At 42.9% G+C, this 144,179-nt stretch overlaps 1 protein-coding gene across 5 annotated transcripts; it reads left to right on the forward strand.

The window, feature by feature from the left end:
* Positions 1-485: 485 nt before the first annotated feature.
* On the forward strand, positions 486-77,649 carry LOC141105801 (uncharacterized). Of its 5 annotated transcripts, XM_073595936.1 has the most exons (16): positions 486-704; positions 22,414-26,589; positions 26,839-27,060; positions 34,705-34,765; positions 34,875-34,957; positions 36,094-36,347; positions 38,799-38,959; positions 43,025-43,177; positions 44,238-44,367; positions 52,578-52,652; positions 52,936-53,025; positions 60,389-60,543; positions 61,718-61,900; positions 71,378-71,445; positions 72,649-72,753; positions 77,176-77,649. In XM_073595936.1, exons 2-16 carry the CDS (start codon positions 22,425-22,427, stop codon positions 77,325-77,327), a joined length of 6,057 nt encoding a protein of 2,018 aa, XP_073452037.1. In that variant the 5' UTR covers positions 486-704; positions 22,414-22,424; the 3' UTR covers positions 77,328-77,649. The 5 variants fall into 5 exon arrangements, with proteins under 5 accessions (XP_073452037.1, XP_073452033.1, XP_073452036.1 ...); XM_073595932.1 differs by having other exon boundaries at positions 22,414-27,060; XM_073595935.1 differs by lacking the exon at positions 486-704 and adding an exon at positions 1,276-1,297 and having other exon boundaries at positions 22,414-27,060.
* The last annotated feature ends 66,530 nt before the right edge of the window (positions 77,650-144,179 follow it).

The raw sequence follows: 144,179 nt of genomic DNA on the forward strand, positions 1-144,179 counted from the left end.
TTTTTGGTTCAATAGACTTCAATGGAGAAGCTGCAGAAAAGCATGTAGTTTGTTTTTACTGAGATTTTGCCACGATTTGCATTTTTCAATCCGCCCAAAAGAAAAAAAAAAAAAAAAAAAAAAACATAAAAACACAAATTGAGGCAAAATCGCAGCCAACTCTTGGTAAAAAAAAAAAATCAGAAAGCACAGCAACAAGCACTGCAGAAACGCTCAAAAGCAACATGCATAGATGTAAATCGAGCCTAAAGGGATATGTTTTTCATGCCCCTTTATTTTACTTTTTAAACACCAAAGTGCATGAAAAACTGATCAGTGTGATCAGGGGCTAAATTGTGAGAATTATTCAATTTACCTGGCTCAGTTGGAAAGTGCAGTCTCATGCGTTGTGCAGGGACAGGCCTAGCATGTTCCTGGCAATCCCCCCCCTGCCTGTCCCAGCCTGCCTTGTGAGTGACGTGTGAGCCGAGTAGGTGTGTCCTCACCTGCCTCCCCTCCTCCACCTGTCTCTCCCATTCTGCTCGTGTCTTCCTGAATGTACTCTGCCCCTCTCCTCTCTCACCTGGCCTGATCCACTTACAGGAAATTCCTGCCTCCCTTCTGGGGATCGCACTGCGACTGTCAAATCCCATCGCTGAGTTTTGTCCCCCCCACCGAGAAGGATGAGACCGGCGGACCCCCCTCTAAATCTCTGCAGCTAACAGGTAAAAAAAAAATCAAAAAGCTACCATGTGGCCGAATCTTACCAGAGACTCTTCAATCCAAATCTGAGACCCCTCAATCCAAACCCAAGACCCCTCAATCCAAACCTGAGACCCCTCAATCCAAACTTGAGACCCCTCACTCCAAACTTGAGACCCCTCACTCCAAAGCTGAGAACCCCTCACTCCAAAGCTGAGAACCCCTCACTCCAAAGCTGAGACCCCCTCACTCCAAAGCTGAGACCCCCTCACTCCAAAGCTGAGACCCCCTCACTCCAAAGCTGAGATCCCCTCACTCCAAAGCTGAGATCCCCTCACTCCAAAGCTGAGAACCCCTCACTCCAAAGCTTAGACCCCTCACTCCAAAGCTGAGACCCCCCAACCGGCAGCCTTCCCACACCCAACAATTTCCAAAAATCTAAGTTTGGTCAGTGACATTTTTATATTTTTTATTTGCATACTTTAAAGAGCGGGGGGGGGAGAGCTACGCCTTCCTGAGTCCAAACACACACAACTCATGAGACATAAAGTTGATCGATAACTTTGCTATAATGTGTAACGACGTGTCGCGGTCTGCAGGTCGGGAATCTGCTGGGGTAGGCGTAAGGGGTGCTGGTTAATTGTCGCCGCGTTAAAATGTGGGGGAGAAAAATCTGTTTTGTGCACCCTGTTTGGAATTAGGATTCGGAGTGACCGATGGTTAAACACACAACCAGGTTTGTAGAGTAAAGAGTTAACCTGCGCAAGAGGGTGCAGGGACATGACTTTGATCTTGGTAGAGTTCAGGTGGGCCACAAAAAGTACCTTTTCATCATACAGCGAATCCTGCATGTCCATCCATTTTGATGTGCTAAATTTTATATTTCGTGCTTTTTTTTTTGTTACATTTGGATTTCTTACATTTTATTTATATTATATATTATATTTAGTTTAATTTTTGTTATATTTAATCTGTGTTTCTTAGATTTTTTTTTATATGTTTTTAGTTATATTTAATATTTTTTGTTATATTTACACTGTGTTTTATGTTTTTGTTTTGTTTCACTTTATTTTTTTTATATATTTATAGGTTGATCTTTGTTATATTTTTGGTTATTTACAGTATGTTTTTGTTATTTTCTGTTTTATATTTATAGTTCCATTTTTGGTATATTAAATTTGTTTTGTTTTTTAAATGTATAGGTTGATCTTTGTTAAATTTTTTTGGTTTCTTTTGTTATTTACAGTGTTTTTTTTTTTGTAGTGTGTGTGTGTGTGTGTGTGTGTGTGTGTATATATATATATATAGTCAAATTTATGTTAGATTTTAATTTTTTTTAATATATTTATAGGTTGATCTTTGCTATATTTAATATTTTTTTGTTATATTTACAGTATGGTTTGTTTTTTGTTGTTGCACCTTTTCTGTTTTTATACTTAATTGTTACCATTGTTTTGTGTCTAGCTGGCAGTGGTTCTGCTGAACATTCATCTTGCCAAGTTGGCATGATTCAGGCCCTTGTCTGAAACTTCTAAGGGTGTGGGAGATGGTAGAACGTTACCTGTGAATTGGATGATTAACTTTGTGCTGCAATTCGTTTCCTCTGAATTCTCTCGATCGGCCAGTTCAGAGGGTTATGCTTCAGAATAGGAGACGTCCATCGTGGCTGGCTTTGATCTTGGTGGAGATCAGGTGGACCCAGTATTGAGGTTCCTTTTTGTCATTATGGGAATCCTGTTTGGCCAGGTGTTGCTGTGCTATTTTTACTTTGTTGTTTCTCTTAATGTTTTTAAGGTTATTGTTACAAAGTTATTTTTTTTTATTATTACAAAATATTTGTGTCTAGGAGTTGGTGGGAGTTTTGCTGCTTGGTAATCTTGGCAAGCTGGCATGTTGAAAGCCTTTGTCTATAGCTCTTCAGGCCAGTTCACAGCAGAACGCGGTGTGGAAAACCAGCGTTCCATCTGAGTTTCCTGCACCACGTTCAAAATGCACTGCAGTTGCGATCTGCAGCGGGTGTCAATATTAAGTTGATATCGCAAATGCCCAGTGGTTGTTGTCGGTGGGGGAGGAAGTGTGCCCCACCGTTGTCGTCGGTGGGGGAGGAAGAGTGCCCCACCGTTGTCGTCGGTGGGGGAGGAAGAGTGCCCCACCGTTGTCGTCGGTGGGGGAGGAAGAGTGCCCCACCGTTGTCGTCGGTGGGGGAGGAAGAGTGCCCCACCGTTGTCGTCGGTGGGGGAGGAAGAGTGCCCCACCGTTGTCGTCGGTGGGGGAGGAAGAGTGCCCCACCGTTGTCGTCGGTGGGGGAGGAAGAGTGCCCCACCGTTGTCGTCGGTGGGGGAGGAAGAGTGCCCCACCGTTGTCGTCGGTGGGGTGGGGGGGGTCGGGAAGAGTACCCCACCGTTGTCGTCGGTGGGGGGGGGGGAGGAAGAGTGCCCCACCGTTGTCGTCGGTGGGGGGGGGGAGGAAGACTGCCCCACCGTTGTCGTCGGTGGGGGAGGAAGAGTGCCCCACCGTTGTCGTCGGTGGGGGAGGAAGAGTGCCCCACCGTTGTCGTCGGTGGGGGGGGGAGGAAGAGTGCCCCACCGTTGTCGTCGGTGGGGGGGGGGGAGGAAGAGTGCCCCACCGTTGTCTTTCAATGGTGACACTAGTGCTGGTGACAACCAGGGGTTCCCTTACTTTGGAAGGATTTCCTTTCACTCCCACTTTGGAGGGATTTCGTCTCACTTTTCCTTCCACTTGGGAGGGATTTCGTCTCACTTTTCCTTCCACTTGGGAGGGATTTCCTCTCACTTTTCCTTCCACTTGGGAGGGATTTCCTCTCACTTTTCCTTCCACTTGGGAGGTATTTCCTCTCACTTTTCCTTCCACTTGGGAGGTATTTCCTCTCACTTTTCCTTCCACTTGGGAGGGATTTTTTCTCATTTTTCCTTCCACTTGGGAGGGATTTCCTCTCACTTTTCCTTCCATTTGGGAGGGATTTCCTTCCACTTGGGAGGGATTTTCTCTCACTTTTCCTCTCGCTTTGGAGGGATTTCCTCTCGCTTTTCCTCTCGCTTTGGAGGGATTTCCTCTCGCTTTTCCTCTCGCTTTGGAGGGATTTCCTCTCGCTTTTCCTCTCGCTTTGGAGGGATTTCCTCTCGCTTTTCCTCTCGCTTTGGAGGGATTTCCTCTCCCTTTTCCTCTCGCTTTGGAGGGATTTCCTCTCACTTTTCCTCTCGCTTTGGAGGGATTTTCTCTCACTTTTCCTCTCGCTTTGGAGGGATTTTCTCTCACTTTTCCTCTCGCTTTGGAGGGATTTCCTCTCACTTTTCCTCTCGCTTTGGAGGGATTTCCTCTCGCTTTTCCTCTCGCTTTGGAGGGATTTCCTCTCGCTTTTCCTCTCGCTTTGGAGGGATTTCCTCTCGCTTTTCCTCTCGCTTTGGAGGGATTTCCTCTCGCTTTTCCTCTCGCTTTGGAGGGATTTCCTCTCGCTTTTCCTCTCGCTTTGGAGGGATTTCCTCTCGCTTTTCCTCTCGCTTTGGAGGGATTTCCTCTCGCTTTTCCTCTCGCTTTGGAGGGATTTCCTCTCGCTTTTCCTCTCGCTTTGGAGGGATTTCCTCTCGCTTTTCCTCTCGCTTTGGAGGGATTTCCTCTCCCTTTTCCTCTCACTTTGGAGGGATTTCCTCTCACTTTTCCTCTCACTTTGGAGGGATTTCCTCTCACTTTTCCTCTCACTTTGGAGGGATTTCCTCTCACTTTGGATGGATTTCCTCTCACTTTTCCTCTCACTTTGGAGGGATTTCCTCTCACTTTCTGTTTTGGCCATGGGACAGGAAGTGCGGGGAACTCTCTCCAATAGGACACAGATGGCAAAAAAAAAAAAAAAAAAAAACACTCTGACAGGGGCAATAACCCTTCCTTGCTCTATCGCTAATGAAAAAAGGTTTACCTTTAGCCTTTAGATCTACTTTAACGCCTTGTTGCTCAGCCATGGCATCCCTCTTGACTAGGCTAGAGGGGGTGGAAAAGTCTGGTCACCATCTGGAGATGGCCCTGCTGGCTCCTGATCATTACTAGAGACCGGAAGTTGTCTTTGATAGCTCGGTCACTGTGCTGGGAGTGCGCCACCCGCGGACACGTGCGTAAAGCCCACCCTTTTACATATGCGTTATGTGGGCCCAGAGAGGTGGGATTGTTGGCTGTGATAAGACAATTATTCTTGATGTGTGTTGTAATTCTTTTCCTCTAGTAGCCCTGGTTTACACTGATGTGATGCATTTATGTTCATCGCATTGCAATCGCATGGTGTCCATGCGCTCTGCTGTGGGTGTCAATGTTAGATTAATGACACTCGGAAACAGATCGCAAAAAGCAGTGCGATTGGCAGAATCACATCACATGGATGTGAACATCCACGCAATGAGATTCAGGTGCGGGGGGAAAAAAAAGGGGGGGGGGGGGTCCTGCACAATTTTGGTGTGTATGCGATTTGAGCTATACAAAATGTATGACTCAAATTGCACCGTACAGACATCGAATGTGATGTGCACATTACTTGCGGTGCTCGGCACGCACTAGTGTGAACCCAGACTCAGCTGGATGTCGGCCAGGTTTAGTGTTCATCTCAGGTGTTTATGAACTGGATGATTTCACACAGCTGGAGGATAGGATCAGGTCTGGCCCTGTGCACACTTGGGTGACCCTACTGCGTTGCGTTTCTAGGGGGTTAACGTGCACTTTTTTTTAAGAGCAGCACCCTTCATTTGAATTGGCCTCCCTCCGCTCCCAAAACGTGGTAAAGAAGCTCATGTGCCAAATTTTGTACATAAGCCAAGAACGTTTTGCTTCATTCTTTTTTGTGGGTTTGCACGCAGGAAACGTGGCAAAACATGCAGCTGCTACCCATGTTTGGGGTGCCATTAAAGTGATTGTAAACGATCATCTTGTAAAACAACCCATTAAGTTTAAAATAGAAAGGTAAAGCCAAAACATTTTATGTATAGTTATAAAATTACATTATAAATACCCTTTGATCACAGTCCCTCTCAGCTGCATAAGAGATAACAATTGGGGGTAGGAGAAACAGCAGCACACTGAGCTTCCTAGTGAATGGCTGTGGGGGGGGGGGGGGTGTCAGGACTAGTCTGACCATTGGAAGTGAGCACACTGAGTTCCCAGCATAGCTAGAGAACTGACCACAGAGTACTCTCACGCTTAGTGTGGTCAGTTTTTATAGGAAAGCAGAGGGACTGGCAGGAACACCAGGGATTTATATAAGGTAAGCAATAAAAAGAGAACAGGAGACTTTCTCATACAAGTACATGGTACAGCATGCACATATCAGCAATGTGAAGTGTTAGGGTAACAAACGCTTTAAGAAATAATGGCTCAGCAAGTGAGTTGCATGTTTTTCCTGCATTTGCAGAATCGCTCGTTTCTACTATGCCCAAGTGTGAACAGGGCCTGAGCGCGGTTCAGACGGGAAAAAAAAAAATGTGGGCGCTCATTCACGACATAATGCGTGTTCCCACAACACATGGGGGGTGATTTACTAAAACTGATGCACACAGAAGCTGCAGTTAGGAGCTGATTGGCTACCCTACACAGCTGCACCAGATCCTTTGCGCTCCAGCATTAGTAAATCGCACCCTAGGTAATGCAATGTAGGTTTGTAAACAGTTGTGAACCTCAGACATGAAATATGAACAAAGCATATCCCTCTATAGTGTGTACTTGTCTCAGTCCAGAGCACTAAATGTCATTTCTGTCTGCTGCCTCTTCCTCTGCTATCTGCATGAGTCACTTCTGACAAGTTTTCCTGACACCAAGAGAAGAACATGACAGGGGAGGGGATCTTCAGCACACAACCTGTGATTGGGTATCCAGAGGAAAACAATAGGGTGGCGAATTGATAGCCTCAGCTCTGTTCCTGTGTGCTGTGTGAAGGGGGTGTGTCCCTTCCCTCCAATCAGAGCTCTCTTTACTGAGCTCTGCAGAGTGTAAATTCAGCTCTCTGCTCCTGGTTTTCTGATAGCTCAGAGAAGACTGCTGATAATCAGGTACAACTTATGTAGGAGGATTGGATTAGTCTCTATGTATTACATGAGGCCAGTCACTTCACTGGGTATATAGAAGAGTTTACAAGCACTTTAATAGCACCACAAACACATTTACAGCTCCATATGCTCTGTGTGTTGCTAAAAAAAAGTTGTGCTGGACCTATTTTTTTTTTTTTTTTTGTACATGGAGGGCTCAATGATTTTAAAGAATCCCAGCAAAAATACCTAGGACAGCGCACTGCGTTATGGTGGTAAAGGGCTCCTTTCCTGGGTGAACACATACATGTCGCAGTACGGGGGGCCGGGACACAGACCTGGAGAGAGCGTTCTGTAAATGAGTGTCAGGATTCCTTATCGCTTCCCTTGTTGCGGGTCATCAGCTCAGAGTACATTACAAACAAAGCAAAGACTGACAGCCGGGCAACAAACATTCTCATAGTCAACAGAACAGACATAGAGAGGAAAGCTTGCTTGGGAGACTCGTGTTCTGTGATAAGTGCCTAAATCTGGGCATACGCTATCACTTTAGGACCAGGCCTTCTACTGGCACTTGTTGCTCACAAGTTAAAATCTGTATTTTTTGCCAGAAAGCTACTTAGAACCCCCAAACATTATATATATAATTTTCTTTTTTTTTCTTTTAGCAGAGACCCTAGAGAATGAAATTGTGGTTATTGCAGGTTTTTTTGTTTTGTTTTTTTTGATCTCACACGGCATTTGGGCAGCAGCTTTTCAAATGCAATTTTTGGGGAAAAATACACTTTATACTTTATACTATTTATACTATACACTTTTTAATGCAAAATATAAAAGTTCCAGTATTTATACCAGAGTTTGTAGGCATAAACTAATCAATATTCACATTTGGGCCCCTTTTCACATGGGCTGTCTGATCGGGTTCACCTGTCAGTTTTTTTGGCGGACCTGATCAAACCCTGCATTGTCCTCCATGGAGCGGTGGATGTCATCGGTGACATTTCCACTGACATCCACCGCTATACGATCCTGTTCTCCAAATCCAGATGGATGGTGACCCTATTTTCCATTCGTCTGGCGGATCGGATGAAAGCGCATAGGCGGTCTGTTTTCATCTGATTTTCTCATAGCGGAGAACAGGACTCTGTCCTTCTCTGGACCCGTCATCTGTTGGCTCAGCGGGGATTAGCGGAGTCCGTCAAACAAATCTGCCCCGCATGAAAGGGGCCTTTATGAGGAATTTTTTCTTTTTTTTTTTTTTAAACGAGTAGCAGAATACATTTTGGCCAAAATTTATGAAGAAATTTAGAATTTTTCAATTTTTTTTATTGGATATGTTTTATTGCAGAAAGTAAAAAATATTGTTTTATTTTTCTTTTTAATATTTTGGTCTTCTTTTTTCTGCAGACATAGTAGAGGAGAGAGACTGCAGACATAGTAGAGGAGAGAGACTGCAGACATACTAGAGGAGATGGTCAGAGACTGGAGACATACTAGAGGAGATGGTCAGAGACTGCAGACATACTAGAGGAGATGGTCAGAGACTGCAGACATACTAGAGGAGATGGTCAGAGACTGCAGACATACTAGAGGAGATGGTCAGAGACTGCAGACATACTAGAGGAGATGGTCAGAGACTGCAGACATACTAGAGGAGATGGTCAGAGACTGCAGACATACTAGAGGAGATGGTCAGAGACTGCAGACATACTAGAGGAGATGGTCAGAGACTGCAGACATACTAGAGGAGATGGTCAGAGACTGCAGACATACTAGAGGAGATGGTCAGAGACTGCAGACATACTAGAGGAGATGGTCAGAGACTGCAGACATACTAGAGGAGATGGTCAGAGACTGCAGACATACTAGAGGAGATGGTCAGAGACTGCAGACATACTAGAGGAGATGGTCAGAGACTGCAGACATACTAGAGGAGATGGTCAGAGACTGCAGACATACTAGAGGAGATGGTCAGAGACTGCAGACATACTAGAGGAGATGGTCAGAGACTGCAGACATACTAGAGGAGATGGTCAGAGACTGCAGACATACTAGAGGAGATGGTCAGAGACTGCAGACATACTAGAGGAGATGGTCAGAGACTGCAGACATACTAGAGGAGATGGTCAGAGACTGCAGACATACTAGAGGAGATGGTCAGAGACTGCAGACATACTAGAGGAGATGATCAGAGACTGCAGACATACTAGAGGAGATGGTCAGAGACTGCAGACATACTAGAGGAGATGGTCAGAGACTGGCTTGAGTTAGCACCAAAACTCAGAGTGCTGTTTACAGGGATCTTGAAGGTCGCACAATAAGACCCCTTTCACACTGGGGCGTTTTTCAGGCACTTTAGTGTTAAAAAAATGCGCCTGTAAAGCGCCTGAAAGAAGCCTCATCTGCAATCCCAATGTGAAAGCCTGAGCCCTATCACACTGCCAGCGCCCGAAAAACACTGGTAAAGTGCCATTTAAGACCCCTTTCACACTGGGGCGTTTTTCAGGCGTTTTTCGGGCGCTGGCAGTGTGAAAGGGCTCGGGCCCTCGGCGCACCCAGCCCGGTGGCAAAACCACGAAAGTGCTGCAAAGAAGCTGCTTGCAGGATTTTTTTTTTGATGCCCTGCCAGCACAGCGCCCCAGTGTGAAAGTACTCGGGCTTTCACATTGGGATTGCAGATGAGGCTTCTTTCAGGCGATTTACAGGCGCTTTTTTTAACGCTAAAGCGCCTGAAAAACGCCTCAGTGTGAAAGGGGTCTAGTGCCAAAAGGACAGAGATCGCCTCAGGGACAGAGATTGGGCATCAGGGCTGTGAGAGCAAGTTCCCTTCCCTGGTTTTGTACTTTGATTGATGGGTCATTTGAGGTGCCTTCCCTTTTAAATAAATGTTCTCATTATCAATTTGGTTCCCGTCCAGCTTATCACAGTTATGATTGTTTGTATTGTTACCAGCAACCAAATCTGATGAAGGTAAACACACCATTTTTATAACTTCTGCTTCCAGGGAGCACATGGCTTTCATTATTATATTTGTTCTAAAGTGGAACTTCACTCTCTTCATCAACAATGACTATCTTTAATCCTTATGCTCCTAGCATCAGTATATAGATAGAAAGGTGTATTATATTTACTTGTCTAAGGCTCGATTCACACCTATGCATGTTGCTTTTGAGCGTTTTTGGAGGTTTTTTTTTCATGCTTGCCACGTTTTTGAGCAGCGTTTTTGCCGCGTTTTTGCCGCGATTTGCGTTTTGCGTTTTTTTTTTTTTTTTTTTTAAAAATTAAAAAAAAAAAAAAAAAAAAAAACCGGCAAAAACGCATCAAAAACGCTGCAAAAACGCTGCACTTGCGTTTTTGATGTTTGTCCATTGAAATCCATTACATGCAAAACGCTGCTTTTTGCATGAAAAAAAGTCCCCGACCCTTTCCAAAAATGCAGAGAAACAAAAAAGCATTGATGTGAACATGTTCCATAGGAACCCATGTTAAAAAATTCCCGTGCACTTCTGCAAAATGCAAAATGCATCAAAAAAACGCGCTAGTGTGAATGGAGCCTTAAGCTTCTTTTTTTTTTTTATTTATTTTTTTTTTTTTACATTTCTTCAGTTACTTCCTGGTTTCAGGCCTAGGCAAATGATGTCATACATCCCAGGATTCTTCAGGAGGGGCTTTCTCAGCTAAGCACACCCTCCTGCCTGTATGCCTGGGTTAGGGGCATATGGATTTCAGGAAGTAAATGCTACATGCATCATCTGCCCTTACTCAAGATGGCCGCAGCCAGAAATGCTAGGGGGGTGTTTTTCAAAGTGATTTCTCAGCAAAATAAAGGATTAATGGGGGAGTTTGCTTTGAATATTCAAAACGTATTAAATAGCATTTTTGGTTTGTAGTGCTCAGTGTAGTTCCAATGTGACTAAAGGGCAAAACTTTATTTTTTTTCCCCCATTTTGAATAAAGTAAGGGAGGGTTATAACCTCTGTCGATTATTTTTGCTGCCATTTGTGTCTCATTGGGGAGGTTTCTCTTCACTTCGTGTCTCCTAGTCAAAACAGGAAGTGAGAGGTAACTGTCCTGATTTCGAGGAACTGTCCCTTATTTGGAATAAAGTCTCTCTTTCCGCCTCATTTGTCTCTCATTTTGGTCTGATCTCTATAGTTGTATATAAAATGCACTTTTTATCTTTCAAAAAGTGTTTCCCAGTGCTAAATCTTTCATCCATTTTCTAAATTGCTGCATTTGTAAATTTCAAACGTCAGTATAAAGCAATAGTGGTGGTAAAAAGAAGCACTTGTGGGTTTAACTAATCTTTTTTTTTTTTGTATAATTCTCCATTAATCACTTCAGCCCGGAAGGTTTTACCCCCCTTCATGACCAGGCCATTTTTTGCGATACGGCACTGCGTTGCTTTAACTGACAATTGCATGGTTGTGCGGCACTGTACCCAAACAAAATGTATGTCCTTTTTTTTCCCCACAAAAAGAGCTTTCTTTTGGTGGTATTTGATCACCTTTGCGTTTTTTTTTTTTTTTTGTTTTTTTTTTTTTTGTGCTATAAACAAAAAAAGACCAACAACTTTGGAAAAAAAAAACAATATTTTTTACTTTTTGCTATAAAACATATCCAATAAAGAAATGTAAAGAATCTAATTTCTTCATCAATTTACAGTTGTGTTTATAAGTTTAAATACCCTGGCAGAATTTATGATTTCTTGGCCATTTTTCAGAGAATATGAATAACACAATAACTTTTCTTTTACTCATGGTTAGTGTTTGGCTGAAGCCATTTATTATCAATCAATTGTGTTTACTCTTTTTAAAACATAATCACAACAGAAACTACCCAAATGACCCTGATCAAAAGTTTACATACCCTGGTGATTTTGGCCTGATCACATGCTCACACGTTGACACAAAGGGGTTTGAATGGCTATTAAAGGTAACCATCCTCACCTGTGATCTGTTTGCTTGTAATTAGTGTGTGTGTATAAAAGATCAATGAGTTTCTGGACTCCTGACAGACCCTTGCAAATTTCATCCAGTGCTGCACTGATGTTTCTGGATTCTGAGTCATGGGGAAAGCAAAAGAATTGTCAAGGGATCTGCCGGAAAAGGTAGCTGAACTGTATAAAACAGAAAAGGGATATAAAAATATATCCAAGGAATTGAGAAGGCCAATCAGCAGTGTTCAAACTCTAATCAAGAAGTGGAAATGAGGGCTTCTGTTGAAACCAAACCACAGTCAGGTAGACCAACTAAAATTTCAGCCACAACTGCCAGGAAAATTGTTCGGGATGCAAAGAAAAACCCACAAATAACTTCAGGTGAAATACAGGACTCTGAAAACATGTGGTGTGGCTGTTTCTAGACGCACAATAAGGAGGCACTTGAAGAAAGATGGGCTGCATGGTCGAGTCGCCAGAAGAAAGCCATTACTACACAAATGCCACAAAGTATCCCGCTTACAATATGCCAAACAGCACAGAGACAAGCCTCAAACCTTGTGGCACAAAGTCATTTGGAGTGATGAGACCAAAATTGAGCTTTATGGCCACAACCATAAACGCTACATTTGGAGAGGAATCCACAAAGCCTATGATGAAAGGAACACCATTCCTACTGTGAAACACAGAGGTGGATCGCTGATGTTTTGGGGATGTGTGAGCTACAAAGGCACAGGAAATTTGGTCAAAATTGTTGGCAAACTGAATGCAGTATATTATCAAAAAATATTGGAGGAACATTTGCATTCATCACCCAGGAAGCTGCACATGGGACGTACTTGGACATTCCAGCATGACAATGATCCAAAACACAAGGCCAAGTCGACCTGTCATTGGCTACAGCAGAATAAAGTGAAGGTTCTGGAGTGGCCATCTCAGTCTCCTGACCTCAATATCATTGAGCCACTCTGGGGAGATCTCAAACGTGCAGTTCATGCAAGACAGCCCAAGAATTTACAGGAACTGGAGGGTTTATGCCAAGAGTGATGGGCAGCTTTACCATCTGAGAAGATAAAGAGCCTCATCCACAAATACCACAAAAGACTTCAAGCTGTTATTGATGTTAAGGGCGGCAATACACGGTATTAAGAACTGGGGTATGTAAACTTTTGATCAGGGTCATTTGGGTAGTTTCTGTTGTGATTATGATTTAAAAAGAGTAAACACAGTTGATCGATAATAAATGGCTTCAGCCAGACATTAACCATGAGTGAAAGAAATGTTTTTGTGTTGTCATACATATTCTCTGAAAAATGGCCAAGAAATCATAAATACTATCAGGGTATGTAAACTTATGAGCACAACTGTAGGCCAATATGTATTTTGCGACATATTTTTGGTAAAAAAAAATCCCAACAAGCATATATTGATTGGTTTGCACAAAAGTTATCGTGTCTGCAAACTATGGGATATTGTTATGGCATTTTTATTTTTACTAGTAATGGCGGTGATCAGCGATTATTTATTTATTTTTGCGGTACAGCGACCTTGCGGCAGTCAAATTGGACACTAAGTGACACTTTTTGGGACCAGTGACAAAATGTGCAGGGAAGGGGTTAACATTAGGGGCGATGAAAGGGTTAAGTGTGCTCCTAGGGAGTGCTTTCTAACTGTGTGGGGGATGGCTTAACTGGAGGAAGGGAGAAATCTGTTTTCCTGATTAGCAGGTACCCAAGATCTCTCTCTTCCTCTCTGACAGAACGGCAGTCTGCCTTGTTTACCGCCGTTCTGCCTCTCCAGCAAACGATCGTCGGGTCCCGGTAGCCATCGCGTGCGCACCTGGGACCCCCATTAGGAATCAACGTACAGGTAAGTTGTTTTGCGCAGCCGGGCCGCCCTGCCACAGTAAATGTGCAGTGGGCAGTCCGGAAGCAATTAAGGGGGCGCGGCAGGGTGTGTGTCCTTTGCCTACATACTTTTGCTAATAGGTGTCCTTCATTTCCATCTCAAAAAGTTGGGAGGTATGGGAAATCCCTCCAAGTGAGCAGATTCCTCGCTGTAACCAGAACTAGTGTCCCTATTGGAAGAGTTCCCCTCTATGCCTGTACTGGTGACGACCCAAAATTTGAGATTTTCTTTCACTCTTGGTGATAATGGTAAACAGGACAAATAGAGAGGTTGAATCTCCCTAAAGGGGGACACAAACCCCAATAAAATCCTGAAAGGGGATCTAATCCCTTTCCATTCTATCAAAAGTAAAAAAGAAAAGGTTTTCCTTTTTGTTATACCTCAAAGTAGGGGGCTTACATAAGGAGGGGGATATGGGGGTCCAAATTCCACTCCCAGAGTGTCCTGGCTGGCAGCTGCTTTAGGGAATTGCAGTTGTATAGCCTGGGTGATATCCTGTGTCTCCTTGCGGCAATGTCATGTAGCACCTATATGCTGTGCACCGGTTTAATAAGTACCTGCATATAGCTGTGTATCCATGCCATAGGCACAGAAATATGCCTCTATTTTTGTCCTACATGGCCACAAACACCTGTGTGCATGAGGCCTTTGGGTGCAATGACTGTGACATATGTTACTGTGTAGACTCAAGTTTTACATCCCTCTCACTGTTAATACAGTTTTGCCACACCTATAATTCACCACCTTATTGTTCTCTGGACACCCAATGACAGGCTGTGTGCTGGAGCTCCCTCCCCCTGTCACCATTTTTCTCTTGGTGTCAAGAAAATCTTGTCAGAAAAGACTCATGCTGATAGCAGAGGAAGGAAGCAGCAGACAGAAATGATACAAAGGCTGCATTAACATTCTCACCTGGGTGCTTTGAAACGCGATTAAAATCCTCACAATGTTCATAGATCACCCAGAGGGGAATGTTGTTTTCTAAACAAAAGTGGAGTTACTCTTTAAACTGCTGGCAAAGCACTCTGGGCCTCATCCCCACAACCCTTTCCCAGTGGTTGTGGGGGTCTTATCAGAATCCTTAAGCCCCCTTCTAATACAGGGGCCCCCATATACCCCCCCCCCCCCAACATGAATACGTTTGGGGTACAGTGTACTTTCTCCTCAAAAAAAAAGTTGTAACCTAGCTCCCTAAGCTGTCATTGGCTATTTAAAGAAAGGAGTATGGAGGATAGTGGTGACATCATTGCCCAAATCTACATACGGTATGTGGCTATATTTAGACAATGATGTAAGGCTCCATTCCCTGTCCATCTGCTTATTGTATGTGACCGGGGATTCCCATGTAGGTGAATAAGCTGGGTGATGTCAGTGGTTTGGAAGGACTCAGAAGGAGCAAGCAGCCAATGCTTCCCTAACCCCTTCCTGCCTGCGCTATAGCCAAATGACGGCTACAGCGCGGTGCTTACTTTGCCAGAAGGGCGTCTATTGACGTCCTCCCGTTATCGCACTTCCCACGGCATGCGGGCAGCGCACTCTGTGATCACAGAGTCCTTTGGACTCAGCTGATTACAGATCGGGGTAAAGGGCCAATTACAGAAGCCCTTTACCACGTGATCAGCTGTGTCCAATGACAGCGGATCATGGATGTCAACACAAGCCGGTTATTGGCTTTTCTTTCCTCATGCTGACAGTGTGAGGAGAGGAGAGCCAATAACCGGTTTGTGTTAAAGGGACATCTGCACTGATAATCAGGGCACTAATTATATATGTCCTGACTATTAGCATAGCTCCAGACTGTGCCTGATTTCGAGGGACTGTCCCTGATTTGGAGAAATGTCCCTCTGTCCCTCATTCCTCCTCATTTGTCCCTCATTATAGTCTGATCTATATAGATGTATATAAAATGCATTTTTTATTTATCAAAAAGTGTTTTCCAGCGTAAACCTTTCACCTGATTTCTAAATTGCTGCATTTGTACATTCCAAAAGCCAAAATAAAGGAATAGTAGTGGTAAAAAAAGCACTTGTGGGCACTTGTCTTGTTTTTTTTTTTTTTTTTTTGTACAATTATCCTTTAAGGGGGCGTGGCAAGGGGTGTGTCCTATGCCTGCATACGTTTGCTGATAGGTGTCCCTCATTCCCATCTCAAAAAGTTGGGAGGTATGCTATTAGTGCAGTCCCAACAGTGCCGCCTCATTGGTGATTGGTGTTTGTAACAAACTGTGAAAAATGTGTTTTTTGTTTTTTCAACATTTTTTTTTTTTTTTTTTTTTTAGTTTGTTTAGCAAACGAACATCGCACATGCTCAGTGCAGCACAAGCAGTGTAATAGGTTTCAGGTCAGATTTCAATAGCAATGGCAGTTTCACAGGAAGTTGCCGCCCCTTCCCAGAAGGCATTGCAAACAAGAAATGATGCGATGGGCCGTGGCCAGGGAGGAGGAAGCGAAAAATGAATACAGCAGATATACAGTAGGTGCTGAGAGAAAAAAATAAAAAATATCCAATTTGTTTACAGTGCACAGTTTAGTGAGGGATGCTGAAGAGTTGTAAAAGTGGGTGGAACTCCACTTTAAGAGCCATTGACCGCTTGGATAGCGGTGACGTCATTGCTCAAATATGACCATCGGGATATATTACGACAATGATGTAACCCTTTCCATTCCGTGCCCATGAAAGTGACTGGGCCGGGTGACATCTGTGGTTGGTAAGGGCACATCGGGTGCAAGTAGCCGCTTCTTCCTTAGCAACCATTGACAGCCAGAAGCAGTCACATTTATCCACATTAAAAATATTGAACACTAAGCCTAGGTTCACATCTGTGCGTTTCTGTGGCTGCATTTCTGTGGACAGAGGAGAAAATTCATTTCATTAGGCTGCCCTGCCTGTGTTTCCCGCAGAAAAAGGTGCATGTACCTTTTTTCAAAACGCGGCCCACAGAGAAATCACATGGTCAATTTGACAGTTCCTGCACCTGCACACGGACTGCGATTTTTACATGCGCGGGGGTTTCATTCAGAATGAATGGCGTCCCTGCGTGCTTTCACTGATCATCGCATTTTCACTGCAGGTGATTACGAGTGCGGGACTCGCTGCGAATGTGTGAACCAAGCCTAAGGCCCCATTCACACATGTGAGTTCTGGGACTGCACGCAGAAATGCGCGAAAAGCACGCCTTATTTCTTAATGGCACCCCAACCAGCGGCTAACAGATGCCCAGGGATCACCGCACAAAAAAAGGTGCAAGAGCTACTGTGCCACGTTTTGTTGTGTGTAGGGCAGTCGATTCAAGTGAACAAGGTGCCCTGCGCTTTTGTGCGACAAGTGCGCAAAAAAAATAATAAAAATAACGCACAGGTGTAAAGGGGGCCTTAGCTCATCTCTAATAAAGAGGAGACATGCAAGTGAAAGTGAAATTGCAGCAGAGAAAGATTCGTTGCCAGACAGGGCTATGCTGTGTGGCAGAGCTGTGTAGATCTCAGGGATGGATGGACAGCAATACAAATCCTTTGGCAGATAAATATCTTCCTCCTGTATATTTCTTCATTGTTTGCCGTTCAGCTTTATTCATGTTGCTGTATTACATGCATTGAGCTCTTTGTAATGTAAGAAGCTGAGCTTTATGCTGTGCTGCCTCTAATGAATGCAGATGTCATTCAGCCGTCCTCTCCTATCCGGCTATAGAAAGAGTCCAAACATGTCAACATGCCGAGCACAGGAACAGGGCGTGTGGTCTCAGGACGGGAGGAGGATTGCTAATCATAGCCTAACAATGCACGCCGCTACTTGGGCGGACGGAATCCCGGCTGCTCAGGTGCTGAACGAGTTAACCACGAATTCTCGCTCCGAGACTTCCTGCGCTCCTTCAGATTATTCGCTCCGACAGATGTAACTTTGCACCGACTTTGTTTCTTCGCAGCCGAGTGTCGGAGCGAGAATCGCCGGGCCTGATATAGCGGTCGTCACTTTAAAATAATTTCCAGGGACACCCCGCCGCCGACGCAGTGCTCCATAGCCATGATGTCTTAACGCACTGCAGTCCTATACTGGGTATGCTGGCTACACTGAATTCTGCACTTTAAACATGAATTATTAAGCTTTTTTTTTTTTGTTTATTTCGTCTTCCTTGGTTCTTCCTTCCCTTTCTGTTTAGACATGTGCAGAACGAAAAAAAATTGTTTCAATTTGATTTGTTATTTACATAAATTTGTTTCATTAAATTCCTTTAATTCGTTTTCGGAATTCGTTTCATATATTCAATTTTGAATCAATTCGAATTTTTTGAATTTTATTCAAATTTTTCAAATTTTATTCAAATTTGAATCGAATTCTATTCAAAACCGAATTTATTCTATTCAAAATTCGAATTTTGGAAGATGGTTATGTTCTTTTTATTCCATTCTATTCTATTGTTTTTTTTCTATTCTTTTCTGTTCTTTTCTATTATATTCTACTCTTTTCTATTCAAATTTAAATTTATTCTATTTGAAGTTCGAATTTCAGAAGTTGGTTATATTCTTTCTATGTGTATACTATTCCATTCCTTTTCTATTCTATTTTGTTCTGTTTTACTCTATTTTTTTATTTTCTATTCTGTCCCTTTTTTTTATTTTTTATTTATTTTTTTTTTTATTCTATTTTTTTCTGGTCTTTTATTTTTTATTCTGTTCTGTTTTAGTCTTCTCCTTTCTATTCTTTTATTTTCTATTCTATTTTATTCTCTTTGGAAATTCAAATTCAATTAGAAAAGTATTTTGAATTCAATTAGAAAAGTATTTTGAATTCAATTAGAAAAGTATTCAAATTAGATTGGAAAAGTATTCAAATTAGATTGGAAAAGTATTCAAATTAGATTGGAAAAGTATTTGAATAAGATTAGAAAGGTATTCAAATTTATTTGAAAAGTATTTGAATTTTATCTGAAATTTTGATTTGTTATTTCAGATTTGTTAAAATTTGTTACTATTGTAATTCGGAAATTCGGAACATCCGAATTTCCTAAAACAAAAAAATTGTCTGAATTTCAATTTCGTAACGAAGCGAAGCACACCTGTTTACTTTCTCAGCTTCTCTATGCAATCCAGGCAGATCATGGCTGGTGGGAGGAGCCGGCGGGGTGCTGTACATAGCTCGGAAAACATCACAGCACCCTGTCTCCGTACTCCTCTGAAGAATCCTGATGCAGGTAATGGGAGGAGTTATGCAAATATCAAAATGCCTTGATGGGTGGGTATCGGTCTGCAGGAGTGGGCGTTTCCTAGGCGGGCAGCTTTTGCATGTAGGCCAGTTTAGGTAACGCCCACTTGTGAGGCTGAGCCTCCATGATTGCAAGAACTAAAATTCAATGAATGAAAGGGGTCAGTTGGGGAGGAAAGAGCTACATAATGCTGGATGTTCTCCAGGTGGGTTCTATCTGCACATTATGAAAAGCTCACAGTGTGCAGTAAAATCAGGGTAATGCATTTCAGTCCAGGAGAGGCGTTGGTATAGCTGTGCAAGACTAAAGGAAAGCTGGAAATTGTATCCATATCGGAAATGATTTTTGTGTTGGTTTTGGATAAAATAGGGAACAGTTAGAACCCCTGTCATGTTCTACCATTTCTTTTGTTTATCTTTCTATGTCTTGTTGGGGGAGATTTACCTTCACTTCCTGTCCTGGTGACAATATTGTCAATAAGGCAGTAATGTTAGGATTAAACTCCAATGGGAACACAGAATTGGAGGGTCTATCCATCCCCATCCTAAGAATATAAAGTATATTAAATGGCCATTGTGTCCCTGTTGGATTTCTTGCCCTGATAACATCAATGTGACAGGAAGACTAGAAAAAAACCTCCATTGGCGACACAGATGACAGTAAAAAAAAACAAAAAAACGAATGGTGGTTGTAGTCTTCCGCAGTCTACAAGTAAGTGTTTTATTGTCGATGTGTCCTCTTAGAGGGGTCTCCACTACTTCCTGTCCTAGTGACAGTGTTGTCTCTAGGACAGGATTAAGGAAACATCTGCAGAATGGAGTCACAGACTAAGAAAAAGGAAAAAAAAAAAAAAAAAAAAAGGATTTTAATTTTGGCTAGAAATGCACTTTAGTAAAGTTACAAAGTATTAGGTTAGGTTCACATCTTTGCATGTCGAAAATGCGTGCAAAATCATGTGCTTTCCCGACAGGCACAGAAACACACTGCTCTTTCATGATGCGCAGTGGTGCCATTCATTGTTTTTTTTTTTTTTTTTTGTTTTGTTTTTTTTTTTAAAAAAGTTCTTTTTATTTAAATTTTGTGCCATTAATTAATTGCATTAAATGTTAACCTCTTCACGCCGCGCCTCCCAGCTCTTTAAGAGGTTTAAGATTCCGGGAGGCAGGGCATGGCTTAAGATCATGTGATTGGCTGTCACGGTGGTCACGTGATCCTAAAACTCCCGATCGCATGCAGTGATTGGGAACTTTCGGTTAGACACTGTCTGGAGCACTCTCTCGGCACAGCGCAATTGATCGCAATCGATGCAAATATGTGGCCTGTCGACGACAAGGCCCAGGCGCAGAGAGGCCGCATGTTTGCGTGCAGTGGGTGCCAAGGGGTTAAGCACCATGTGGTTCGGTGCGGCACATTTTTGCAAAAGAGACTTCAATTCCTTGTTACTCTTGAAATGAATGGACTGCCGTACACAAGACACGTGGCTACGCGTGCCAATGCGCCTGCACTCGGTCACAGCATCTTAATGGTATAAACCGAGCCTTAAAGCAGAACTTCTCTCTCCCAATCAACATTTGTTGTTTTTAATTCTCATGCTGCTAGCATTAGTAAATAGGAAAGTATATCATATTTACTTGCTTTAAACTAATTTTTACATCATTACTTCATTTACTCCCTGGTTTCTGGCCTAGGCAAATGTCATACACCCCAGGAGTCTTCAGGAGGGGTTTTCTTCGCTAAGCGCATCCCCCTTTCCTGCATGCCCAAGCTAAGGGCATGTAGGTAGTAAATGCTACATAAATCATATGCCCTTACTCAAGATGGCCACAGCTAGAAATGCTAGGGGGGGGGGGGGGTAGTTTTTTTCAAAGTGATTTCTCAACAAAAATGGATTGAATAGTGTTTTTGGTGCTCAGATACAGTGAATTTTAATATTGTCTTAAAAAGCTGCTAATACTTCAATAGCAAACATTTTTCCCTTACGGCACAGTGTGTTGGCGCAACATGCATAAGGGAAACCTTGCAAATAGAATGGGCTGCCAATGCACCCTAGCAAGTCTAAAATCACACAGGACTGCGGGAGGGTTATAACCCCTGTCAGATTTTTATTTTTTTTTGCCATATGTGTCCCATTAGGGAGATTTCCCTTTACTTCCTGTCCCATAGCCAAACAGGAAGTGAGAGGAAGTCTCTGCAAATCAAGGGAGTTCCTTGGGGGCCACCCAGGTCACCAGTTTCCTCCTCTATTACTTTTATTCCCTGCTTTGCGGGGGTGAGAAAATCCATTACTTCCCCACTCACGGAATGAGCTATGCCTTGTTTACATAGGCCGGGCTCTGTCCTGTGTGAATTCCTGACGATCGGCGGGTGACGGCGTTAATCCATTGGCTGGCACTCGCTGATCGTCATCTGCTGTGTTTAATCTCAGTATAGCCGGGTCGCTGATGGCGCGCAAACGCTCCTCCTACCCAGAAATGTTGGATCACATACCTAGTATGAGACCTGGCACAGGAGAGCCACCTTGCCACAGTATAGGTTATACAGTCAGTAAGCGGTTAAAGAGTACTCCATTCCCCTCTGGGTGATGTATGTACATTGCAGGGATTTTAACAAACTTTGTTGCAGATTCCTATCATTTGGTATTCTGAGCAAATAGCTGTTTGTCTTTGTCCATTTGCAGTGTGAATGGGAGTGACTTTAGAATTATCAATCATCTGCTGCACCTGCAGGGCTCTAATGAGGAAAGTGGCTGGGTCTGCATCCCTTTAGAAGTGATTTCCCTTTGTGAATATCTGACCAAAAATTACATTTTTGTTGCTGGGGATACCCAAAATCTGACTTGTATCTTGGTGCAGACTTCTGGGAAAATCAGTGAGCCAATCACACAAGCAGGAAATTACATTTCTGGGGGGCGGCGTTCTGTACACATTCTGTGTACAGAATGCCTCCAAGTTGCCATATTGCATTTTACAGAATAATACAGAGCTGCAGCTTTGAAAAGGAAAGGTAATTTTTAACAACGTTTATTAACAATATGATTTTTGTAGTATTTGTATATGATATATATATAGATAGATATATATATATATATATATATATATATATACATTTTTGGCTATTTTTCTATTTTTTCCCACGAAAGGGGCGTTACCCTTTAAAGTAGAAATAAAGGCAAAACCTCTTTTTTTTTAATTTTGGGTGGGAGGATTATAACCCATGTTTGTGTTCTTTTTTCCATCAGTGTTCCATTGGGGAGATTTTGCTTCACTTCCTGTACCATAGCCACAACAGGAAGTGAAAGAAAATCCCTCCAAAGAGAGGCAATCCCTGGTTGTCACCAGAACTAGCATCCCCATTGTAAGATTTCTCCTCTATCCCTGTTTTCTGGTAACAACTTCCTTTACCTTGGGATTTATTGTTGAATCTCGTTACTCATCCACTGAATTTTTTTGTCGCCAACAGTTGGTCTTATTTAATCCTCATGAAAGCACATCCACTATTAGGTTCTTCTGAATGCTACGTGAGATAAAGAGACTGTTCATAAAACGGCAATAGACACAAATGATACCTGTTGACATTTCCTGGCGACATTTTATTTTTTTATATTGTTTTATTGTTGCTATTATATTGAGACTTAGCCTCTTTTCTGATTGTCTGTTTTTTTTTGCTTGTAGATGGAGTGACCATGGAAACATCAAACGAGGGGGAAGGGTACAGCCTCGCAAGGTCCACAACAGTCTCCGAGCAAATAACAGAAGGGCCACAAGCCAGAGACGGTGATAATAATGACTCACAGTTTAAGGAGGACACCTTGCAGCAAATGCTGACTTGTGAAACTGGAAATACTGGGACTGAAGCCAGCACACCGCCTTGCGATAAAGGAACAACTGGTCAAGGGTTACATGGCACGTCATCAGCCAATGATAACCTAGATAAAGTGCTGGATGCCATTCCCTTGATTCGGCTAGACGAGGTGGCTGAGACAGACAAACTACAGAGACCTACAGAGCTGGAGGTCACATCTAGTGATGATGAGAGCGGGGAATGGGAGACTGCGAGCGAGGCAAGCATTGCTAATGAGGAGACCACTGATGGTAAAGGAGAAAAGAAAAATGAAAATCTGGATCCTGATGGAAGAATGGATGCTACCAGTGAAGAGGAGACTGGAGAAAATGTAAAAATAAGGACATCTAGCGGGCCCATGGAGAAAAATGGAAGTGAAGGGACTGGGAAACCCCCAGAGGTGATAGAGCAATGTTGCGAAAGGACTTCCAGTGAGGGTCTTCAAAGTGAGCAGGCCTTCACTCATGAAACCAGACCTGATGATGCGGTTAGTGAGGAATCCTTGTGTGATGTTGGCAAGACTACAAGTAAAGAGAAACCACCTCATGCTGCTGAAGAATTAAAAGAAACAGGGAATGAGGAACCCAAACTTAATGTTGAAGAGATGGCCACTGAGGAGACCATGTCTTATGTTTCTACAGAGCCTCATGTTGAAAAGTTAAATGATGAGGAGTCTGTTCTGGAGCCTGACCCCCATGTTGAAGAGATGGCCATTGAGGCCATGTCTTATGTTTCTAATACAGAGTTAAATGATGAGGAGTCTGTTGAGGAGCCAGGCCCTGGAGGGTCTTTGAACCATGTTGAAAAAAGTAGGCTTCACAATGAAGAGGCAGTCAGTGAATGGACTAGATCTCCTGAGGACAGTGTTTGTCATAATGAAGAGCCAGTTATTAAGGACATTGAGACTCAAATGGAAGAAACAGCCAACGATAGCATAGAACCTCAGAAGAATGATACAGCAAGTGAAGAGGCCGTGTCTCAGTTGAGGGAGGCAGTCTATGAGGTGAGAGAACCTCATGTTGATGAGACTCTTCCTCACAATGAAGAGACAGTCCAATTATGCAGAGAGTCTCTGGAGGTAACAGATAGTGGGAGCATAGCTCCTTATAGTAACGAGCTAGTCTGGATTGAGACTGCGCCTTATACTGTAGAGATACCAATTGAACAATGTAGTCCTCGAATGGAAGAGGCATTTGGTGATGGAACAGGGCATCATGATGAAGAGGCAGTCCTTGACCATCCTAAGTCTCATGCCAAAGAGTCTGCTAATGAGGTGTTTCCTCCTAACACAAAAGAGCCTTACATTGAAGAAACACCAAGTGGGGAGTCAAGGCCTTATGAAGATGAGAGAGACTGCGAGGGGACAGTAACTCATGATGAGATATCTGTCCATTTCAAAACTGGATCTTTTGTTGGTAAAACAGCCCATGATAGAACTTTAAATGACACTGACTACAGGGGTAGTGGGGAAAGCCAGACTCACACTATCAACAACAATAGTGAAGAAGCAAAGTCTATGTCTGACCACGTATTGAGGGTAAAGTTAGAAGCAAACGCTGACACAAAAGTTATTGAGGAAAATCAGAACTCACGCTACGTCACTGATAAAGAACAAGGTCCGCTTGATACAAACATCTCTAAAGAGGATGCAGATAGCAAAACTGAGATGATCAATAACAAGGGAGTGGTTGACAGTCAATCAACTATTAACAAAGACTCCAGTGTTAACCAGAAAGAGATTACTGAAGACGAGATTGGGAATGACGTTTTTGAGAGTGTCAAAGAAGAGACTACTAGTAAAGTGGCAGCACATGACCACAAAGAGGGTGTAAGTCAGCTACTCGATGGAGACACCAAGGGCACAGTCAGTAAAGAGACAGAGTGTTTTAGCATAGAGACAGTCTGCCAAGAAATAAGTGGCGCCAATGAAGAGACAGTCAGCTCAGAGACTGAGTTTGTCTACCCTGAGACTGCCGATGGACAGACTGAGGGTGGCCATAAAGAAAATGTTATCCAAGTGACTTCTACAGAGACTGTAATTAAAGATACATTAGGAGCTTACACAGAAGGTGACTGCAAAAAGTTAAATGATGTCGGAAGTATAGAGATGTTTAGTGTAGAGACACCTTTTGCCTGGGAAGAGACATGCATTGAATACAGGGAGTCCATTAGTGAAGATGCTCATACTGATCATAGGGATACTCTTAAGTATCAGACAGATGCAGATGGTATACGGACTACTGAATATAAAGAAAGTGTAGATAAAATCCCATCTGATGACCATAGAGAGATTCTTCATACAATGAGAGAGACACTTGAGTCTGAAAATATAGAAAAACAAAATGAGGAGGAAACTGCCAGCTTTATAGAGACAACTGAACAGGGGAGAGAGAACAAGGACAATATCTTTATAGAGAGAATCCGGATTGAGCCTTCCAGTGAAGAAAGAGAGTTGGCAAAATGGAGAGAAAATCAGGAGAGTGCTGGGCTGAGTGTGTTGCTTGATTTTAAAGAACTGTATGGAGAGAGTTCGGAAATCCCTCCAAATATTCAGTATATTGTAAAAGAAAGCACCTCTAAGGAAAATGAGTCTGATCCTAATGAAGATGGGAATAGCTGGTATGCCAAGGAGGCAGGGTTGCAAGTACCAAAAGAGGAGATTGAACTTTTACCCTCCAGCCTCATAGTTTCTAATACAATTTCTGGTGAAATAAAGGCAAAAACGAGCAATTTAGAGGCCAACAAAGCATTTTCTGAGGACCTTCTAGAGGCAATAAGCCACACAAGATCATTTGAAATTGATGTTGACCAAGCAGTCTCCATTAATGATGAAAACTTATATATGGATGTATTCATTGATACAGGAACCAAGATTGACACTGCAGGGCAGGTGCCTTTGGATGAAACCATGGGCAAAGAAATTGAGGAAGCTGATTTACACAAAGTCATGAGTCTTCGTGGCACGGAGACCAAGCGTAATCCTAGTATGCTGGTACAACCTATACCTATGAGGCCTCTGGTTTTCTCAAATGTTTCTTTTCAGAATTTGGATGTAGTCCAAGTCCATGAACCAGAGGAACCAAACATGCAAAATTTTGATGTGGTAGATGGTGATTTCCATCATAAGGACACTGACTCTGCATCTAGAGAACTAAATTCCTCACTGGAAGAAACATTGAGCCCTAGCTTCCAAATAGAAATAACAGAAGACCAAGAACAAATTCAGGGTTTTATAGAAGCGGCAAAAATCGCGGGGCCTCAAATCGGCATACAGGTTTCACAATTTTTAGAAGACCATAAAGAACTTGCTGAGGATGAGCCAGACTGTTTTAACCAAGGAATCATTTTTGATAGGGGATTCAAAATTGGCACCTTCTCCCCCAAGACTGAACTTTTTACCAAACCAGAAACTGATACAGTCTTTGTACCAGAAGCAACTTTGACCATTGCAGCTGAACACATTTTACCAGAAAGAACTTTGTCACATGGAGGACCAGAGACTGATGATCAGGGTAAAGTAGATTTATGTATAAATACTGGTGCAGTAGAGGAGACTGGAGGTGATAATCCACCTATACTGTTAACAAGGCAGCGCAGTAACACTGACCCTGGCCTTGGCTATGATCAAGAGGAAATAGACCAGCAGGATGACCCACAGAAACCTAGGCCTAGATTGCGAAGTGTGACTCCTCCACTGGACAACTTTACTGCATCTTTCACAGCTATTCGAGAAAGCAAACCTCTGGAGAAAGCACAGACCTCCATAGTGTACCCACCAGTAGACTACAACATGAGTGATGAACAGAAGGCAGAAGAAGCTACACCAAAGAAGGATTCTACATTTTTTCCAACACGAATACAGATATTCAATCCACTCTTTTTCATTCAAGAAAGTACAGAAGAACAGGGATTCTACCAGTCGAGTCCCCTGTTACCGCATGGGAAAGAAAATTTAAATAAGAGAAGGATGCCTTCTCCACCTCGGGATACAGAGGTTCTTTTGCAAGGTAAACAGCCTCCCACCATACTCAGTAGATCTCTTGCGTCTTCTGTGGCAAATGTGGAGACCACAGCCACTGATCCACCATCTACTCGCCCAATTGCCCCTGTGTGGCTTCCTCCCCGCCCCTTGCGTCATTCTGAAAATCCCTTGGTAAGACGGCCTACTGTAAGACACAAGAAAAATACCGCTGCCATTCCAGCTTTCAAGCGCTTCAGTGCCATTAACCTGCCCACAATCCCCCATCTTTCTTTAGGAGACACAAGCTCATTGGAAAAGACACCATGGCCTTCTGGTACCAATGTCCCACATGAGGTTCCTTCAGGAGAAACAAGCTCTTTGGAAAAGGGCTCAAGGCCTGCTGGTACCAAGGCCCACATCTCCACCACAGGACAGAGACATTTGCCTAGACAGGCAAAAATCAATGAACAAGACATTAGTCAAAAAATGAACAAGTCTCCAAGGGAAATATTGGCAGGTAAGTACAAGTATCTATCTGTTGTAAATAAGAGTAAATCTCAGAATCTCAAGATGGTCATACATCCTACTATAAATTTCTACAATCCAAAGGTCCCATGTTTTGAGTGTTAGAAACAATCAATACAAATGCAAAGAAACATGGGGGGGGGTTACTAAAACTGGAGAGTGCAAAATCTGGTGCAGCTCTACATAGAAAGCAATCAGCTTCCAGGTTTTATTGTCAAAGCTGAGCTGAACAAGCTGAAATTAGAAGCTGTTTGGCTTCCTTGCACAGCTGCACCAGATTGTGAGTGCTGCACTTTTAGTAAATCTCTCCCATAATGTACATTCTGGTGATAACTGTTGGTAAAAATTGTAGCATTATCTCCTACACACACACATTTTGATTGCACCAGCCAACTGACAGCCATAGACAACATTATGTTCATCTAATGAACAATTTGTCAGCTCCAAAATAAATAAAAACGGTAAACAGGTTTTTGACAATGTCCTTTATTAAAAATGAAGACTGTCCCCCGTCGTAGCTCCGACGTGTCTTCTTTCTCCGGTGATGTCTTCTCCCTCTGTTCTTCTTCCTCTGGTTCTTCCAGTTCTTCTCCCTCCACTGTCTTCTTCCTCTGGTTCTTCTGCTGGTTCTTCTCCATCCGCTGATGATTTCTCCCGACGCCAGCTCCCGCTGTTGTGTTAGCTCCGGTGTGTGCCATTTCTCATATAGCCATGAAGCATGGCCATCCGGTAAAGTCTTCTGGAGACTCCGCCCCTTGTGACGTCACCGCCCTAACATAACATTTGGTGACTCAATCCCTTTTTTCAGGCTTTTCTTTCCTTTAATTTCACCTGGTGATCCCCAGTAAAACACTTCCAGTGTCCTCAAAAGCAGGATCCCAATTTAATCTCACCAGTAGTGAAGAATGAGCTTGCAAAGTTTGGTTCGCAAGAGGTTTGCTTCTAAATATCTTCTAAACCCGAACATAGTGCGAAACTCCTTTTCTTAAAAAACGGCATGGGTAGCTAGGTAGTGCCATGGGAACATGTATCAGTGCAAACATTTTTGTTAAATACCATTCCTTGTTCAGGGAGAGGATCTTTTTTTATGTGGCCTAAAGGCCTACTTGGGGGGGGGGGACCTGCATATGCAACATTAAAAACGCACACATTATTTATATGATATACCTGCATGTGAAGTTGCACACCAGTACAATGTACATCTATAAAAATGCCATTACAATTTACTAAGTCAAAACAATAGTGTCATCCTGGTTCCCCAGAGCTATTGTGAACATTCCATCAGTTCGAGGGACCTATCACTTGCAACAGGTAAAGTGGTGAGACAGCATCATTATAGCAGACAGTCCTAGAGCATTGCTTATACTGACTGGCATTGGACCTACTTTGCTGGACAACATGATTGACAGTCCAAGGTCCCTCACCAGCGCCAGTATCTTCTCCCTGGCTTCTTGAGGGTGCCAGTCTTTGACCACCTTGACTGGCAGGAGTGGGATGACGTCAGTCCCATGCATGTGCAGGAATACAGGCATCCCAGCACACAGGCACTGTGCTGGAATGTAAACTGAGCTGGGCTTGCACAGTTCCGTGTACATTCTGCAGATAGCTGCAAGCAATCAAGTAAGTTTGTTTTATTGCAGAAGAGACATCACATTTCTTTTTTGCAATAAAAAGTCTGCCTGCTGACAGTTTTGTTTTTTTTTTATCATTTAAAGCCAGCCATAGATGGGCTGAATCTTGGCCGGTTCAGCAGATTTAATTGATTTAAACCCTTGGAGCCGGCGCCTCCTGGCCTATTTACCCTGTTCCTGACCAGCCACTGTCATTATACTGCGGCGGGTTGGCTCATTCCTGCAAATCGCCGTAAGTGTACGTTGGCTCTTTTAAGAGCTATAGCAGTCGTGCACTGCATGGCGGGGGAGCCGATGCGCGTGGCTGGCGGCCGTGATCGCTCCACTGAGAGCCAGAATGGGGATCTGTCAATGTAAACAAACAGATCCCCGTTATGACAGAGGGAACAGCGATCTCTCTCCTCCAGTCAGTCCACTCCCCCCACAGTTAGAAACACCTCCCTAGGGAACACTTTTAACCCCTTGATCACCACTAGTGTTAACCCATTCCCTGCCAGTGTCCTTTATACAGCAATCCGTTCATTTTTATAGCACTGATCGCTGAATAAATGTCAGTGGTCCCAAAAAGGTGTCTGATCTGTCCACCGCAATGTCGCAGTCCCGCTAAAAATCACTGATTACCGCCATTATTAGTAAAAATAAATAAAAATGTTCCCTATTTTGTAGACGCTATAACTTTTTCGCAAACCAATCAATATGCGCTTATTGCAAGTTTTTTACCAAAAATATTGGCCTAAACTGATGAAGAAACTTTATTTCTTATAATAATATTTATTATAGCAAAAAATTAAAATGTTTTATTTTTTTTCAAAATTGACGCTTTTTATAGCGCAAAAAATAAAAATTGCAGAGGTGATCAATTACCACTAAAAGAAAGCTCTATTTGTGGGGGAAAAAAAGGAGGTCAATTTTGTTTGGGTACAGCGTCACACGATCGCGCAATTGTCAGTTAAAGCGACACAGTGCTGTATCACAAAAAATGGCCTGATCATTAAGGGGGGAAAATCTTCCACTCCTTAAGTGGTTAAGGGGTTTAGGATGCCAGGAGGCGGGGTGGGGTTTATGACCATGTGACCACAGTGATTGGCTGTCATGGTGGTCACATAATCGGAAAGCTCCCAATCACAAGTAGTCAACACTGCGCATGCGCAGATCGTCAGAGGCATTATCTGATGCATTAATCAACGGAACACCGGCTGGAAGGAGACAGATATAGTGTCTGCTAAAACCACACTCATTTGCATAGAGCGGAGGATGTGCTCCCCGCACCCCCAAACTCATCACACCCATATATAACACTGTACTCCCAGCACCCCAAGACATAACTCTCCCATATTTAAGTGTGCTTTCTGCACCCCCATATATAACGATGTGCCCTTTGCATCCCTAGACTCATCATCCCTCATATAGAACACTGTGCTCCCTGCACCCCCAGACTCATCACTTCCATATATAACTCCCCCAAACTCAACACACCTATATAAAACACTGTACTCACTGCACCCCAAGACATAACATCCACACATATTTATCAATGTGCTTTCTGCACCCCAAGTCTTATCACCCAATGTGCTCACTGCATCCCCAGACTCCGCGGGGGTGGGAACATGAGCAGTCTGTGGGTGCAGGAGGCACAGTGTTATGCATGGGGTCATATATGACTTATGATGAGTCTGAGGGTGCAGCGAGAGCAGTGTAATGAATGGGGGGTGATAAGTCTGGGGTGCAGGGAGCACAGTATTATATAATGGAGATGAGTTATGAATTTGTGGGTACAGGGAGTAAATTATATGACATAAATAACACTGTGCTCCCTGCACCCCCATATATTCATTTTCCTGTGCCCCATAACCCAGCCTCCCATCCTCTCCTCTTTTCTCTCATCACTGAATCCTTCCTCTGATATCCTTCTGCCCGCCTCAGGACCTGATCACAGGCACGTCCTCCGCTCTATGCAAATGAGTGTGGTGACATAGCAACAGCTGACACAATATCTGTCTCCTTCCAGCCGGTGTCTTGCCGAGAAAGTTCCCCCGGTGGATAAGGACCCCCCTGTACTGCGCAGGCGCAGCACTTGTGCAGTACGAACGACTACGGAGCCGCCGAAAATAGCCGAAGCTGAAAACCTTGAGTCAGCTGTACATGGCGCCTGTGCCCTGAGTCCAGGTTGAAGCCCCACCATCCAAGTGGACATAGAGGTAGAATAAAAAAGTGCCGAGCGAAGCGAGGCCGTGCCCGAAGCTTGGTGAGGGGCCCTGTTACAGGCGCCGTGTACAGCTCACTTACAGCTATTCAGCTTCGGCTATTTCCGCCGGCTCGTACTGCGCAAGCGCTGCGCCTGCACAGTACAGGGGGGTCCTTATCCGCCGAGGGGGACTTTCTCAGCAGAACACTGGGGTGTTCTGTCGACTTCTGCAGATCGTCGGATAACGCCTCCGGCGATCTGCGCATGTATAGTGTCGACGTCAGCAGATCAGCTGGAGTGACGTCACTACTGCGCATGTATAGATCTTCTGAGGCATTATCCAGCGATCTGCAGTAATCAACAGAACACCGGCAGAGAAGTTTCCCACGCCCCTTTGTCGGCAGAACACAATAGCCGTTACGCAAGGGATTCCCCCATCAACACAGTCAGGCTATTGCAACTGAGCAACTTTCTTTCCTTCCACCCATAAAAAAAAAAAAAGAAATAATATCTCGGTATGCCCCACAATGCAACATCAACAGCGATGTAGATACAGCGCAAATCACGATGAGCAATGCCTGACAACCTGCCACCATGATAATGCTGCCCCACCACTACTCCTGGTGAGAAAACATTGTAAATAAAGTTAAATAAAAGGAGCAGGCTTGATGGACCAAACCTTTTCTGCTCCCACTACTCTGTTTTTATAAAGGGTTTGGATTTGCATTTTTAGTGCCATCATGTGTCTCCATTGTTTGTGCTCTAACCTAAACAGGACCTTAAATGGTAAAAGGTCTTAGGGATTTAACATATCAGGAGAGACTTCATGAACTTAATATGTACAGTCTAGAGCAGGGGTGTCAGAGTTAATTTAATCAGGAACCACATTGGCATTATGGTTTCCCTCAAAGGTTGTATCTGTAACGCTGGATGTCCAGAGCAACCCATTCCCCCCCTTACATCAGCTGTCAAGAGCTCCCCCAGCATCAGAAGTCAAGAATCCCCCCACCCTCCCTTACATCACAGTGCACCCACCTTACCTTGTGCTGCTGCCAGGAAGAAGCTGGCAGCTGTGCTGGGAAGCAAAAAGTGTAGGGTCTGGAGGAAGCCCAGAGAAGGGCTGGAGACTGCCGAATACCGAGACTGGGAAGACTGAGATGAGGAGGTGCTGCAGCTGCACAGAGATGTACAGGATCAATAGGAGGAGTTCTGTCCTCCCCTCTGCTGCCAATTGTTGAGACCGGGGGGGAGGGGGGTCAGAGACAAGCCCCTCAGTGGCTACACGAAGAAGTGCAGGATCTGGAGTGGGAGTTCTGTCCTCTATGCTGCTTACTGCTGGGACGAGGTTGGACTGGAGATGAGATGGCCTGGCGGGTCGCATTTGGCATATGTGAACCAGAGGAAAGAAGACACAGGGGAGACATGACTGAAACCTTTAAATACCATTGGCTGAGAGCACTGATTGGATGTTGATCAGCAGACCGTTATGGTCATGCCCCTTTGACAGAAGCTGGCTGGCGTTTTGCCGGCTTCTGACGGATTAGCTGCCATACACATGGGCCAAATGTCGGACAGTTTCTATTGAACTGGCCGATACCGCTGGATATTCAGCCCATGTGTACGGGGCTTAAGTAGATTCAAACATACTTGGGACAAACATTGTTCTATACTCAGACAAAAAAGGTAAAAAAAAAAACCAAAAAAAAACAAAAAAAAAATGTATTAAAAGGGGCAAACACAATGGACTCTTTTTTTTTTTTTTTTTTTTTTTAAAGCTCTTTTTAACGTTTGTCTGTTTCCCACATATTTTTTTTCTTCCCCCATTGTCCAGGGAGCCAAGAGTTGGAACTGGGTATTGGTACTATGCAGAAGATTAGCTTCTAGCAAATGTTTAGACCTATGGCTGATAGAATAGCTAAATAGATTTTTCCTAAAATGGTCATGGAAACATTCTAAATCAACCTTTGTTTCTTGAATATATCACATTGCATACAGTTTTGTTATCTAAATTATAAAGGTCACCTAAGTGCATTAAAGGAACTTTGTCCTCAACACAAACAAAGTGTTTTCCTGTTTAGTATGACATTTTGCACTGAAATTCGGTTTGGTGTTATCAAACTATACAGTGGGGACGGAAAGTATTCAGACCCCCTTAAATTTTTCACTCTTTGTTATATTGCAGCCAGCTGTGTTTGATTATACTGATTGGACTTGATTAGGAAAGCCACACACCTGTCTATATAAGACTTTACAGCTCACAGTGCATATCAGAGCAAATGAGAATCATGAGGTCAAAGGAACTGCCTGAAAAGCTCAGAGACAGAATTGTGGGAAGGCACAGATCTGGACAAGGTTACAAAAAAATTTCTGCTGCACTTAAGGTTCCTAAGAGCACAGTGGCCTCCATCTTCCTTAAATGGAAGACGTTTGGGACAACCAGAACCCTTCCTAGAGCTGGCCGTCCGGCCAAACTGAGCTATCGGAGGAGAAGAGCCTTGGTGAGAGAAGTAAAGAAGAACCCAAAGATCACTGTGGCTGAGCTCCAGAGATGCAGTCGGGAGATGGGAGAAAGTTGTAGAAAGTCAACCATCACTGCAGCCCTCCACCAGTCAGGGATTTATGGAAGAGTGGCCCGACGGAAGCCTCGCCTCAGTGCAAGATACATGAAAGCCTGCATGGAGTTAAAAAAACACCTGAAGGACTCCAAGATGGTGAGAAATAAGATTCTCTGGTCTGATGAGACCAAGATAGAACTTTTTGGCCTTAATTCTAAGCGGTATGTGTGGAGAAAACCAGGCACTGCTCATTACCTGTCCAATACAGTCCCAACAGTGAAGTATGGTGGTGGCAGCATCATGCTGTGGGGGTGTTTTTCAGCTGCAGGGACAGGATGACTGGTTGCAATCGAGGGAAAGATGAATGCGGCCAAGTACAGGGATATCCTGGACGAAAACCTTCTCCAGAGGGCTCAGGACCTCAGACTGGGCCGAAGGTTTACCTTCCAACAAGACAATGACCCTAAGCACACAGCTAAAATAATGGAGTGGCGTAACAACAACTCCGTGACTGTTCTTGAAAGGCTCAGCCAGAGCCATGACTTAAACCCAATTGAGCATCTCTGGAGAGAGACCGAAAAATGGCTGTCCACCAACGTTTACCATCCAACCTGACAGAACTGGAGAGGATCTGCAAGGAGGAATGGCAGAGGATACCCAAATCCAGGTGTGAAAAACTTGTTGCATCTTTCCCAAAAAGACTCATGGCTGTATTAGATCAAAAGGGTGCTTCTACTAAATACTGAGCAAAGGGTCTGAATACTTAGGACCATGTGATTATTTCAGTTTTTCTTTTTTAATAAATCTGCAAAAATGTCAACAATTCTATGTTTTTCTGTCAATATGGGGTGCTGTGTGTACATTAATGAGAAAAAAAATGAACTTAAATGATTTTAGCAAATGGCTGCAATACTACAAAGAGTAAAAAATTGAAGGGGGACTGAATACTTTCTGTCCCCACTGTAGCAGAAGACACTTTCTACACTGAGAATGTGGCAAACGACTTTAAGGGCCATGTGACTCAAAATAGTTTTAGTTATAAGTGGAGCATGTTGGTCTGAGTTAGTCCATGGCATTTTATATGTCTGGGTTTTCCAACATCAAGGTCTCCTTGACTTCATTCCCAACTTTGTCGCTGTCTACCTGGGAGTTTTGGGTGTTGGGAACAGCCAGGTGAGCAGTCTAAAGAACACATGAGTAGTGATCTCACCAAAATGTAAAAAAAAAGAGAATCTTTAAAGTAATTATGTTTTATTATATGGCAGAAGCCGAACAGAGTTCCAAGAAGTCTTCAAGAAGCCCAAGCCCAGAGTCTGTCCTTCGACGGTAAGAGTTCAGAACATAACTATTAAACCAAACAACCAAGAACACAAATACTTCTAAATGTTGTATAATTTTTATCTGTTTCCAATCTTTCTTTATTTTTTTTAATCAGAGGAACACGTTCTCAGATCCAGCCTTCTACATCTGATACAAAGCACAGTATGCACATGCAGTACACCACCCTCATCCGCTCCTGTAAGTGTTAAAGGGACCAATGAATGACAAGATAGTTGGTGGGAAAAAAGGATTTAATGACTGAAGATGATTAGAACTTTGTAGATTTAAATGTGAGAGTGGTAAGGTCTTGTAATGGTTTTATTTTATAGAGGATCTTTCGCTCATCACCCCACAGTGATACTTAATAACACTCTTATTAACGGCAGGAGACAGTATACCCTTATAGGTTATGGTGAGAAGGGACTAAAGGAATGAAAACCATTTATTCCAAACTATATACAGCTGTTTTGGTCTATAGGGCCATCATCAGTGCAGTGTATGGAAACCATGGATTCTACAGAGTCTTTAGCACGGCTCTTAGGACCCAAAGAGACAATATAAATATAGGTTATGGTGTAAAGGGACTGTTTGAAGATTTAGGGTCGTCATCTGTGCAGTTTAGTGAAGCCATGGATTCTATGGGTTCTTAGGACCCAAGATAACCATAGGCTATGGTTTAAAGCAGGGGTCCCAAGCTGGCAGCCCTCCAACTACAAGTCCCATCATGCCTCTGCCTATGGGAGTCATACTTGTAACTTGTCAGCCTTGCAATGCCTCATGGGAATTGTAGTTTTGCAACAGCTAGAGGGCCACCGGTTTGAGACCTCTGGTTTAAAGGGATTAAGAAAAGAATTAAAAGGCTCACCAACCAAATCAGTATATGAAAACTATGGCTTTTATGGAGTAAGTTTTGGGACGCAATGGGCGGAATGATGGCTTTACTGTGCTAAGCACTGATTTGGTTTGACTTTTTGATTCCTCTAGTCATTTCTCACCATAATCTGTATGGTGGTACCATCTTGTTGGGTTCCAAACTCTAGAATCCATGTTTTTATAAACTGCACTGTTTATGACCAACAAGCTCTTTTAAACTTTAGGGCCCTCATCAGTGCAGTGTATGGAAAATCATGGATTCTATGGAGTCCGTAGTATGGAGTCCTTTCTCACCATAGCCTGCATGGTGGTATTGTCTTGTTGGATTCCAAAACTTCACGCCACATAATCTGTGGTTTCAGTATGATTTTCCTGAATGCTTGCACTACCATGTTCCAGTCTGCAGAGGTTGCTGTTTCGGTGGCCCCCCTAAATTGTCTTCTTTCTTGTTCATCTTTCAGCCAGCTTGCTTTATCAGGAATACAGCGACGTTGCACTGAACCAGGAGATCCAAAGGCAAAAGCCTGGTGACTCTCCCGCAGAAGAGAAGGATCCTGGATCTCCTCGCCAACGCCGGAGGATTCTATCTTCTCAAGATTCCTATTTGCAGCGCTTGTCCATCTCCTCAGCAGACTCTTTGTGGCAGGACCTCCCTAGGATCCGTGACAGTACCACCTTTATGTTAATGTCCCGAGCAGAGCAAAAGCTGCAGGAGGTTGGTGAAGAAACAATGTAACTTTTTTATTTTAATTTTTACAAATGAGGCCCAACTGGACTTCTTTGTTGCATGATGATATGGTACAAAAATGCCCTGTCCATATGGGGCAACCTTTGAAATAACTAATTTAGGTCTCAGGTCTCCCCTGCTATTACTGTATCTACAGCTTGTGATATGTTATCATAAACAGAATGTTGGAATATATGAATACATAAAAGAAAAAGGAATGTGGTGTACTTAGTGTATTTGATACCCAGGGCTGCTCTAAACATCAAAGGTATTTTCAGTACTAATAATCTGTAGTACTGTAGGGGAAATAGTGAGAACCTCTTTGGAGAGATTTACCCTTACTTCCTGTATTAAAGACACAACAGGTAAGAGGAAATCTCTCTAAAGTGAGGGAAAATTCCCACTTGGACACAACACAAGGACAAGTGTTCTCATTGAAAGAAAACCCCCTCCTGTTTCGATGACGACCATAACATTTTGAATTCCCCATCACTTTCCGTCTCTGTGACAATGGTCACCAGGATAAATATAAATATGAATGACCCCAGGGGGGGCATAGACAGAAATAAAATCCAAACAGAGATTATAACCCCTACCTACTCCATCCAGAACTAGAAAACGGTTTTGGCCTGAAATACACTTAAAGGATCCAACCTTTGGGAAGGGAGGGTTGTCAAGTAGAAAAGTGCATTTATCTTTTAGTATGCAACTATCCAAACAAACAGTCTTACAGGAGAGGTTATGCAAGCAGCAATGCAGAGCACTCAGAGCAGCATTTTCTCAAGGAAAGGTAAGAATTTTAGCTCTAATATTTGTAGTAGAGAGGTGAGATCTTTGCTAGGATAGATATGGGAGGTTAGTGGGGAGGCTGGTGAACAGCCGAGCTGTAGGGGAAGAATGTCCTGAACTGGACAACAATTGGACACCATATTCAAAGAATCAGGCCAAAGGTTTCCAAGTAAAAGGATGAACACAGTGGTATATTAGAAGGCTGTCCTGAATTGGATACCATAGACCAAGAATCAGGTCAAATGTTTCCAGGTAAAAAGAAAGAGCGGAGATTTATAGGAGGAACGGCCTACTCTGGACACCTATTGGACACCATAGGCCAAGAATAAGGCCAAATGTTTCCAGATAAAAGGAAAAAGCAAAGGTATATTGGAAGGATGTCCTGAATTGAACACCATAGATCAAAAATCAGGTCAAATGTTTCCAGGTAAAGGGGAAGAGCTGAGGTATATGGGATGGGTGGCTTAATATTGACACCAATTGGGCAAGTAAGGCAAAGAGTCAGACCAAATGTTTCCAGGTAAAATAAAAGAGCGGATATATATGGGAGAGATGGCCTAATATGGACACCTATTGGACACCATAGGCCAAGAATCAGGTCAAATATTTTGTTTTATATAACAAGAAAGAGCAAAGGTATTTAGAAAAGATGTACTGAGCTGGAAACCATGGACCAAGAATCAGGTGAAATGTTTCCAGGTAAAGAAGAAGAGCGGAGGTATATGGGAAGGGTGGGCTAATATTGACACAACAAAAAAAATCAAGCCAAATGTTTCCAGGTAAAAGGAAGAGCACAGCAGTATATTGGAATAATGTCCTGAATTGGACACCATATAGACGAAGAGTCAGGCCAAATGTTTCCAGTTAAAAAGGAAAATCAGAGCTACTGTATATGGGAGACATGGCCTAATATAGACACCTATTGGACAAAATAGGCCAGGAATCAGGTCAAATGTTTGTTTTTTTTAATAAAGAGAAGGAGCAAAGATATATTGAAAGATGTCCTGAGCTGGAAACCATAGAATCGGGGCAAATGTTTCCCGGTTAAGAGGAAGAGCTGAGGTGTATGGGAGGGATAGGCAAATATGGTCACCAATTGGCACAGAGGCACAGAATCAGGCCAAATGTTTCCAGGTAAAAAAGAGCACAGCAGTATATTGGAAGGATGTCCGGAATTTAACACCTCAGACAAAGAGTCATGCCAAATGTTTCCAGGTAAAATGGAAGAGAAGTCCTGAACTGGACACCATAGGCAAAGATTTAAGCCAAATGTTTACAGGTAAAAGGAAGAGCACAGCGGTTTATTGGAAGGATGTCCTGAAATGGACACCATAGACCAAGAATCAGGGCAAATGTTTCCAGGTAAGAAGGAAGAGAGGAGAATAGAGGGATGGCCACCAATTAGACACCATAGGCCAAGAATTAGGCCGAGCCGAAGTATATTGAAAGGATGTCCCGAATTTGACACCATAGGCCCATAGTTAGTCCAAAGGTAACAATGTAGCTATATATTGGTATACTAGTAGTTTCTGAACCTGAACTGATTGCTTTCAAAATTGAGAGATCTCGCTGTTATCTAAGTCGTAGTATTGTCCTGCATTTTCCATGTCTTGAGGCATATACTCCAACCATTTCATTTGTCATCTTCAGGCCAAGTTTGAACTTATCATGTCTGAGGCGCTCTACCTGCGCAGTCTGAACATCGCTGTGGAACATTTTCAGCGCAGTACAGAGCTGCAGGAAGTTCTAGGCGCCCAGGACCGGCAGTGGCTCTTCTCCCGTCTTACCGAGGTTCGAGATGCCAGCAATGAGTAAGTGCTTCTTCTTCTACCTTAATCTTCAATGACACTTCACTTCTACCTATTGTCTACTCTGATCTCATAATGACCGAAAACTTCTGATCACCTACATTTTCATCAACTTTTTTCTTTTGGATGGAGTACAAACGATTAAACGAAAGGAGACACTGCAAGAAGTGAGGGAAAATTTTTAATTTTTTGTAAAATGTTGGATAACCTGGTACTTTCTGTCCAGGTGATAAAAGTACCAGGACAATAGGGTGAATATCTCCACAGGGTTCTAATCCTTTCCACTTAATCGACAATAAAAAAAAAAAAAAAAAAAAGCTTTTACTTTTAGGTATATTTTATCCAGTTGCCTACTGGGCACTTTCACCCCATTCCTGACCAGGCCAATTTTCAGCTTTTAGTGCTGTCACACTTTGAAAATTGTGTGGTTATGCAACACTGTACCCACCTGAAACAGATAAAGCTTTCTTTAGGTGGTATTTAATGCTAAATAAACGTAAAAAGGCTGAAAATTTTGAAAAATTAAATTTTTTCTTTGTTTCTGTTTTTGCAAATAAATAATTTTGTTTCTTCACTGATGAGGCTGCACTGATGGGCACTGATGAGGCTGCACTGATGGGCTCTGCTGCGGCACTGATGAGGCGACACTGATATGCTGCACTGATGGACACTGATTGGCACTGATGGGGCTGCACTGATAATCAGTGCCCTGAGACCTGATTATCGGTGTAAATGGCCCCTGTCACAGGATCGCCAGTTATCTGCTTTCCTTTCCTCAGACAGTGACAGCACTGAGGAAAGGCAATGCCGTTAGCCGGCATTTGTTTACATGTGATGAGCGGTGATTGGACATAGCTGCTCACATGGTAAAGGGCCACTGTGATTGCCCTTTACCTCAATCTGTGATCAGCTGTGTCTGAAGGACACAGCGATGGTTAAGATGTTGTTGAGTTTCATTATAAAAAGAGAGTGCGTGTGTATGTGTCAGCGATGTTAGATTGGAAATGGTTCCATGTACTCTGTAATATGATACTGTATAAATTAGTGCTATATTACACCCTTTCATTTAGAGTTGCATAGGGTAGAATAAATAATAATATAATGATAGCAAATCCAAATCTTCATTTATTATCACAATGACCCAGTATTTATATATAGCGCCAAGCCCTATTATAATTAATCTTGCTGACTCACATGTGACCTAGTTTAGCAGTATATTATTTGCATTTTTAAGTAGTCACAGAATGCCAGCCTTACATATCACATGACAATGCACAACAAGAACCTGGTTTAATCTCCTCTTTATACATCCTAATAGAGTTTCTGAAACAAAGCCATCCGAGTGATCTGAAGGGGATTCAAAAGTGACGTTTGCCCTTAGCGGATCTTTAACAACTTGACCTCCGGAAGATCTAACACCCCCCCCCTCATGACCAGGCCATTTTTTGCGATACGGCACTGCGTTACTTTAACTGGCAATTTGCATGGTCATGCAAAACCGTACATAAATAAAATGTAGGTCTCTTTTTTTTTCCCCCACAAATAGAGCTTTCTTTAGGTGGTATTTGATCACCTCTGCGTTTTTTTAATTTTTTGCACTATAAACAAAATAAAGACCGACAATTTTGAAAAAAATTAATTATTTACTTTCTGCTATAAAACATATCCAATTAAAACATTGAAAAAATCGAATTTCTTCATTAATATAGGCCAAAATGTATTCTGCTACATGTCTTTGGTCAAAAAAAAAAAAAAAATCCCAATAAGCGTATATTGATTGGTTTGCGCAAAAGTTATAGTGTATACACACTATGGGATATTTTATTTATTTTTATTTTGCTAGTAATGGCGGCGATCAGCGACCTATAGCGGGGCAGCGATATTGCGACGGACATGCTGACACTAACTGGCACTTAACACTTTTTGGGGACCAGTGACACTAATACAGAGATCAGTGCTAAAAATATATGCATTGTCAATGTACTAATGACACTGGCTGGGAAGGGGTTAACATTGGAGGCGATCAAAGGGTTAACTGTGTGCCTAACCGGTGTTTTACTATACTGTGTGAGATGCTTTTACTAGGGGAAGAGATGGAATTTATTCCTTGCTTTGCAGAGACACAAATCCCATCCCTTCCCTCCTGTCAGAATGGTGATCTGCCTTCTTTACTGACTCGACATGAGGCTTCAATTTGAAGCGACGCTCACGCTTCATGTTTTGGTAATGTGAACAGCAGTGTAACTGTCCATTGTATCATTTGCATAGGCATTGAGGGTCCATTATTAGGGAAATTCACCCTCTCCATTTGTCCTGTTTACCATTATAATTAAAGGTGAAAGTAAAAGAAAACCGCAAATGTTAGGTTGCCCCCAGAAAAGTAATAGAGGGGAAATCTTCCAATGGGGGCATTAGTTCTGGTGACCTGGGGGTCCCCAAGGATTTCCCTTAATTTGCAAAGATTTCCTCTCACTTCCTGTTTGGCTATGGGACAGGAAGTGAAGGAAAATCCGCAGTGGTACACAGATGGCGAAAAGAAATCTGACAGGGGTTATAACCCTCCCTTGCTCTATCCAAAATTTTCTAACTGCCAGATATATGCCTACCTTAAAGTAGGAGTGGCATTACTGTCATTACTGTCATCAGAGCTCTGATGAAGGGGGAACAGCCCTTGAAGCACGTAAGCCACACTTTTCTGGATAGACGTGCCACAGTATCAATGATTGGATGGGATTCTGTTACATGCGTTTTACCCTGTATCTTTTTGAGTACATTGGAATTTATTTAGTTTTTTTATAGTAATAAAAGGTATTGCAGTACTGCACTAGGCCAGTGTGCCTTAATTTTTAGTTTTTGTTCCAGTTTGGTTTCCTCTGACTTGAAGTGAACAGCAGGGCCAAAGTGGTATTTTGGTTCCATGTGGTTGCTTGTTCTTTGTTCTACAAGAGAGAAGAGGAGCTCTTTCTGGGCCTCTACTTGGACCTTCGCATTGAGGGTTCTTCCATCTGTAGCGCTGACTCAGGGCTGGGACAAGGGGTGGGCAGGAGGGACAAGTGCCATGGGCACTGTGGCCCCATGTGATGAGGGGGGGGGGCCTCTGTGAGGATATTGGGGGGAGGGGATTTGTGTTAGGAGGGGGAATTTGGGGGGCGACAGGGGATGAGAATTGTTCTAGGAAGGCAAATTTGGGTGGAAGTGCTGGGGGTGGTGCTTTAAGGGGATTTGTGTTAGGAGATGGGGGATGGGAGAAGAGGATTTGTGCTAGAAGAGGTGATATGGTAATGGGGGGGGGGGGGGGTTGTGCTAGTAAGAATGATTGGGGAGTATTTGTGCTAGGAAGGGATTTTTTTTTTTTTTTGGGGTGGGGTGGGGAGAGAGTATTTGTGCTAGAAGGGGGACTTGGGGGGAATTTGTGCTGGGGGATATGTACTCGGAGGGAACATTTGAGGGGTAGAAGATTTGCTCTAGGAAGGGTGATTTTTCTCTTTTTTTTTTTTTTTTTAGGCGGGGGGGGCATTTGTGTTGGTGGGCAAACATTTGTGCTGGGAGGCAGGACTTCAGCAGGTGGGTGGATTTATCCTGTGAGGAGGGGAATTTATGCTTAGGGGGTAAGCATGCGGATTCATGTTCAATTTTTTGGAGGGGAATTTTTGCTGACACATAATTTTCAGACATCTTGGGGGGGGGGGGGGGTGCAGTTTGGTATGTTCACCCTGGGCTCTTGATGACCTTGTCCCGGCACTGCGCTAACTTAAACATTTCATTTGTTTATATGGCGGTATTAGCTCTTGATCCAGCAATGATTGTTAATCTATGGACAGTATTAGGGATTGGGAGAGTAGAACTCATGTGGTCATGTTGGGTTGGCCATTAAGAAAACTCCAGCAGTGCCAGGTTTATCTCAGCACATTACCCTACACACCCTGATGTAACAATCATTATGTAGTTGTGTCGTTGGACACAATTGTCTAGCAGTTGTACCATACATGCATAGTAGGAATTTCATTATAAGTATATGACTAAGTATAGAGTATGTATTGAACTTTGATATTAATATCCTCCCTTCAGCTTCTTGTTTGACCTGGAAGAAGAATTTGATTTAAACATGTACAACTTTCAAGTGTGCGAAGTGGTCATCGGTCATGAGCCAAACTTCCGCAAAGTCTACCTGCCCTACGTAACTAACCAGACATACCAGGACAGAACCTTCCAAAGGCTGATGTAAGGGTGACCTCCACTCAGGTTATAATGGTCACATTTGTTGTACTTGGGGCCTAAGGTTTCTTCTAAGATGCATGCATTCTAAGATGGCTCGGAGGGAAAGTGAATAGAGTAGATTGACCTGTGTAGAAGAAGACCCCGGTTTGTGAAATGTCCTGCTCCTCTAAGTCTATAGTAACGACTCAAAGTAAACCTGTCACTAACCTAAACATTTTCAGCTGAGCATATATTGAGAAAAAATACATAAGCAAAGGCCACAATGCATTGCACATGGCAAAAAATAATCAGTAGATCCAAAATATATAGCAGCTCCAGTTACTGTATTACTGTATACGAAAATCCCCTTCTTAAGCAAAGCTTGGCTTGGCCTCATTTTACCTGTTTGGCAGCGCAGATAAAATAGCTAACCAGTGGTGTGTAAGGAGTGGGTGCCTTTACCACATTCTGTCTGAAAATGGGAAAACTCCTCCTTGATTTTGGCCATTCCTTTTTTAAAGAAATTGTTGCCAGTTGGGGCACAAGCATGCCAACCTTATGTCCCCCTAGAGGTTTTTTTTTTTTTTTTTTGCAGCACCTACCTTCAATACAAAGCCTCCCCCCACAATTCTTCTATCCCACAGGATGTTCTCATACTCCGAGGTTGAGTGACGTGGACAATATAAATGATTAGCTATGTAGGTCAGGAGCTCAAAAAGGATTGAAGCCGAAGTATCAGCATGACATCCAGTGAATTATCACTCTCAAAGAAGAGGCCAGTATTGGCCGCCCCCATACTTTTCTCATAACACAGACCTTTTAGGCAATAAGCAAGGTGATAGCACTGAGCCACCGAGACCCCTCTCTGTAGTCCTACCAAAAATGACACTGAAATAATTAAAATATGTGCTTTCTGAAATACTTTACTTTCCCTTTAAACCCAAACATGTATTCTCAGAGGTGGTATATTGTGCATGAGGCACTTGCCACTGCTACCCTCTCTTACTGCCATCTAAAAATATATTTGTTATTAACTCATGTGCTTATTTTTTTATTTTTAATATTCTTTGCTTCTTCCCTTCAGGAATAATAACCCGCGGTTCCAGCAGGTTTTATCAAAGCTTGAGAGTGACCCTGTGTGCCAGAGACTGAGCCTCAAGTCATTTCTCATCCTCCCCTTTCAGAGGATCACTCGCCTTAGACTGCTCTTACAGGTAAAGTCTTCTTCATTAGTGTTTAGCTAGCCGGTCAGATACCAATGTTTCTATACCTTTCCAACATGGTGGCAGGTCAATGCCCACCTCTATCTAGGCCCCACCAAAGCATCTATCTTCTTTCTGGTTTCAGTGTCTCAATCATTGCGTATAGTGCATGCCTATAGTCCATGCATACACTGTGTGCACAATTATTGGGCAAGTGAGTATTTTGACTGTATCATAATTTTTATGCATATTGTCAACTACAAGCTATATAAACTTGAATGTTTATTGGATTTAAGCATATCAGGTGATATGTATTTGTGTAATGAGGAAGGGTGTGGCCCGAGGAGATTAACACCCTATATCAAGGTGTGTATGATTGGACCAAAAAAGAGATTTAACTGACTCTGAAAAGTAAAAAAAAAAAAAAAAGACACATATTAACTGCCAAAGATTTGAGAAGAATCAAATGTGAAGCTACCAGAAAACCCATTATCCTCCAGTGCTGACATATTCCAGAATTGCAACCTACCCTGGATTGCCCAGAAGTACAAGGTGTTCAGCGCTCAGAGACATGACCAAAGTAAGGGAGGCTGAAACCCGACCACCACTGAACAAGACACATAGGTTGAAACGGCAAGATTGGGCCAAGAAATTTCCAAAGACAGATTTATTTTTTTTTTTAAAGGTTTTATGGACTGATGCGATGAGCGTAACTCTTGACGGACCAGATGAATGGGCTGGATCAGTAATGGGCACAGAGCTCCACTTTAACTCAGATGCCAACAAGGTCGAGGTTGGGTACTGCTATGGGCTGGTATTATTAAAGATGAGCTAGTTGGACCTTTTCAGGTTGAAGATGGACTGAAAATCAACTCCCAAACCTACTGCCAGTTTTTAGAAAACACTTTCTTCATGCAGTGGTACAGGAAAAAGTCTGCATCTTTCAAGAAGACCAGGATAATTATGCATGACAATGCTCCATTGCATGCATCAGAGTACTACACTGAGTGGCTAGCCAGTAAAGGTCTTAAAGATGAAAAAATAATGACATGGCCCCCTTCCTCACCTGACCTAAACCCTATTGAGAACGTGTGGGCCCTTCTTAAACGGGAGATTTACGGTGAAGGAAAACAGTACACCTCTCTGAACTGTCTTGGAGGCTGTGGTTGCTGCTGCACAAAAAGTTAAACGTTAACAGATCAAAAAACTGGCAGACTCCCTGAATGGAAGGCTTATGACTGTTATTGAAAAGAAGGGTGGCTATATTGATCACTGATTTTATTTATTTATTTATTTTTTAATTTAGAAATGTTTATTTGTAAATTTTGAGTTGTTTGTTTATTATTCTCCCTTTAACAGATGAAAGCCAAAACCTCTCTTTTACGTTCTTAAAAGAGAAGTATGTTTTTTTTTTTTTTTTTTATTTGAGATTCATACTTACCTCGATGGATGGAGCATCAGACCGATGCTGCAGCTGTCCCCCGCCGTCTCTGCACTGAGAACCGAGCCACCGAACATCGCCGGTGGCTCGGTTCTTGCTCCTCCCCGAGCAGAGCGATGCTGACTGTCAGTCAGCATCGCTCCTGCTCTCCTCCTCCACGCTCATTGGAGCACTAAGCTGTGGAGGGGCGGGGAGAGGCCATCTCAGCGGCTCGCTGAGACTGCCATCAATCAAGGCAGCTGGCGGGTCACAGGAGTGCAAAATGAATTGCACTCCTGTGACCCAGAGGAGAAGCCCAGCCTAAAAAGCTCAGGCTGGACTTCTCATTTAAATACTCAGGTTTGAGGTTTATTACCATTTTGGATTGACCAAGAGCACTGTAATTGTTCAATAATTAAATTAAGCCCTGGTTCACACTGGAGAGTTTTGACATGTCAAATCGGCGGCAATGGCCATCAATGGCACCGTCCTAATCGGTGCAATGCCGCATCTGTGGCGCTGCACCGATTTCAAAAAGTAGTTTCTGTACTACTTTTTGCGATTTCCGGCTGCGATTTACATTGACATCTGCACAGATGTCTCTGAAATTGCGGCCGAAATCGGGACTGACATGCGGGAGTGAAATCATGCGAGTTCAGCTGACCTCGCATGGCTTCATTCCCGCAGCTCAGTGTGAACCTGGGCTGATCCTCAAAATTACTTCCCTAAATTAAAGTATAACTATAGGCAAAACTGTTTTTTTTATTTTGGATAGAGAGGGGAGGGTTATAACCCCTGTCAGTTTTTTGGGTTTTTTGTTTTTTTTTCACTATCTGTGTTCCATTGCGGAGATTTCCCTCCCTGTCCCATAGCCAAACAGGAAGTGAGAGAAAATCCCTGCAAATTAAGGAAATACTTTGGGGACCCCAGGTCCCTAGAACTAGTGTTCCCATTGGAAGATTCCCCCTCTATTACTTTTCTGGAGACAAACCAAAATTTGGGGTTTTCTTTTACTTTCAATGATCATGGTAAATAGGACAAGTAAAGAGGGTGAATCTCCTTTACAGGGCACAGACAGCAATAAATACTGACAGGTGTTTTAATCCATCTCCACTCTATCCGAAACAACAACAAAAAAAGTTTTGCCTTTATTTATACTTTAAAGGGGTTGTAAAGGTTCGTGTTTGTTTTTGTTTTTTTTGTTTTTTTAAATAAGTAACATGTCATACATTCCTCCTCCTGTGCCCCAATCCTCCTCTTCTGGGGTCCTTTAGCAGAGCTTCTGGCTCCTCCTCTTCTCCACGGAAAGCCGCATTCCATAAGGGCACTCGTGCGGGCACGCTTCCGACTCCTGCTGCTACATTCATTGACACAGACAGCAGGACTCGGCCCAGGCTCCCATGTCACTGGCTCCTCCTGCTATCAATCTATCCAATGGGGAGCCAAAACAGCGGCTGGATCTGCTGTGCTTGTCCCTGTCGCTGGAACGATCAGGTTAAGCTAAGTAAAAAGGGAGTAGAGCAAAAATGTGTAGAATGTGGGACTTTAGAGGTACACCCAATATATGAAAAACACTATTAATTAAAAATTATGTAAATATTTATTGAAACAATTTAAAAAAAGAGACAATGAAAAGTGAAAACAGTTTATATTCATAGTCAAAGGTGAACATCCATTACCAAATATTGACAAATGAAGGGAAAAACTGTAATCACATAGATCTAAACATAGCCACGTGCACAAGTTTCAACATGTTTCGCCAGGAAGGCTTCATCAGGAAAATGGACGAGGATATTTGATTATTCAATAACAATACACATGATAAGATCAACCTTGGATGTATAAAGAAGAAACAAAGAATGAATAATTAAATAGAAATAACACATAACATTTTTCTTTCCTGAATGGCCTTTTAAACTACAAAAACACACATCCCTCCCTACGGGTGATCTGGCAACTTCTCTGGACTACAGAGGCAGTGAACTCTGAGGGTTCCCCCACCCCTCCTCTCCTCTTACCTGACACCCCGGACCCTGCGACTTCCCCGGAACTCACATTGAGGTATGGAGGAGTTGACGTAGGGGTGGTGTCTGTGTCAGTTTGGGGATTATGGAGGTGGTGGGTGTAAGGTTGGGATTGGTGTGGGGTTTTTTTTTTTGTTTTTTTTTGACGGATGATGGAGTCATAGTTGTGCAAGCTATAGAGCTATTAATATGTATAAATACAAATGTTATGTGTTATTTCTACTTAATTATTCATTCTTTGTTTCTTCTTTATACATCCAAGGTTGATCTTATCATGTGTATTGTTATTGAATAATCAAATATCCTTGTCCATTTTCCTGATGAAGCCTTCCTGGCGAAACATGTTGAAACTTGTGCACGTGGCTACGTTTAGATCTATGTGATTACAGTTTTTCCCTTCATTTGTCAATATTTGGTAATGGATGTTCACCTTTGACTATGAATGTAAACTGTTTTCACTTTTCATTGTCTCTTTTTTTAAATTGTTTCAATAAATATTTACATAATTTTTAATCAATAGTGTTTTTCATATATTGGGTGTACCTCTAAAGTCCCACATTCTAAACATTTTTGCTCTACTATCTTTAGGGATGTTGGTACAAAAAACTTTTCAGTATTTTTTGAAAACTGATCTCTACACGTTCTGCTTGTCATAAGTAAAAATGGGGGCTCTGGGGGGCTGCTGCACTACAGAAGGTATAGAATGCATTAAGGTGAGAAAACTTGAGGGTTTACAACCCCATTAAGAACGCATTCAGAAATAGAAGCATTAATAGTTTATTTTTATTTTTATCAATTAACAAAATGGAAAGTAAATGAACAGAAGAGAAATCCAAATCAAATCAATATTTGGGGTGACCACCCTTTGTCTTCAAAACAGCATTAGATCTTCTAGGTACACTTGCACAAAGTTTTTGAAGGATCTTGGTAGGTAGGTTGTTCCAAACTACTAAACTAATCACAGATCTTCTGTGGATGTAGGTTGCCTCAAATATATATATAAATACACATATATTCATATCCTGAATCTTAATTAAATAAAATGAACAAGAATGTGTTTTATTTTTCCGTTTACGTAATTGTTCAGAATATAGTTTTTAATCTTGATCACCATTTCTTACCATTAGATCTGCTATCTACTATTGATACATGTATCCCGGAATATCAGTCTAGAAAATTTGAACTATAAATCTGATAAATTTATACACAATTGTGTTGGGGATTTTTGAGGTGGCAGACAGTAAAATTCTTTTTTTTTTTTTTTTTTTTTCTTCTTTTAGAAAGTTAAAATGTATTTTGCAAAAGAAAGGGCATGCTTTTTACATCATACATATGACCTTCTCCATACCCATACTAAGAGAGACAACAAATACCTTTTGGATGTACCCCTACAATCAGAACTCACTGACTCACCTGTTGGGGTGGTGCCTCCATAACCTAAATACATATCTACCTCAATAGAATGGTCATACACTTAGATGTTCTATGATGGGTAATCTTCGGTATAGCTGATTTAATTTTATTGGTATATAGAAAAATGCAGAATTTCACCAACTTTACACATTTTTACAACATTTTACAAAACATCAGCTATACCTCCTATGTCCCATCATATAACCTCTGTGTATGACCATTCTATTGGATGAAATACTGTAGTTTGAGGTGAACCTTCTCCATATGAATAAGCCCCTTAGTGTATGCAGCATTTTGCACAGTTGCCCTTCTGACCATAAGACAGGGGATTCAGCAAGCCAGTTAGTGCCCTCCATAAGGACAGTGGAAGCACCTGAGATACATTCCAGAGAACCAAAGTCAGTGAGCATACTGTAGATCTATTTAGATGTTCCCATAGTGCATGCCAATATTGATTGCAAGCATAGATGGTCATCTGTCTGTTCTATTCTGTGTATTGGACACTATTGACAAAAGAAGAGAAGCAGATCAGCTCCTGACATAGCTTGTCTCTAGTGGCAGTAGACATATACGCCTAGATAGTCCAATGATAGCAGAACCAAAAAATCTTTATGGGCCCCTACTCTTCCAGAGACATCACCCTACCGATAAAGTGCTGTATAGTCAAAGCTATGGTATTTCCAGTAGTAACCTATGGCTGTGAAAGTTGGACCATAAGGAAGTCTGAACGCCGAAAAATTGATGCTTTTAAACTATGGTATTGGAGAAGACTCTTGAAAGTCCCTTGGATGAAAAACCTAGTCAATCTTTTTTTTTAACAATTTTTATTTTTCATTTTTCATAATAATACAACATATACCAAAACCCTCCCCCCACCCCCCCCCCACCCTCTCCCACCCCCCTACCTTAACCCTATTCCGGTGCAGCTTCCACAATACAAAGACGAGTTATATTTATGCTCTAACTTCCAATAACGTAATTAGATTCTCGATAAATCCGTGGTTTACACAATCATCACATACCTAGTAATTGAGCTAATTGAGATTTTTAAACCGCCCACCCATGTGTTAACCAAACATACTAGGATAAATACTACTACTCCCTCTCAGAATCAATGCAAAGTAAACTTGGCATCCAGCCAGCACTGCCACACTTTCTCAAATTTTTTTGGACATCCCCTTCTTAGGTATGTTGCTTTATAGAAAGGGAGTGCTTTGTTAATTCTTTCCAGAAGGATATAGTAGGTGGATTTGTTTTTTTCCAGCATAATAAGATAGCTTTACGTGCATAGAAAAGAGAGAGTGAAATCATGGTTCTTTGTACTCTACGTGGCGTTACCGCCTCCACCAGTCCCAGCAAACACACTGCCACTGTTACAGGAACCTGTACCGTAAGTACCTTCTGTATAGTGTGTGTCACCTCCTTCCAGAATTCCCGTATCGATTGGCACTGCCAGAATATATGGTCAAAAATCAGCATTGTCGGCCGTGCAGCGCCAGCACTCAGCTGCACCCGCACCATATATCCCAGCAATCCTTGCAGGGGTGTAGTAGACCCGGTGCAATAATTTAAATTGAATGAGCCTATCTCTGGCTGATACTAAGGTCTGGAAGGGGTGATCCCACATGTCATCCCAATCTTCCCCCCCCCGAAGTCTGTCACAAGTGCGCTCCAGGTATCCCTACATTTAGCAAGCATTTTTGGTCTTTCAACAAATAGTTCCTTGTACACTACTGATAGCGTTTTCGGTAAGTCTTCTGCCCCCAACATGTTCTCTAATGGTGATAAACCCAACTCTAGCTCATCAGAGCCAAATTGGGTTAAGAAAGCGTGTCTTACCTGCATATAACGGAAAAATATTTTTCTTTAAGTTGGTCAAAGGTTAGCAATTTTTGCCCACCCACTAAATGTTTAAGTTGCTTAATACCGACTCTAGCCCATATAATCGGGTCAGGGATTACACCAAAGTGAGGCAATCTAGGATTAAACCACAGGGGGGTGTCCTGTGACCAACTCCCTTCTGGAGATTTCATTAGCTTCTGTGCCTTATCCCATGCACGAATAGTGACGCGCAAACCTAGTCAATCTTGAAGGAAATTAACCCTGAATATTCACTGAAAGGACAGATCCTGAAGCTGAAACTTGAATACTTTTGGCCACCTAATGCGAAGAGAGGACTCCTTGGAAAAGCCCTAATGCTGGGAAACATGAAAGGAGAAGAGGACTACAGAAAACAAGATGGATAGATGGCATCATCGAAACAATGAACATGAAGTTAAGCAAGCTCCGGGAGGCAGTGGGGGACAGAAAAGCCTGGCGTGCTAGGGTCCATGAGGTCACGATGAATCGGACATGACTGAACAACAACTCCTCCTCTTACTGGTATCGCTATGTACTTGCATCCTCATCTAAATCAGCCTTTCTTAACCAGGGTTCCTCCAGAAGTTTTTACAGATTCCTTGAGCAATGAACAATTTCTGCTTCCCAGGTTCACAAGTTACCAATGACACCGTTAAACTTTTTAGCTATCTGTAAGGGGGAAATTCCTCCAAATGGCCACCAACATAAGGAGCATTCTTCCTACTGACCACCACACTAATGTACTGTAGACTGGGAGTATAGTAACAGGGGACAGGGTTTCCCTGAGACCTGAAAGTTGTTTCAAGGGTTCTTTGACGTGAAAAAGGTGGAGAAATGCTGATCTAGATGCTCACTTGGATGTCTAATAAAACACATAATTTTTACTACTCTGCTAAGTTGACAGTTTGGCACCTCCAAAAGTCCCCTGTGCATCAGGACACAATTAGGGAAATTTTCCAATAATTGGTAGCTGGGACGTGGTGCCATAACCCATCCACTAGTCCCATTTTTTAAATTATGGATTGATCAATTTATTTGTTTTTTATTTTGGATTATTTTAAGACCATTTAATTTCTATTACTCAGTAATGCTATAATGGTTATAGTAAGCTAATTATTTTCAGTACATGTATGACACTACAGGACTCTGTGAAATGTATTAAGTCTATTAATCAGCCCTGAAGAATTAGGTGTGTTGGCCTCCTTCCTAAATTCTTAATTATATTAGATTGCTGTAGAGATCAGTTTTGATTACCTGAATGTCCTTTGGGTAAAGTCCTCGCCTCTCTGGAGTGGAGAACTTGTGGCTTTGTTCTTTCTCTCATCTATGATATATGTGAAAGCTTTGTGCACCTCTGTCTCATAGGACAAGCAGCCTCTGACCCTAACTACATTATATTACTGCGTAAACTTTCAAGATGCCCGATTTTCTGTAATGTATTTCAAACCAATATTTGAGCCTGCCGGTTTTATATATGCTTATATTTTTTCCCTTTCTTTCGGCAGAATATATTGAAGCGTTCAGCTCCGGGTTCCAATGAGGAGCTGCAAGCCACTGAAGCCCACAATGCAATAGAGAAGGTAGGAAGCTTAAAAACTGAAGTTTATTCTGCTTATATTTTCCCTTCCCTGGTCTCCCCAATCCACATACTAAAGAGATTTTTGAATAAAGTTTTTCAGTTTTCGTTCCGTACTTTATTTTATATCCTGTGATGTCATCGCTGGGTCTCTGTGCTTCTATACATTGCAGGCAGTTAATGGCTCATGGAAGGGGTCAGCAGGGTGCTGTACATAACTACCTGAAAACATCTTCTAAACATCTTATAACCACTCTGTGTTTGTCTTTCATGTTTCTGTCTGATAGCTGATAAGAGACTGTAATGAGGGAGTTCAGAAAATGAAGGACACAGAGGAGCTGATACTACTACACCAGAAGATTCAGTTTGAGTGCAAGGTGAGCCACCCAACATTTCATTACATCTGGTAACTCATTGTCTGATATCAGAGAGGAGGTGGAAGAAGAAGCAGAGTCATCCAGCAGTCCAGAGTATTTACGGAGAGGAGAGTTAGAGAAAGGATCCAAGTCCTCCAGCAAAGCAGATAATTTTTGGAGAGTGTTAGATAGATGTAGGAGCAGGGAATTTTAGGTGAGGCGAATTAGATAAAAGAAGGGGCAGAGTCCTCCAGCAGAGCAGATTGTTTCAGGAATAGAGAGAGCAAGGCAGGGTATTTTAGGAAAGGAGAGTTAGAGAAAGGAGCCAAGTCCTCCAGCAGAGCAGAGTATTCTAGGGGAGGAGGGTTGGATAGAGGAAGGAGCAGAATCCTCCAGCAGAGCAGAGTGTTTTAGGAATAGAGAGAGTTATATAGAGGAAGGAGACAAGCGCCCCAGGAGAGAAGTGTTCGATAGTTTCCAGCAGAGCACATTATTTCAGGAGAAGAGAATTATATAGAGGAATGAGCAGGGCCCTCCAAAAAAGGAGCAGTGTTTGAGAAGAGGGGAGTTAAAAGAAGGAACAGAGTCCTCCAGCAAGGCAAAGTATTTCTGGAAAGGAGAGTAAGAGAAAGAAGCCAAGTTCTCCAGCAGAGCGGAGTATCCTAAAGGAAAGAGAGTTAGAGGAAGGAGCAGAGTCCTCCAACAGAGCAGAGTATTCTAGGGGAGGAGAGTTGGATAGAGGAAGGAGCAAGCAGAGTCCTCCAGCTTAGCAGAGTATTTATTTCAGCAGAGGAGAGTTATATAGAGGAGTGAGCAGAGTCCTCCAGCTCAGCAGAGTATTCTAGGAGTGAAGAGTTATGCTAGCCATACACCAGTCGAAAAAAGTAATTTGAACGCATTTTCGAAAAATGAACACACGGTCGTGAGAACAAACTGTTTTGGCATTAGGTAATGACCGATTTTCGGGGAAAAAAAATAGTTTTTATTGTTGCAATATTTTGGTCTGTATTTTTCTTAATTACATTTTTTCAGGGAACGTTCACAGAAAAAAAAACAGGCAATTTGTATATACTCATCTTGATGGTTGTATGATTCTTGTGTGTACTATTGTTATGCTCTTTATTTTAGACATGACCATATCTAAACACATTAACCTCTCAATTCATCATCCGTTCGGCAGACGTTTTCCAAACTTCACCCTCCGATTTTTTGTCCTTAAAAACGTCACAGCCGATTGATTTGTGCCCATTAACTGCATGAAAAACAAAAGAATTGTCCAAAAGACAGATTTTTGAATGATTTTTCGTCTAGTGTATGGGTACTATTAGATAGAGAAAGGAGCACCAGTCTTCCAGTAGTGCAATGTATTTCAGTAGAGGAGAGTTAAAGTGCCCATACACTACCCCAGGGGTCTCAAAACTTTCTAAGCAAAGGGACAGTTTACTGTTCTTCAGACTTTAGGGGAGGCGGGACTGTGGCCATTGGGAGTAGAAAATGTTCCGATGCCAGTGGGAAAAAAACAATGCCCCATCTTTGGTGCCCGTGGGAGGGATTCATTCCCCATCATTGGCGTCATTGGGCCCAATTGTTGGTGTAACTGGGAGGAATTGTGCCCCATCGTTGGTGTCAGTGGAAGGAATAGTGCCCTGTCATTGGTGCCATTGAGCCCAATAGCTGGTGTCTTTGGATCATTAGGAGGACTTGTGCCATTGGGAGGAATTTTGCCTCTTCACTGGTGTTAGTTGGGGAGGGGGGATTGTGCCCCATTGCTGGTATCAGTGGATGAAATAGTGCCCCAAGGGCAACATAAAAGCAAGCAAAGGGCTACATCTGGCCCCCAGCCACAGTTTGGAGACCACTGCACTAGATGTAAAAATAGTACAAAAATCTGTCATTTGGACAGCTCGTTCGTTTTTCGTCCAGTTAATGGGTATAAATCGATAATCGGTTGTGACGTTTTAAGCCAGAAAATCTTAGGAAAAGTTTGGAAAACTTCTGCCGAACAGACGATAACCTGAAACGTTAATGTGTTTCTCATCCGTTAAAAAACGTACGGTTGGCACTGTTTGTGTGGAAAAGCGTTAACTCAGAATATATAAACGTTCGTGCCAACGAGCAGTCATATCTAATATAAAGACTGAGGAAGGAGCCCTAGAAATACAGAGTATTTCAGAAGAGGTGAGTTAGAGGAAAGAGCAGAGTCATCCAGAAGAGTAGAGCATTTGAGCAGAATAGAGATAGATAGAAGAAGGAACAGAGTCCTCCAGCAGAACAGAGTATTTCATATGCACTCACCGTCCACTTTATTAGGTACACCTGTTCAATTGCTTGGTAACACAAATTGCTAATCAGCCAATCACATGGCAGCAATGCAATGCATTTAGGCATCTAGACATGGTGAAGATGACGTGCTGAAGCTCAAAGCAAGCATCAGAATGGGGAAGAACGGGGATTTAAGTGACTTTGAAAATGGCATAGTTGTTGGTGCCAGATGGGCTGGTCTGAGTATTTCAAAAACTGCTGATCTACTGGGATTTTCACGCACAACCATCTCTAGGGTTTACAGAGAATGGTCCAAGAAAGAGAAAATATCCAGTGAGCGGCAGCTGTGTGAAGGAAAATGCCTTGTTGATGTCAGAGGAGAATGGGCAGCTTGGTTCCAGATGATAGAAAGGCAACAGTAACTCAAATAACCGCTCGTTACAACCAAGGTATGCAGAATACCATCTCTGAACACACAACACATCTAACCTTGAAGCAAATGGGCTACAGCAGCAGAAGACCACACTGAGAGCCACTCCTGTCAGCCAAGAACAGGAAACTGAGGCTACAAGTCACACAGGCTCACAAAAATTGGACAATAGAAGATTAGAAAATTGTTGCCTGGTCTGATGATTCATCCTGTCTTGTATCAATGGTTAAGGCTGGTGGTGTAATGGTGTGGGGGATATTTTCTTGGCACACTTTGGGCCCCTTAGTACCAATTGAGCAGCGTTTAAACACCACGGCCTACCTGAGTATTGTTGCTGACCATGTCCATTCTTTTATGACTACAGTGTACTCATCTTCTGATGGCTCCTTCCAGTAGGATAATGCACCATGTTACAAAGCTCCGATCATCTCACCACTGGTTTCTTGAACAAGACAATGAGGTCACTGTACTTCAATGGCCTCACAGTCACCAGATCTCAATCCAATAGAGCACCTTTGGAATGTGGTGGAACAGGAGATTCGCATCAGCCAAAAAAATCTGCAGCAACTGCGTAATGTTATCATGTCAATATGGACCAAAATCTCTGAGGATTGTCTCCAACACCTTGTTGAATCTATGTCCTGGAGTATGAAGGCAGTTCTGAAGGCAAAAAATGGGGTCCAAACCGGGACTAGCAAGGTGTACCTAATAAAGTGGCCAGTGAGTGTAGGTTGGAGGAGTCTTGTAGCAGTTCAAAGCACTTCAGGAGACGAGGGTTAAAGTTTAAAGAGATTGTAAAGTCTTGTTTGTTATTTTTTTTTTTTTTGTTTTTTTTTTAAATAACAAACATGTTATACTTACCTGCTCTGTGTAGTGGTTTTGCACAGAGCAGCCTGGATCCTCCTCCTCTTCTCGGGTCCCTCTTCTGTGATCCTGGCCCCTTCCTCATGTTGAATTCCCATTCCCCCACAGTAAGCAGCTTGCTATGGGGGCACCCAAGCTAAGCCACAGCTCCCTGTGTCCGTTCAGACACGGAGCTGTGGCCTGGCCCCACCCCCTTTTCTCTCCTCATTGGCTGACTGACAGCAGTGGGAGCCAATGGCACCATGCTGCTATCTCAGCAAATGAAGAGGGAGAGTCCGGGGCAGCTGAGACACTCCTGCAACATCGCTGGATGTAGATGGACCTTTGGTAAATTTCTTCTTTTTTTTTTTGTTTCATATATTTTTAAAAACTTCCTGCCTTTACAACCACTTTAAGTGTCATGAAACCCAAATTATGAAAAACTCTCATTACATGCTACATAATAGAGTGTTCGCACTTACAAAGCCACTAAAGCATTCCTTTTGTGTAGAGTGAAATATACTTGGTTTATCTTGCCTTCAGCTGTCCCTCCCATCTAATCTGTGTCCCCACTGCAGGCTGAGATTGTGTAGACCAGCTGGTGTCCTCTATGGAGCATGCTTAATTTCAATTCCCTTCTAAGCTCTTAATTTCCTCCTTTTTTGTATCTGTGCAGCCCATATGACTGAAGAGGCACACATATGGGCATATACACAAATGAAGAAAATAATTACATTTCTCCCTCCTCCTCCTTATCCTCCTCCTTCCTCCTCCTCCCTCCTCCTCTTCCCTCCTCCCTCGTCCCCCCATTATTCTCTTTACTGGTACAATCTAAATTGAATATTGTTATAAGTGTAACTATTCATGTTGATTAGGAATCTTCAATTGCTCACAGTGCCCCAGGTATGGGCAGCAGCCATTGCTACTGTGGGCATTTAAAGCCTGCTCATAATTTGTTTCCAGGACTTGGTGCCCTTAGGGACCCATCATGCACCTCCCAATCTAGCGCCTGCGCAGCCAGGACTCGGCACGGTGCACTGTGTTGATTGCAGGTTTCTATAGTAATGACGGCTTCGGCGGAAGTTCCCAACCCATTGTTATAGCAATATGTCAATCAACACATTTCCGGATTTCCTTGTTGGGCTTCCCAAAGACTCCTGGGATAGGTTCAGCAGATATCCCAGGAGTCAATGGGAATCGCCTAATGATGTCATTGTCTAAGCAGCCAGGACAGGAAATGCCACCCAGAGATATAAAAAAAAAAAGGTGTCTAGGAAAAAAAAAATGTGACATTTTACACTGGGGGGTGAGCATTGAGAACATAGGAACTTGAAAAAAAGGGTGGAACTCCACTTTAATGCTCTAATGCACACAAAATACACATCTGATGTTCAATAAAGATTTATTGGGAGCAGTAAAACAGTTATTTGATATTTATAATCTAATTTAAATAGCTCTTTTGAAAAAAAAAATTGTAGTCATGTGACTGGCACAGCACAAATCAGCATAGCTCCCAACTGTCCCTGATTTCGAGGGAATGTCCCTGATTTGGAGCTATGTACCTTATTTGTCCCTCATTTTAGTCTGATCTATATAGATGTATATAAAATGCACTTTTTATCTATCAAAAAGTGTTTTCCAGTGCTAAACCTTTCATCTGATTCATAAATTGCTGTATTTGTAAATTCCAAAAGCCAATATAAAGGAATAGTAGTGGTAAAAAAAAAAAAAAAAACACTTGTGGGTTTAACCAATCTTGTTTTTTTTTGTACAATTCTCCTTTAAGGGGGCGTGGCAAGGGGTGTGTCCTATGTCTGCATACTTTTGCTGATAGGTGTCCCTCATTCCCATCTCAAAAAGTTGGGAGGTATAATTCAGGGCTGGCCAGACACAGACTCACACTGTAGTAATAGAAGCCCTCCTAAGGATCTTCCCCTGCAGATGCCAAAGGGGGAAAGATCATGTGACCACACAACAGCACTACAGGAATAAGGTACTTAGAGAATTACAAAAAAATAAATAAGAACCAGTGGCATGATCTATATGATTTATGTGAATGAATTATGGCAATTAACACTTCTGTTTTCAGTATCACTTTAACTACTTGCGGACCGCCCGCCGTCGTTGTACATCGGCTGTTTGAAGTGGAATACCGTTGTTATGGCAGCAGATAGCTGCCATAACCCTGGTATCCTCTTCAATGGCGGACGGTCTTCTTTCAGATAAAGGTGATCTCCACGGCAAATTCGCCACAAGTTCACTTTTATCGGGGGCGGGACAGGGCCCCCTCCCGCCGCGCTCCGGTCGTCTTACCGGAGTCGTCGGTAGTGGCGGAGACGATCGTGTCCTTCCCCCTGTGAGGCTGGATGCTGAGTGGGGGAAAGATGGCCCTCGCTCCGCTCCATACCATTGGATGGCGGAAGCAACGCCAAACGTCACTTCCGCCCAATGGTCTTAAAGGGAATTTATTTTTTTGCAAAAAAAAAAAAAAGAAATGTATTAATTTATTATTATTTTTATTGCATTTAAGTGTGATCTGAGGTCTTTTTGATCCCAGATCTCACATTTAAGAGGTCCTGTCATGCTTTTTTCTATTACAAGGGATGTTTACATTCCTTGTAATAGGCATAAAAGTGACCCTTTTTTTTTTTTTTTTTTTAAAGGACAGTGTAAAAATAAAAAGTAAAACAAATAAGAAAAAAAATGTAAAGCGCCCCATCCTGCGGAGCTCACGTACAGAAGCGAACGCATACGTAAGGCGCGCCCGCATATGAAAACGGTGTTCAAACCACACATGTGAGGTATCGCCGCGATCGCTAGAGCGAAAGCAATAATTCTAGCACTAGACCTCCTCTGTAACTCAAAACTGGTAACCTTTAGAAATTTTTAAACGTCGCCTATGGAGATTTTTAAGGGTCAAAGTTTGTCATCATCAAGCAGGCGCAATTTTGAAGCGTGACATCGATTTACTTGGCGAAACATTATCTTTCACAATATAAAAAAAAAAATTGGGCTAACTTTACTGTTTTATTTTTTTAATTAAAAGTGTATTTTTTCCCAAAAAATTGCCTAAGACCGCTGCGCAAATACGGTGTGACATAAAGTAATGCAACGACCGCCATTTTATTCTCTAGGGTGTCTGGGGGGAAAAAAAATCTAATGTTTTGGGGTTCTAAGTAATTGTTTAGCAAACAACTGATTTTAACTTTTAACTAAGTCTGAAAAATAGGCTTGGTCCTTAACTAGTTAAAGGAGTTGTAAAGATAGAAGGTTTTTCTTAATGCATTCTATTCATTAAGAAAAAAAGCATTCGTGTGTGTAGCAGCCTCCCCAGCAGCCCCTAATACTTACCTGAGCCTCATCTCTGTCCAGCGATGTCCACAAGTCCCTTGGTTATCCGGGACTCTATCTCCTGATTGGCTGAGACACAGCAGCGGTGCCATTGGCTCCTGCAGCTGTCAATCAAAGTCAGTTAGCCAATCAGGAGAGGGGGTGGTGCAAAGGGCAGCTCCGTGTCTGACTAGACACACGGAGCTGTGACTCGGCTCCGGTGCCCCCATAGCAAGCTGCTTGCTGTGGGGCACTCGACAGGAGGGAGGGGCCAGGAGCAGCGAAGAGGGACCACAGAAGAGGAGGATCCAGGCTGCTCTGTGCAAAACCAACTGCACAGAGGAGGTAAGTATAACATGTTGTTTTTCTTCTTTTTTTTTTTTTTTTTGAGTCATTGAACTAGTTAATGTCATTCAATGAATATAGAATCTATTTTTATTTCTTATCACCAATATTGCAGTTTCTAAAACAATTTCATAGATCAGGATAATTAATCTTGAATTACATTTTACTTTACAGATTTTTCCCCTTATCTCAGCTTCCCGGCGTCTTGTTAAACATGGAGAGGTCACAGCTCTCGAGTACAACCCCATCAGCTCCAAGTGGAAGAGCACCAACCGGCAGGTCTATCTGCACCTTTTCAGTGACTGTCTCATGCTGTCCCGGATCAGAGAGTGAGTCATAGTCTCTTCTGAGGTCTTCTATGTCTCTCTGCACGTTGCTGCATTTACAGAACATTAAAAGTCCAACTATAAGTTCATTAAGTGTTCATTTAAAATTCAGTCTGCATTATAAAATAAAATGTAATTAAAGGGCTAAAACACATTGTTCCTCCTGCATAGAGTATATAGATCATCCTAAGGAATGTACAACTGTTCCCGCAGAGACTTGCCATTATGTCCTAGATGTCCCTTATGTCCTAGACCAGGGGTGTCAAACTCTTTCATCACAGGCTGACTGAATCAGCAGATGGTTACTCTCAAATGCCTGGTTGTATCTAGGGTGTTCTATGTACAGGGTTCTGGAGTGCGCTACAGGGTGCAGAGTTCAGGAGTGTGTTATGTGCATGGTTCAGGAGTGCACTATATACAGGGTGCAGAGTTCGGGAGTGCATTATGTGCATGGTTCAGGAGTGTGCTACATACAGAGTGCAGGGTTCAGGGGCGCGCTATGTACAGGGTTCAGGGGCACGCTATGTACAGAGTGCAGGGTTCAGGGTTCCCTATGCACAGAGTCTATTAGAAATTGAGCAGCTCTTGTCTCAGCCCACTTTCTAACTTGTATACCATCACACACCAACAGTAGCTCACAATATATTACACCTCACCAAACATAAAAGTGCTAGTGCAGAAGGCAAAATACTAAATGTGCTCATAACATATGATCCATGAACAATACATAAATTACCATATAAAGTGCTGTAGATGCAATCCATAAATCAACAAAAAGTGCAGAGTTCAATGGTGTTTTATGTACACTGTTAGATCTGAGAGCAAAGCTGTCACTTCTAAATAAAGAAGGCTTCAGCGTTTACAAGTGACAGCGAGTAGCAGGAGTGGAGGGTGAGAGCTGTAGGTGGCAGAATGGAATTCTGTCTGCAAAACTGGATACAAGGGCCAAATGACAAGGCCTGGCAAGCTGCATTCAGCCCCTCAGGCCTTGTGTTTGACATCTGTATCCTAGATGTACCTAGGCAATCTTATACACATGTTCTGGGAATGGCCAGAATTGACCTTGTACTGGAAGAGAGCTTGATATTATAAATCATGCATGCCAACTCCTTTGTTCACCTGTGCAAAGGTGGCCCATCTGTCTCCAATCTTCTCAGTCTTCTGTCTCTGCTTCCAGGGGTGGCCGCTTTGTGGTGTTCGACCACTCTTCAGACATCCGCGTGGAGCGATGCGAGATAAAACTGCACAGCAACCAGAAGAACATCTTCCGTGTCTTCCTGAGGGACAGTGCCGCAATTCAGGCACGGGACGGCCATCTGGAAAGCCATGAGATGCAATACATCTTCAGAACGGAGACCCAGTAAGTGCACCAGTTGACCGTAAGCATGAACATATTATAGATGAAGGCCATGCTGCACCTTGATTTAAATTCTACAGCACATCCACTTGGGTAAAACATTTAGCAAATAAAAATAATAATATTGCATACACAATTCACATGCAAGTCATCAGCGTAACAACATTCTTCACATTTTACAAAAAAAATCAGGGTATATATTATGTTTTTTAAAATTAAAAAAAAAAAAGCAAATACCATTTGACTTAAAAAAATTGCATTTAAAATTGCATAGGGTAGAATAAATAATAATAATATAAAATGACATAAATTGAGTTTGTGTACAGTTGACCACGCAATTGTCAGGTAAAGTGGTGCAGTTTGGTTTCTTTTTTTGCAACGTTCTTGTTTTTTGAGATGTGTGATTTTTTTTTTTGGGGGGCGGGAATCATGGTAATTTGGTTTAGGGAATATATTCACTGATATAGAATGCACATATAGGGCTCGACTGGGTCAATAGGTAAGAGGAAGGGCGGGATGGATATGGGAGCACGATGTGGTAAGAGAAGGGTAGAATCAGGGGGACATCTACACATAGTTCCTCCCCCTAAATGGGGAAAAAGGGGGAGAAGAGAGAAGGAAAAAAAATGTTTTTTTTTTCTCAACACAGGAAACAGTGGGTGGTCGAGGGGGAGGTGGTGTGGGACCATGGAGAGTTGGGGTTTAGGTGGAGTGGCCAGGTAGACCATAGACCAGGGGTATCAAAACTGGCGGGCCTCCTCCAGCTGTTGCGAAACTACAAGTCCCATCATGCCTCTACCTGTGGAAGTCGTGCTTGTAACTGTCAGCCTTGCAATGCCTCATGGGACTTGTACTTTTGCAACAGCTGGAGGGCCGCCAGTTTGAGACCCCTTCCCTAGACTATAGTTGAGGGGAAGACAAAAGAAGGGTATCTATGCTTGAAGGAGGGTTTCTACCATCTCTCGCTTGTCCCTCGCCTCTTTTTATTTACTTCTTTAACGGTATATATGGAATTATATAAAAGATGCACTTTGTATTTTAAATTTATTATAGGTTTGTATCTATATATAAATTGGGGAGTATGTGGAACCTTATTGGTTTCTTATGGTTCCTTTTGTCCTTTTTGTTGATTTTAGGAACACTACATGGGTTTTTTATTGTCTTGTATTGTTGTTATGTCCTTTTTTTATTGAATAAAAAAGAATTTTTAAAAATAAAATAAATAAAAAAGAATTTCCCACAATAGGGATAAAACTTTTTCGCAGAAGAGAGTTTAATAAGACTCGGGGCCACTCATTACAATTAGAAGAAAAGAGGTTTAACCTTAAACTACGTAGAGGGTTCTTTACTGTAAGAGCGGCAAGGATGTGGAATTCCCTTCCACAGGTGGTGGTCTCAGCGGGGAGCATTGATAGCTTCAAGAAACTATTAGATAATCACCTGAATGACCGCAACATACAGGGATATATAATGTAATACTGACACATAATCACACACATAGGTTGGACTTGATGGACGTGTGTCTTTTTTCAACCTCACCTACTATGTAACTATGTAACTATGTAACTGAAGCTCAAAAAAAAAAAAAAAAAAAAAAAAAGTAGCGCAGTGCCAAATAGCAAAAAAATGGTCTGGTTATGAAGAGGGTAAACCTTTCCGAAGGTCAAGTGGTTAACCTGCCAAAAAAATTGGAAAGTAAGTTATGTGCATCTGTCCTATTGCTATGCAACAATACTGCAAAGCCCTAAGACGGGGCTTTCTTGTTTGGTAGGCAGGTCATACATTCCTTTTTACACTCAAACCTGTTTCATGCACCTGGTATCATCTTACACTTTAGTCTGGATACCCAGAAGGTAATTCCATTGTACATTCCTTCCACATTACGTATCTACACTTACATCACATGTCCCAAAATTGCACATAGGGCAATTAATGGACAATATATAGAATAACAATCTCCAGACCTCTCAGCTGACACACCTGATATGACACAACACGCTGCACAACTACATAGAAAAAAATAATTGCTGTTACATCAAGGTAGTCTTGTACTCAGTTATAACCTAAATCTGATGTTTAACCACTTAACCTCCATAAGATTTACCCCCCCCTTTCATGACCAGGCCATTTTATGTGATTTGGCACTGCGCTACTTTAACAATTGCACAGTTGTGCGACACTGTACCCAAATAAAATTTATATCCTTTTTTTTTCCCCACAAATAAAGCTTTCTTTTGGTGGTTTTTTGATCACCACTGTTTTTTTTGTTTTTTTTTTAATTTTTGCGCTATAAACAAAAAGACTGACAAGTTTGAAAAAAAAAAAAACAATGTTTTTTACTTTCTGCTATAAAACATATTCAAGTAAAAAATCATATTTCTTCATGAATTTAGGCCATTGTGTATTCTGCTACATGTTTTTGGTATAAAATTCCTAATAAGCGTATATTCATTGGTTTACACAAACATTATAGTGTCTACAAACTATGGGATATATTTATGGAACTTTTTGTTTATTTATTTTTTTTATATTAGTAATGGCGGCGATCAGCGACTTATAGCGGGACTGCGATATTGCGACGGACAGTCTGATACTGACTCTTTTGACACTCTGTGGGGAAAGCTTTCTTTTGGTGGTATTTGATGGTAAATGAAAAAAGACCAAACATTTTTTTAAAAACCCAACATTTTTTACTTTCTGCCATAAAACATGTCCAATTAAAAAAATTAAATGTCTTCATAAATTTAGGCCAATATGTATTCTGCAATAATATGGCGGGCAATCTGACACTAATTGACATTTTCTGGGAACTAGTGACAATACAGTAAATGAGTGCTAAAAATATGCACTGGCACTGTTTTTTCCAGACACCGCGCGGAGGAGGTCCTGAGGAGCTGCGGGCAGGACTAGGCCGAAGCCGCGGCCTCGCCTAAAAACTCCTGCCCGCAGCTCCTCAGGACCGGTGCGGTGTCCATCAAAAAAAAAAAAAAAAAACTCATTTTTTTTAAATCGCAGATTTTTTTGGAGAAAACCGCCCAGCTCTAATTGGCAGCTTCTGTGTAAAATTAGAACAAAGCCTGGGGAATGCCAAGGAAAAAACCCAAGCCTACTTACCAACCAGCTTGCAAACAACCAAATTAACCTGTCTAACAGTATGCGTTAAAAACAGGGGTTTAGTCCGCACACATTTGCAAACGCATGCGTAAGCCACAGAGCCTCGTCACGGCACCCTGTGTATCTGTGGTCCTAACACTGAAATATGAGTGTCCCCACAGTGGAGGCACATGCATTCTGATGGATAAATGAGGGCAGGTGGACTGAAGGAGAACCACCCCTTCTTAACCGCTTCAGCCCCGGAAGATTTTAACCCCTTCCTGACCAGAGCACTTTTTGCGATTCGGTACTGCGTCGCTTTAACTGACAATTGCGTGGTCGTGTGACGTGGCTCCCAAACAAAATTGACATCCTTTTTTCCCACAAATAGAGCTTTTTTTTGTGGTATTTAATCACCTCTGCGATTTTTATTTTTTGCGCTATAAACAAAATAAAAGCAACAATTTTGAAAAAAACGCATTATTTTTTACATTTTGCTATAATAAATATCCCCCAAAAATATATAAAAAAACATTTTTTTTCCTCAGTTTAGGCCGATACGTATTCTTCTACATATTTTTGGTTAAAAAAAATCGCAATAAGCGTTTGGTTTGCACAAAAGTTATAGCGTTTACTAAATAGGGGATAGTTTTATGGCATTTTTATTAATAATTTTTTTTTACTAATAATGGCGGCGATCAGCGATTTTTATTGTGACTGCAACGTTATGGCGGACATTTTTGACACATTTTTGGGACCATTGTCATTTATACAGTGATCAATGCGATTAAAAATGCACTGATTACTGTGTAAATGACACTGGCAGTGAAGGGGTTAACCACTAGGGGGCGGGGAGGGGTTAATCAGTACTAGGGGAGTGATTACTAACTGTAGAGGGGTTGGGCTGTGTGTGTCACTAGACTGATCACTGGTCCCGATGACAGGGAGCTGTGATCAGTGACACTTGTCACTAGGCAGAACGGGGAGATGCTGTTTACATCAGCATCTCCCCGTTCGTCCTCTCCGTGAGGCGATCGCGGGTATCCCCGCGGCGATCGAGTCCGCGGGACCCGCGACCCGACTCACGGAGCTCCCGGCCAGTTCGCACGCGATGGCACGGCGGGGAATTCAAATGGACGTACAGGTACGCATATTTGCCCAGCCGTGCCATTCTGCCGACGTACATCGTCGTGCGCCGGTCGGGAACCGGTTAAAGGTACAGGAGCACACCACACACCCAGCAAGTAGTACAATGGCTGCAAAGGTGTTGGTGCGTTGCTGGACCAATACAAACACCAACATGATAACAAAAAACTTGCCACCGCCCTCATCTATAGTTGTAGATGTAGCTGCCAGCTATAGATGAGGGCGGTGGCAAGTTTTTTGTGTAAATTTATAGCAGGGCCGGGTTGCCGGAAGCGCGCGTGCGCCCCCTACCTTGAAGTTCCGGATCACATACTAGGTACATGATCAGGCGCAGCATGGCCGCCTTATCGCCCTATATCTATGTTAGATGCTGTTAATCTGCTTATATTTCACCTTCTCTTGTTCCTCTGTCTCCCCTCATCAACATGCCAATGGCATTCTTAATAAAACCTTCCTGTTTAAGACATACCTTATGTCATCACTGGGTCTCTGTGCTTCTCTATGCAATTCAGGCAGATCCTGGCTGGTGAGAGGGGTCAGCAGGGTGCTGTACATAGCTTCTTGAACGCATCACAGCCCCCTGCCTCAGTACTTCTCTCAAGATTCCTCAGCCCGGATGCAAGCAGTTAGCTGACTCTTAGAAGGAGCTTTGCAAATATCAAAAAGCCTTATTGGACGGATGTCATTCTGGAAGAGTGGGACTTCCTAGGCAAGCTTTGGTAAAACCCACATGTGATGCTGAGCCTCCATGATTCACAGAACTAAATCCAATGAAGGGAACGGGTTGGCCAGGACAGTCAGGCTGGGGAGGAAAGGGCTAGGTGATGCTGGATGTCCTCCAGCTAGGAAATGAGGTGGGCTGTATTTGACTTGCCGCAGCTTCTAATGCACCTTGTGAGAAGCTCACAGTGAAATCGAAGTAAGCAGTGTCAGTACAAGAGAGGCGCCGGTACAACTGTGCAAGACTGAAGGGAAGGCCGGAGGTCAGATTGAGCCTCAGCTCTTTGACAGTGAACAGTTCACTTTAAAAAAACATCCAGGATTAAAATGGCTCTGTGGCTTCCAGATGCCAAATGAATACATCTCAGGTATCTGTTACAGTATAGCAGCAGAGGATTCTGGGAGATTCCCATCCTCCAGGTGGTTCATTTTTTATTTATTAATAAGAAACATTGTATTTGGTAATTATACAATCAATCAATTAACCTAATAGGAACTTAATCACTTCAAGACCAGGCCTATTATAAGTTTAAAATCAGTATTTTTTTGCTAGAAAATGACTTGGAACCCCGAAACATTATATATATATATTTCTAGCAGAGACCCTAGACCAGAGATATGCAATTAGTGGACCTCCAACTGTTGCAAAACTACAAGTCCCATCATGCCTCTGCCTCTGGGTGTCATGCTTGTGGCTGTCAGAGTCTTGCTATGCCTCATGGGACTTGTAGTTCTGCAACAGCTGGAGGTCCGCTAATTGCATATCCCTGGACTAGAGAATAAAAATGGTGATCGTTGCAATATTTTATGTCACACTGTATTTGCTCAGCAGTCTTTCAAACGCAATTTTTTTGGGGAAAAAATACACTTCAATGAATGAAAAAAACTAAACAGTAAAGTTAGCTAAATTTTTTTGTATAATGTGAAAGATGATGTTATGCCGAGTAAATATATTCCTAACATGTCTTGCTTTAAAACTGCGCACACTCGTGGAATAGCGACAAACTACGATACTTAAAAATCTCCATAGGCTTTAAAAAATGTTAACTGGTACCTGTTTAGAGTTACAGAGGAGGTCCAGTACTAGAACTATCGCTCTCATTCTAACGATCACGGCGATACCTCACACATGTGATGTGAACACTGTTTACATTTGTGGGCACGACTTGCATATGGGTTTTCTTTGGCGCGTGAGCACGGCGGGATGGGGTGCTTTTCGTTTTCTTTTATTTTTTTCTTATTTATTTATTTTTAATTTCCTGATCACTTTTATTGCTGTCACAAGGAATGTAAACATCCCTTGTGACGGTAATAGGCAGTCACAGGTACTCTTTATGGAGGCATCTGGTGTCTAAAAGACCCCAAACCCCTCCTGTGCACTTCAAAGTATTCAAAACGCCCAAATCTGCATTTTGGAATACTGTGAATTTTTTAAAATCTTGCGCCATTGGCTGCCGAGTAAACTCTACTCCATCGTAGACCCGATTCCGGCTGTGTTCGGGAGACCCAGGCAGAGCGGCGGAAGGCGGCAGGATGGAGGGACATCCCCTCCCGCGGCTGAGCTGACCTGCTGATCCCCATCGATTGTTATTACAAGAAAGCCGATCGTCGACGCAAAAAAAAAAACTGTACCGGGGTAATGGGTGCAGCTGCAGGCGTCGCTCTGGTACAGCCACTTACAGGTACATGATTTTGCAGGAAGTAGTTAAAGTTGATACAATGTTCCTTGAGGAATAAAGAAAACATCAACCACCTGGAGGATGGGAATCTCCAAGATCTGTAATCATTAAATATATTTTGAAATACAAGCAGTACCCGAATGTGACCTGGGATCAGCCTTTTGCAGTGCCTGTATAGCTGGGCTGGGGTATGAGAAGAGGAAGGAAAAGGAGCCAATCAGTTCGTGAGCTGCCAAGCAGCATGCTGATGGGAGGAGAGAGCAGAGTGACAGATGAGCTCTTCGCTGCACTGCTTCTCCTTTCACTGTCCAGTCACAGGATGGGGGCTGGTCCGGGATGTCCTGGGCTCCGACTGAGGACATCTAGTGGCAGAACCAAAAAAAATGTACTGTGGGGGCAAATCTCTAAATTTCACAAATTATAGTTTTGCGAGGGAATGCAGGTGCTTCTGTTATGCCACAGTTGCTGTGCAATAATACTGCAAAGCCCTAAGGGCTGGTTCACACTGCAATTTCTGCATTCTGGTGTGTTTTTTTTTTTTTTTATGCATTTTTGGTGCATTCTCATAGTTCCCAACTGTTCCTGATTTTGAGGAACTGTCCCTGATTTGGAACAAAGTCCTTCTGTCCCTCTTTTCTCATGAGTCCCTCATTTTGGTCTGATCTATATATATATCTATATATATATCTATATATAGATATATATATATCTATATATCTATATCTATATAGATATAGATATATAGATATAGATATATAGATATAGATATATAGATATATATATCTATATATATATAGATAGATAGATTTTTTTTTTTTTTAACTATTTCCCATGCTAAACTAATGCTAAAATTCTAAAAGCCAGTATAAAGGAATAGTTGTGGTTAAAAAAAAAGCAATTGTGGGTTTAAATAAATTTTTTTTTGTATAATTTTGCTTTAAGGGGGCATGGCAGGGGGTGTGTCCTATACCTGCATGATTTTACTAATATAGGTGTCCCTTGTTCCCATCTCAAAAAGTTGGGAGGTATGCATTCTGGTGTGTTTCTCCCCTCTTTTTTTTTTTTTTTTTTTTTTTTGTGAAAATGATTTCTCATCGCTGCGCTGCTTCTCCCATCACTGATCAGTCACAGGATTGGGGGCTGGTCCGGGATGACCTGGGCTCAGACTGAGGACATCTAGTGGCAGAACAAAACAAAAAAAAGTACTGTGGGGTACATTTCTACATTTCTGAAAAAAAAAAGATTTTATTTAATTTTTTAAGGGACTGTTTTTATTTTTGTCTTGTTATTTTTGAATGGAGTTAAAAATTAAGTAACAAAAAAAAAAATTTGACTTTATTAAATAAAAGAAATGTGGATTGGGACCCAAAGAACGGGTGAACAGTTTTTTTTTTTTTCATCATTCACTTATCACTAATGAGGAACCTGCTGGAAGATAAAGCCATTGAACTGTGGCTGTCACCTCTGAATTCCTCCCCATAATCCCTTGTCACTGTAAACATGGAGCCGGTAAGGCAATACCACAAGCCCTGAAATTCTTCTCCGAGGGCCAAAATAATCCACCCTTTACTGCTGCCGGGTCAACTGCTTACAGTCATTCATATTGCATTTCAACTGCAGCACGTAATGCCTGTTCCCGGGGCAGTCGTGTCAGGTTTCCTTTACCTGCAGCTTAGCAGGATGGCATGAATATTTCATGGGTATCCAGTTTCGAGTGGATTGTATAAATCCAGAATTTGTGACATAATGGTTTAAAAAAATTATTTTGACAAACTTTTTTTTTTTTTCTCTGGTGCATGAGCCTACTGTATGCTCCTCATATAATAAACAAATCACTAACTAGTCATAAACCAACCACAAACCACTAATCATTTACCTACAATATGGAATAGATTTGTGAAGGTTTAAAGCTAAACTCCAGGCAAGCAGATAAATGCACAGATAATCGAGATAAGGGAGTGCTTTCACTTAGCCAAGGGTTTGTATTTCTGTCCATCCAGGACTGAGATTTACACAGCTCTGCCACTCAGTACAGCCCTGTCTAGCAGGGGAGGGGACCTGATTTTTCTCAGCTGCATCTCCATAATATTTACATGTCTTGTCTCTCTCCCAGCCTGTGACTGGACAGTGATGGGAGACACAGCAGACTGTTGAGGACACCTTTCAGTCACTCTGCTTTCCCCTGCTATTAGCATGCTCCTGCCCTGCAGGACAACTGATTGGCTCCTTGTGCTGCTTCTTTCTCTACCTCTCTGACCACTGACACCAGGTCAAATTCAGGTGCTCAAATGTTTTCTTTTAAATGCAATAAGCTGGCATCTCAGTGCTGGAAGTAGATGACAATCCTGAATAATACCTGAACAAAGATGGTTCTTGATCCTTCTGGAAAGCAAGGTAGATGAATACAAAAAAAATATTGCAATTTGCAGAGCTATTTGTCCTGCGAAACTGTATGCACATTCTTTCTGCGAATGCCAGCAAGGAAAGTACAACATCACGCCCACTAAATGAAGCTGACGTTCGTAGTAAATAAGTATGTGATCATCAGCGCCATCTAGTGGCCATAATGCAGCATTTTCCTGATTAACAATTATTCTTATGACTGAAGAACATCTGACCTGGAGAGAAAATAGTCTAGGACCTTTCAGTTTTTGCTGGCATTCACACAAAACAAACATACAAGCAGTTTTGGAGGACGAATATTTCTGCAAATCTGCAGCAAATCGCTTATCAACAATGTTTGGTTACATTCCATGTGTACAGCAATATGTATCCACATAGAATAAATAATGATCCACACAAAAAATAAGAAATATATAATATCATTGTGTTATCTTTGCAGAAGTCAGAAGCTGAGATGGATCTATGCACTAACGCCAACTAAAGAGGAAGCTGACTACCTAAAAGACGGTAAGCCACCAACCTTCTATTCATCAACTTGGTGACATGTTGGGACATACATAGGTCCGACTCTTTAAAACTGCAGAGAATGAGGACAAAAGTAAAGTAGCTGCCCATAGTGACCAATCAGGACTCTTGTTTAGCTTTTTCATAGCATGAAATTTGCAAATTGATTGGTTGCTAACATTTGTGCCTGTTTTGCATTACTCTGTTTAAGTAAATTAGCCCCATCCTTATTAGAGGTCAGTAACTCGTCAAGCGGTGAAGGGGAGGATCTAGATGACGGCCTTATAGTTTGCACTTTTTTATATATACACGATATTGTCAAAAGTATTGGGACACCTGTCTTTATGTTCATCTGGACTTTGATGGTGTCTTAGTCCGTAGGGTTCAATATTCAATTGTGGACAGCCTTCCCAGAAGAGCTGAAGCTGTGCCAAGGTTTAGGAGTGTGTCTATGTGAATGTTTGACCGTTCTTCCAGAAGAGCATTTGTGAGGTCAGGCACTGATAGTGGACGAGAAGGCCTGGCTCGCAAGGTCCATAAAGACACAGATGAGCGATTTTGGGGTGGAGGAACTTGACTGGCCTGCACAGAGTCCTGACCTCAACCCGATAGAACAACTTTGGGATGAATTAGTGGGGAGACTTCGAGCCAGGCCTTCTCGTCCAACATCAGTGCCTGACCTCACAAATGCATTTCTGGAAGAATGGTCAAACATTCCCATAGACACACTCCTAAACCTTGTGGACAGCCTTCCCAGAAGAGTTGAAGCTGTTATAGCTGCAAAAGGTGGGCCAACTCAATATTGAACCCTACGGACTAAGACTGGGATGCCGTTAAAGTTCATGTGTGTGTAAAGTCAGGAGTCCCAATACTTTTGGTAATATAGTGTATTTATATGCTGCAATTTAAAATATATGTCTGAAATGGCACCTTTAATAGCACTCTGACTGCTTTGTGTTTTAAAATGAGAAACTGTTGAAATGATTAAAGTGTATGTAAAGGTAAAACAAACAAACATGTTAAACTTACCTGCTCTCTGCAATGGTTTTGCACAGAGCGGCCCTGAACCTCCTCTTCTGTGATCCCCTCCTGTCGCTCTCGGCTCCTCCTCTTTTTTGTGCGCCCTCAAAGCAAGCCACTTTTTTTTTTTTTGTAATGCCATTTTCTGTAAAGGCTCCACCTTACACATGAATCATTTCTTTTTAGGCCTTAAACAGGTGCAATGTTTAAAGTCATACAAAGCGCGGGAAAATGACGAACTGTCGCTGGAGAAAGCGGACACCCTCATGGTGACACAGAGCAGCGATGATGGTAAGTGACATTGACACACCCAGCACCTGAATTTCAACAGGCTCGGGGTCCCTTCAGGAAAACTTTGTAGCCACGTCTTGGTCTCTTATGATAATGATCATGGATACATTTCCTTCATGTTCAGAATCTGTGCCGCTGATTTTCCTTCTTGGGGAAAATTGTCCCAACATGATCGGTTGACTTGTTGCCTGATATTGGCTGATATTGATTATAGTTATAGACAGGTAGTTACCCTCCTCTTGGCTACATACCATGTACAGTATATAAAATGGTAGCATTCCCTAAGGAACATTGCATAGAGTATAGGGAATGTGAATGATTGTAGAACTTCTGTCTAGTGGAATGCCTACACCCAAGCTTAGTATGGTCAGTGAGAAGTTATTCAGTGTCACCATAAACCAAATGTTACAATGGTAGTGTAGAAGAAAAAAGAGAGCGCACCAGCCTAGTGCATTATCCTTGACAGGTTTATTTAATTAAAAACAAGATAAAAACTACTCACAAAGGTCGAAGAAAACAATCGCATAGTAATCGCACAGAGGCAATTATTCCAGTGGTAGCAGTTTTCCAGGTCCCAGGAAGGAGGCATACGGACTACTGCTGGCTAACGCGTTTCGAAGGTTACCCTTCTTCATCAGAGCCTTAGTAGTGTTGATCTCATGCTGGCCTCTTATACACATGTCAAACTAAAACAGACTAATCAGATTGGTTCTAGAGCTCCTCCCTTAATTGATGGGCGGTCCTCTAGGGAGGGTGGATCTTGGCTCGGTTATCATTATTGAAGGGCCATAATATATTGATTTATTAATTTATTAAATTTATTTGATTAGTTGGTTCGCTTCCATTTCCATTAATATTATTATTGTTAATGAAATTTATCTAGCCCATAGCAAGTAAGCAGAAAGGGTCATGCCAATAGTTATCTATAAACAGGCCAAAGGCATCCCAGAGAATCTGCTCATCTTCCCTCACATCCATATATCACACAGATAATAGAGAGCAATGTACAGTGTTCGGGGGTTTAAAAGTTTGAAATAAGAGTGTATCTTATTGTATGCAGATCCGATGGCATCTCCTCTGCTTGAGTGTGTTGTCTCTATAGGGGCTGTGTCTGTGTGAGCTACCATTGCTGACAAGTCCTGACTATTCGCACATTCCTATGCCCTGTGGAACCGGGTGGAACGCACGCCGCTACTTTACTTCCGGGTTGCGGTCCACAGGGCGGAAGTGCGGTCGTGATGTCACATCCCGTGCGCCCTTCGGCGCCTGGGATATGACTCAATAAGGTAAACAGTGGCCTCCATTTTGCCATAGGCGCACATAGAGGCCAAAGTCAGACAGATATCGTCTGACTTCAGGCTAGAAAGAGAGGGGCTGATTAGAGTGAATACATATATACAATAAATAAGCATGATATGTAGTAATATGTAATAATGATAGGGGAATTTGAAAGAAGCCAGGGGAGGAGAGTTGTTAGAAAATCTGGTCTGGGATAGTAGCTAGAGGTGGCAATGCTCAGAACATGTGTACTTAGAAGCCAGCAGGAGACACACTAAAATTTATATTAAAAAGTAGTAAAATACATACAATATACATTCTATACAAATATATATATACATATATAGAAAGTAAAAACCTTATACACATCTATCGCATATACATATATGTGCATACAGTGATTATTTAAAAAACAATCCGTATATAAGTACAAAGATCTGTGTACTTTGTCAGTGTAATATAAAAAGAGAGAGGGGGAGGGGAAGGGAGGGGGGGGGGGGGAGAGGGTTCTTAGTTGTTAAGCCTCATAAAAACATTCATATAGTGGTTCACTGTATGCACATATATGTATATGCGATAGATGTGTATAAGGTTTTTACTTTCTATATATGTATATATATATTTGTATAGAATGTATATTGTATGTATTTTACTACTTTTTAATATAAATTTTAGTGCACTAGGCTGGTGCGCTCTCTTTTTTCTTCTTTTCTTTTAACATTAGGACTATCCCATCCTTTGAGAGCAGCAAAGCCGAAATCCATAGTCCTTCTCGAGCTTTTGGGACTTTTTAGCCAACACACCAGTGCGCAAGAGTATTTTTTGTTTCGTCTTTTTATACAATGGTAGTGTACCCTTGAGTAAGGACAACCAACATATACCCAAAGTACCTGTATGTCCACAAAATTGCCAGTAAGAGACAGCCACAGGAGTCCAATAGCCGAAGTAACCATGTCTGCTTTATTAACTACTTGAGCTACGGAAGTTTTTACACCCTTCATGACCAGGCCATTTTATCTGTCCTTTAATTAGTAATTGTGAGATTATGCAACACTGTACCTAAATTAAATTTATATTATTTTTTTTCCCACAAATAGAGCTTTCTTTTGCTGGTATTTGATCACCACTGCAATTTCTATTTTTTTATTATGTTAACTACTTGCCGCCCGCTCTGTAGCCGAAAGACGGCTAAAGCGCGGGCCTTGATTGCTGGGAGGGCGTCCATAGAGGTCCTCCCATGCATGAGCTGCTTGCGCGTCCCTGCGATCACTATGAGACTCAGCTGATCGGAGTATAGGGGCGATCCCCACCAGTGCCACCCATCAATGCCCACCAGTGCTACCAATCAATGCCTATCAGTGCCTCATCATCAGTGCCACTGATCAGTACTGCCTATCAGTGTCGCCTACCAGTGCCTATCAGTGCAGCCTCATCAGTGCACATCAATGAAGGAGAAAAATTACCTGTTTTCAAAATTTTATAACAAACTATGAAACCATTTTTTTTTCAAAATTTTAGGTCTTTTTTTCGTTTTTTTTAGCAAAAAAAAACCCAGCAGTGATTAAATACCACCAAAAGAAAGCTCTATTTGTGTGAAAAAATGATAAAAAAATGTATTGGCACTGGAGACACTTGGGTCACTGAAGACACAGTAGGGAAAGGGGTGACTGGAGAAGCCAGGGTCACTAGAGACCTCAGAATCAGTGAAGACACAGGTGTACATGGGGTCACTGAAAACAGTGGGGTCACTACTGAAGGCACAGAAGTAAATTGTGAAGGCACAGGGATGGAAGGGGACACTGGAGACACTTGGGCAACTGAAGATACAGGGGTGATTGGAGACACTGGGGCTACTAGAGACACAGGAGTAACTGAAGACAAAGGAATGCAGGAGTTGCTGGGTTCACTGTGGGTCGTTGGAGAGTACTAGGAGTGGTTGGGGAGACAGGAGTAAAGAGGTAAATAGAGATACTGGAATCACTAGAGACACAGGAGTCAGTGAACACACAGGAGTGCAAGGGGTCACTGAAGATGTAGGAGTTACTGGAGACACAGGAGCACAGGGGTGACTGGATATGCTAGGGCCACTAGAGTCACTAAAGAGACACAAGAGTGCAGGAATTGCTGGAGATGGTTGGAGACCCCAGAGTACCAGGAGTGGCTGGAGACTCGGAGGTCATGGGGGTGCCTGGAGACACCAGGGTCACGGGTGAGACAAAAGTCACTGGAGTCAAAAGGATTGCTGAAGACTCAGGCAAGCAAGGAAGAGTATGGGGGGGGGTTCGGATTGCCTAGTCCTATAAGATTGCACCTGTTTGTTGATTGGCCATGCTGCTGGCACATAGACCCAATGCTGGATCGGGGAGGAGGGGAGACACGGTCTGCCAAAGAGAGGAGTATAGTTCTTCAATTGCAGAAAACTTTCAAATGGATTTTTTAGATGATTTACAGAGTTGGTTTAAAATGTATCTAAACTCAATATACTGCCTTAGTTTTCTTTTTTTCTGTTTTAATAGTTTTTATTCAGTTTTAACAAGTGGTTAATTAGCATAAGTTCTGCCCACGCAGGGGCTAGAATTGAAGTTGGAACAGGTATTGGCTATAAGAACGGCAAAAATAAAGCAACACAAGTAGAAAAAATGCAACAGTAGTAAATTTAAGTGTGAATGATACCGTCAGGATCCAGGGGACCCAGAGAGGCTCCTTAGTTTTCTTTTTTTTTTCACACTAAATCCCCTTTTATTTTCATCTGATGATCCTGCCAATAACAAACTTTCTGTCCTAAGGTCCTATGTGTTATGCTAGAACGGGACTACAGAATGTCTCCCCATTTGCATCATCTCAAGTACATATGAAGAGGGGGGTGTTCTGTAGTTGTAGGAGAACCGGGCAGGGCTGATAGGACCCCGTGGGATCTCAGTAGAGCAGAAGCTCTGTGCTGTCAGCTTAATAAGGGAAGATAGAATCTCGCTGCATTTCTAGCAGAATCAAGTTCTTTTTTTTTCCCTACACTTTAACAAAACACTTTCATTGGTATATTTTACAGAACAAAGGGGAGCAAATAAGGGAAGATCACTGATAGGGCCTTTCAGTTTGATATACTTTTGTCCATATTCCTAGCTAATTCCTGATTTTCTACTCCAGGCTGGTTATGTGGAATCCGCCTTTCCGATCTTAATTCCGGCTGGTTCCCGCAGTGCCACGTCCAGTTTATCAGCCGAAACGCCTGTCTACGCAACCTGCAAGAAGAGGAGCGACTACGGAATGCCCGTGCCAAGCTTCATCCCGCAAAATGATCTCCGCTAATGGGACAAACCATTGTGACCCTGCTGCCTAATCTACCCAATCTGCTTCCTGCAGCCTGACCTACTAATTTTCCTATTGGCTAATCACCCCTGTCCTTGTCAGTTTGACCTTCCCATAGTACAGGCTCCTCCTTACGTCTCTTAGGCATCTCCATTGTTGCCTCCAACTGTCATTTAAGAAACTGTTTAGAGTGGTCTTCATGAAACCGTGTAAATGTTCTTTTGGGCTGATATAGTGATTTGAGCACTGGCGATTTTCTCTCTTTCTCAAAGAAATAGATGTATTTATATTTTTAATAAAATATCAAACATTGTAGTGCTTGGCTTTGTTTTCATTTTGCAAGAAGGCCCCCAATTTACATGACCCCGCCCTCTATTTCTTTGTCATTTTTACGTATTTCTTTTTTTCTCATTTTGGAGGGAATCGTGAATGATAACACCTGTAGGTTTAGATTGCCGTTTCTGTACCATTGGGAAATTTTTTTCTCCACTGCCATGTGATCACTGAGACAGGAAGTAAGCAAAATCTCTTTAATGAGGGCACAGACAGTAAAAACAAAAAATTACACATTTGTAAAAAAAATATATATTATACAGTGTGTGTGTGTGTGTGTGTGTGTGTGTATATATATATATATATATATATATATATATATATATATATATATATATATATATATACACACACACACATTCTACAAATGTGCGTGTGTGTATAATATTATAATTTTTTAAGGTAAGTGCAAGAACTCATGCCAGATATTCAATAACTATACAAAGAGTAGTGGTCTCCGTACTTTCTACACTGCCGTGTGATCACTGAGACATGAAGTGAGCAAAATCTCTTTAATGAGGACACAGTAAAAAAAAAAAATGACACATTTGTTTGTAGCACTAACTCTCGGTGGAGCTGCTGGTTTAAGCGGGCTTGTTACCTTCACTCTCCTTCCCTCTGTTTCACCAGCACCGGTCTAGGGGTTCCGTTGAGTTTACCTCCGGACGATACAAGCACCAACACTTGAGTACGTTTTCAATGCTTTATTGAACAGTTAACAAAGGAAGTAGCAGGAAAGAGGCAGAAGGGAAACTTCAGGAAAGACTCAAATACCTTTCTGTAGGATTCTTGACAAATGTCCTTTAGGGTTGAATATTTTAGTAGAATGCCTTCCCCTCGTGGGACACACTCTTTGCTCGCCTGGATAGGCCTCTCTCACTTGCCTAGCAGCCAGTACGTAGCACGAACTAAAGTCTCTGCCACAGACTTGCTTGGGATGAACCCGTACGATCCTCTGCCACAGGATGTATTGGTTTTGTGGTGAATGTCAGTCACAGTGCTTGAACCTTTAAGCCAAGCCTGGCAACACTATGCTGTAAAGTTACTTTAGGATACGTCCTCCAAAAAGTCACCAGGCCCCTCTCCAGACCAGCACTCTGTATGATCCTTCCATGACGGGTCCCCCCCCGGGATCTCCTCGGTTGTCCAGCTTCTTCACTTTGGATAGACAGCTCAGGACCATTCCTCTGCTGCTGTGGAAGGCCCCAGACAAGCTTCTGGGCCCACCCATGTGCCGCAGCAGCACGGGCTTCCGGAACGGAGGACCATGAGGTAGCACTCTAACACATGGCAGGAGGGCCAGCAGGTGGCTGTAAAACGAAACCTAAAACATGGCGTCTGTCCCATAAAAACCCTCTCCCAGAATCCCACTCGGAGGACCACCTCCACCGAGTTGTCTCCGGGACAGAAGAGCATCCATACGCTTTGACACGTTGCCTTTCCAACACTAGCCAATAGTAACAACGACGCCCATCGGCCCAGTATGGAAACACATGCAACGCCAGCCAAGCTGGAACAGAGGCAAATCTAACTTCCCCTAACGAGCAATGTACTAAATTTTCCTATCAGGTGGTAGATCACAAATCTTCCAGCGCTACATGTTAAAGAAAAAATGTGTGTATATATATATACTGTGTATATATAATATATATTATTATTTCGTTCTTATTTATTTCTTTATTTTTTTTATACAAATGTGCGTGTGTGTCTAAAAATTATATATTTTTTTTTTTTTTTAAGACGAGCAAGAACTCCTGTCGGGTATTTAATGCCTATACAAAGCTCAACTAGAATAGGGGTCTCTGAACTTTCTTAACCAAGGGCCAGTTTATTGTCCTGCAGACTTCAGGGAGCCACACTATGGAGTAGGAGTAGAAAATGTCATGGGGTCACTGGAAGTAAAGAGTGCCCCATCTTTGGTATTAGGGGATGAATAGTGCCCCATCATTGGTGTCAGTGGAAAGAGTAGTGATTCAAGGGCCGGACAAAGGCAAGTAAAGAGCTGCATCTGGCCCCTGGGTAGCAGTTTGGAAACCACTGAACTAGAGCAACAAATAAAAGTTGGCCCCTTTCTAGTAGGTGTCATCTGGTCCATTAAGCAGGGAGTCCATAAACCGATCCCCCCATGGAATTGGTGCAGAACATTTCAGAAGTCACTTTTTGTGTCCATTCAGTGTTTAGCTCCATTTAAAAACAGGAACTTTCTGGACCCATATTAGGTCTATGGTGGTCTGACTTGCTTCTCTATGTATTCCTCCGACCTGTCAAGTTTTGGTCTGGAAAACCAGAAAAGAACACAGAATTTTTCCATTGTTTTTTTTCCAAACATGGACAGACTCGGAGGTAAGCGAATGTAAACTAATGCACGTCCATTTACATCCATCTACCTATAGAATTATATGGAGCTCACGATTAGGTCCACCTGAAAAACTTACAGATGGACCAGATCAGAAAGTCCATATGAACGGGGTCTAAGGTTGTCCGTTCTTTTTTTTTTTTTTTTCTTTTTGATCAGCCAGCGGGCTGATTAATAAAAATGAATGGATTCCCCCACGTACACAAGCAAGGTGGATGGCGGAATCCTCCCCGCTGTGCCATTGTATTCTGACAGTGGGGACTCCTCTGCTGTCAGAATACATTGATCAGCACTGCAGCCTCTTCCGTTTTTAGGTGGAACGGATCGGAGGGCAGTCGGGTGTAAACGCGCAGCTGAGTCTCGGCCACCCATAGAGCAGAGCTGGCTCTATCCGTGTCTACTCTGCAGATACTAAGAGGACACAGATGTGACATCCAGCCATTTTGCTCTGATCAGCAGAGGATCTGTGAGCTGATCAGGGCAAGATCCATCCTGTCTAAAAAGGGACCTACATTCACACAGATTTTTTGCCACGGTGAGAATGGAAGTGGCAGCAATCTACTGATTCCTGCGGCTGTTTTTGACAGGTGTGAGTGGCTCTCACTTCAAGCACAAAGTGCGTCCAGCAGTGATCACCACGGGTAATCGTTGGCTGTGTGAATGGCCACAAATAGCTGCAGCCCCCGACAACTTGTCATTGAAGTGTATGGGCTCGGTGGCCACAGCTGTACGCTCACACCTGTCAAAAAAACCTGCAGGAATCAGCAGAATTCTGCCACTGCTATTCGCATTGTGGCAGTACGCCTGTGTAAATTTTTTTTTTTGAAAAATCTTTTTTTATTGGTGGTGAAAACACATACAGGTGATTGACACATAACCTAAAGAAAGCAGAAAGGTGGCTCACGCACGGGTCCCATATGTTTATATTGGTAAGGAAACAAACTCATCGAAGTGCGTGTCACCTTTGAGTAGAGAAGGTGAGGTTCCCTTGATTAATGCCATGAAGGTCAGCAGAATTATTATCTTTCCTGCTCCCACGTGAGTCCAATAGCAGATACAAAAACTGTGTACTATTCATTATGGTACAAGGAACAGCGCTGATGTAGTCATTTTAGCTCCTCCCACTGCGTCAGTATGGACCGCCCAGCCCCCAGAAGAGACGATGAAGAAGAGGACCCTGCAGAGTCATGTCACCAGCCTAAAGATTTCAGAGAAGGAAAATAAACCTGCTGGGTAAGTAGAACCTGGAGTTGGACTTTAAGTGGCCAAACATATAGGTCAGGGTTCCTCAAACTTTGGCCTAGGGGCCACATCCGGCCCACTACAAGATTTTATCTGTCTCACAGTTAGGGCCAGTGGCTTGTGCTTAAACTTCACTCTCCCAATCAACATTGATGATTATTCTCATACTGCTAGCATTAGTAAATACATCTGAAGGTATATCTAATTTACTTGTTTTAAATGTTTTTTTTTTTGTTTTTTGTTTTTTTTTTGTTTTTTTTTTTTTTTTTTTTACATTTCTTCAGTTATGTCCTGGTTTCTTGCTTAGGCAAATGGTGTCATACATCGCAGGAGTCTTTAGGGGGAGGAGGGGTGTTCTTATCAAAGCACATTCTCCTGCATGCATGCTTGAGCTAAGGGCAGTTGGATTCCAAATGCTACATGAATCATCTGCCCTTACTTTAAAGTGTTACTAAACCCAGGACCCTGCATTCACTATATATATGGCCTCCCACAGTACACAGAACATGGAAATGCAATCATTTTAGTAAATGTAAATTGCTAAATACCTTTTCTTATCAGCAGTATATAGCAGTCCTGTGACTTCTATCAGTGTCTGGCAAAGCTCTGGTTAAAGCTTGTAGGAGGAGTTTGCATTCACCTCTGACTGTCCTATGAGGCTGCATGACCCTTGACCCTCTGTCTGGACAGTGCCAATTGGCCCTGTGCTGATCACATGCACCCTCCCCCCCCCCAAAAAAAAAAAAAAAACTAGCAATACACACCAAACTGAGCATGTGCAGAGTGCCTCCTAGGGGCTCTGTTCTCTCAGCAGATGGATTGGAGAGGACTGGATCAAACAGCCTTTTTTACACAATTCAGAGGATTAACCCCTTAGGTTCCACAGTGAGTATAACAAGTATGCTTTACTGCATATACAGACTGAAAAACACCTAGCATTTCTGACTGTGGCCATCTTAAAGTGTTACTAAACCCACAACAATAAAATCAAAGTGATTTCTCAACAAAATAAAGCATGGAGACATGGATGGATGGGGGAGTTTGCTTTGAATATTAAAAATGAATCAATGTTTTTGGTTTGTGGTGCTCAGATACAGTGAACATCTGCTTTAAAGCGGAGTTCCACCCAAAAATGAAACCTCTGCTTTAACCGATTCCCGCCCGCCATACGCCAAATGACGTCCTCAGCTTCTCGGCTTTGAGCGGGGATATCTGAATGATGCCTGTAGCTACAGGCATCATTCAGATATCGTCTTTTAGAGCCGGCGAATCTGTGCACCATAAGAATGATCATAGTGGCTGTTCCGCCGCTTGATCGTTCTTACGTGAGGCGAGAGGGGACGCCGCCGCCCTCCGGTGCTTTTACCGACTCACAGCTACGATCGGTGAGTCGGACATAGGATCCGCCGGCCCCAGATGTTCAGAATAGAGATTTCCGGCGGACCAGATGGTCGCCGGAGTCTCTATGATCGTTCGGAGGCCGGGCGCGATGTGTTGACGTCACGCCCGGCCTCTGTATTAAAAAAAACTGCGCCACTTCGGCTGGGAAGCGGTGATCTTTTTTTTTTGTTTGGTTGTTTTTTATTTCAGGCTTCCCAGCCTAGAGGTGAGATGTGGGGTCTTATTGACCTCATATCTCACTGTAAAGAGCACCTGTCATGCCATATTCCTATTACAAGGGATGTTTACATTTCTTGTAATAGAAATAAAAGTGATCAAAAAAAAAATTTTTGGGAAAAAAGTGTCAAGCTAAAATAAATAAAGTAAAATTAACAATAAAAAAAAAAAAAAAAAAAAAATGTTAAAGCGCCCCTGTCCCCGTGAGCTCGCACGCAGTCCTAGACCTCCTCTGTAACTCAAAACATGTAACCAGTTAAAATTTTTAAAGCGTCGCCTATGGGGATTTTTAAGTAGCGAAGTTTGGCGCCATTCCACAAGCATGTGCAATTTTGAAGTGTGACATGTTAGGTATCTATTTACTCGACGTAACTTTATCTTTCACATTATGCAAAAACATTGGGCTAACTTTACTGTTTTGTTTTTTTTTAAGCACAAAACTGTTTTTTTTTTCCCAAAAAAAGGCATTTAAAAAAATTGCTGCGCAAATACCGTGCAAGATAAAAAGTTGCAGTGACCGCCATTGTATTCTCTAGGGTCTTTGCTAAAAAAACATATATAATGTTTGGGGGTTCTATGTAATTTTCTAGCAAAAAAATGATTTTTACATGTAGGAGAGAAATTTCAGAATTTGCCTGGTAGGCAAGTACTTAAGTACTGGTGACCCCCTAACATGCCACATTTGGCATGTCTTTTCCTCCCCTGGTGCTGTGGCGCCAGAAGGAAGTTCACCTCTCCCCCCTCCCTCCCTGCAATCTTCTGGGACACGTCACAGGTCCCAGAAGATTGCCCGGCCATTCACAGCACGGCCACAGCCGGGCGCCCACAGTTACAATGGTGACGTCGTGGAGAGGAGGGGGAGAGGATCGAGGCTTCGTGCGGCCGCATCGCTGGACCGTGGGACATGTGAGTGTCTGATTATTAAAAGTCAGCAGCTACACTTTTTGAAGCTGCTGACTATTAAATGGGTGGAACTCCATTTTAATGTGCACAGATTGAGGTGAGCAAACAAAAAAACATTAGTATGTTGATGCCAAGATAGCAAATAATTTGTAAATATCCTCTATGACAGGAACTCTTTTTTTAAAAAAATATTAAAAAATTGGGGTCTGTTATGCCGCGTACACATGAGTGGACTTTTTCACCGGACTGGTCCAACGGTCTATCCGACGGACTTTTGGCGGACTTCCGACGGACTTTCCTAACGAACAGATTTGCCTACACACGATCACACCAAAGTCCAACGGATTCATACGTGATGACGTACGACTAGACTAAAATAAGGAAGTTGATAGCCAGTAGCCAATAGCTGCCCTAGCGTCGGTTTTAGTCCGTCGGACTAGCATACAGACGAGCGGATTTTTCGACCGGACTCGAGTCCGTCGGAAAGATTTGAAACATATTTTATTTCTAAGTCCGTTGGACTTTTGGGGAAAAAAAGTCCTCTGGAGCCCACACACAATCGAATTGTCCGACGGAGTCTGGTCCGCTGGACCAAGTCTGCTGGAAAGTCCGCTCGTGTGTACGCGGCATTAGAATCTAGAACTCTCCTCTGCCCTTAAAGCATCTGACCACACCAAGATCGGTGTGATAAGATGCTTTCCCAATTTAAAAATGGTACTGTTTATATCCGGCAAAAACGAAGTAATGAAATTCTCGTAGATTCCGGTTTCTTGGGTCATAGAGAAGAATGGAGCCTTTCTGGTCTTCGATCAGCTCTATGGTCAGCTGGCGGAACCATCGGCTGCATTCTCGGGTTCCCCGGTGGGACAGGAGAGCTTGAGAAAACCGTGGAAGGCGGCGTGAGGAGGGGAGACGTCCCCTCCCACTACTTGTAAAAGCAATCTAGTGGCTAATTAGCCACTAGGATTGCTTTTACATGAAAGCTGACCACTTGCTGAAAAAAATAATACCAAAATGATGCTTAAACCTGCAGGCATCATAAAACCACTTAAAGTCCAAATACGTACCAGTACGTTGTTGGGCATATATTGTAACAGTGGCGGCCCGTGCACTGTGGGGACATGGGCACCCCCCCCCCCATCCATGCGCCCGGCCCCTTTCAGGACGCCAGGTGCATGGATTCCTATGGCGGGGGTGGTATATTTTTAAGCACCTGGTTAGAGCCAGAGGCTCTAATAGGCTTCAAAGTAGGGTAGGCTCGGGGCGCAGAGGGTGTGCCCTGATCCCACCCAATTGTGTGACCATAGCGAATGAATATTCGCTATTTTCACACTAACCTTTCTCCCCGCCAATCAGGAGGCAGGACGTCAGACCTGCTTCTTGATTGGCCAAAGCGCCAGGCCACCCTATTGGAAGCCTGGTGCTTAGGAAGAGGAGCTAGGAGACAGGTGGCTGGGTTTGATGGGCACAATGGATGCGTTTGATAGGCACAAGTGGCTGCGTTTGATGGGCATAAGTGGCTGTGTTTGATGGGCACAAGTGGCTGCATTTCATGTGAACAGGTGGCTGCATTTGATGGGCAACTGGCTGCGTTTGATGGGCACAATGGCTGCGTTTGATGGGCACATATGGCTGCATTTGATGGGCACAAGTGGCTGTATTTGATGGGCACATATGGCTGCGTTTGATGGGCACACATGGCTGCGTTTGATGGGCACAGTGAAGCTGCAATTAATGGGGGGGGGGGGGTTTAGTATTTTTCAGGTTTTTATTCGCCCTCCCAAAAAATATTGAGCACCAGCCGCCACTATTCTTTTTTTTCATGCAGCCTGTGGGCTGAACAAAAAAAGAGAACCTAACAGGTTCCTCCATTCACATCAGTCGATGTGGATGAAGAAATCTCTGCCAGAAAAAGTGTGTGGTATGCCCACCCCCAACTCAAAATGCGATAGCCATCTAACATCTTCCGAGACCCTGTGTGAATGTGTGCCCTAGGATTGTAACATGCTGTACCCTATACTAATAATCCACTAGTATGTGGTAACAACGGAAACAGTCCTGGATGCAGAGACGAGGTTGGTCAGGACAGGAGGGACAAAAATAGCGGGTGTCACGCCTATATCCGCGTTTGCTACAGACACATCTTTTTTGGGGTGTTCTTTGGGTAGGGGTACCAGGAAGGACATCCGGAACATGCCTCCCATGCAGCCGGCTCACTGCATCTGGATTTGGAAATTGGGCCACAGCACCTTCTGGAAACAAAAGGGCTGTGATTGTCTCTTTCTGGAATTTTAGGAAGATCCACTTCTTCCTGATGCTTTGTATAGTACATAAGCGTTGAACAGAGATAATTGGAATAAATATACAGACACTTCTTGTACCATCATCTGGCCGTACGGCCCCATCATCTGGTCGTCGAAGTCCACCCGTCCCATGTTAAGGTTGTATTCGTGACAGAGGGAACTTTCATACATATGGTTTGGGAGTGTAGGAAGGTAAGGCCACTGTGGTCGCAAGTAACTGAATTTATTTGCGATAAATTCGCCTTACCCAACATTTGCTCACCTTTACGTTGTCTCCTGGGGGTCTTTGACCAGGAAGAGATGAATACATATACTAAGTTATTCCTTAGGATCCTATATTTCGGGGTGCGGAAACTTATTGCTAGACGCTGGATTTATGAAGAACAGCTGACATTGGGAATGTGGATAAAAATAGTTAATGCGGATATCCTGATGTACAAAATGACATATGAAGCTAGGGGAGCTCCCAAAAAATTTAGGAAGGTTTGGTTTAGATGGGTGGATTCGAAAAACACATTGGATGAAGGAGAGACATTGAATGGGAGACAGTAAGGGCTGCTGTTTTTATATTCTCAATTCCCTAATGGTGAGGGGAGGGGGGAGTGGGTTCCCTTTTTCTCTTGCGGAGTTTGGAACATGTGTTTTTTTTCTTGACTAGTTTGGGAAGCACCGAGTGCGGACATCTCAGGGGGGAAATGAGTTTGGTTTCACTGTTACGGGAGGTTCTCCTCTCCTTTTTCTTATTTTTTTCTTTCTCTATTAGAGCGGGGGGGGGGGGGGGGTTCTCCCCTCTCTTTGCTGGTTCTTTGTTGTTATAAAGAAAATGCACAATTATATTGGAAAAAAAAGAGAAAGAGACGGATTTATTCATTTGTGATAAAAACTGTGATGAACATATAATTTTTTACTTATGTCTGGTTGGAAATTGTAATCCTAAACCATTGTACTGTCTCTTTATTATTTTATTATGATATGTGCGCAATAAAAATTCTTTCCAAAAAAAAAAAAAGGTTGTATTCGTGGACACAGAGGGTCTTCTCAACAACACCAGTCACCGTTGCAGTTTGGACTGACGTATCTGCGTGAATGGTAAATGTTCCGTTTGCTCTTCCACTTTACTGCAAGCAATTCATTAAATTTCAAGTAGGCTCTCTCCCCCTGTCTAAGTATATGTATAGCCTGTTGCCCTGTCACAGAGCTTATACAGTTTGATCCCATATCTGGCACGCTTGCTGGGGAGAAACTGTTTGAAAGCAAGGTGGCCAGAAAACGTAATCAGGGACTCCTACGCAGACAGCTTATTGGACTGTATACAAGGCTGCAAACTTTTGGTTCAAGTGATTTACGAGGGCCCGAATTTTGTAGAGCAGATCATATACGGGGTCACCCCGAGGATGAGGGAGTTCATTTTTGTTGAAGTGCATAATCCGCAAGATTTGCTTGTATCTAGTCCTGATCATGGCAGCAGAGAACACGGGCATATGATAAATTGGGTCAGTGAACCAATATGACCGCAACTCAACTTTTTTATCAACGCCTATGTTGAGGGATAGGCCCAGAAAAGTCTTAAATACGGAAACAGTGAGATGTTTCCATGCAAATTGTCTAGCAAGGCTCAAAATTGGGTTTGCGGAAATAAATTGATTGACATATAAATTGCGTTGGTCCACAATAGATCCGTGCAGATCTTCCTTGAAATACAGCTAAAAAACCCAAGGGGAGTTAAATCTGTTGTTTCCACCTGAATGCCAAGTTGGCCAGTAAATGGGGGAAGTACGGGCGCTGCAGAATTTGTGGAATCCCAATCAGGATTTTCAAACGCAGTGGGAGGGGCTCTATGGGTCTGTCTTTGAATTCTTGGTGGCTGCGGGACACTACTTGTGTTAACCACCGCTCCAGCTTGAACTGCACCTATGTGACTCGCCATGTCACCAAATGTTACTGCAGTGCTGGTTTGTCTATGACCGGGATGTACTAAGCCGCTGGTGCTCGCCAGTTCACCAGAACCTCTACTCCGTCATCAGAGCTATCTGTCAGGGTGCCGCTCCTCTCTACAGGTTCGAATACTGAGCCTAATTCTGACAGTGAGGACTACCCATCACTCTCATCCTTCATGCTCAGTATCCTGTAGGCCTCTTCACTAATGTACCTTTCATTTGACATTTTGGCCAATACATTTATAGGTACCTAGTGTGACTCACAGGTAAAAAAGCACCTGGCTGTCAAGGACTGTTTGAACCGCTACAAAAAAATGTACCTGCTAGCGCTAGCAGAGATCAGGCCCTGACTCTGCTAACGCTGAGGGTTTTGTGTACTGTGTATCAGAAGTGACAGTGATCTACTGACACTGCACCTGTTGGGGGGGGCGCAGAGGGGCTAAATGCAGGTGCTGGCAGGTGTCGGGGTTGATCCTGCTAATGCTGCATTTTTGAGAACACTATACTATTGGGGACGCTAGAATAGTTCTGATCTGATCAAAGATATTCATCCATTTAGATGATACTAGTAATATAGTATAGTTATAGTGTGTGTGTTAGTGTTACTCAAAGGGTTAAAATTTATTAGTGAATATGTGGCGGGCAATCTGGCGCTGTCTGGGATAAATGCTAACTGCAGCTGATGCTGTCTAGCGTCACCCATGACCAGGGCTTTTTTTCAGCGGGAACACAGGGGAACGCAGTTCCGGCACCTCCAGCACTGAATGTATGTAATATCATGGGGTGTGGGGTGTGCTGGAGGGGCTATTGATGTTGGCTGCTGGGGGATCTATTGTCACTGGTGATGATCTGATTTTGTGTGAGGGTCTATTGTTGCCGATGGGGAAGCTATTGTTGCTGGGGGGGGTCTTATGTTGCTGGAAGGGATCTACTGTTGAGGGAGAGGTATATTTTTACTAGCTGCTGGAGGATCTATTGATGCTGGCTGCTGGGAGATCTGTTGTTGCTGCTGGGGGGGTCTAATGTTGCTTGAGTGGATATTTTGTTACTGGGTGTGATATTTTGTTGTGGGTGGTTCACTGTTGCTGCAGGGAATCTATTATTGTTGGGGTGGAGTCCATTGTTGCTGGGGGAGTCTATTGTTGTGTGGTGATCTATTGCTAGGATTCTATTGTTGCTGGCTGCAGGGGATCTATTTTACTGCTTTTCTTTTTATCATTAACATGTTCCATACAAATGATTTAGCACCACAAAATGATACTTGGTTCTGTATTCTCTAAAAGGGGCAGTACTGGTAGGGGGTGGAATCAAGGGACGGTGGTCAGAGGTGGGTAGGGAGCAGAGACAAGGGGTGACTCAGACTGGGGGAGTTCCTGCACCTATTCTCCGAGAAAAAAAGCCCTGCCCATGACACTAATACAGTGATCAGTAAAATATCTGATCTGTACACTGTACCTAATGACACTGTGACAGGGAGTGAAAGGGTAACTGGGGGGGGGGGGGGTCAAGGGGTTAAATGTGCTTAACTATGTGTCCTGGTGTAAGTGTAGTGCTTTTACTCACTGTAGATGCTATCTTCTCTCACTGGATCCAAAAAGGACTCCAGGAGAGAAGATTACATAATTTCCTGTGCCTGTGTTTACATTACACAGGCACAGGAGGTTCTGTCATTTGTCAGAACCGATCAGCAGGTCCAGGCCATAAATCATTGGTCTGTACTTGTAGATTGGTTGGTTCTGAATCGAATCAGAACATCGACGGGCCAGTGGGCGCGCACATCCCCTCCACTCGAGCGCAAATCATGTACAGGTACGTGATTTCGCACAGAGAGGCCACCGCCCCGCAGTATATGTACGTGGGTCGGTCAGCAACTGGTTAAGCATCAGTAAAATCACCGCTCCTGTAGAAATTATCTTTTTAACCACTTCAGCCCTGGAAGAGGCTGCTAAATGACCAGAGCACTTTTTACAATTTGGCACTGCGCTGCTTTAACTGATAATTGCACGGTCATGCAATGTTGTACCCAAACGAAATTTGCGTCCTTTTTTTCCCACAAATAGAGCTTTCTTTTGATGGTATTTGATTGCCTCTGCAATTTTTATTTTTTGCGATATAAATGGAAAAAAGAAAAATGTATTCAGCCACTTGGTAAAAAAATGTCAGTAAGTGTATATTTATTGGTTTGCACAAAAGATATAGAGTCTACAAACTATGGTGCATTTTCTGGAATTTACGCAGCTTTTAGTTTATGACTGCCTATTTCATTTCTTGAGGTGCTAAAATGGCAGAGCAGTTTAACCCCCCCCCCCAATGACCCCATTTTGGAAAGTAGACACCCCAGAGACATTGCTGAGAGGCTTGTTGAGTCCATTGAATATTTTATTTTTTTGTCACAGGTGATTAAAAAATGACAAAAAGTAAATAAAAATACAATAAATTACACAAAGTTGTCACTAAATGATATATTGCTCACACATGCCATGGTTATATATGGAATTACACCCCAAAATACATTCTGCTGCTTCTCCTGAGTATGGGGATACCACATGTATGAGACTTTTTGGAAGCCTAGCCGCGTACAGGATCCCAAAAACCAAGCACCGCCTTCAGGATTTCTAAGAGCGTAAATTTTTGATTTCACTCCTCACTACCTATCACAGTTATGCAGGCCATAAAATGCCCAGATAGCAAACCCCCCCCCCAAATGACCCCATTTTGGAAAGTAGACACCCCAAGCTATTTGCTGAGAGGCATGTTGAGTCCATGGAATATTTTGCCACAAGTTGCGGGAAAATTAAATTTGTTTTTTTTGCACAAAGTTGTCACTAAATTATATATTGCTCAAACATGCCATGGGCATATGTGGAATTACACCCCAAAATACATTCTGCTGCTTCTCCTGAGTACGAGGATACCACATGTGTGAGAATTTTTGGGAGCCTATTCGTGTACAGGACCCCGAAAACCAAGCACCGCCTTCAGGCTTTCTAAGGGCGTAAAATGGTGATTTAACTCCTCACTACCAATAACAGTTATGGAGGCCCTGAAATGTCCAGATAGCACAACCCCCCCCTCCCCAAATGACCCCATTTTGGAAAGTAGACCCCAAGGTATTTGCTAAGAGGCATAGTGAGTATTTTTCAGCTCTCATTTCACCTCCGACAGAGCTGGAGTCACGGCTTTACGTATCGTGGGAGCAAACGCCGTTGCTGTCAAGATAAATAAATCAGTGCTGCAGCTAAATGGCGTACCTGCTAAGCAAATGATGGTTAACAATAAAACAAAGTAACGTTACAGTATAACAGTTAGACATACCATACCTGCAAAGCAAATACAATAAACCATAGTAAAAAAATTTTTTTTTATGCAATCTGTGCCTAAAAAATATATGCGGAAGCATGGGGGCAATCCGCCCCTAATGTTAGGAGCAAATCGCTCCTCCACCCCTGCCCCCATGCTTCGGCATATATGCTCTTTTTTTTAACTGTGGTGGTGAAATCGCCTACGACAGCGCTGGAGTCACGGCTTTACGTATCGCGGGAGCAAATGCTGTTGCTGTCAAGATAAATAAATCAGAGCTGCAGCTGAATGGCGTACCTGCTAAGCAAAGGATGGTTAACAATAAAACAAAGTAACATTACAGTATAACAGTAAGACATACCATACCTGCAAAGCAAATACAATAAAACATAGTAACAATAAAAAATTTTTTAAGTCAATCTGTGCCTAAAAAATATATGCTGAAGCATGGGGGCAATCCACCCCTAATGTTAGGAGCAAATCGCTCCTCCACCCCTGCCCCCAGGCTTCAGCATATATGCTCTTTTTTTTAACTGTGGTGGTGAAATCACGTCCGACAGTGCTGGAGTCGCTGATTTACGTATCGTGGGAGCAAACGTTGTTGCTGTCAAGGTGGATAAATCAGTGCTGCAGCTGAATGGTTTACCTGCTAAGCAAATGGTGGTTAACAATAAAACAAAGTAACATTACAGTATAACAGTAAGACAATCCACCCCTAATGTTAGGAGCAAATCGCTCCTCCACCCCTGTCCCCATGCTTCGGCATATATGCTCTTTTCTTTATCATACATCATAGGACACAGAGCCTTAAGTATTTACTTAATGGGTTATAGGCCACCTTCAGGTGTTGACACTGGTAAACCCTGATTAAGGAAGTTGACTCCCTATATAACCCCTCCTCCTTCCAGGAGCACATCAGTTTTTTCGCCAGTGTCTTAGGTGTTGGTCACGAGTGAAGATGTGCTGTGCTGAGCTCCGCTGGAATATTCCTTACCGGGGCAAGCCATGCAACCTGATCCATTCAAAGTGCTTTTTCTAGGCCAAATTGAATGGTACCCGGGCCTCGTGTCCGAAGAAATGAGGTTCTGCCTGTAATGCTTCTCTTTTTAGAGAGCTGTATCCTGGTATCCAGTATTTGTTTTTTTCAGCCATATTCCTGGCAGGGTGCTTTACAGGCCCAGAGCTAGGATCCCCCTTTTCAAAGGAGGCCCTAGTCCCTGAAGGTTTCTTAAATTAAGCCCACCGTGAGAGGTGAAGATTGGGTCTGTTACCACAGAACCCTGCGGCTGGATAAGGTAAGGGAGATTCCTAAGGAATTTTTCTAATTTCTTAGGCCCCTTTCACACTGGGGCGGTGGGGGCGTCGGCGGTACAACAGCGCTATTTTTAGCGCTGCTGTACCGTCGTTCTTGCAGCTGTATTCGGCCGCTTGCGGTGCGGTTTTAACCCCCGCTGGCGGCCGAAAAAGGGTTAAAATCACTCGTACAGCGCGGCTATAGCCGCGGTATTGCCGCGGTATAGCCACGCTGTCCCATTGATTTCAATGGGCAGGAGCGGTTCAAGAGCGGTGAATACACCGCTCCTTCACCGCTCCAAAGAAGCGGTTTGCAGGACTTTTTTCACCGTCCTGCCAGCACACCGCTTCAGTGTGAAAGCCCTCGGGCTTTCACACTGAACAAACAGCGGAGGCTGTTTAGGGGCGGTTTGCAGGCGGTATTTTTAGCGCAATACCGCCTGCAAACCGCCCCAGTGTGAAAGGGGTCTTATGGTTTTTTTCTCCTTTAAGTAAAATGTTGCTATGTCTAAAGTCGCCACCGGGGGCTGTCAAGAGCACGTACCTGATTCCATGTTGTCTGTCTCGTCTTTGTGTTAATGCTGCATGCTTCCTCTCAGCCCATGCTCCAGATAGGATATGGGAAGGGGGGGTTCTTCTTCAGGAATATCCCCCCACAGCTCCCTTCAGGCTAAGAGGACATAGGGCAGTCGGTGGTCGCACCACCTCCCACTGCCGCCGCCATTAAGGTGGCTCTTCATCCACCAGCCCTCCTCTCTCTCCACCCCAGCCTCCCCTCCACGTGTGATCCAACAGGATCGGAGCCCTCGGCTCGCGCGGGAAAAGCAGGTCTTGTTTAAAGACAGGGGGGTGGAAAGGGTGGTTGGAGGAGGGGCGGAAGGGGAGCATTAGCGTAACGTCGGCGTGGTTTAAACGCCCCCAACACGGGCTTTACAAAGCTATAAGGTGCACTCTTTTTCAGGTGCACAGCGCAAGGAGGGACACAGAGCGGATGGATGGCATGTGAGTGTGGCTGACACAGGCATTCCCAGGTAACATTTACTTAGCACCAGAGTGTGCCTTGATAGCAGCAGCAGTATTTGCTCAGCAGTGAGTGCATTTCAGGTAGTACCTCTGCTTTTGTGCTTGGCACTATGGGCAGAAGAGGTACAGGTACCCCAAGAATAAGGGCTCAAGGGGATCTCCCTCAGGCTCTGAGGACCCCCCCTCTGCAGCACCATCTCCTCTTGAAGAATCTAGAGAGGGCTGGTCAGGATGAGCCGTCAGAGTTAGGGACTACATCTGCTTCTGGCATTTCAGCCCCTGTATACATTACTCAAGAAGTTTTTCTCCTCAACCATAAATGGATTAGAGGAAAGACTGATGGCCTTGATCGCATCTTCACTAAGTGGAAGAAAGCGCATTAGGTCCCCTTCTACCCAGGACCCTCAAACAGAAGAACTCTGGGAAAGGGGAAATGTCAGCTTCACAAGCTGAGAAATTGCTGGTGCAATCTCTTACTGAAAAGGTCCACTGCACATTTAAGTTACCCGTAGCTGAGCCAGTTGAGAAACCCACGTCTAGTTTGGGTTCACTGAAGCCTCCTCAAGCTGCGCATGCTTTCCTGTTCATTTCTTGCTGGAAAAGCTTATATATTCTGAGTGGGGTCACCCAGATAAACATTTTTTCCCTCCTAAAAATTTTTCAACACTTTATCCTATGAAGAAAAAATTCACAAAGATGTGGGGTATACTGTCATTTGATGCCGCTATCTCCTCTGTGAATAAAAAATTTGACTTGTCCTGTTGAAAACGCTCAAATGCCTACAGATTCAACCGATAATAAAAGACTCTATCCACCAGGCGTCCCGCCTTGCGCTTGTGCTAAAACACATGCTTAGGACCCTGTGGTTAAAAGATTGGTCAGCCGAAGCATCTTGCAAAGGGCGTCTGACTAGTTAGTTTCCCTTTTCATTGGTGAAGATTTGGCGAAATACATCCAAATGATTTCTAGCAGGAAAGCTCTTTTGTCCAAAAGAAGGTATAAACGTTCTTTTATTTAAACGGACTCCTTCCCCTGTGCAGGGGCAGCTGCCTCTAGGCTGCGGTGACGGCCTACACCATCAGACTCTAAGGCATGATTTCCAATGAGTACTGTTCATACCTAAGAGGAGAAAACATTCAGCCCCTGTATACATGATTGAAAATGCGTTTTTCCTCCGCCCTGCAGGGCCTAGAAGGAAAATTAGCGACTTTAATCGCATCCGCTATCCAAGGATGGAAACATGTTAGATCCCCCTCCCCCACCTTAGATCCCTTATCAAGGGAACAGTGGGTAGAGGATGAAGGGTTACCCTCAGGTAATCAGGAAGAAGGGCAAACCGAGTACTCCTCTGCGGAGGAGACAACTAGAGTTAGAACCTTTTTTCAGCCTCACAGTCTGAGAAATTGCTGGTACAAATCTCTTACAGAAATGATTCGTGCCTCTTTCAAACTACCTCTAGTAGAGTCAGCTGATCTGTTTTTTCTTAGGTTTCTTAAAACCCTCACTGCCTTTTTCATGCGTTTCCTGTACATGTACAGATCCACGCAGAAATTCAAAAGATCCATTCTAGATCTAAAAGAATCTAAATCAGTTCCTGAAGAACCGCTCCTTTCTATGGAGTCGATCAGGTCAGTAGTTTCTATCCCACAAGGAGGAAAGCTTCTGGTGCCTATCGGCATCACGGATGCATATCTGCATGTCCATATATTTCCCGCTCACCAAAGGTTTCTGCGGTTCAAAGTAGAACAGCAGCATTTCAGTTTATAGCCTTGCTCTTCGGGCCAGCTACAGCACCCCGAGTGTTCACAAAAGTGCTAGCCCCACCTTTAGGCAGGTCAAGGGCACAGGGCCTAAACAGTTTTGGCATACCTAGACGATTTTATGCTAATAGACCAATTGGTGTTCTGAGTAATGTGTACGCATTACAACCAGTTACCTGGAAAAGTCTAGGTTGCGTTCTCAACTTAGTGAAGTCTCCCTTAAAATGGCTAAAAAAGCTGGAGTATTTGGGTCTGATCATAGATACAGCCCAGAAAAGGGGTCTTCTTGCCCAGGCAAAAAAAAAACTTCATAAAAGAGTTGATGCAGATGGTCAGGTCAAAAGGAGATCCCTCCATTCGCCTTTGCATGAGGTTGTTAGAAAGGATGGTGGCTTCATTCGAAGCAGTTCCCTATGCCCAGTTCCATTCGAGACTGTTGCAAAGCATTTGCTTGGAACAAAACGATCCAAGCTTTAGACTTGCCAATGCAGCTGTCCCCAAGGGTGTCCCAAAGCCTCAATTGGTGGTTACTAATGAAAGGGTAAATTCTTCAGACCACTTATCTGGAAAGTGGTAACGACAGAGAAGACAACTGTCCGAGGACAGTGTTCAAGAACCGAAAGAGCTTTGCCCATCAACATCCTAGAGATTCGGGCAGTGCGTCTGGCTCTAAAAGCCTGGACTTCCAGGTTAAGGGATAGTCCTTACAGGATCCAATCCATCAATGCCATGGCTGTGGCCTATATCAATCACCAAAAGGGGCACCAAGAATCTCTCAGTGCAGAGAGAGAGGTGAACATGTTCTAACTTGGGCAGAAAGAAATATTCTGTGCCTATCAGCAGTCTTCATTCCGGGAATAAAGAATTGGCACGCGCACTACTTGTGCCGCCAAAAGATTATTCCCAGGGGAATGGTCTATCCTGTTTATCAAGGATGGGGGACTCTGGACGTAGATCTTCTAGCATCCAGTACAACATAAAGGCAGTCAACTTTGTGTACACAACAAAGGATCCATTCGCATGCAGAACAGATGCGTTGGTGATACTGTGGGATCAGCTTTCACTGATCTATGCATTTCCCCCTATTCAATTGCTGCCTCGACTTCTTTGCAGGATCAAGCTGGAAAGAAAACCAGTAATTCTGGCAGCACCAGCATGGCCCAGAAGGTCATGGTATGCAGAGATCGTAAAGATGGCAGTGGAGGATCTGTGGTCCCTTCCACTAAGGCCAGACCTGGTCTCACAGGGGCCGATATTCCATACTACTTTACGAACCCTAAATTTAACGGCTTGGCTATTGAAACCCACATTCTGAAGAAACGTGGGCTTTCTAGGTCAGTTATCTCAACTTTAATCAATGCAAGGAAACCAGCTTCCAGAACTATATATTATAGAGTTTGGAAGACCTATGTTTCCTGGCGTGAATCCAAGGGTTGGCATCCTCAGAGATATATCATAGGCAGAATTCTTACCTTTCTACAATTGGGCGTAAAGATGAAGTTGGCCCTGAGTACTATTAAGGGCCAAGTCTCAGCCTTATCTGTTTTATTTCAAAAGACCGCTTGCTACGCATTCTTTAGTCCGGGGGTTTCATGCAAGGAGTGATACGGATGAATCCGTCAGTTAAATCACCTTTAAGCCCTTGGGACTTGAATTTAGTTTTGTCAGTGTTACAAAAACAGCCATTTGAACGGATACAGCATAGTCCCTTAGTCTTTCTGACTAGGAAGCTGGTATTTTTGGTTGCTATATCCTCAGCAAGGATGGTTTCAGAATTGGCTGCTCTTTCTTGTATAGAGCCATTTTTGACTATTCATGAGAACAGAATGGTGTTATGCCCTCGTCCAGGCTTTTTGCCAAAAGTGGTTTCAAGCTTTCATCTGAATGAAAAGATTGTCCTGCCATCATTTTTCCCAAAACTATGTTCCAGGGAAGAAAAGTCACTACATCATCTTGATGTGGTGAGAGCAGTGAAAATCTATTTAAAAGCAGCTGCTCAGATCCATAAGACTGATGTCTTATTTATACTGCCAGAGGGTCCTAAGAAATGACAGGCAGCGCCAAAATCCCCTGTTGCTAGGTGGATTCGGCAAGTTAGAATTCAAACTTATAATCTAAGGGGTAAGATTCCCCCTTTTTCATGTTAAGGCGCACTCTACCAGAGCGGCAGTTCTTCTTGGGCAGTGCGTCACCAGGCCTCCATGGCTCAAATCTGTAAGGCCGTAACTTGGTCTTCAGTCCATAAATTCACCAAATTTTTTCAAGTGAATGTAAAATGGAATGAGGATATAGCCTTCGGGCGCAGTTTGCTGCAGGCAGCCATATAAATCGTTAGGTCTGGGGGTGCCCTATGGGTTGTGTCTCCCTCCCCTCAAGTAGCATTGCTCTGGGACATCCCATTAAGTAAATACTTAAGGCTCTGTGTCCTATGATGTACAATAAAGAAAATAGGATTTTTATAACAGCTTACCTGTAAAATCCTTTTCTTGGAGTACATCATAGGACACAGAGGTCCCGCCGCTTGGCTACAAAACTGATGTGCTCTTGGAAGGAGGAGGGGTTATATAGGGAGTCAACTTCCTTAATCAGGGTTTACCAGTGTCAAACACCTGAAGGTGGCCTATAACCTATTAAGTAAATACTTAAGGCTCTGTGTCCTATGATGTACTCCAAGAAAAGGATTTTACAGGTAAGCTGTTATAAAAATCCTATTTTTTTTAACTGTGGTGGTGAAATCACATCCGACAGCGCTGGAGTCGCTGATTTACATATCGTGGGAGCAAACGTTGTTGCTGTCAAGATAGATAAATCAGTGCTGCAGCTGAATGGTGTACCTGCTAAGCAAATGATGGTCAACAATAAAACAAAGTAACATTACAGTATAACAGTAAGACATACCATACATGCAAAGCAAATACAATAAAACATAGTAAAAATAAAAAATTTTTTAACACAATCTGTGCCTAAAAAATATATGCGGAAGCATGGCGGGCAATCCGCCCCTAATGTTAGGAGCAAATCGCTCTTCCACCCCTGCCCCCATGCTTCGGCATATATGCTCTTTTTTTAAAGTGTGGTGGTGAAATCGCCTCAGACAGCGTTGGAGTCACGGCTTTACGTATCGTGGGAGCAAACGCTGTTGCTGTCAAGATAAATAAATCAGTGCTGCAGCTGAATGGCGTACCTGCTAAGCAAATGATGGTTAACAATAAAATAAAGTAACATTACAGTATAACAGTAAGACATACCATACCTGCAAAGCAACCTCACCTACTCCCCATAGTGCCTCACCTATCCCTCATACTGCCTCACTACACACCCATACTGCCTCATCTACCCCCCATACTGCCTCACCTATACCTCATACTGCCTTGCTCACCCCCTATACTTCCTCACGTACCCTTCATACTTCCTCACCTACCCCCCATACTGCCTCACCCACTCCTCATACTGCCTCACCTACCACCCCCTCCCCCCTATACTGCCTCCCCTATCCAGGCAGTATGAGGAGTACGTGAGACAGTATGCCCACCCCTCATACTGCCTTCCCCCCCCCTTACTGCCTCACCTACCCCTCATGCTGCCTTACCCACCCCCCCATACTGCCTCACTACACCCCCATACTGCCTCACTACACCCCCATACTGCCTCACCTATCCCTCATACCGCCTTGCTCACCCCTCCATACTTCCTCACCTACCCCTCATACTGTCTTACCTACCCTTCATACTTCCTCACCCACCCCTCATACTGCCTTCCCTCCCCCTTACAGCCTCACCTACCCCTCATGCTGCCTCACCCACCCCCCTATACTGCCTCACATACCCCCCATACTGCCTCACCTACCCTCCATACTGCCTCATCCACCCCTCATGCTAACTCACCCACCCCCATACTGCCTCACCTACCCCCCCCCCCCACACACACACACACACACTGCCTCACCTACCCCTCAAACTGCCTCATCCACCCCTCATACCGCCTCACCCACCCCTCATACTACCTTACCTACCCCCCATTCTGCCTCACCTACCCCTCATACTGCCTCACCTACCCCTCATTACCTACTAGTGTTGCTGCATATCTCTCCATCGTTCACTGAAAAAGTCAAATCCATCAACTTCTGATACTGGAGCAGGTCTAGCGCTAAACCTACGTCTGAGTTGGAGCATTGAATGCTTCACATTTATCTTTTTTAATTGGATTATCTCTGGGATCTGTGGAGAGAAAAGAAACACAGTACAGATAGGAAAACAATTATTTCAGATAATGCTTAATTATCACTATATTGAATATGATTATTGGGCAACTTCTATTCTTTGCTATGTGAATATATGAAAGAAAATTGAATTTAAATGGACCAGTCATGATTAGACGTAATCATCAATATGAATAATCATTATATTGTTATAACTGTACAGAATTGTTTATAAATGTTCTTTATATACTGCGCTGATTTAAAATTCTATGCAGGAACTTGGCAGTTAGAAGCATGAAGCTGCCTATGAAATGTTGCTAGGTTTTATGCTTTATAGATCCATGATATATAAATGGTCCACTGTGGATTGTTTTTCCATCTATTGCAATCTATTGGATAGCAATAAGTCGCGACACTTGAACAACCCAAAAGACAATGCACCTCCTTATACGTGCTAGTGGGGGAGAAGAATAGAGAACGCAAAACAGCAGACATAGCACAGCCTACACACATAATCTCAGATACTTACAGGTTCCATGACGTATGGTGGACTTATGTTCCCAGCTTCCAACTCATCCCAGTTTATCCCTGCGAAGAATGGGTGGCGTCGGATATGTACAAACGAAAACGGGCTCTGTGGGTTAAAAAAAAAAGATATTAAAAAGATAGATCATTAATATCATAAAAACAATAAGTATACAAGTAAATTTAGCCAATTTTTTGACATTTTCTTACCTTTTTTACTAAGTCCAGGAGAGCATCATCTCCCTTGTATGTTTGCACGTCCTTGAGATCTGACATCTGAGAAACTGCACTGTAAAAAAACTTGAAGTCTCTGTGAAGGGCAGTCCTCCGATCCTGAAAGTCCTGAAAAAAATAAAAAAATATATTTTTATAGCCCAGAGCATATTAAAATAAATACAAAAATACAATACTTTTATGTCAATTCGTAAAACAATTAAAGCAGATTTAAACCCATCAATTTACTAGTTTCTCAAAACAGTTACATTCAAGGCATGCCATCAGTGATAACTGTCATAGTTACTTTTGCTCTCAAGTGAACTGACAAGCCATCAAATGGCTGGTGTCATAATTGATCAAATGTGCAGCACCATGGCAACAACAGATCAAATAGAGGCTAAGATGACAGCTTCCTTGGCTGTCAAGGATAGGAGGGTTTAGTTCCCCTTTAATACTGTATGTATATATCATGGCAGCAAGTGGCTGTGTCATGATTCTGCAACACAAAGCAGAGGTCCAACCCCATTCTGTGAGTCTAGGCAAATTTCACCACCTTCTATTTTATTATAAATCTATTCAACCCTTTTGGGCGTATGTGGTACGTCCAAAGTCTGAAGAAGTTAAACAAGCTCATGGCGGTTTCTGGTTTTAAGAAACCGGCTCCTGGCTTTACTATAAAAGCCATCTGGGTGGCTGTAGACTTGCCCAATGACTTTTTCATGACTCTTGGATAATCATAATCCCATCCCAGCCAGCACTCCCCCTAAGTCAATGTTTCTCAACTCGAGTCCTCAAGGCGCCCAAACAGGTCATGTTTTCAGGATTTCCCTCAGATAAAACGGCTGTGGTACTAAGGCAGTGAAACTGATCAAATCACCTGTTCACAATATTGGAAAGCCTGAAAACATGACCTGTTGGGGCGCCTTGAGGACTGTAAAAAAAAGTTGAAAGCACACAAACATATGTGTAGGGTGGGTGCATGTAAGTAAATATAAATTGGGCAACCCAAATTGGGTCTCGCTGTGCACACCACAGAGCAATAATTCTAGGTAACTAAATTACTTTCAACTCTAAACTGATAAACTGTGAGGACATTTAAAGTATAGCTCCACCCAAAAGGGGAAGCTCCGCTTGTCTGCCTCCTGCCCCCCCCCTCCGCTGCCCCATTTGTAACCTTTTGGGGGGAGCGGTTACCTGGTTTTAACAGGTACCTGCTCCCACTTCTGGTTTACTTCGCCGCGGCGAAGTGAGCCACAAGTTCGACCCCCCCCTCCCTAACCTCGCAGCCGGCCCATTCACAAAGCGCAGCGCGATTCACGCATGTGCAGTAGGAATCCAGCTGTGAAGCTGCAAGGCTTTACCGACGGTTTCCCTTAGTCAAGATGGCGGTGCCAGCACCCAAGAGCTGATTCAAGAACTGGCTCGGGTGAGGACACCGCTGGATGTCTGGTAAGTGCCCTAATAGTAAAAGTCAGCAGCTACAAATACAAATTTGTAGCTGCTGACTTAGATTGTTTGTTTGTTTTTTTTTTTTTTTTTGGGGGGGGGTCCTTTTTAAAGTATCTCCAATAATTTTGGGCACCGTAATTCTTCACAATTTTAAGGCACACACAATTTTGAGGTTTGACACGTGTTATTTATTTATGCAACACAACCTCATCTTTTATTGTGTCCAAAATATGAGAATTACATAATGTTTGTGTGCGCTAAAGTTCATTTTAGTGTATTTTTTCTGTAAATATAGAGTTGATAAACAGTTGCGCAAATATTGCGTAATATAAAAATTCCAACTACTATATTTTTATTGTACGGAGGATTTTAACATGTGTGTGAAAAATTAAAAAATAAAATTGCCCCAGAGGGGAAGTGGTTAAGAACCACTTTGTGATTAAAAAAAAAAACAAAACACTACAGCACAGTCAATAAATGGACAGCGTGTACTTACCTTAGCAGATTCTCTTTTGCTGTGTGAATGTTTCATTATCTTTGCCATTCCAAAATCAATAATCTTGACATGTCCGGAACTATCCAAGAGGATGTTGTCTGTATGAATATCGCTGTAAAGAAGAAGAAAAAGGTAAGGTGAACATTATCAACTAAAACAGGGGTCTCCAAACTTTCTAAACAAAGGGTGCTGCTCTTCAGATTTCGGGGGGGGGGGGGAGAGGTGGACTGTGGCCAGTGAGAGTAGAAAATGCCCCAGTTAAAACAATGCTTCAGGCTTGGTGGGTAATGGGAGTAAAGGCTGATATACACGGACTGAAAATCTGAACAGGGGGAATTTCGCTCTGTGTGTACTGCTGTCTGTTCAAAACCTTCTGTTGAACAGTCCTTTTAGAAAACCAGCATTTGATCAGCTAATGGCTGCAGCATTGATCTGTGTATGCTGATGGAGGGGAGTCCCTGCTGTCAGAATACAATAGCCTAGCGTGTGGATGTGGGGATCTGTTTTTCTGGTTGTACAAAAAAATTAAAAAACTGTCCGTGTATACCCTGCATATAAAATTTACATTGTAGAGGAGGGATAGGGTCCCATCAGTGGTATTAGAGAAATAAATAGTGTCCCATTGTTATTGTCAGAGGGAGGAATAATGCCTCGTTGTTAGTGTCAGTGGAAGGAATAATGCCCCATTGTTGGCACTAGTAGGAGGAATAGTGTCCCATCATTGGTATCAGTGGGAGGAATGGGGCCCCATCATCTGATTAAATGGGGGGGATAATGCCCTATTGTTGGCACTAGTGGGAGGAATAAAGCCCTATTGCTGGTATCAGTGTAAGGAATAGTGCCCCATCTTTGGTGTCAGTGGGAGGAATAGTGCACCTACATAGGAATAATACCCCATCGTTGGTACTAGTGGGAGGAATAGTGTCCCATTGTTGGTGTCAATGGAAGGAATAGTGCCCTAAGGGCTGAATAAAGGCAAGCAAAGGGCCGCATCTGGCCTGCATGCCACAGTTTGGAGACCAAAAAGCTGGAACAATAAAATATGATGGATCAATTTCTTACCAATGTGCGATGTCCCTGGAATGAAGAAATTGTATTGCACACAGCAGCTCAGCAGCAATAAACCTAATGGAAAAAGAGACAAAGATATTTTAGTGAACAACTTGACCTATATTAACCTAGGCCCCATTAATATAACCTGATCCTAATGCTACTGGCAATAGGTTTATTTTTGAAGAAGTGTTGCATATTGCTAAATCATTTTAACAAAATGTTTCCATAGGGATATTCAAATGTTTTACATGCATATTACTTTTTTATTTGGCCATAAACAAACCCTTATGAGTTATTATTGTAAAAGTTTCTAAGTACTAAAGAAATAACTGTTGTCTTATTTAGGGGTGTCAGCTATACAATAGTTAGATCTTCCTGAATCTCATCCCATAGGTAATATCAGTTTAAAGCTACCCATGGATATTAGAATATATTTTTGAAAAGATGAAACTGCGATCTCAGGTCTATGAGTCCCTCCCATGACTTTTGGAAGACTACTTTGGTCAGGGTACAAATTCTGGCCAAATGGTGTTGGTTGACATGTCAGTTATCCTCCTTCCCTACTCCCTCTGTATTTAGTAAAATTAAAATTTAGGAGCAAGGCACCCCACAAGTGTACTTGGGGGTAGCTAGGTAAAGCAGGCATACCCCATCATCCCCCTTAATACAGAAGTCCCAACGCTTTAAAGTGATCTGTCTACAAATTGTACATTCTACCTCCCTCCCCACTCCCAAATAGCCCCATTGTCAAGGACTTACCTTATGGTGTCTTTATCCAGAGGTTTCCTCTTTTGTATGAATTTTTTCAGGGTTCCACCATTTACATACTCCATGACATAGAAAAGTAACCCCTGGAAGATAAAACAGATAAAACAGACAAAAATTACAATGCATTCATTATTCACTATGAGAGTCCATATTCAACCCTTCACCTTTGTCTTTGGAGACTTTCAGTGAAAAATTTTGCAACATGTCTGTGAAGGGTCTCATTTATTTAGGACATTTTATAGCTAGAAATAGTCACATCAAGGCTTGTTCTGGGATGCTGAAGATGTTATGCTCCTTTTCCAAGCAGCAAGAACCAAATGACATTCTTGGATGCCCATCAAAACTCTTCAAGATTATAGAACCAGTCCAGTTGACTAACATTTACCAACAAAAGTGGTTGGATAGCTTTTAGGGGTAGGGGGATGTGATATTCAAATTGATTCTCTCCTAAAATGCCACCAAAATAAATAAAAGATAAAGTTGCTTACCTCTTTCTGGAAAGTAGCAAATAATTGCAGGAAGAACCTTCTCCCTTCCGTCGCTTCCATGACTTGCCGTTCTACCAAAATTCGTTCAAGAGGCCAGGGAGGTTTTATGGCTATTTTTATTGCCAGTAGCTGATCAGTCGAAGGATGCGATGCCACAAGTACCTGAAGGAGAACGAATAATAGGATATTAGTATTGTCAATTAATGAAGGTCATCTCACCCACCCATGATAGTTCTTTTTTGGGTTAGCTATAAATATGCCATGACAAGGTCTCCCGTGGTGAAATATATCCACTGGAGTTCCCATCTCCACCCACCCTCTGAAAGCGAACAAATTGTCTGCAATGTAAATTAGGTGGAAAATTCACCAGGGAGAGTGAAACCCCTTGCCACCCATCCCTGTCTTGTGTTACTGTACATTAAAACATGGCATTAGAGCTTTTGGCTGGAACCACACTGTTTTAGTGCATTAACATGAATGCATTTTTTAGGGGCTGTGTAATGCACCATATGCATCAAAATGGTGCATGCATTATTTCTTGTAATACAGTGGTAGTGCCATACCGCGAATTGAAGTGCCACTTAGAATGAATGGCAACGCAGTGCCCAAATGCAAATACAGTGTAACCCAACCTTAATAAGGATACTTTATCTTCATAAAGAAACTGCTTTTCAGCTATTTCCTTGAACTTGTGTTCACACTGTTGCGTTGAGGCAACTACAAAGTGCAAAAACACGTTATGTGCATTTGTGAGCTGCCGTTCATTCTTTAAGTAGAATTCCAGCCTAAACCTAACTAGCCTTAAAAATGCGTACTACCCTTCCTAATACTTATGCTCCCCTATGACAGCCAGCTGCAGTGTAGAGGAAGGAGCACCGACAACGGCTGGGACATAGGAGCCTTGGGTGGCGTCACTGCTTCTAGGCATTGTCAGCCATTGTCAAGCGCTCCCTCCTCCCCCTGCAGCTGCCACTGACACAGGGGATCAGATAAATAGACCAGAGCAAGCTGAAAATAGGTAAGTATATACATTTTTAAGGCTAGTTAGATTTAGGCTAGAATTCTACTTTAATGGCACCCAACACAACCGACTATTGCACCTGTTCTGGTGAATCTTGGAGCATTAGGCTGTCCATTTAAATGAATGGGCTGGCTTAACATGATGCACATTATGGCACATTATGGCACAACTATAACAGGTGATAAAACACCCCAACTGTGTGAATCTAGCCTTAAAGCGAGTTATCATGCCTCCCTTCTATACAATGTCCCTATCTGTTATATGCATGTGAATCTGTAAATCTGATCACTTACCTTCCCAAACATTCCCTCTCCAAGAATCTTATAATAAATGAAGCTTTCTGGAGTCAGAGGAGCAGGAACATTGGACTGGATCTGGCTGACTTCTAAAGAGGAAAAAAAAAAAGAATTAGTTTACCTTCATCTATGTTTATTTCAATGATTTTTAATTGAGTTTTTCCAAGTACAAATAAAGTTAACTGAACAAGTGTAGATTGCGAAGTGACTACATTTTACTCAATCGTGCCTATGGGTGAGCCGTATACTGCAGGATGGTATTAAACAGGGGGACTGGGGCTGGGGGGATTTGTTAATGGACAGGTTCTTTAAAAGTAAACTTATACTTTAAGGGCAATTTTTTTAAAGGGCATTGTCCCTCCACTAACAGCATACACAATAGATAATTTTTTTTTTCACTAAGGACCATGTAAAGAAAGCTTTTAAAAGAGGCACCTCTGAAAAACTAGTTAAAAGGGACGCATATTAGGGGAATCAAACACCCACCAGCAATACAGGGTTATAGTAGATACTTCGGGGTGACCACTGAGACAGGTGGTATACCATAAAGGTTATAATTAGGGTGCACTATATAAACTGCTGTTCATCATTTAGATGAACATAAAAAAATTCCTTTGGGGTCTTGTGATTTATAGATCCTATGGCACCAATATGCAACATCTCGCTAAAAAAAAAATTGTTCTTGTTCAGCCAACTCATATGTCATATTGTTAACAATTCTTACCTTTGGAAGTATCCTTTCTAATCTTTTTCCAGAATAAAGCCTTGACTCTGCTAACGATTGGCTGACCTCTGCCCGCAGAGGTGGAACTCTGCTGGAAAGGTTGGACAGATTCTTCCCTGGGTTGGGACATGTCCTCTTCAAGTTCCTCTGGGGTGATTAGTGGATGAGTTAAATCATCTCTTCTAATTTTTCCTCTAGGAAGAACAGCACCATCTGGTGCATTGCCTGTGCCTTTGGTATCCACAGTCTTGATTTCTTGGATAGGCACAATCTCTGTAGAGCAACTGCTCTCTATCCTATCTTTTGGCCCAGTAACAGTCTCTATAGCCCTGGTGAACTCCAGCTCATCTGCTTTAACAGAGATACTGCCTGAGATGGGGTCACTCCCTGTTATGGATGCAGTCCTATCTGCCAGGGTGGGCACAGTCTCCACAATGTCTTTGGTGTTGGTGGATGGGATTGTGCTTTTTTGGTCGAACTCATGGTCTGTAATAGCGTTGATCTCAATCCCGCTCTCTGGGATAGGCACAGTCTCTGTAGGGATGCGGATCTCTATCCTGTCTTTTGGCTCAACCAAAGTCTCTATAGACGTAGTGAACTCCAGCTCATCTGCTGTAAAGTAGATACTGTCTGAGCTGGGGTCACTCTCTGTAGTGGTTGTGGATTCAGTCCTATCTGTAGGGGTGGGCACAGTCTCCACAATGTCTTTGGTGGAAGAGATTGTGCTCTTTTGGTCCAACTCATTGTCCGCAGTAGCGGTGACCTTAATTCTGCTTTCTGGGAAAATCACTGTGTTTGTAGGGATGCTGAGTTGTAGCCCATCTATTGGTGCAGCCACAGTCTTTGCAAATAGTGAGCTGCTTGTTGTCTCAGCCTGGCCTATCAAGGTGGGAACACTGTCTTTTTCATGTTTATATTCTGTATCGACTTTTGTACGACAACAGAATGGAGGACAATGAAAACCCTTGCCCCATCCAAAGAATAGATGATGTTTGCCCTTAGGGGTGGAGCCCTGTGGGACAAATTCTCTGGTGTGGGGCCTGTCCTCTGCAGGTTCCTCCTGGGTGGTCGGTGGAGGAACGCACTTCTTCCTTCTAAGTCTGTACTTCCTTCTTGGAAGACAAGCACAACTTGTAGCACTGTCTGTGCCACTGGTAGCCTCAGTCTTGATTTTTGTGGTGTGCACATGTTCGGTGCCGATGGTAGCCTCAGTCTTCTTTTCTGAGGTGTGCACAATTTCTCTGCTGCCAGCAGTCTTGATCTTGTTTACCGAGGCGGTCACATTGTCTCTGGTGACAGCAGGCGGGATCACATTTATATCTGGAGGGGAAAAACATAATTCAGTTACCTTCCTTTCATATATTTGTCATTCTAGACTATCAACTAACAAAAGAAACCGCAAGACTGGCTGAACAGTATTAAATCATAATTGTATGGCTGACATTTTTAAATTAATTTCAATTCAATCAAAATCAAGTGGTATTTATTTATTTATCATTATTATTATTTTTTTTATTATTTTATTTTTTTAGTAATGTGTATGTATAGCCAAAACTAGAGCAGGAAAGGGTTAAAAACCCTGTCAAATAATTTTTTGCCATCTGTGCTCCACTGAGGAAATTTCACTTCTATTCCTGCCCTGGCGATGCAACATGAATTGCGAGGAAATCCCTACAAAGTGAGGAGAAATTCCCCTCTTATGCAGTTGTTACCAGAATAGGGATCCCCACTGGAACTGATCCCCAGTCCTGGTGACAGATCCAAAGTTTAGGATCATACCTCACTTCTTGTTTCTGTGTCATCAGGACAAATATAGAGGTGAAATCCACAGCAAGAATAATCTGACAGGGCTTCTAACCCATCACCACTCTTTCTTAAAGTGGTTGTAAAGTCTCAATGTTTTCCACATTAATGTATTCTATACATTAAGGTAAAAAAACTTCTGTGCTGCAGCTCCAGCCTCATTGGACAGATTGATAGCAGCAGGAGCCATTGAATCTCGGGGCTGTCAATCAAATTCAGTGACACGGGAGCGGGGGTGGGGCCCAAGTCCCACTGTCTCTGTCAATGGAAGCAGAAGTGGAACTCGGGAGGGAGCTTGCACGGGTGCCCCCCAGTGAAAAAGCGGATTTCCATGGGGGCACCCAAAGAAAAGGAGGGGCTTGGAGCCCCAGCAGGGCACCCCAGAAGAGGATCAGGGCTGCTCTGAGCAAAATGATTGCACAGAGGAGGTAAGTATAGGCATGTTTGTTATATTTATAAAAACCCCTTTAATGAAATTAAATAAGTTTAGGCTCAAAAGAAGACTGAACCTGCTCAATCCAACAATGCTAAATGTAATATGACACTGTCAGAGCTTCAAATGGGAAAGACAGCAGATGTAATGCTGTCAATCACCCCTTCTGTGCCGCCTCTCCCTAATTTGAACAGTCAGTGTGGACACCATCACCAGAAGCCTGATTTGAGCTTTCAGCTGGTGTGCAGACGATGCTGTGAGTTTAATGTAAAAAAGTGCTACAGCAGCTTACAGTATACAGAGATGGATTTTTTTTTAAATGTGTATATTTGAAAGGTACTATAAATGTACTTCCAACTGTCACATCGCTCATGCATGTTTATAATGTATAGGAAGGCTGTAAGGCCCCTTTAACACTGGGGCGCGTCGGCGCTAAAGCGGCGCTTTACCGTCAATTTTGCGGCGCTATTCGGCCGATAGCGGGGTGCTTTTACCCCCACTAGCAGCCGAGAAAGGGTTAAAAACCAGCCGCGAAGGGGTTAAAACCACCGCAAAGCACTGCTGCAGCAGTGCTATGCCGGCGCTACAGCCGCGCTGCCCCAATGATTTCAATGGGCAGGAGCGGTGTATACACTGCTCCTTCACCGCTCCAAAGATGCTGCTAGCAGGACTTTTTTTAGCGTCCTGCCAGCGCACTGCTCCAGTGTGAAAGCCCTCAGGGCTTTCACATTGGAGAGACTGCAGCGGCTCCGCTTTCCAGGAGCTATTTTTAGCGCTGTAGCGCCTGCAAAGCGCCCCAGTGTGAAAGGGGTCTTATTGGCTACAGTTGGAACTGGTGTCTGTGCCCTGGCACCTGCACACCACTTATAGACTAAAGAATGCTTTACATTTCTGCTATTTTCTATTGCTGGGATAAAGGCCACCAGGACAAATATAGGGGTGGGGCAATAAAGAGTTGATTGGGCTTCTAACCTCTTAACACTTTATTAACCAAAATCTAAATAAAAAAATGGGCTTTAGATACACTTTAACCACCTGAGTATTAGCCCTGGTTCACAGTGGTGCGATTTGACATGTCAAATCGCATGCCAAATCTGCGGCAATTGCCGGAAATGGCATCGTCCTAATCCGGTGCGGCACTAATTTCCAAATGTAGTTTCTGTACTACTTTTGAGGATCTCGGGGTGCGATTTCCAGAAACCCGCACAGATGTTTTTGAAATCGCCCCCGAAATCGGGACTGACATGCGGGAATTAATTAGTTCATTCCCACAGTCAGTGTGAACCTGGACTTAGACAGCAATACTCCTCCATTACTATTTCTCAGAGCTGTGATAGTTTGAGTGACAATTACTCTGCTATGCAACACTGCACACAAATTAATTGTATATCCTTTTTCAGGCAAATATGCTTCATTTAGACAAGTGGCAGGGGGACTGGTAAAAATAGGCAATTGAGCAGTGGTCTTACCCCCCCCCCCCCCCCAACTGCCAAGTTGCAAGTTAATGTGGCTATTTACCATATAGGCAAACGCACTGCGGCAGAAAAAACAAATGAGCTGCATTTGGCAGGCGGTACCATCACCAAACACAACCCATTAAATGGCACCAGGTGGGGGCTTCTATAGGAGAGCTCAGATAACGCAGATCACAAGCCCAGGACTGATGGGTTATCTGTTGTCTGATACCTCTGGTGCCCTGGAGAAGATGGGAGTGCTGGGCAGTTAGGTAGAACTTCCCTCCCCCATAAACTGCCGCTTTTGTCTCTAATAAAGAGAAGAGAACAGCATCCAAAGTACAGTAAGCCATCAGTGATTGGGTGTAATATAAGCCATGGCCACCAATGGGAATAGGGGGCTATAATTAGGGGAGTGGTACAATGGCTATTCACCAATAAGAACATTCAATAGGAATAGGGGGCTATAATTAGGGGTTTGGTCTGTAAGCTGCTGTTCACTAATAAGAATATGCAATGGGTGATGTTTACTAAAACTGATGCAATCAGAATCTGGTATAGTTGTGCATGGAAACCAATCAGCTTCTAACTTCAGCTTGTTTAATTAAGCTTTGATAAAAAAAAAAAAAAAAAAAAAAAAAAAACTAGAAGCTGATTGGTTTCTATGCACAGCTGTAACTGATTCTGTGTGCTCCAGCTTTAGTAAATCTCCCCCAGTGTAACGCCTCTAAATAAAATAAATCTAGTTCAGCCAGTGTGTATGCTTTATGGATCATAAATGTTACCTTCTGAATCCCTAACTGATTTCTTCTTCTTTTTATGATGGAACAGACGTTGGAAAAGAGCCCCAACCCGCCCACAAAATGTCTGATTTTGATGGGCAGTTTCAGTAGAATCTCTACTGGTGTGGGGTTTAATTTCCATGCTTTTTCTGTTCTCTGTAGGTTCCTTTCTGATGGTTGATCGAGGAATATATCTATTTATTTTGAATACGCGGTTCATTTTCGAAAGAATAAACTCTTTATAGGAGCTCATCAAGAACACAACCTTCACCTTCAATGAAAACTGAAGTTCTGGCAGTTGGGCTGAAAATACTCCTACATAACTCCAACAGCAGGCTGCTCTATGATGTCATCGGTCATGTAACTGCCAGGCATCACCTCCATCTGCCTATCTACTGCATAGGTTTAAATTCCCTAGGATGACAGTTGGTTGATCGGTTGCTCTTGCTTGATTGCTCAGGTCTGCCAGGTGCAAAAACAATCCTTATTGATTAGAGAGAGCCTTATATTTCTGCCATCAGCCTACTGTATTATTAAATAACAATCTGATATAGCTAACATTTATTTCCAAGTAAATGAGAATTTCTTACTTCCTTGTGGTGATAATGTTATACGAATTAAATATTTTTAATGCCATCTATAGAAAACAGTGAGAATTAATTAATTAATTTATTTATTTATTTTCTTTACCTATATTGAACTGTTAGTTTTCAAACCAAGGTTGGGATTTACTGGCAAGCTCAACCTGCATAAGAGGACAAATGATGGGGTCCTGTGTGTTTAGTTAAAGTTTTTTTAAAGCGTACACCACACCGGTCCTATATTAATCATATTTAGACATGTGCAATTCATTTTGTTCCGAATTCGTATTTTTCGTTGAAAGTCTACAAATTCGTTAATTCGGAAATATTCAAATTAACGAAAACCCGTTTAACAAATTTTTCTGAAATTTCGTAAATTTGTATATTTGAAAATGTGAAAATCTGAAAATTCTAAAGAACGAAAATCCGAAAATAAGAACGTAAATCCGAAAATATAAAAACCCGAAAATTCCATAACCCGAAATAATAACTAACTAAGTAGTGGGACTGCTTCAGCAGTCCCACTATTGTTATTCGTTTTTATTTATTTTTAATTTTAATTTTATTCCGTACGTTTTTTGGCTCTGCGTAACTTCTGCATACATTCAACTTTTAAAATGTTCAGCTCTTTCATCTAATGATGGGACTTCTTCAGCTTTTTTCTACTATTTATACTTTTTAAAATATTAAGCTTTTTAACACTTTTTTTAACATTGAAGTCAATGAGAGCATGCTTCAAATCCTTCTCTTTATCGATTAAACAAAGTGTACTGTGTTGCTTTTGTTGCCATGATTACCAAAGCTTCTGTTATACACAGTGATGGGCGGTGGGGGAGGCGGCTGGAGCATCTCAGCTCTGATTACAGAGCCTGGGGGAGGGGACAGACACACCATGTACTGATTTATGGTAGAGGAATATGATGGGGCAGTTTTGATGGGGCAATTCTGATGGGGCAATTCTGATGGGGCAGTTTTGATGGTGGCAATATGATGGGGCAGTTTTGATGGGGCAATTCTGATGGGGCAGTTTTCATGGTGGCAATATGATGGGGCAGTTTTGATGGGGACAATTTTGATGGGGCAGTTTTGATGGTGGCAGTTTTGATGGGGCAATTCTGATGGGGGCAATTTTGATGGTGGCAATATGATGGGGCAGTTTTGATGGAGGCCGTTTTAGCAATTCAGCGATTCAGCATTCCCACGCATTTTCTCTAGGAAATGCATTTTCTAGTAATAACTATTATTAACTATTAAATTATAGGTATTGGAATTTCCTTTCATTTTGTCTGTTAGTGAACGTAACGAATACGTATTTATCACAACACATTAATAACAATAAACAATATTAATATTATTATTATTTATTATTATTCATTTGTTACGTTCCATTCGTTTAGATGTGGTATTCCTTATTTCTGACAATTCGTAGCTTCGGATAAATTCGTATTCATTATGTTCAAATTTGAAAGGAAATTCCAATACCTATAATTTAATAGTTAATTATTATTAGTTAGTTAGTTAGTTATTATTTCAGATTTTCGAATTTACAAATTTTCGAATTTATGAATACCGCATCTAAACGAATGGAACATAACTAATTCAAATTTTTCTGAAGTTACGAATTTATTCGAAATAACGAATTTCGATCATAACTAATGACCCAAAAAACAAAAAAAATAAACGAATGAAACAAATACGAACAAATTTTTCGGAAGTGCACATGTCTATATTCCCAAAGTGCATTTAGATCACATTTTTTTATATTTACTTCTCTGTGGGGAATATGATCATTGTATATATGTATTGTACATTCAGTCTGGCGTATACTGTGGGGATGACTTATGTTTTTCTATTGTTGCTATGGAATCCTCCTGGTTGCTATGGGCTATCTATGGACATCTAGATGTGGTTTTATGGTTATGGATTGGTGTCTCTGTTATTGTATATGGTGTACACTGGGGCTATGTTCATATCTAATATATACATTTATATATATATATACTGTGGCTATGTTATACTCTATAATATATATATATATATCTATATATATATAGATATATATATATATATGCATATACATGCTGTACACTAGGACTATGTTATACATATTGTACACTATAATACATATATATATTTTTTACACTATAGGCTGCACATGGTTGGGTTACCCATGGTAATTTAGGAGGTGGGTGATGACAACGCTAAGCTGCCGCCTCATCATTTTTTTATAGACTTTATTTATTTATGAAATTAAGGTCACCATTACATAATATGAGTGTATACGGTATATGTCTTCCATCCAAGTAGTCAAGGCGTCATCAATAATACATGATCTGCGTACCAAGCCTGAACATTGCGTTCAATCATGACTTTTCCTGCATGTTATGTGAAGGACAATTTCTCCAAACTCCAGACAATCATCCCAACGCTGACCTCATAAATACCACGGAGGGTTTTGGTGAGGTACCTCCCAAATCAAGCCGCACAACACAACGCATGTAAACCACTTCAGTTCCAGAAGATTTACCACCTTCATGACCAGGCCATTTTTTGCGATACGACACTGAGTTATTTTAACTGACAATTGCATGGTTGTGCGATGCTGTACCCAAATAAAATGTACAAAAATACATTTTTTTTACTTTCTGCTATAAAACATATCCCAAAAAAAAAGTAAAACATCAAATTTCTTCATCAATTTAGGCCAATAATATTCTGCTACATTTTTTTTTTTTTTTAAAACCCCCAATAAGCGTATATTGATTGGTTTTCGCAAAAGTTATACGTAGTCTACAAACTATGGGATGTTTTTATTTTTTTGGTTTTTCTTACTTGTAATGATGACATCGATCAGCGACTTATAGCGGGACTGCGATATTCCAATGGACAATCGGACACTAACAGACACTTTTGACACTTTTTTGGAAACCCATGGCACAAATACAGTGATCAATGCTAAAAATATACACTGTCACTGTGCTAATGACACGGGCTTAAAGTGGAGTTCCACCCACTTTTACAACTTTGTCATAAAGGAATGACTACCCCTCCACCACTCGATTTTGGAAAATGTTTATTTTTTTCCCCTTACCTTTTATGAAGTACCTTGTGTACTTCCCCCCCAGCCTCGCCGCGGCCCAATGTGTCGTGTCCTCTTCTCCCCCCGCTGCCTTCTGGGACCTTTGTGTGTCCCAGAAGATGATGAGGCAATTCAGAAAGCGCCGCGCGACTAGCGCATGCGCAGTTGGAAACCGTTAGTGAGGCCTGAAGGCTCCACGGGCCGGTTTCTCTTAGTTGGAATGGTGGCGCCTGCACCCGATCCGATGGATGGATCGGCTTCGGGGGGCTGACATCGCAGGATCCCTGGACAGGTAAGTGTCCTTATTAAAAGTCAGCAGCTACAGTGTTTGTAGCTGCTGACTTTAAAAAAAAAAAATATTTTGCAGCTGGAAATTTTGCTTTAAGGGGTTAACATCTAGGGTGATCAAAGGGTTAACTGTGTGCTTAGCCAGTGTTACTGTATGCTGTTTTATACTTCCTGCTTTGCAGGGAGATAAAAATAGCACATTGCTGCTGTCAGAAGAGAGCAGTGTTTGTTTACATACACAGGGCTCTCTTCGGCAATTACCGGAGCCGATTGTCGGGTGCCTACGACCAATCAGCAGCCGGCATCCGCTGATTGGTTTGTGCTGCAGCTAATCGTACTAGGTATGTGAGCCAGCGCAGAGCGGCTGCCATAGGCGTGCGCAAGGGGTGTGTCAGGTGTGCCTGGGCAAACCCTAATCCTGGAGTTGGCAACCTGTCAATGGTGGGCAGGTGACGGGTAAAACGCAATCCTTTCTTGCCGATCCTCAGAACCTGGACAGGAGAGGCGGCAGGGGTGGAATTTTGTGGAACCGATCTGTATTTTCCTCCTGCAGCAGTTGAAAGTAGGCTTCTCCTCCTCTCCCTTTTGTCAACATTCAGCTGCCACAGGAGGAAAATATAGGGGATTGGTACTAATATATGCCACCCCTCCTTTCCCTGTTTCTCTTCCTTCTGTTGCCCGGGTCCCCCATGTGCTCCCTTTCTCCCCCTTCCTCCCATTGTTTCAGGATGGAGAGCAGGGAAAAGGCCAGTAAATATGTCAAATGCATATGTGTTGGAGCTTTGGGGTGCACACCCTAATGCAATAGGCTGCGCACACCTATGGCAGCTTCCATGCCGCAGTATACAGTTTGGTCCATATATATTTGGATATACAGTTGGGCAAAAAAGTATTTAGTCAGCCACCAATTGTGCAAGTTCTCCCACTTAAAAAGATGAGAGAGGCCTGTAATTGTCATCATAGGTATACCTCAACTATGAGAGACAAAATGTGGAAACAAATCCAATCACATTGTCAGATTTTTGAAAGAATTTATTTGCAAATTATGGTGGAAAGTAAGTATTTGGTCAATATCAAAAGTTCATCTCAATACTTTGTTATATATCTTTTTCTGGCAATGACAGAGGTTAAACGTTTTCTGTAAGTCTTCACAAGGTTGTCACACACTATTTCTGGTATGTTGGCCCATTCCTCCATGCAGATCTCCTCTAGAACAGTGATGTTTTGGGGCTGTCGCTGGGCAACACGGACTCCTCCAAACCTCCAAAGGTTTTCTATGGGGTTGAGATGTGGAGACTGGCTAGGCCACTCCAGGACCTTGAAATGCTTCTTACGAAGCCACTCCTTCGTTGCCCGGGTGGTGTGTTTGGGATCATTGTCATGCTGAAAGACCCAGCCACATTTCATCTTCAATGCCCTTGCTGATGGGAGGAGGTTTGCACTCAAAATCTCACGATACATGGCCCCATTCATTCTTTCATGTACACAGATCAGTCGTCCTGTTCCCTTTACAGAGAAACAGCCCCAAAGCATGATGTTGCCACCCCCATGCTTTACAGTAGGTATGGTGTTCTTTGGTTGCAACTCAGCATTTTCTCTCCTCCAAACACGACGAGTTGTGTTTCTACCAAACAGTTCTACTTTGGTTTCATCTGACCACATGACATTCTCCCAATCCTCTTCTGGATCATCCAAATGCTCTCTAGCAAACCTCAGATGGGCCCGGACATGTACTGGCTTAAGCAGGGGGGCACGTCTGGCACTGCAGGATCTGAATCTCTGGCGGCGTAGTGTGTTACTGATGTAGCCTTTGTTACATTGGTCCTAGCTCTCTGCAGGTCATTCACTACGTCCCCCCGTGTGGTTCTGGGATTTTTGCTCACCGTTCTTGTGATCATTTTGACCCCACGGGGTGAGATTTTGCGTGGAGCCCCAGATCGAGGGAGATTATCAGTGGTCTTGTATGTTTTCCATGTTCTTATTATTGCTCCCACAGTTGATTTCTTCACACCAAGCTGCTTGCCTATTGCAGATTCAGTCTTCCCAGCCTGGTGCAGGTCTACAATTTTGTTTCTGGTGTCCTTCGACAGCTCTTTGGTCTTCACCATAGTGGAGTTTGGAGTGTGACTGTTTGAGGTTGTGGACAGGTGTCTTTTATACTGATAACAAGTTCAAACAGGTGCCATTAATACAGGTAATGAGTGGAGGACAGAGGAGCCTCTTAAAGAAGAAGATACAGGTCTGTGGGAGCCAGAAATCTTGCTTGTTTGTAGGTGACCAAATACTTATTTTCCACCATAATTTGCAAATAATTTTTTTTAAAAATCAGACAATGTGATTGTCTGGATTTGTTTCCACATTTTGTCTCTCATAGGCCTCTTTCACACGGACTGTCTGTTCAGGTCCGCCTGTCAGTTTTTTAGGCGGACCTGAACGGACCCTCCATAGACATCTATGGAGCGTCGGATGTCAGTGGTGACATGTCCGCTGACATCCGACCCGCTCCGATCCAAAAAAGTGTAACGGAGGAAAAACCTACTTTTCCATCCGTTATCGGATCGGGTGACAACGGACTCTACGGTCCGTCATCACCCGATCCCCCATAGGGGAGAGCGGCGCTCTGACAGGTCCGTCGCTGCACCTGTCATTTTCCTGCTCAGCGGGGATCGGCGGAGCGATCTCCGCTGAGCAAGCGGATATTCACAGGGCGGATCATCACTGATGTTCCTTGGAACCGATGTTATAAAAGTTTCCCTGTATTTCTGCAAAATGCATCAAAAAACGCATTAGTATGAATAGAGCCTTAGCAACCACTGAAGGAACCCTATGGCTCCACAGAACCCTGGTTGAGAATGTTTGGCCTACAGATCACACAATGTAGGTGCAAGACTGATTTTAAAGACCTATTTCAAGATATTGCACCAGATAAATTGAGGAATAAATACTACATGACTATTGAAGGAATAGTGCACAGAGCTTATAGTAGACCTGAAAATGGAGTCCCATACGGTTAAGTATAGCAATTTCATCTTCAGTTGTTCAAAGGGTTCTCATGGGCACCTCTGTATTTTCTTTCATGAAATGCTAATTTGAAGTGTTGGTAAGTATAGAAAGAAGTGCTGCACTAAAGTAGCATAGGGGTTGATTTACAAAAATTGGAGAGTGCAAAATCTGGAGCAATTCTGCTGAGAAACCAATCGGCTTCCAGGTTTTATTGTCAAAGCTTAATTGAACAAGCCAAGTAAGAAGCCGATTGGCTACCATGCACAGCTGCACCAGATTTTGTACTCTCCGGTTTTATTAAATCTACCCAAAAGTGCCTTCCTTATTCCCTAAAAGTGCTATACATTACACGCTCTACTAGAGTAGGTTGTACCAATAGTGACCATCAAATGTGAATAAAGTGAATACTTCAAAAATCCGTAAAGTTCATATAATAACAGTTTTTATATTTTATTGTGCTATGACATTCCCAAATACACAATCATGCTCCTTTAAACAAAGTTTTGTCAGTGTTCCTCATTTTTTAATAGTGTTATTAAACCGTGCATGTTAAATGAATGGAATGGACTACACCTCCTTCACTCCGTGCTGCCAAACAATGCTCACACCTAATAGGGTGTGCACTCACCAAAACTTTGTGACCCTCTTAGGTTAGTAAGTTGGTCTACACCAGCTCTCTTTAGTTCTTCTCCTTCCAGCCATTTTCTGATCACTCCTTAGCTGTAAATCTTCCTTTCTTTATTCACTGAGGACTAAAGAAAGGAGGATTTACAGCTGAATTAAAGATCTGGAGGAGAGGAGTGACCAGAAAAGTGGCTGGAAGGAGAAGCATAAAAAGAGCTGGTGTAGACCCACTTATTAACATAAGAGGGTCACAAAGTTTCGGTGAGTGCACATTCTGTTGGGTGTGAGCACCATTTGGGAGCAGCTGAAGGAGGTGTATTATAGTCCATGAAATTAATTTAAGAAGCATGGTTTAAGAACACTGAACAATAAGGGACACTGGAACAACTTTGTTTACCTATGATTACTGACTACCCTTATGAAGGGATAGAGTCAGTTTAGTGCCTAGCAGCAGCTTTAGCTAATATATATATTTCTCCAAACAGTAGCGCAGGATTGTATAGTTGTTTAATTTGCAGAGTTGAACTTAAAGAGGCACAGGTTACTGCATGCAGGGTGAATATCTCCTGAACTGTGCACGTTTAGGAGATATTCATTTTACCTACAGGTAAGTTTTATTATAGGCTTACCTGTAGGTGAAAAAAACAAAGTGCTTTAATGTGGTGCAAGGTTCACTTTAACATCTGATAGCTGCAGGCATTAAAAAAAATCAAAACAAGATAAGCAAAATGAAATAAAAATGTATAATACCTAAAATACCAGCGGTTCCCAAGCCCGTATTCTGATCCACAAACACAGAGGCGAGGTATAAAGTACTGAGGAAGTTTACTCTCCAGCATCACTGTGGTTGCAGCAAGCTGTATGGTAGAAATGAATATACTAGTTAGTTTAGTAGGCTACAAAACATAATAAAAGCTTAAATTTTTAGACCTTTTTTTTTCTTTTTTAACTTAACTTTATTGCTATTATAAGGGTGCTGACAAGCCTCTCACATAAGAGCACAGAGCAGGCAACCGGTTCTCTTTATGTAGACATCAGTGCTCTATTATACTTCTAATATCACCTCTGCACTGTGTTGAAGCTGATTCAGCACAAACTGTACTTCTGTGCTTCTTCCTGGGAAAGAGCAGCTAGGGTTTGACAGCTTTGAACTAGAAAGTACTCAGAGCTGAGTGCTTCCAGGTTCATATACTACCCAGGGGAGATCAGTGAACAGATGTTCACTAATCTCCTGCCACTCTCTATCCTGACACCTGCCATAGAGGTCCCGGGCACCCAAAAGGGCCTAGTAGGCCAGAGACACATGGCAAGGGGAAAAGAAATGACACATTCCTAAGCATGTAACAGTGATCAGGAGGCTGTACCTAGGTTCTAGTCAGGAAAAAAAAGTTCTAAACAGACTTACAGCCGTGTGTTTGTTGTTTATATGCCCCCACCACAATTGGTTTGGCAGTGGCAGTAGCAGCAAAAGGTTTAATGCATAGTGGGTCTTTACACATTTTCTTTATTATAGTCAGGACTAAAAAATAACACGTCTACAAATTCTTTTTAGTTTTTCTATTTTTTAGAAATTTCCGCACTCAATGCAAACACACTTCCCTGAAATATTATGTGCACCTGTTATATGTATAATGCATGAGTCAGCTCTTGTTGCTTTAACCATAATGCCTTATTTTCAACTGACCTGGGCCCTCCACAGTTCATCTCTCTCCTGCGCAAACCTCCAATGGGTATCTGCCATCATGGCAATTATTAGGTTTAGCATCATGACGATGGAAATTAAGGTGAAGGGGAAATATATCACACCATACATGACTGGCAGGTCTACGGCGTAGTTGGCCGGTGAGTTGATAACATTGATGAAGAGCTGGTACGTGCTGTAGAGTGACATAGGATAGCTGTAAAACACCCCCAACTGATTTGGATCCCTTCGAATGCTATGTACAATGCTATAATGGAAACAAGAAAAAGATTATTAATGGAATAATACAAGGGACATTGTGAGTCCCATACAACCCCCAAACTTAGAGCTCTTTTTGGCAAACCATCCTTCCCTCCATAGATGTCCTCCTCCCGCTCCTTTGCTCTAAAAAAGATAACTTCCTGCACCTCCTAGGGTGAACCCTTTCGTCCCCCATGATAGCACCTGTTTAAAGAACTGCTCCACAATTTCTATTTCCTCCAAAACACATGCACTGCCCTAGCTATTCCATAGATTTACCCCCCTAACCCCCCCCCCCCCCAGCCTCATGCTCAGTCCTCAGATGGATCTACCATATATGTCCTCTACTAACAGCCTACTCCACCACTATAACCTTTCTGGACTGCAATCCCATCTCTCACCTGCACCATCACAGTCATGCCACTACCCTGTGGACTACTGTCTACCATCCATGAATTTAACCTTCCCACCCCCTTGCCACCCACTTTAAAGTGACCTCAGTGACCTCTCTTATACCGAAGCTGCACCCCATTATTTTGATGTCCTCTTTGCAAAATGATATGTCTGTCTTACTCAACCAACTTGTAGGCAGGTGCAGTCTACTTTCTCCACTGCAGGTGGTGCTCTTCTGCAGAGGCACTGCAGTTGGAGCAGAAGTCAAGAGAAACATGGTTCCTCTATGGTTTCCTGGCTCACTGGGAAAGCTATCCCATTGGATGCTGCCACCCCTATGTGACTCTAGAAGCCATCTTGGGTCAGGCAGAGCCTATTTAAGGCCCTGGCTCCCAGATTTGCCATGCATTTTTGTGGTAGAGTAGGGACAGGTACCCCACTAGGTTTGGATAGAGCTGGCTGCAGGGAAAAGTTCCTGACGAGGAGGGAAAGCAAAGAACTCACAAATTCTCGGGACATCTGCCTGCTTGGGCACAAGACAGCCAGGCCTCATTCTACCCCTCTCTACAGGCATCAGTTCGGCTGAATCCTGCTCTCTACACACTGTTGGAACTGTGAGTGTTCCCAGTTAGGCTGCCTTCTCACTGTTATTTGTAACCTGTTTCTGCATTATTTCAATACAAGTTCTTTCATTGCACTGGGACTGAGTGTATTATTGCCACTGCACCATGCTGCACCCCAACGTCAAACTACCCCCCTCAACATCCTCCCCTTCCACTCTACACCAAAATTCCAAGGATGCAAGTGTAGCCCCCTGTTCCTAAAATTGTAAAAAAAAGTGTAAATTTAGTTTTTGGCTGAGCTGTAAACAGCTCAGATTGATTATACATAGTTTATTTGGTTCTGTTATAAACTTGACTGTGCTGTGCATTTCTCACTGTTGCTAGTAGGTGTCACTGGTACCACAGGACAGTGTGGGAATTACAACTAGGTTGAGCTGTGATGAATAATCTTTATACGGAAACAGCCCAGTAGGAGGTTCCTAGCCACTGTGCGTTCTGGGAAGGGGTATTTATTGGTCAGAGGCCATGTGCTCTAGTCAGTCCTCACCTCGTGGCCTTTCTGGCCTGAGGCTACGTTGCTGCAAGCTCTGCAAGTAGGCCCAGAAGCGTGTCTGGGGCCTCTAGTCCAGAGGTGGTCCCTAGGCTGTCTTGCCTGTTTGGAAGAAGCCAAGCCAAGCTGAGGAGATCCAGGGGAGGAGCCTTGCTGGAGAGAGCCAGGATGAAGGCTGGTCTCCCCTTACAGTACCGCCGGGTCGGCTTAAAGTTTCTGGTACTGTCAAGCTGCTCTACAATCTAATCAAGGTAATACGCTCCTGGCTGCTAAGTTTGTGAGAGAGACTTATCCAAATATCTACTGGCTGCTAAGTCTGTGAGAGAGACTTATCCAGACATCTTACTGGTTGCTAGGTTTGTGTGAGAGACCTACCCAGGTTTTTTAAGATCTGCTGAAAGAAAGTTGTTTGTCCTTTGATTCAAGGAGTCTGTAAGTGATCTGCTAAAAAGGGTATCTGAAACCTCCCCTCAACCTCTTTTCTACAACTTTTATCAAGTTATAATTAAAGCATTGAAAAATACCTAAAGTGACTGGCGCCCATATTCTGTTCAAACTTCCAATTATAGCCATGGATTCAGCCCTGGGGTGAATGTAAGCTTGCCCCCTGCCCCTGGAGGTACATTTTTGCTCCCAGTAGTCCCGGGGGGGGGGGGGGGGGGGGGGCGCTGCACAAGACAAGTACTGTTAGTAGAGATCATACGTATGCTGGGAGTGATATTGTGAAATATTGTGAAGCCTTTTAACCGGGCAGGACATAATTCTACAAGTTGCCAGTGCTTGTTTTTGATGATGCAAGCTATGGGACTGTCATCCTTCCTTCACTATTAGCTGGTCACAGACCAGAAACAAGGATGACCATATCACATCTTGGCACTTCTTTGGCTGCATGCTTGTTTTGGGATAGAAACCACCATAAACCACTATAAAGACAAAATCAGGATGAGAGCAAGGATGGTTGTCCCAGGTCAGTTACTTACTAGAAAAACAAGGTCAAGGATATCATCCCTGGAGCTTGCACCTTAAAAAAAAAAAAAGTCAGCAATTGCAACTTCTATATTATTCTCTCTGGACAAGTTGTCTTTAAAATGACCCTGGCAGGTTAAATAAAGATTCCACTGAAAGTTTTGGCTTGGTAGTTAGCAATTTTGTCTTGCTAAACTAAAGTCCTCAGTTTGAATCCCAGTCAGGACACTAATTGCATGGAGTTTGTATTTTCTCTGTGTGCCTGTGTTGGTTTCCTCCCACACTCCAAAGATGTGCTGGTAGGTTAGTTGGCTCCTTTCCAGATTGGCCCTAGTACTGGTATGTACTGTATGTAGGACAGGGACCTTAGATTGTAAGCTCTCTGAGGGCAGGGACTGATGTGAATTTCAGTATATAAAGCATTGTATAATTTGTCAATGCTGTGTAAATGCCTGTAATAAAAGTAAGTCCCCTGCATAAAAGCAGTAGTATACTCTCCTCTCTGGCTTTTTGTGTTCTACCCCTCCTCTGTTCCACTGCTGCACCCTCAGTAGGACTCTTTGGCATTCAACATTCCCAAGTGTGTCGGATGCTGGCGTCCTTAACCTATTGCTGTGGTTCCATCATCCGACCACTATGAGTGCTGTGTCCTGTAGTTATGTAGGGGTTGGAGTATGGAACCATGATGGACACAGGTGTCTGACACCCCCAAGAGTGTAGGATAATTGGAAAATTCTAAGGCCTCTTTCACACGGGCTGCAACTTGTATAAGAGCATTGTGAACAGCAAGCTTTGACAAAGCATTTTGTTGAAGCTTTTAACCACATCCTACCTGGCCTATAGCAGAATGACGGCCGAGTGGGGGTTCAGTTATCCTGCCTGGGCGTCATATGACATCCAGCAGGATAAGCCACTCGGGCGCACAGAGCGGCGATTGGTTGTGCAGTGTGTCGCTCTAACACATGGCATCTCCAATCTCGTTAAAGAGCCTATGATGTAGGTGCTTTACCATGTGCTCAACTGTGACCAATCACAGCTGATCACGGTAGTAACCAGGAAGTGCCGGTAATCAGCTTTCCCCAGTTCGCGCTGACAGGGCGTGAGAAGAGGAGAGCTCAGTGGCTCTCCTGATGGGGGGGAGGGGGGGGGATCTACGCATTGATTATCAGCGCAGCCCCCATCAAAGGTGCCCACCACAAATGCCAATCAGTGCCCATCAGTAACGCCTGTTGTCAGTGCCTCCTCATCAGTGTCACCTATTAGAGCACATCAGTGCTGCCTATCAGTGCCCATCAGTGCTGCCTTTCAGTGCCCATCAGTGCCACCTATCAGTACCACCTATCAGTGCTGCATATCAGTGCTGCCTATCAGTGCTGCATATTAGTGCCTCCTCATCAGTGAAGGAGAAAACACACTTATAACAAAAAAAAAAGAAAAACTTTTTTTTTTTTGTTTTTTTTAATTTGGGTCTTTTTTAATTTGTTTAGCAAAAAATAAAAAGCCCAGAGGTGATCAAACACCACCAAAAGAAAGCTCTATTTGTAGGGAAAAACTGATAAAAATGTATTATGGGTACAGTGTAGCATGTCCGCGCAATTGTCATTCAAAATGTGTGACAGCGCTGAAAGCTGAAAATTGGTCTGGGCAGGAAGGAGGTAAAAGTGCCCAGTAATGAGGTTGTAAAAGTACCATTCAGCTTCAGTTTGTAAATGTTTGTAAATGTTATTTAAACTTGGGCCCAGCATGAGACCATTGCTGAATGGTCTTTCAGCTTGAGTTCCTATCATTCTTGATCCTGAACCTGTCTGACCCTGTTATAGACCTGCTTCTGGATTACTCTTGCCTATGTTTGCTGCCTATCTTTGTTACCTTCTATCCAAGATTATGCCTACCGCATATTGCTGCCAGTACATCGCCAAGCTGTGCTCACACCTTGATCCTGCTCATGATTAAGTTCCCTTCTTCTCAACTGCTCCTGTTCTTGGCTTGTGACCCCGTTCTGCTCAATACTGGCTTTGGTGTATTCTGGGTGCCATCCCTGCTGTGCTTCTTTTTTGATACCAGAGCTCTGATTTAAAGGTCTTCAGTTCCAGCTTCCTGGCACCGGCACCCTTCTATTGTCCTTGCAGCCCCATCCCAATTTTCAGGGGTGCTCAGACAGGAATTGTGTGAAGGGCCACCCTCATCACCTCGGGCTCCTCATACAGATACATGACATACCCACTCAACTGCTATTCCATGACGGCTGTTGGATTTCCCTTCCTTTTTTTTGTGCAGGTGACAAATGTCTGTGTGATACATGGTAAGGGCGAGTTTCCCCAAACAGAAAAAGCGAGTAGCAGCACTCTCACAAGAGAACACACCCTGGATTAAGTAGTGGAATCCATATACGGGTGCTCTGGCTCCAAAGTGTCCTCCGTCCACTAGATACAATACAATATCATGGAAAGAGCAACTCCAAAATCCTTTAGAAGACTTTATTCATGGCATATCAGTGAATTAAAAAGTAAGCCAACGAGCATGGGTGAATTTCCCCAAAGGGGACACAGAGAGCGGTAAAAACCTCAGAGGATCTAATTCTTTTCACTTCGCTATCTAAAACTGAAAAAGGTAAAGATGTCCTTCAAAATCAACATTAACCAGGTAAGGACCAAGCCTATTTCTGACATTTGTTGTTTACAAGATAAAATCAGTATTTTTTTCTAGAAAATTACTTAGAATCCCCAAACATTATATATATATATATATATATATATATATATATATATATATATATATATATATATATATTATAGCAGAGACCCTGGGGAATAAAATTGAGATTGTTGCATTACTTTATGTTACACTGTATTTGCGCAGCGGTCTTACAAACGCAATTTTTTGGGAAAAAATTCACATTTTTGAATGGAAAAAATAAGAAAACTGTAAAGTTAGCCCAATTTTTTGGTATAATTTGAAAGATGATGTTACACTGAGTAAATTAATACCTAACATGTCATGCTCTACAAATGCGCACGCACGTGGAATGGCGACAAACTACGATACATTAAAATCTCCACAGGCGAAGCTTTAAAAATGTTTACAGGTTACCTTTTTAGAGTTACAGAGGAGGTCTAGTGCTAGAATTATTGCTCTGGCTCTAACAATTGCGGCAATACCTCACATGTGTGGTTTAAACATCGTGTACATATGTGGGCTAAACTTGCTTGGAGGGATTTTTTTTCTTATTTATTTTATTTTTTTACGCTCCCTTTATATATTTTTTTTTTGATTGATCACTTTTATTCCTATTTCAAGGAATGTACACATCCCTTGTAATAGAAATAAGCAGGACAGGGCCTCTATAATGCGAGATCTGGGGTCAAAAAGACCTCAGATCTCACATTTACACTTAAAAGCAAAGAAGAAAAAAGAAAATGTAATTTTACATTTACCTAAAAAAAGGGGGGGCCTTTAAGGGCTGACATCTGACGTCACTCTGGTCCTCCAAGGGCATAGAGTTGAGTGGGGTCCATTTTCTCCTTTACAGATGGCTCTGTAAACGACTGGTACCTCTCCCGCTGCCTTTAAAAGTGATCCTATGGCAAATTCGCCACTGGGACCACTTTTATCGTATGCCGGATCGCCCACTGTTTAAAAAAATACCGGGGTTATGGCAACTAGCTTCTGCCATAACCCCGGTATTTAACGTCAAAATAATTACGTATATATACAGTGGGCGGTTAACTTCTCGTTTTTGTCTAAGGTTTCGCAGAGCTAATATATACTCAGGAGTATCCCGAATCTCCCGGTCAGAGAAATACAGGGAAATGGGGGATTTTTTGCGTGCCTGACAATGTAATCACAAAAAAATGATGTAGATAAAAACAATATTTATTATACATGGTTAAAATCTAGGAATACAATCTAAAACCATGTAGTAAATGCTACCAGGCTTGTCATACAAAACAGAGCACTAGGAGGTAATGAAGAGGGGTGGTATCGACGCTATACTCACCTAATCCTCCGATCCTCCCAGCGTAAGACTGGACCCTACAACTCCCGCCCCCCCCACTGTCCAGTGGTCTTGTGTGGTGGACTGTTCCTGACGTCATCACGCCCATAGACCAGCTCTGGACGTGAAGACGTCAAGAACAGTCCACCGTTGGCTGTGGGGGAGTGTAGTTTTCTGGAGGATCGAAGGATAGGGTGAGTATAGGCGTTGTGTTCACCACTAGACAAAACGAGCAGTTAAGTAATGCATTGCGGGCACAGCCCCACTGCATGGGAAAAAAAACAAAAAACATTTTGCCCAGAGTTGGGTTTTTAACTTAAATGCACAGTGCTCCAGAGGAAGGTTCTTATAAAGAACGGTTAGATATCATTTATCATCCATAACTCATGCTTTAGGGATTGTTCAAACTTGACTAAATTTCTAACGCTCAACAAAAGCTCGTATAGTGTTAGTATAGGGGTTAGACTGGCATTAATGTGCTTTAGTATGGAGGTTAGACTGGTGTTAATGTGCTGAAGGATGGGGGGTCGGACTGGCATTAATGCGCTTTAGTATTGGCGTTAGTCTTGCATTAATGCGCTTTAGCATGGGGGGTTGGACTGGCGTTAATGCGCTTTAGTATGGAGGTTAGACTGCCAATAATGTGCTTTAGTATGGGCGTTAGACTGGCGTTAATGTGCTGAAGGATGGGGGGTCGGACTGGCATTAATGCGCTTTAGTATTGGCGTTAGTCTTGCATTAATGCGCTTTAGCATGGGGGGTTGGACTGGCGTTAATGCGCTTTAGCATGAGGGTTGGACTGGCGTTAATGCGCTTAAGAAACGGGCCTTAGACTGGCATTAATGCGCTTTAGTATGGGCGTTAGACTGGCGTTAATGCGCTTTAGTATGGACATTAGACTGGCAATAATGCGCTTTAGTATGGGTGTTAGACTGGCATCAATGCGCTGTAGCATGGGGGTCGGACTGCCGTTGATGCGCTTTAGTATTGGCGTTAGTCTTGTGTTAATGCGCTTTAGTATGGGGGTTAGACTGGCGAAAATGTGCTTTAGCATGGGGGTTGGACTGGCGTTAATGCGCTTTAGTATGGGCATTAGACCGGCGTTAATGGGGATTAGACTGGCGTTAATGCGCTTTAGTATGGGCATTACTCTCAGGTTAATGTGCTTTAGTATGGGAGTTAGACTGGCGTTAATGCGCTGTACTATGGGCGTTAGACTGGCGTTAATGCGCTGTAGCATGGGGGTCGGACTGGCATTAATGCGCTTTAGTATGTGTATTAGTTTCACGTTAATGTGCTGTTGTATGGGCGTTAGACTCGTGCTAATGCGCTGTAGCATGGGGGTCGGACTGGTATTAATGCGCTTTAGTATTGGCGTTAGTCTTGCGTCAATGCACTTTAGTATGGGGATTAGACTGGCATCTTACAAGCATTAATGATGCTTTAAAAACACTCCCCAAACACTCTATGCACGGTTTTGATGCGTTTGATGCACATTAAAACTGCTCCACAATTTTTAAAAATTTTTTTTACTACTGCAGGTCTGCCCCATAGCAGTTTTACTGCTACAGGGCAGCACCTGTGCGCCTGATCACGTGATCCGGCTTTTCCAGGTAGGGGGCGCGCATGTGGACTCGATGTCTGCTGCCACCCATGATCCTTCTGCAGAGAGCCAGAGCAGCGGTCTGCCCATGTAAACAAGGCAGATCGCCGTTCTGACAGGAGGGAAGGCATGGATCTTGTGTTCCCACAAAGCAGGGACATGGATCCATGTCTTCCCCTAGTAAAAGCACCCCCCAGACTGTATTAAAACACTGGCTAGGCACACATTGAACCCTTTGATTGCCCCTGATGTTAACCCCTTCCCAGCCAGTGTCATTAGTACAGTGATAGTGCATATTTTTAGCACTGATCACTGTATTAGTGTGACTGATCCACAAAAAGTGTCAAAAGTGTCACTTAGTGTCAGAATGTCTGCTGCAATATCACAGTTGCGCCAGAAGTCGCTGATCGCCGCCATTACTGGTAAAAAAATAAATATATAAATAAAAATATCCTATAGTTTGTAGACGCTATAACTTTTGTGCAAACCAATCAATATATGCTTATTGTTTACCAAAAACATGTATTGGATATTTTTTATATTATAAAGTAAAAAATAGGGGTTTTTTTTCAAAATTGTCGGTCTTTTTTTGTTTATAGCACAAAGAAAAAAAACCCAGTGAAGAGCAAATGCCACTGAAATAAAACTCTTTTTGTGGGGAAAAAAGAGCATATATTTTATTTGGGTACAGCGTCATATGACTGCGCAATTGTCAGTTAAAGTAACGCAGTGCCGTATCGTAAATAATGGCCTGGTCATGAAGGGGGTAAATCTTCTGGAGGTCAAGTAGTTAACCACTTCCTGCCCGTGCTATAGCCGAAAGCGTGGGCTTACTTTGCCAGGTGGCCATACATGGACTTCTTCCTGTGATGGCCTGCCCTGTGAATACCGAGTCCTTCAGACTCGGCTGATCACAGTTCAGGGTAAAGGGCCAATCACAGCGGCTCTTTAACATGTGATCAGCTGTCAGCCAATGATAGCTGATCACAGGATGTAAACACAAACCGGTTATCGGCTTTTCTTTTCTCACACTGACAATGTGAGGAGAGAAGAAGAAAGACAATAAGCGGCTTCTGTTAAAGGGACATCAGTTCCAACAGGGCTGCCAATCAGTGTCTCATCTTCAGTGTCACCTATCAGTGCTGCCTACCAATGCCACCTATCAGTGCTACTTATCAGTGCTGCCTATTAGTGCTACCTCTCAGTGCCGCCTATCAGAGTCCGTCAGTGCCGCCTATCAGAGCCTATTAGTGCCCCCATTCAGTGCTGCCTATCAGTGCCACCTATCAGTGCTGCCTATCAGTGCCACCTCTCAGGGCCGCCCATCAGAACCCATCAGTGCCACCTGTCAGTGCAGCCTCATCAGTGCCTCTTCATCAGTACTCACCAGTGCTGCCTCATCAGTGCCCATCAGTGCCACCTATTAGTGCCCATCAGTGAAGGGGAAAAATTACCTATTTGCTAAATTTTATAACAAACTATTAAAAATGTGTTTGTTTTTCAACATTTTCGGTCATAAAAATACCAGTGGTGATTAAATACCACCAAAAGAAAGCTCTATCTGTCTCAAAAAAATGATAAAAATTTAGTTTGGGTACAGTGTCGCATGACCGCGCAATTGTCATTCAAAGTGTGTTAGAGCTAAAAGCTGGCCTGGGCGGGAGGGGGGGTAAAAGTGGCTAGTAGGCAAGTGATTAAAGAGGAGGTCCGCCCACTTTTGGGTTCCACTTTTGGGTGGAACTCCGCTTTAATGACGCTTTAAAAAATGCTCCCCAAATGCCTATTTATTTTAACCACTTTTAACCACTTGCTTGCTGGGCCCCCCTCCTGCCCAGACCAATTTTCAGCTTTTAGCGCTGTCACTCTTTGAATGACAATTGCGCGGTCATACAACACTATACCCAAATGATTTTTTTTTCCCACAAATAGAGCTTTCTTTTGGTGGTATTTGATCACCTCTGGGTTTTTTATTTTTTGTTAAAAAAATTAAAAAAGACAGAATCTTTTTAAAAAAAATACAAAACCGTTTTATATTTTGTTAATAAATTTTGCAAACAGGTAGTTTTTCTCCTTCATTGATGTACGCTAATGAGGCTACACTGATAGGCTGCACTGATGGGCACCGATAGGCTACATTGATTGGCACTGATAAGGCGACACTGATGGGCACTGATATGGCGGTACTGATGGGCACTAATAGACGGCACTGGTGGGCACTGATAGGTGGCATTGGTGGGCACTGAGAGGTGGCACTGATGCGCGGCACTGATAGGTGGCATTGGTGGGCACTGAGAGGTGGCACTGATGGGCGGCACTGAAGGGCATTGATAGGTGGCACTGAAGGGCACTAATAGGTGGCACTGATGGCCATTGATGGGTGGCAGTGATGTGCACTGATCAGCACTGGTAGGTGACACTGATAGGCAGCACTGATGAGGCACTGATTGGCACCACTGGTGGCCATTGATAGGTGCCACTTGTGGGCACTGATAGGTGGCACAGATTGCTGGCACTTACGTACTGTGGGCACTGGCAGGCGCTACTGGTGGGCACATGAGGCTCTTCCTCTTCGGGACTGATGTCCCTGCAAACAGAGGCCGGAGATCGGCTTTTTTTTCTCTTCACACTGTCAGCGTGAGAAGAAAAAAAATAACGATTACCGATCTTCTGTTTACATCACGTGATCAGCTGTCATTGGCTGATCGGATTTGTGATCACCAGAGTATCATTGACTCGGGTGTTCACAGCACGCCCTTCAGGGGGGCATGGCGAGGCTGCAAAGGGAAGGACGTCAATAGACGTACTCCTGGCAAAGCAGATCTGCGCTGTAGCCATCATTCAGCTATAGCGCAGATCTGAAGCAGTTAAAGGGGAGTGACATAACAGGAAATAAACAAAGTGAGGTGGGGCTTGTCATGGTGAATGTTTCCTGTGCATACTCCATTACCAGGGAAGGCAGAAGCATGGATTCCTTTCCCAGGCGTTATCTCATGTCTGGCCTCCAGCTGATGATGCTGATGTATGAGCGATTATTAGCTGAGCAGAGGAAGAGAAGGGCATCCAGATGCTATTCTGTACATCCAATCGTCTCTCAGAGATATTCTAAAGGGCACTTTCATGTCCTGTATCATGATTTACACACCTACCCTCAGGAGTTAATGTCAGCCATCTTCAAGCAGCACAAACAGGAAGTGCAAAGAATGAAGTCACTGCAGGGCATTGTGGGACATTATATTCCTCCTGCATGATTTTTTTGACCACTTAAGGTAGAACTACGGTATAGGCACCACCTTTTTTTTTTTTTTTGGATGGAGCAAGGGAGGTTTATAACCCCTGTCAGATTTGTTTTCACCATCTGAGTCCCATTGCGGATTTTTCCCTTCACTTCCTGTCCCATAGCAAAACAGGAAGTGAGAGGAAATCCCTGCAAATTAAGAGAATTCCTTGGGGCCCCCAGGTGACAAGAACTAATGTCCCCATTGATAGATTTCCCCTCTGTTAAATTTCTGGGGACAACCCGAAATTTGGGATTTTCTTTTACTTTTACTTTTAATGATAATGGTAAACAAGACAAAAAGAGATGAGGGATCTCCTCGACGGGGGCACAGACAGCAATAAAAACTAACAGGGGTTCTAATCCCTCTCCACTCTATCCACAACCACAAAAAGTTTTGCCTTTAGTTATACTTTAAGGACCAGGCCTATTTCTTACATTTGTTGTTTACAAGTTAAAATCAGTATTTTTTACTAGAAAATTACTAAGAACCCCCAAATATTATATATATATATTTTTAGCAGAGACCCTAGAGAATAAAATGGAGATCGCTGCAATACTTTATGTAACAGTGTATTTGCCAGCGGTCTTACAAGCACAACAGTAAAGTTAGCCCAATGCTTTTGTATAATGTGAAAGATGATGTTACACTGAGTAAATGGATACCTAACGTGTAATGCTTTAAAATTGCGCACGCTCGTGGAATGGCGACAAACTACGGTACTTAAAAATCTCCATAGGCGATGCTTTTTTCACAGGTTTCCTGTTTAGAGTTACACCTGGCCATGCAAATAGCACACTTGAAATGAACTCTGGACCTTTTATCTGCTCCTTGTAAATGGGATAATGAGGGAATAACACACACCTGGCCATGGAACAGCTGAGCAGCCAATTGTTCCATTACTTTTGGTCCCTTAAAAAGTGGGAGGCATATATACAAACTGTTGTAATTCCTACACCGTTCACCTGATTTGGATGTAAATACCCTCAAATGAAAGCTGAAAGTCTGCAGTTAAAGCACATCTTGTTCGTTTCATTTCAAATCCGTTGTGGTGGTGTACAGAGCCAAAAAGATTGAAATTGTGTCAATGTCCCAATATTTATGGACCTGACTGTAGATCAGACCAAAATGAGGGACAAACGAGGAGGAAAGAGGCACAGAGGGACATTGTTCCAAATCAGGGACAGTCTGTTGAAATCAGGGAAAGTTGGGAGCTATATTCTGTTTTATGCTTGCTATCTGTGTCCCATTATGGAGATTTCCCTTCACTTCCTGTCCCACAGCCAAACAGGAAGTGAGAGGAAATCCCTACAAAGTGAGGAAAATGTCTGGTTGTCACCAGAACTAGTGTCCCCCATTGGAAGATTTCTCCTTTATTACTTTTATGGTGACAACCCAAAATTTACATGCTATTATACATGCATAGTTGCCAACAGTCACGATTTGGTTGGGACATTCGCGGAATTCAGACCGATGTCCCGGACTGAGCATGTCCCAGCCAAAATCCCGGAAAATAGGTTTTGTCCCAGGCAGGAGTGGACTCGGCCGGGTGTCTGATCCTCCATAAAAAAAGTCGCACCACTCCGCCATCACCCAGTGTCATCCCCAGCCATCCACATAGTAAGCTGGCTGAGCTGGAAGTTGGGATTGGGTGATGGAAGGAGAGGGAGGAATGTAGCAGACAACTTGAGTCAGGTAGGTAGCAGGAGGCAGGCTGCGGAGCATCTCAGCCAATGCACTGTACGGGCTTCCTCAGTCACCACACTAGACCACACCTACAAATGAATGTCCCACCCCTGAGAAGAGAAGCAAAATGATACCCCAGCTCCACTGCCAATATGATGATCTATGAACTGTGATCCGGTGCTCTAGGCAGGACGTTCAGGCCCCAAAATGCAGTACTTGAATCAGAAAAGGGCTGGCGACTCGGATGCTCTTGAATAAAAGTCCTTTATTGGGTTACATGGGTACACGAGTACAGGCTACGCTGACGCGTTTCGGCTAAGAAGCCTTCAGAAGCCCTAGTTAAAATAATACTTCACCTATAGACAAAAAAGTGTCCCTAAAATTTTTTGGGAATGTTGTCAACTATGAATGCTGGAGGTGTCAGTCTGGGTGCAGTAAATAGGTTACAGGTTTGCCTTCTTTGGGTTTAGGGAGGATGACTCCATAAAAGCTGAATTGTTTTGGAGAGTTCCCTGCAGTTTTATATCTGGTACCCAGGAAAGCTGGACACTGATGGAGGCCAATTCTTGCAACAAGTCCAGAGACAAACATTTTTTTGAGTTTTAGCCCCCCAACATTGCTGACATGCAAAATATATATCACAAAGTCCTTGTGCAAAAAAGTGTAAATTCTTCTCTTAATGTGCTGCTGTGTATCTTCTATTTTCATTTGTGACTTAGTTACACACCACCACCTTCTAGATCGGCCACTCACCAGATATTTCTTTTAGGATACGCCTTTGGTTCATTAATGGGATAACCACTCCACCTTATTATCGTTCCCCACCGGCTATGCTTGAGCTTTGATATTCCTCATGTAAAGTATATGGACAACGATCATTGCGCAATGCGTTTAAAACTATTTATTATCATAAAATACAAAAGTGTACACTCAATTTAAAAGTGCCCTCGAGCCGGCACTAAGCTATTCCAGCAGTTAGGGACGGGTGTCATTCAGTAGCGTAGTCAGCCTGTGTGCGATGTGAGTGTCCCTGCATCCGGCTTGCGCTTCACCCCTCGTTCCCGTTCGTATCTCCACCAGCTACGGACGTTCCCGCTCACATGGTGCAAAACTCCCAGCAGCCTCTACGCGTTTTGCATCATAGTATGTGTCATCAGGAAGCTCTGCAACTCTGAATGCAGCAACTCTAACAGGGGTTAATAAGGGTAATTAAGCAAAAGTTTTTTGCGCCGGTGACACACACATATTGCTTTATCCACTTGTCTACCAGGCAAGTTTTAGAAATTTTCACACAAATTTTAAATATGCATTTTTTACTAGAAATTATCCTAACCCCCACCCCAAAAAGTATAAAAATTTCTGAAAGCAGAGACCCTGGAGAATAAAATGTTGTTGTTTTTTTGCGCAGTTACTTCATCGAATGCATATTTAAAGGAAAAAAAATGATTTTGATTTAACTGTTTGCAATGAAACCTCACATGTGTGGTGCAATTTATGTCTAGACACTGCTACTATAGCCACTTCAGCTCCAGGAAGGTTTACCCCCCTCCATGACCAGGCCATTTTTTGCGATACAGCACTGCGTTACTTTAACTGACAGTTGCGCAGTCATGCAACGCTGTACCAAAATAAAATTGATGTCCTTTTTTCCCACAAATAGAGCTTTCTTTTGGTGGTATTTGATCACCTCTGCGGTTTTTACTTTTTGCCCTATAAACAACAAAAAAAAAAACAACAATTTAAAAAAAAAAAAAAAAAAATTTTTACTTTCTGCTATAAAACACATCTTAATAAAAAAATTAGAAAAACCGAATTTCATCAATTTAGGCCAAAATGTATTCTGCTACATATTTTCCCAATAGGTGTATATTGATTGGTTTGCACAAAAGTTATAACATCTACAAACTATGGGATATTTTTATGGCATTTAAATTTTCTTAATTTTTTTTTTTAACTAGTAATGAAGGCGATCAGCGACTTATAGCTGGACTGCGATGTTGCGGCGGACAAATCGGACACTAAGTGACACTTTTTTGGGGACCAGTGACACCAATACAGTGATCAGTGCTAAAAAAAAAATACACTGTCACTGTACTAATGACACTGGCAGGGAAGGGGTTAACATCAGAGGTAATCAAAGGGTTAAATGTGTCCCTAGGGTGTGCTTTCTACCTGTGGGAGAGGTGCTTTAACTGTGGGAAGACAGAGATCCGTGTTCCTACTTAGCAGAAACACAAGATCTCTATCTTCCCTTGAGACAGAACGGCGATCTGCTTTGTTTACATAGGCATACTGCCGTTCTGCCTCTCTCAGGAACATTTGGTGGGTCCCAGTGGACATCGGGTCCACTGATTGGCTCCGGCTGTGTCCAATCACAGCAGGAGACCCAGAAGCATGAAATGACGCACCTGTATGTGATTATGCGCAGAAGAGTACGTATACTGCGGGGCGTTCGGCAAGTTGATAGTGATTCTCTGTTAGCTTCCGGGTTCCGAGCGGGATCTGAGAAGCTGCTTTGCAGTCGGCCACTCTGCATGGGTGCAAGAGGACAATTCAGAGAATGTTTTGGATTTTCTTAATAAAGTGGACTGTATGACATCACCTCCCCACCTCGTCCAATCAGAGAATGCTTTGCATTTATTGAGAGAATGATAAAACGTTCTCTAAATGGCGCCCGTGCAGAACGACCAACCCCCTGTGTTCACAGCGCAGTCGGACAGCTAGTTGGAATGGAACCTGGAAGCCAGCGGAAATGACTGGAGTAGTGGTGTTCTGGCATCTACTAGAGTGATTTCCAACTTCTAGAAGGATCTCACATTTCCATGGTTGGTCCAAGCTGGACCAATGTAACTATGTAAAAAATGCCTTGCCTGGAATTGTTTGTGAAACTCTGTAATGTTAGCGTTTCATTTAAAGGGGATACCTCCACAATTGCTGTGCCTTGCTTTAGGCAGGCCACCTGGTAGGCAATCCTTTCCAGGAGACATCTGGCCCCTAGGCTCCCCATACTTTTTCCAAACTCCAGCTTGATTCTCACTGCAGGGGCGCAGCCTTTTCCTGAGCCAACCTGTCCCTGAACTAATAGGTACCTGTCCCTAACCATAATGCTCACCTGTCTCTAACACCCTCTATCTACAATTCCTAAATCCAGAACTGCCACCAAAGTATGCCTCGTATGAATGGGACCACGCTGCAACTGATGTGGCAACATAGGCGTGAGCAAGGGGTGTGCCAGGTGTGCCTGGGCACACCCTAATCCTGGAGTTGGCAACCCATCAATTGTGGGCAGGTGACAGGTAAGCCGTGATCCTTACTTGCCGACCCCCAGAACCTGGACAGGATAGGCGGCTGGAGTGGAAATTAAGGGACTGATCTGTATTTTCTTCTGCAGCAGCTGAAAGTAGGCTTCTCTCCTCTTCCTCTCGCCGATATTCAGCTGCAACGGGAGGAAAATACAGGGGATTGGTACCAATGTATGCCACCCTCTTGTCCCAGTTTCTTTTATTTCTGCTCAGGTCCCCCTCTGTGCTCACCTACTCCCCCCCATTGTTTTAGGATGACGAGTGGGGAAGAGGCCGGTTAATATGTCACCAAGGTACATGTGTTAGAGCTTTGAGGTGCACACCCTAATACAATAGGCTGTGCACACTTATGTGTGGTAATATGCATTGTCCTGAATGCCTGTTTTTGGGAGAGGAATCCTTGTGCACCACTTGAATGGGGTGTATTGGTCAGCAGTACTGCCTGCCAAAAGTGACCTGCTGTATAAAATTTGCCATGGTGTGAGCAAAGCATGTATACACACATGTCCGCAGGTAATGGTAAATGGCTGATGGTCAGTAAAACGCAGATCAACCACCTGTTTTTACCACCCCACCACCACCATGCATGCACATACAACATGGTGAAAATACTCTGTACGCTCATATGCAGGAAAGCGCCAATACAGAAGCCATTGGCGTTTACATGAGCATACAGCTATTCACTTGTATGGATTTTTGTTGCACTACAAGAATTGCTAGCAATTAATCATTGCTCTGAGGCTCGATTCACACAGGGGCAACTTGACTTCAGCGCGACTTTAAGCAATTTACAACGCGACTTCAAGTCGCCTCCAGGACAGGCGACTTTGGCTGTGGCCAATCACAGAATAATCAGCTCTCTGGGAGGGAGGGGTTTGCCTGGGCAAACTAATTTTTTTTCCTGTAATAGATGGAGATCCGACTTGGAGGCGACTTCCATTGAATTCTATGGGTACAGGTCGCCTAGAAGTCGGATCCAAGTAGTACAAGTAGTACGCTCTGAAGTCGGAGCGACTTCAGTAGTGTCAATTAAGACGCTTTCATTCACTGTAATGCAAATCTCTTCTTGGGGCGACTTGGGGCGACTTGAGGGCTTACAAGTCGGATCCCAAGTCGTCCTAGTGTGAACCGACCCTGAAGGGCTGGTGCATTTCTTTACACTGCATGTGTGCGGGTGCCATTCTGCATGAATATCAATGGATCATGATAATCGGATGCATATAGTTGTGTGAATCCAGCATAAGGGCTGATGTACATGGGCCCAAAAAAATGCAGCTTTCAGGCAACTGTTTTTTTTTTTTTGCTTTGTTTTTTTCACAGCTCTGAACTAAGTTATATAAGGCTCCATGCACACTGGACATTAAAATAACATTATAAAAAGGCCAGTAGCTTTGCAGTGAGTCTTTCAATGTTTTTTAATGTTTTTGCAATAGTGTTTATTAGCATTTTTAGCGTTTTTCCGCGTTAGCATTTTTTAGCGTTTTTTTTTATTATTATTATTTTTATTTTTTTCAATCGATCAAAAACGTTAAAAAACGCAAGCCACATTTTTGAGCGTTTATCGACGTTTATCAGTGTTTATCAGCATTTGGCGTTTTTTGTGGTCAGAAAAACGACCCCTGAACGTGATTTTATGGCATTCAAAAAACAGCCCATGAACTCCACTGCTGATAAAAGTTCAAAAACGTCCATGCGTGCATGGACACATAGGATAACATATAGTGGAGTTTATGGGCTGTTAAAAAAAAACGCCCAAACTCCAAAAAACGGCCGTTTATGAGCTCCAGTGTGCATGGAGCCTCATACTCAATGTGCGAATAAACATTCTGGTGTGTCGATCTGTATCTTACAGCTCCATTAAAAAAAATGCCCAAACCTGCATTCCCAGATCAGTGCGGGTTTTTTATGCTGTATGCATGTAAACATTTGTGCTACGTGTTCATGTATCGTGTACATTAGCAAAAGTATGTAGACATTGATTGGACACACCCCCTGCCACGGCCTTTAAAGAACAAAATAAAGATTAGTTAACCACTTGACAACCGGGCACTTAAACCCCCCTCCTGCCCAGACCAATGTTCAGCTTTCAGCACTCTCACACTTTGAATGGCAATTACTCAGTCATGTAATACTGCACCCAAATAAATTTTTTGTCCTTTTTTTCATACAAATAGAGCTTTCATTTGGTGGTATTTGATCACTTCTGGGTTTTTTATTGTTTGCGCTATAAATGAAAAAAGAATGACAATTTTGAAAAAAAACCCACATTTTTCTTAGTTTCTGTGATAAAATTTTGCAAATTATTAATTTTTCTTCATAAATTTTGGCCACAATTTATACTGCTACATATCTTTGGTAAGAAAATAACCTAAATTAGTGGATATTATTTGGTCTTTGTGAAAGTTAGAGAGTCTACAAGCTGTGGTACAAATCATAAAAAATTGATCACACCTGATGTACTGGTGGCCTATCTCATTTCTTGCGACCCAAACAAGCCAGGAAAGTACAAATACCCCCCAAATGACCCCTTTTTTGAAAGTAGACATTCCAAGGTATTTAGTAAGATGCATGGTGAGGTTTTTGATGTTGTCATTTTCCCCCACAATTCTTTGCAAAATGAAGATTTTTTTTTTCCCCACAAAATTGTCATTGTAATAGGTTATTTCTCTCACATGGCATGTGTATACCACAAATGACACACCAAAATACATTCTGCTACTCCTCCTGAGTATTACGATACCACGTGTGGGACTTTTTCACAGCCTGGCCACATACAGAGACCCGACATGCAGGGAGCACCATCAGGTGTTCTAGGAGCATAAATTACACATCTAATTTGTTGACTATTACACTTTTGAAGGCCCTGGAGAACCAGGACAATGACACGTGACACTGATGTGGCACTGATGACAGATGGCACTAATACGTGGCACTGATGACATGTTACACTGATAACAGATGGCACTGATATGTGGCACTGAAGACACGTGGAACTGATGACAGATAGCACTGATGACAGATGCACTAATACGTGGCATTGATGACAGATGCACTAATACGTGGCACTGATGACAGATGCACTAATACGTGACGCTGATGACAGATGACACTAATACGTGGCACTGATGACACGTGACACTGACATGGCACTGATGACAGATGGCACTAATACATGGCACTGATGACACGTGACACTGATGACAGATGGTACTAATATGTGGTACTGATGACACGTGGTACTGATGACAGATGGCACTAATACGTGGCACTGATGACACGTAGCACCGATGACAGATGGCACTAATATGTGGCACTGATGACAGATGGCACTAATATGTGGCACTGATGACAGATGGCACTAATACGTGACACTGATGACAGATGGCACTAATATGTGGCACTGATGACACGTGACACTGATGACAGATGGCACTGATACGTGGCACTGATGACACATGACACTGATAACAGATGGCACATGACACTGACAGGTGGCATTGATAACAGGTGGCACTGATACCTGGCACTGATGACAGATGGCACAAATATGTGGCACTGATGACAGATGGCACTTATACGTGGCACTGGGGACAGATGGCACTGACATGTGGCACTGGGGACAGATGGCAGTGGGGACAGATGGCACTGTGGTCACTTTATTTTCTGTTTCTTTTTTTTTCCCTGACACTCACCGCTGCAGCGGTTCGCTCTCCCTCCTCACACGCTGTCTCTGTGTGAGGAGGGAGAGCCGGCGATGAGAGATGATCTCATATGTTTACATATGAGATCTTCTCTCATTGGAAGCTCCGATCACGCTGTAAACAGCCGCTGTGATTGGCCATTTACAGCGATCTGTGAATGGCTGTGTCCAAGGGACACAGCCAGCACAGAATTTCCCCGATGAGCGCCCATGGAAGCGCGCATCGCAGAAGTAAACAGGAGGCGTCCGCGCTGTAGCCGTCTTTCGGCTATAGCGCGTGCGCGAAGTGGTTAAACCCACAAGTGCTTTTTTTTACCACTACTATTCCTTTATACTGGTCTCAGAAATTTACAAATGCAGCAATTTAGAAATCGGATGAAAGGTTTAGCACTGGGAAACACTTTTTTGAAAGATAAATAGTGCATTTTATATACAATTATATAGATCAGAGCAAAATGAGGGACACATGAGGAGGAAAGAGAGACAGAGGGACTTTGTTTCGAATCAGGGACAGTCTCTCAATATCAGCGACAGTCGGGGGCTTTGCATGTTATATGCGTAATAAAGCATAAATTTACACCACTGGAGTACAAGAGCTGTCTGTGTCCTAACAACAGAGAACACTAGGGGGCTTCCTTGGAAAGCCACCATTTTCTTTGCAACAGAGGACGTTAGGTGGCGATAGCTGCCTGTGTCCTAGCAAAGCAGGGTGCTAGGCAACTTCTTTAAAGGGGTACTAAACCACTGTGTGTGAATGTGTTTTTTTTTTTTTTTGCAACCTGCAAGGTAAAGGCATAATGTGCTAGTGTGCATCGCATACTAGCACATTATGTGAAACTTACTTCAAAATGAAGCTGACGCTGTCATCGCTGGGAAGGCTTCTATCTTCACCCAGTGTTCCTTCCGGGTTCGCGGACTTCGGCTGTGAGTAGCCAGAGCTGCAAAGACGTCCTGGGTAGCCGGCCCGGGTAGCCGTTCCTTCAGAGCTCATGTACTGGTGACATCACCGGCTGCATGTACAGTAAATATCCCTTAACCACTTAGGGACCACCCACCCCATATATATACTGTGGCAGGGCGGACCTATTGTGTGAAAGGACGTATACCTGTACATTGTTTCTTGCACGAGATACTGTGGCCACACACACACCACCAGCGGCGCATGTGCAGCCACAGTATCTTGTGCCCAAAACGACGTACATGTACTGTACGAGATACTGTGGCGACGCACGTGCCGCCGGTGGCTGCATGTACAGTAAATATCCCTTAACCACTTAAGAATCGCCCACTGCATATATACTGTGGCAGGGCGGCCCTATTGCATAAAACTATGTACCTGTACGTCGTTTTGTGCACGAGATGCTGTGGTCGTGACGTGCACGCACCGCTGGCGGCACACACGCGAGGCCACAGTGTTTCGTGCCTGAAACAACGTTCAGGTACTGTACTGTACTAAATACTATGGCCCCTTGCGCACCCGCTGCACAGCGGGGGAGCTGATGCGTGGGTCTGGCAGCCACGATGTCCGCCGGCCACCCACGATCGCACCTCAGAGAGGCAGAAGGGCGGATCTGCCGATGTAAACAAAGCAGATCCCCGCTCTGACAGGAGAGTACAGTGTGATCGTCTGTTCCTAGTGATCAGGAACAGCGATCGCTCTGTACTTCCAGTCAGTACACTCTCCCCACAGTTAGAAACACCTCCCTAGGATACACGTAACTCCTTGATCGCCCCCTAGTGTTAACCCAATTCCCTGCCAGTCTTATTTATACATTGATTAGTGGATATTTTTTTAGCTCTGATCACTGTAATAATGTCACTGGTCCCAAAAAAAGTGGCAAAAGTGTCCGATCTGTCCACCACAATGTTGCAGTCCCGCTAAAAATCGCTGATCGCCGCCATTACTAATAAAAAAAATATATAATAATAAAAATGGCATAAATCTATCCCCTATTTTGTAGATGCTGTAACTCTCACACAAACCAATCAATATACACGTATTGCAATTTTCTTTACCAAAAATATGTAGCAGAATACATATTGGCCTAAACTGATGAATACATTTGTTTTTTTATATATATTTTTTTGGATATATATTATAGCAGAAAGTAAAAAATATTGTTTTTCTTTTTAAAAATTGTCTGCTTTTTTTTGTTTATAGCGCAAAAAAAAAAAAACCCTGCAGAGGTGATCAAATACCAACAAAAGAAAGCTCTATTTGTGGGAAAAAAAGGACATAATTTTTATTTGGGCACAAAGACACACAACCGCGCAATTGTCGGTTAAATTAATGCAGTGCCGTATCGCAAAAAATGGCCTGGTCATAAAGAGGGTAAAACCTTCCAGTCCTTAGAGCAGAGTTCCGCCGATTTTTTTTCTTTTAAAAGTCAGTAGCTACAAATACTGCAGCTGCTAACTTTTAAAATAAGGACACTTACCTGTCCGATGTCGGCACCCGAAGCCGATCTATCCCTCGGCTGTCGGGTGCTGCCGCCGCCATCTTCGGTAAAGGGAATCAGCAGTAGGGAACCTGGTTCCCTACTGCACATGCGTGACTCGCGCTGCGCTATCCCACTGTTCCCTACTGTCTTCTGGGACATTTGTGTCTCCCAGAAGACAGCGGGGGGGACGGAGAAGGCGCCGGAAGTGGCGTAGATACCCGCGGGTGCCTCGGGTATCTATGCCCAGAAGTGGGAGCAAAATACCAGCATTAGACAGGTATCTGCTCCCCCCTGAAAGGTGCCAAATGTGACATCGGAGGGGGGGGAAGAACCGGAAAAGCGGAAGTTCCATTTTTGGGTGGAACTCCGCTTAACTTTGCACATTTAGGAGATATTTACACTACCTATAGGTAAGCCTTACTTACCTGTAAGTCAGAGATGGGAGTTTACTGCTGATTGATGATAGGCAACTCCTATCCTCATATTGATTAGTGGTTCCAAATTAATAATGCAGTAGGGAACAGACACAAAAGATACACTCCGCATCTTTCCAAATAACTGTTCTGCTTTATTATGACGCAATTGAAGGTTTTTATGCACATGATTATGTAGGTATCACATTAATATTACAATTGTAGGTTTATCGTAATAAGGGGCATTACATAGGCAGGCTAATTCTAATCAGGACTCGAAAGAATGTAAACATTTACTGAAAACATTATTAGTGCTGTGTGCACAGTGAGCGCAGTGTGCAATACATACAAAATACAATACAATTATATACAGAACGTACAAATTTCCATTACACTCCCACTTTAATGAGCCGCTTGCATCCTAGCAATGAAGAACGCTAGGTAACAGAAGCTAGTGGGTGCAGGTCACACATCGTAATAAGGCAATCTATTACAAATAATGGGCTGTCAACATACCCCAAGCCATGCCAAAAAAAGCAATCTACCCTGTTTTTGTAACACAATGCTCCGGAACAGACTGCGCAACTCTTTTTTGTGTAACCTAATGCACCACAACTCCTTACTCTGCGTTGCAGCCCGCACCCAACACAGGTCAGTGCAATGCAG

Source organism: Aquarana catesbeiana, linkage group LG08, assembly GCF_042186555.1.
Source record: "Aquarana catesbeiana isolate 2022-GZ linkage group LG08, ASM4218655v1, whole genome shotgun sequence".
NCBI classification, from domain to species: Eukaryota; Metazoa; Chordata; class Amphibia; order Anura; family Ranidae; genus Aquarana; species Aquarana catesbeiana.

Excerpts from the sequence above, each read along its gene's own strand:
- LOC141105801 (XM_073595932.1), top strand. The coding sequence starts at position 22,425 with ATGGAAACATCAAACGAGGGGGAAGGGTACAGCCTCGCAAGGTCCACA. Across the intron at positions 36,348-38,798 it reads CAGAGCAAAAGCTGCAGGAG|GCCAAGTTTGAACTTATCAT; the intron begins GTTGGTGAAGAA and ends TGTCATCTTCAG. Across the intron at positions 44,368-52,577 it reads GCCTTAGACTGCTCTTACAG|AATATATTGAAGCGTTCAGC; the intron begins GTAAAGTCTTCT and ends TTCTTTCGGCAG.